Source organism: Miniopterus natalensis, chromosome 18 (assembly GCF_054644295.1).
Source record: "Miniopterus natalensis isolate mMinNat1 chromosome 18, mMinNat1.hap1, whole genome shotgun sequence".
Classification (NCBI taxonomy): Eukaryota; Metazoa; Chordata; class Mammalia; order Chiroptera; family Miniopteridae; genus Miniopterus; species Miniopterus natalensis.
Genome location: NC_142098.1, coordinates 24,866,515 through 25,008,694, shown reverse-complemented (window position 1 = coordinate 25,008,694; position 142,180 = coordinate 24,866,515). Strand labels below are relative to the sequence as shown.

Sequence of the window (142,180 nt, the reverse complement as noted above, 5' to 3'; positions counted from 1 at the left end):
AAAGGAATTTTAGGCTGTGGTTTCCTCTGTCTGCTTAATGAGTCATCTCATTTAATCATCTGTTTTCAAACTTCCAAAAATTGTTAACTTTCTTATCTGTTGGGTCACCTCTTTCATTCTTTCTATAGTGGACTTAAATCTTTTTTTTTTAATCCCTGTACAATCATTTTTAATAAGGTCTCAGATGTAAACAGAGATAAACACCTGTGGTTAATCTACCATACTTAATCAGAGACCTGTGTGTCTTATTTTAAGATCACCTTCGATGAATGGAATGTCGCTTACTGAGCTCTGGAAGGCTAAGTATTCTTTAGAGAGAGTGATCTGAGTGAGGACAGTCGCTAGGTGAAAGTGGTTCATCACTGCCAGGCAAAACCTTCACCATATTGAGCGACACAATATAGAGTATTTTTCATTTACCACTCAAATTGTCATGAGCAGAAAAAGCTGATTGTGACCTAACTGTTCTAATTCATACTTGAATCTTCTTTAGTCCACATCTGTCGCTTAGGTTGATATTCACATACGCTTTAGATACTTCCCTTAATATTAGAGCAAGTGAATATTCTTTACTGAGTTTGTTTTGCGGCAAGATTTACTTTCAGTATTGCTACCATTGTCATAAGCATATTTTTAGAAGATTGGATGGACTATTTAGATATTTCATAGCACCCTCTATACAAAACAAACAAACCAAAACCGTGGATGAATCTTGAGGATGTTATGCTAAGTGATATAAGCCAGTAACAAAACGACAGGTACTGTATGATTCCACCTATATCAGGTACTTAAAGTAGCCAAAAATCATAGAGACAGAAAGGAGAATGGTGGCCTGAGGGTGAGAGGGGGTATTGGGAGTTATTGTTTGATGGTTATAGAGTTTCAGTTTTACCACTGAACTATACACTTAAAAATAGTTAAGTTGATAAATCTTGTGTTTTATGTATTTTACTACAAAAATTGGAAAATTTTTTTAACACTGAGTTTTCTATCATATCATTATTAAATGCATTTAGTAAATACCAGTCATGTACCTGTTATGTGCCAGGCACTGTTGTAGGCATTGAAAAGCCAACAGTGAACAGAAAGACAATCTCTTCCCTCCTGGAGCTTATATGCTTTTGGAGAAAGATAGGTAACAAACAAGTAAGCATATAAAGTAAAGGAGGGTAACTGAAGATGCGTGACGGGGGGCTATGTGTTAGGGTCATCAGGGGAATCCTCTCTGATTATGTGGCACTTGAGCAGAGACCTGAATGATTTTCATTTCTTAGTACATTTCCAACGAGAATTTATAACTGTGAGTTAACCAAACACCTCCCCACCCCCCAAAGCACTATACTTGGTAAAAGCTTTTACATTCAGTCACTCATTATTCTTAAGGTTGATGTTGTCACTAGTTGAGTGTTCTTCTCTGCTTTTAGCCCACATGATTTCATTGTTTCTATTCACATTAATAATTATTTCCTGACACACGCTGAACTTTTCATCCAAGGAAATCAATGTGCTTAAATTGATTATCTCTCACCTATGAGGATTAGCCATTACAAAGATCTAAAACAACAGAAGTTTCTGGTAGAACCACACACAAACTTAAGCCCTCCAGTTCCAAGTCTAGTTTCATGAGACCTGAGCTACCACGCTGCTGTGGGAAATGTGCAAGACAACGTCTCTGGTCCAGGTGGCGGGGCTCAGCGGTTGAGCATCGACCTAGGATCTAGGAGATCACAGTTCAATTCCTGGTCAGGGCACATGGCCAGGTTGCGAGCTCGATCCCCAGCAGGGGATGTGCAGGAGGCAGCCCATCAATGACTCTCATCATTGATATTTCTCTCTCTCCCTCTCCCTTCCTCTCTCTGAAATCAATAAAAACATTTAAAAAACAAAAGCAAAACCAAAAACTTCTCTGAAAGCATGTAGCATACCCTTAAGTGCATTATAGATCCTTTTTCCTTCATCATCCTTGTACTAATAACCGGCCCCTGTGGTAGTAAAACCACCCCTTGCCACCATTCCATGCCTGGAGAAGGAATTACCTAGGCAAGAATCCACTTGACTTCTTCTTTCATTGTTTCTAGCCCCTCACAGCATATGGTAGTAGATACCTTGTCAATTGGGGGCACTGAGAAGAGTTGGCTACTGGATCATTTTAATGACAGCGGCCGTGAAACTAACTCAATGTGTCCTTTGTCCTGTGAACTCCTGGATGGCACTGCTCCCGCTGTCGTGGGTGGGAAAGACCTCACCTCCTCAGCACTCTTTGTTTTGCTTTGGCTCAACCAATGGAAGACTCCATAGCCATGGGAGTAAAATTGCCCCTGGTTTTCTCACAGCCTGTCAGTCTTTGTTAAATCAAAGAAGGCTGAAAATGAATTCTTTTTTGTCCCTGTCCAAACATGGCAGCTGTTTAATTTCAATTAGCAAAGCTTGAAAAAGAATATTCTAGCAGGAGTAATTAAAGTAGGAGGGGTTCCTTGCTCACTGCCACTCCTCCTCCCAGCAGGGCTGTGAAGTTTGGGTCCTGGGGAATTCTGGTGCCTGGGGCTTTGACGTAGCTCCCTTTTCAAACAAGTGATAGGACAGGAAGCACAAGCCACCAGGAAGGCTTCATTTAACCTTTTTTAGTCTAAAAATTAGCTGTACAGATCAGACTTGTCTACACCCCACCACCAACTTTTTCACTTGAAGCCCTCGCATTTTCCTCTCCATAAATATTCTGCTTTCAAAGCTCCTCCTCCCCCCCTCCTGCCTGGAAGGCCAACCCCTTTCTCTATCAAACACGCATTTCCTCTGGGTGACACATTAGAATATGTAGCAAGAAGCAAAGCAACCCCCTACCTGCAACTTCTTAAGTTTCATTGCATCAGCCAGTGTCCCAGCAGGAAACAGAATTCACCCCTAATGACACAGATGAAAAAAGTTTTAAGGAAGGGGCTACTGACAGAGGAGGGGACAGGATTAAGAAAACAGACAAGAAAAGGTGAGGTGCCCAGAGACTAGCAACAGCTGGAAGCTGTTACTGTGCGAGGGCTGAAGGAACAAGGGAGGGACATAATGTTACCAGAGCCAGCGAGAACTGGGAGAGTGGCCCAGTAGAAACTGGAGTCTTGGAAGGATGGGACCTTACCGGAGAAGCTGAAACAGGGAAGAAATGCCCTCCTGCCTCCTGGTCTGCATGTGCCTCAAGCACAGTTAATTGTCGCTTCTTGTGTATGGGCCTCGTTTCCCCAGCTTGTGTCTCCTCATTGAGAGGGCCCATATTGTCTGTTATTTGTTCTGTATCCCATTGGTCTTAACCTAATACTGAGCATATAGGTGCTCAATAAATACTCTTGTTAGATTAATTGATTATAATTATTATAGTATAAAAATGTAATTGAAAAAAGAGATAACTAGCCCTGGCTGGTTTTGCTCAGTGGTTAGAGTGTAGGCCGACAGACTGAAAGGTTGTGGGTTTGATTTTGGTCCAGGGCACATACCTAGGTTGCAGGCTCGATCCCCTTGTGGGAGCAACCAATCAATGTGTCTCTCTCACATCAGTGTTTCTCTCTCTGTATCACTCCCCCTCCCTTCCACCCTCTAAAACAATCAATAGGAAAAATATTCTCCAGTGAGGGTTTTAAAAAAACTCAAAAACCCTAAAATCTAATGGCTTAACACAACAAAAGCTTTTTTCTTGTTCATGCAAAGTCTGAACATCGGGGGTTCTCTGTGCAGTACCTCGGGGACCCTGGCTCCCTCAATTTGGGGCATTATCATCTCAACAGGAGGCTTCCAGAGTGACCATGGCAGGGAAGGAGAGAGCACGGAGGTGACATATTATCTTTTAAATGCCTTTGCCTGGAAGAGACACATGTCACTTCCACATGTATTTTAGTGTCTGGAACTAGTCCCATGGCCCTGCCTAGCTGCAGAGGGGCAGAGGAATGTCATCCTGCAGGGAGACTAGGAAAGAGAAGAACCAGATGCAAGCACACTACTGATTGGTGCCATACCATTTACATAAAAAACTACTGGAAACATAAAAGGAGTTTCCCAAACTTGTCCTGGTGAGGATATACTTCTTTATTAACTATTTTAACTATAAGAGAAGTACACCTTCATGGTAAAAATAATTCAAAATGCGCAGGAAGGTATCATGTGAAAGGAGAATTTCCCCTTCTGTCTTATCGTTGCCCCCTCCCTCCATGTCCTTCCTGGACTTTTCTTGTATCTCGTTTCTGCTATTGTTTTTTACTCAGTAGCATGTCTCAGGTGGCTTCTCGTATCAAGACGCATAGATACAACCTTCTTTTAATTGCCTACATGGATTTAGTATAAATGGTCCCATCAGCCCCAATTAATGGACATTTAGGTTGTTTCCCATGTCTTACTGTGGTAAACAATACTATCTTTGCATAGTTTACAAGATGTAGTACATCCTAAGATAAATTTCTACACATGCAATGCAGAGGCAGAGGGCACAGGCATTTAAAACCTTGAAATCTATGCCAAATTGCCCTCTCAAAACTCTATAGATACAAAACTTCACTTCCACCAAAAACATGGTGGGCCTGCTATTTAAATGTTGATGACGGTAAGAACCGTTTGTGAATTTTATTAGGCATGACAATGATGTTGTTAGGTTCGTACCTGTTAGGGATAATTACTGAAATACTTGTAGGAGAAATGATATGACTTGGATTTGCTTTTTTATATGTTTTTTATTGATTTTAGAGAGAGAGGAAGAGAGAGCGAGAGCAAGAGAGAGAGAGAGAGAGAAACAGAGAAACATCAGTGAGAAACATCAATCTGCTGCCTCCTGCACTCCCCCTTCTGGGGATTGAGCCCGAAACCCGGGCATGTGCCCTGCCCAGCAATCTTTCCGGTCATCTCTTGGTTCATGGGTCTTTAAACTGGTGTGAGATCTTTGAAAAGCCCCAAAAATCCATGAGCAGGTGAATGATGGAAAATCATAGATCAGGCACTAGCCGGGGAGCATAGTCACATGTACACCCTCCCCTCCATTCTTCCATCCCTGTCGGGAATATTATGCGCCTCTAAGTCAAGGCATTTCCAGGCATTGGGACGCCCAGGATCTTCCAAAATGACTCAGACTCTGCTCCTGCTCTGAAAGGACTGATCATTTGGTTCAGGGCCTAAGAAATGTAATAAGGAACCATGCTATGAGTAGAAAGTAATCATTTCATAAGAAAAGTGTGCTGCGTGCTCAAGGGGTTCAGAGAAGCAAAAACTGCTTCTGGCTTGGGAAAAGGAGTGGCTCTCAGAAGAGGAAGGTGGAGGTGGAGTCAAGACTATATGAGCAAGAGGAAGGGCCTGAGCGGAGTCGCAGAGACAGACAGGCTCTTCCCTGGCTGAACAGTGGTTCTCCTCTCCCAGCCTCCAGCCTGAGGCTCTGCACAGACCCCTGCCGGCTGGCTGATTGCCTCAGTGCACCCTGCCAAGCATGGGGATAAATGTCTAGCCCAGTTGCCCTCTGCTTTGATTAAGGGTCAGTCCTAAAAAGAGAATTCACTCTAGCAAGTTAGAGCAGGGTCTTAAATGACTTACAAAATTACCAGCAAAACTACAATCACCACCATGGGTGGAGTTTTCAGGAGTGACTCTGAGCACCAAGGAAACTGCTGCCTGGTTTGTGATCAGGAGGCCACCATGTCAGGAAGTGGCCACCAACAAAAATCCTCACACAGCCATGATGGTGCTGCCAGAGAAACTGGCCCCAGAAAACATGGGCTCCATCCCACCGTCACCTTTCACATTTCACGCAGGTACCTGTAACTGGCAGAACTTTAATCTCATCCAGAACCCTACCTGCAAAAGCACCTAGTAAATAAAAAAGGGTATGGAAAATACTGGTTGCTGGCTTTCCCAGCTCCAAAGTACAGGAAGGAACGCTGGAAGAAGTGGGAGTCCATTTCTCCTCCAACTAACAACACACTCAGAGATTGGATGGCCAGTCGTACTGCAGAGCGATTAGAGCTACTTTCAAAGGTCAGAACCTGGGACCTTAGGGAGACTGCTAAAGCCAGAAAGCAGAAGACAACACTCATATAATCATATTAATAAGAAAGAAAAATCTGAAAAATTTTTAAGATTTTTTTTTAAAGGTGCCTTTATAAATCAAGAGTTCTGAACTTGTGCAATCTCTTTGCTCAGATGCAGCCACTGTGATTCTTAGGTCTTTGCAGAGAACTGCAGTAATCAGTGGGGTTGTGCAGCATCCCACGCACTGATGAAGACTGAGGGAGGCTATTTTTAGGGTAAATTTCCAAGTCTGAAAAATGCTAGAAGGAAGTTGGCACCCAGCTCCAGGTTTTATTTGTCGTATCAGTCCCTGCTGAGGAAAGCAAACAGCAGGTAACTGTATAACACACCTGTCTATAGCAGCTGTTTGATGTTAGCAGGCTTTGATTGTCAACCCAGAAATTTGCTCAGGATTTGGAAACAAAGGAAGGAGATTGTTAAGAGCAGGAGGAGCAGGTGACATGTAGCATGCCTATGTGCTCCCAGCAGTCAGGAAGAGAATGCGTGGCGAGAGATTGGCACCAGAGATAGTGCACTTTGGGGAAGTGACAGCCTCCTACGGGGAAGTAATGGGATCTCTACAATAAAGTGCCAACTCCCTATGCCAATAAAGCCTCGATGTCACTAAAGACCGTGGTACTAGTAAACAAGGTGTCAGGGTGGGATGGGGGCGGAATGCATGGTTCTTAGCATGGTTAGAGAAAAATATCAGGAAGGACTCTAGAAGGATAATAGCCACAATGGTTTATAGTTCATAGTGACTGATTTATTACTAAGGAATGTCTGAACCTGTCTGTCCTTCAAGATCCAGCTCAAATCCCATATCAACTCATTCACTCATTCAAGGGCATCTACTAAGCCTACTCTACCTTCTCAGCACAAGATTTGCAACACACCATGCTCTTCAGGGTGTCCATAGGGAGATAAGTGAAACAATGCTCTCTAAAGCAACTTTCTCTCTAGTAGGGAGATAAGACATGAATAAATAACTCTAGTACAAGGTAGCAGGTGAAATAAAGTGATATGAAAATTCCAGGATAGGAGCGTTAACCAGTTTGGTGAAGGGAAATGAGGAGAAGGATCTGGGAGACCTTCCAGGAGGAAGCAACTCATGAGTGCCCCATCCTTGGATGTTCAGTCTCTCTGAACAACCAGGGTACTCTGCCACTTGGCCAGCACCTACCTTGTAGAGTTAGTGGTCTTTGAATGTATCTAGTCTCCTGACCTAAATAGTGAGTTTTGAAAGTATTTTTTAATGAATGGAGATAATATATATAAAGAAGGGTGTCTAGCCATATAGTTGGTAATTAGTAAATATTAGTCTTTTTTCTGGATTGAAATGGGCCCAGAGGAAGGGTAAATAAATGTTGTGGTTGAATTTAAGGCTGAAAAAGTAGTACAAATGCTTGACCAACTTCAATGTTAAAGGACTGGTGTTGGCAGCTTTGCTTGACTTCTTTATTAGTATTTGTTTTAGTGCCAGTCCCTTCTGTATCCTGGAAAAGTGTTCACTATCATGTTGGGGAGAATTACTCTGAAAATTGCTGTTTGTTTCTAACTATGAATATATATTTAGAAGAGATGTGCATGATTCCAAATGAATTTAAAACCCAGATATAATGTGGGAAGTGTTGAAGATCTTGCTAACAACTGTTGGGAATGGGAAGTATCTGCAAGAAAAATGTGGACACAGTTCCTATAACTTTTACACCTTTTAAACTCCTATTTAAATTTAAATCCAAAATGCACTGTTCTAAGGGTAATTGTTCAGCATAAAATTATGAACTCAAATTAACATTCATCACCCTCTCAAGGGAAAGCCTGAGAACTGAGGCCACGGAGCCAAATGTTAGCTTTCCCATCAGACAGCTCTAGGTCAGTGTTGAAGCAGTGCTGGGAAAAGAGCTGGAAGAACAACAGTGTATTCACAAATTAGGATTCTGTGACAATCTGGGGAGCTCTGTGACTCTGTCCCACAGGTGAGACAATAAGTGGATGACCAGTAAGTAGACAGTTGTCCAAACAGAGGGTCATAATCCAGCTAAAGTACCCAAGGACCCTATGGATGACAGTCTCTATGACTGTTACCAGCAGCATGCAGAATTGGGCCCACAGGCTACTTGTCTTTTCCCCAGGCAGCCTGCTATCCCCAAGGCCTGATAGCGAATGCCCAAGAGATGTGAGCTATTTCCTTCTAGTAGAGTTTATCACTAAGTGGATTGTTGCCTTACCTCCCCAGTACAGAGGAGGTGGGGGGAGAGCCCCAGATATCATGGCAAATTCTGGGTGTGCACCCAACCTGCATAGGCATTCCACTGAAGCTAAAATGCTGTGCTGCCAGAATACAAGAGAGTGTGGCTCAGAGGAAGGTCCCAAATACTGCTAAAGCAAAGACACACCTAACACGACATACTTTAAAATGCCCACTTACTGCTTGGCCAGGCGTGGCTCAGCGGTTGAGTGTCGACCTAGGATCCAGGAGATAGAGGTTTGATTCCTGATCAGGCCTGGGTTTTGGGCTCGATCCTCAGTAGAGGGCTCACAGGAGGTAGCCAATCAATGACTCTCTCATCATTGATGTTTCTACCTCTCTCTCCCCCTCTCCCTTCCTCTCTCTGAAATCAATAAAGATATATTAAAAATAAAATGCCCACTTTACTTTAGTCAATTCAGTGAACCTTCTTCTTTGAGCAATGCTTGTCACATATAGAAACATTTGTATCATAGACTGTAAGACTTCTCTTTTAAAATTTATCTTTATTGTTGAAACTATTACAGCTGTCCCCCTTTTCCCCCCCATTGATCCCCTCCACCCGGCACCCACCCCAGGCCTTCGCCATGCTATTGCCTGTGTCCATAGGTCATGCATATATGCATCTAAGTTCTTTGATAAATCTCCCCCCCCCACCCCCGCCTTCCCTCTGAAATTCATCCAACTGCTCCATGGTTCTATATCTCTTGATCTATTTTGTTCATCGGTTTATTTTGTTCATTAGATTCCACATATGAGTGAGATCGTGTGGTACTTGTCTTTCTCTGACTGGCTTATTTCATTTAGCATAATACTCTCCAATTCCATCCATACTGTCCCAAAGGGTAAGAGATCCTTCTTTTTTACAGCTACATAGTATTCCATGGTGTAAATGTAACACAGCTTTTTTATCCACTCACCTACTGATGGGCACTTGGGCTGTTTCCAGATCTTAGCTATTGTAATTTGCACTGTTGTGTAAAACTTCTTAATCCTTAAAAAGTGTACGTTGGAGTTTTCTCCCTAGGTGAGGCCAGTGAATTGGCTTAAATAAAGGAACATGCTCCTGTGGTCAGGCCTCATAGCAGAGAAAAGCAGAGACTCTGGGAACACTTGGCCTGAGCTCAAATGGTGACTCTGCCACTTGTTAGTATGTGACCTCGGACAAGTTTCTTAGTCTCTCTGTGCCTCAGTTCCCTCATCTGTAAGATGAGGTTGTGCCTATTTCATAGGGTAATATTGAGGATTAAATGAGTTAAAATTAATAAAGTGTTTAGAATGGTGCCTGGCACTTAGTAAGTACCGTAGAAGAGTCAACTATTACTACTACTACTTCTTTTGTGGTTGTTGTCATCATCATTATCTGGTTCCTATAGGCAATTAAGTTTCCAACCCCCTGGCCTAGAACAGTTGTTCTCAACTGGGGACAATTTCGCCTACCAGGAGACATCTGCAGTGTCTGGAGACATTTCGTTGTCATGACTGGGAGGGAGGTGCTCGTGACTTCTCGTGGGTACAGGTAAGGAATGCAGCTGAACATCTTACAATGCACAGGACAGCCCCCACAGCAAAGGACTATCCGGCCCCAAATGTCAACTGGGCCAAGATGAGGTTGAGAAACCTTTTCTACACGCACCACATATGCACATCACTCTGAGGTTTTGCCTCCGAGGGTAGGGAAGAGAGTACGGATGGAGGGAGGCCTGGGAAGGGGTAAGGATGTTTGTTTCCTCTGTTACTCGGTAGCTGGAGGTGCAGCAGTACTTTGCATTTTGGCAGAGAGAACATGACTACACCAAAACCTCAAGTGCCACCATCACTGAGTTTCACTGCTCCTTGTGCAGATTTGTAGAGCAAGCTTCTTGCCAAGGAGAACTAGAACCACCTTCTCATTTGCCACCAGGATTCACACCTGCCAAAGGAGAAGGTTAGATTGGGTTCGGTTGCCTTCATTTAATCTGGAAAACTCTAGCGAGCAGAATCCACACCAAACTTGTTCAGAGGCAAATGGCCCCTTTATGCTCAACCCAGAGATGACTGCCCCTTGCTCAGGCACCAACTTCCACCCGTTCACCCAGGAGCCAGCTAGTTCTCTCTGAACTTAGAACTGTAGCAAATTTGTAGGAAGGAATCTCTTTGGGCCATTTCCTTCAGAAAGGGCAGGCAGTCAGGCCCTCAGCCTGTGCAACGTTCCACAGGCGGTGGGAAGAGCACTGTCAGGTGTCCTAAGATCCAGATCTTGTCCTTACTCTGTGCCATTTTGTCCTAGCCCCAACTTCTCTAGCCCTTAATTTTCTCACCTGTAAAATGTACCCCACCTACAGTGTAGGGCTACTATGCAGTTCAAATAAGGTAATAGTTATGAATGTACTTTTAAAGGCTATAAGAACTATAATAACATTATTTCTTGACTGTAGAGTAACGAACATAATAAAATCGCTATTGCAGATATTAGCATAATAGCACAAATTGCCCTTCCCTTTAATGACATTCATCTGGGATAAAATGCTCAGGCTTTTTTTTTTTTTCTGATGTTCTCTCGCCATCTTTCCTTGGTGGGAAGCCATGAGGCTCAGTGGTCCCCAGCCACATACCTCTGTATGAGCCACTCTTCCTAAAGGGACATTGCTTGGATATAGATTAAAAGTCCTCCTACAACTTTCCAAGGCTCTAATTACCTGAACGGCTCTAGCAAGAGGGTCAGCAAGTATAGTCATGCACCGTGTAATGACATTTTGGTCAAGGAAGGTCTATATCTATGGGACCACTGTATGACAGTGGTCCCATAAGATTATAATGGAGCTGAAAATTTTCTATCACAGTGTCGCTGTAGCTGTTGTAATGCACAGCGTGTAGTGCAACACGTTACTCGTGTTTGCGGTGATGCTGGTGTAAGCAAACCGACTGCACTGCCAGTCATACGAAAGTGTAGCCCATGCGATTACAGTAGCGGGCCATGCGGCGTAGGTTTGTGGGAGTGCTCTCTATGGTGTTCACACAACGACAAAATTCCCCAGTGACACATTCCTCAGAACATGTCCCTGTAGCTAAGCAGCACGTGACTGTATTTTAAACTAGTAAGTTTGGAAATGATGCTCCAGTATAAATCAAAACCAACTTTGATTAGAAATCATGTTCAGTTCTGTGAATAGCTGGGACAATTTGTCAGTTATAAGTACAGCGCTTCCCCTTCTAGCCAGGGGGAGCTTGGGCTGGTTTAAAGTCCCTAATAGAGGCTGGAGGGCTGGCTCTGCCTGAGGACACCCTGTTTCCCTGCCCTGTGGACTTAGAGGTGTGGAGGGGGCCTGACTGGCAAAGGCCTTCCAGCAGGGTGGCTACAGAGCCGTGTGTGCTGCCAGCATCTTGGCATGTGGTTTTCTCTCTTGATCCCAATGTCACAGTGCTGATACAAAATTCATTGCAGTGCTTCTCTTCCTTTCTTCTCTGGCTACTTCCCTCCCTCAAGCTCCATGACTATTTCCATAGCCACCAAGCTCTCTGTGTAGAATCAGCAACGACCACCAGCAGCCCATCCGAATTTCTTACTGCTATCCCCTCTCCCCTCTGCTCCCCTCCACATTTCTTGTTCCAACACAATAGCATTAGAACAGCAGCTCCATACTAGCTGAGTAAGAGATTTCCTACTACATTTCCCCCCTTTTTAGAAGAGCCTGCCCACTGAAGGAAGCCACTGCAGAAACTACCTTTTTTCTTTTTCTCAAAAGACCTTTTCAATAATTTCCCTACATTTTTAAGTTTCCTTTTGCTTGTCCTTCAACGTGGACCTTCTGAGGGCTGGACTCTGCCTTGTCTTCATTTAGTTATTAGAACAGGTTTCACATCTTTTTGAAAGTGACATTCATAAAGGGGGAGGTCACCAGAGGGCGAGGGCCACTCAAAAACTGTCAGCCAGGGAGGACGCTGCCTCCTGCCTGGCAACACAGGCAGACTGCGGACAACACCTGAACCAACAGGGAGAGGTGACCTTGGGTTGGAAACAAAGGGCTGGGCCCCCGAAGCATGCCTTAGTTCCTGCAGCAACACAGCAACGCACCCCGGGAAGAGCAAGGGCGCAGAAAACAAAGGCTCTTTTGGCATCTCTGATACCATCTTTGGAAGTGAATAGGACAGATCACTTTAAAGGGGCAGGGGAGATCGATGACGCTGCTGGCTTGAGACCGTCCACATGAGAGACTCCGATTTATCAGCCTTCATAAGAGCGGATAAGCTGGCGAAATGAGCGTCCTGTGATCGCCCGCTGTACCTCCTGCTAATCTGTGTTGCTCTCCTGGTTGGGGGAGTGTGTGCGGAGCGGGAGATGACTGTGACAGGGACTGCAAATACATACTTGGATTCTATTATTCACTGATCCACGGGTTTGTTCTCTTACGATGGGGCTGTTAATTGTAGTATTCCAAGGTACAGCCCAAAGCCGGTGGGAATTATCTTTCAGAACAGATTTGGGGTGGGGGCGTGGGGGACTATTGCTGAGAGTGGAAACCTTGTATGAGCAGAATGGAGTCAGAGAAACCGTGCAGCCATTCGGAAAGGAGGAGGGGTGTTCTCCCAGGGCAGGGGGACATGCAGGATCCAGCAGGGAGAGGGAGGCTATTATTAAAAAATAAGAGTAAGAAAATAGAGCTGTAAAGTGGGTGAGTAACCGGGCTGAATATTGGTGCTGAACAGTGTCTGAGCACTGGCTGGGGCTGCCTGAGTAAGATTAAAATCTGCAGGGAAATTTTGTTCCTTAGCACTGGCAGAAATTAGGAATAAATTCAATTGCATTCTGCACAATAGCTGGAAGCTATTGAGGTTAAGTGGCCTCGCTCTCTGATGTGTTAGTATTACTGAGCACTCTCTGCCCATGTGACTCCATGCAATCTGCTCTTGGAACACGTTGCCATGGCAACTGATGATTTCTATTACAGTACATTCAAGTTCACATTCTAGGCCTGTCATACGCTTGGAAATTTCCAGTTAAAATATTTATTTATGAAAAAGGCACGCACACACACACACACACACAAAGCCACCCCAGACACTTTCAGGGATAGAAAACAAAAAGACACCCCAATGCAGGATGATTTCTCTACATATCCACCATATATCTGCACATATATATCAGATGAGATTTATTGCAAGTTTACTTAGCTGTTGCTACCAAACAAAAAAATTCCCCATGGAGTAGCCAGGTTTGTTGGGGAGGGGGCAGGTGGGACTCTTGCCTGCTGTGGTTTGTGTGCAAGGGTAACATCAGTCTAAGTGCAAAGTGACAGAAGTCGCCTGAAAACCCTACAGATCACAGTTGCCACTTGGCTCTCTGAGGCACATGGTTCCGATTTCAGTTTCCCACTAAGGTTCTGCAGTGCGTTTTTGTAGTCAGCCCTCAACTGGGAAAGAGCTGCACTCACCTCTTAGCCATGAGGAGGTGGGAGAGGGGGATTTCTCATTGGGTGGGTCAATATTCTGGGGTCCCCAGGGATTCTTAAGCTAACCTCAGTAGAGAAAGAGGGCAACCTGGACAGTACATGGCAGGCTGCTCTCTCCTAGAATCCATAACCAAGCTCCATGGCAGAAGTCTCTGTGGCTTTCTGGTACCCCTTCTAGGCACAGCTCATGGAGCCCCAGAGACCCCCGGTCCTTTCTGAAAGACTACTGTTTAGGCTTGTAAATGCCCACTGGCTTCTCCCCAGAGAAAGGCAGTCAAGGGTTAAAAACAACCTTCCCGAGAAAGAAAACATTGCTTTTCAGCCATACACTATACAGGGAGGGGTTGCTAACAAGGCCTCCTGGCTTTGTCTACTTTTTCCCCTTAGTCAAGCACATTAAATATGTTAATAAAAGATTCCCCAAAGCTGTCTCTATCAGAAGCTTCCAGGTGGCTGCAGTGACCCTACGTGCCCAATTACCTGGTGAGGTCATCCCATGACTCTCAGGTTCTTTCTCTCGCTATTAAAATCTCTTTCTCTCTCCTTTTTTTTTTTTTTTTTTTTTTTTTTGCATTGTGGCTTCTGCTGTGTCTGATTAGAATTATATCCTGGTTCATAGCTAGATCCCACTTTGTTTAGTGGGGCAGTGTTTTCTGAGCATATGAGTCACTGGGATGCTTATTTAAGATACATATTCCCAAGACCTACTGAGTCAGAATCGCCAAGGGAGAAGCCTGGAAACCTGTATTCTTAACAATCGAGCAAATCTGAGTAGAACTGCACTTGGATTATGGAGCCTATGAGCAATATTAGGGCTATCTTTCAAAAATTGCCCACTGACATCCCCCTGTTGTCTCTATATGAGGCCCTGAGCCAGAAGTCTTCAGGAAATTCCCCAAGCATTATCAGTATAAAATTTGACAAAAAAATATTGGGCAATATTAAAGAAATGTAAAGAGTGGATTTATGGTTGTGGTTCTGGAAATTCCCCAGTGGAAGCATGAATAAACTCAGTCTTGTAGATATGCACGTATTTTCTATGCAACCAGTCACCCCATGCGTAAAAAAATAACTTCTTAAAACTCAGATTAACCAATGTTCCAACCCACAGCTCCAGGAAAGCAGTATTCTGCATATAGAATAGATAGGGCTGTTTGGAGACAATGGGTGAATCTCAGGGTTAAATTTTTAGTGCCACTCAGCAGCTTTGTCTGTGAGGATTTACAAGACAGGTGCTATGTTTACAGATTGCTGACTGCGCATGTGAGAAGGTAGGGGAGGCAACGGTGAAGGATGGCAGTGCAAAAGTCAGAAACCTGGCCAGGGAGCTGTGTCTGTATTCATCAGAGAAGACACCAGGAATAAGAGAAGCCCCTGCACCCTAAACTCTGTGTCTCCCTACACTCCTAACACAAGTGAGTGGTGCCTGGACACCCAAACTCCTTTGAGGGACTTGAGATAAAGACAGCGTTGATACCACTCAAATCAACTGTTCTCCCATATCTGGTGCCAGGGGTGGGGATTGCTGAGCTTTCGGTTGTTCCGTTGATTGCAGTCATATAAGGTGAACTGGTGGGAACCTGGAGAAATGAGAACAGCCATGGTTAGTTCTTGAATCAATTAAAGGGTTCCAGAGAAACACACCCACACACACACACACTTTGAGAGAGAGAAAGGAAGAGAGAAATTGATTGATTTAACATGCTCTTCTAGAGCCTGGACTCATGGATCTGGAAATTACTTTTTCAGATTCTGGAGTGGATTACAGACCTGCAGGCCCAATTCAGCAAGGAACCAGCAGGACCCCCAGCCCAGAATGGCTCTGTCCAAGCCTCGCTCGGGCTGTCTCTGTTGTGTGGGGCAGCAGCGTCACCTAGTGATCCTGTGGGTTAAGTACAAGCTCTTTTCCTGGGAACTCTCCAATTTGGTCAAACTGCAGTGGGATCAATTATCCATATTAATGAGTGAGAGGAGTAGTGTATATAATCCCAGACTAGAGATGACCCCCAATTCCATTTTAATGCCTTCTGTGACTATGTAGCATATGGGTTTTCCATCAAGTAATATAAAAGAGTACGGCTGAACTCATTGCCAGGCAGGGTGGGTGGGGGAACGCAGGAGACGTTAGCAAGGTTGAAAGAAGGCTGGATCCTTGTATTAGCTCAGGTCCTCCAAGAGCAGATGCTGAGATGGAGTTAGAAGTGCAAGAGAGTGAGTGGAGTTAACACCTGTGAAAGATACAGCGGGAGTAGGCAGGGAGAGCCTCCTGCCTGCCACGCAGGCCTGACAGCTGTGAAAAGGCGAGGGGGAAGGAAGATGAACTGGGAAGAGCCCCAGAGTGCAGTGTATCTGGAGCAGAGCTTAGGCAGGCCAACAGGGCAATCTGGTGCAGAGATCCAGAAAATGTGATCTCTGCTACCACCACCTGTGCCTGGCCATTGACCGAGAGCTACCTTGGAGACACTCACAGTTACAGGCTGCCAGCTAACTGCACTCCTTGGGCAGAATCTCTCTTGCAGGGAGACCTGAACAGCACGACTCCATGGAGTCTCCTGCTGCAGACTTGAAGGGAAACTTTCCCTTCACATGTCTGCCAGCAGATCCCCATGTCCACAACATAGACACTATCAAAAACAGAGTGTGAAGGGGCACGGTGGACTCATGTGTCTAAATTGATGTGTAAAATCTAGCGCTCGCTCTCATTCTATTAACTAATGTAAACTAGAAAGAGGGACCCCTGAGCAGCCTTTATTAACCTCGCCTTTCTAAACAGCAAAGTGCCTGCCATTTGTGGTGTGTTCTCTGCCCAGAAAACCAAATTTCGTGTCAACAACCTTGAACACCCGCGGCACTTTAGCTTCTTTGTTGAGGATGGACTTGGATCTCATAATGTCTGTATCCTTCCCAAGCATGAACAATCACCTCATATCTGTGCCGGTTCTCTCCCTCCTGTAAATGGTCTTTGAACGCTGTTGACCATGAGGTGCCACTACCCTGGTGATATGACCTAATCTCTGTATTTAAAAACATTAAGAAACTTGCTCAAGGTCAAAGATATTCATAAATCCAATTTGGGTGAATTAAGAAACCCAGGTAGCACTATAGGAAAGGGTGCAAAGTTTTCAAATCACAGTTAAGCCACAAAGGCCCAGGATGCCTTGAATTTAAAAAAATGCAAGGAGCCGCTTAACAAAGAGCCTTGAAAAGATCTAAGGGTGGGGAAAAAAGCCCACTGTGGAAATCCAGAAACGGTGAGAAAGAGAGAAAAAAAAATAATGCACAAACTCTTTCTTAGGCTTGTCAAGGAAAGATAAGAGCAGCAGAGACTGCAGAATGAGTTAATACCACCAAAGAGGTTAGAGCCGTGGAAACAGGCCGGGGCGGAGGAAGCGTGTGCAGTACAGTGGCTGGACTAATAAATGAGAAGGCGAGTGAAATTAATGATGACTCTGAGTGGCAGAGATACCGAGCTGCTCTTTTAAATTGGTCTTTAACAAGAAAAATAAAGGAAGGGAGCACAGATAATTAGGAAATAATGAAGACCTTTAAATATAGATGTTGAAATAAACCAGGTAAGGGAATACTTGAAAACATGGTACAATATGTAAATCAGCAGGTCCAGACAATGTACATTCCCCAACCTAGAGGGAATTAGTTAATGAACTTGCTGAACTACTGGCCATTATTTTCAAAGGCTCCAAGAGACCAGGGACTATAAAATGAAAATATTTGACCAGTCTTTTACCAAATAAAATTAAAAAGTGGCCTCTGTAATCACTATACCTGCCACTATCTACTCTCCGCGCCTCATGGGGATGTTGTCATAATAAATGCGATTAGAAATATTAAACCACCTGGAGGAAAGCATAGTGAGGAGGGGAGTAGCTGGTGATGGTAGGTGCGAGCCAGGCTGATGGACTGGCGCTGGGCTGACGAGGGGTAATGCACACGTTTGACATTGTGGTCAATGGAACACATTTTGGGGTTAGAGAATTGTATTTTTGTTTGTATTTTTTTTAAGGCTGATATAAAATCAGTTTACACCCCCCAGAGAGTAAGGGAGAGAAAGTCTTCATAGTATGTGCCAACCTATGATGTTAAAATTTCTAAGGATAATTCACAGGTGGATAATGGAGTAAAGGCAGTATCAAAAATCTCCAAGCTTTCTTATTTTTTAAAAGAAATATGTTTTTATTGATTTCAGAGAGAGGAAGGGAAAGGGAGAGAGAGCTAGAAACACCAAGGATGAGAGAAAGTCATCAATCGGCGCCTCCTACCCCACCCTCCTGGGGACTGAGCCCGAAACCCAGGCGTGTGCCCTGCCCTGGATTGAAACAGTGACCTCCTGGTTCATAGGTCAGCGCTCAACCACTGAGCCACGCCGGCCGGGCTCCGAGCTTTGTTTTTCATAAATAAACTGCAACAAGTTATTCTTTATTTTAATCAAAATAAAAAATACTTTATTCTTATAGGAAAAAAACAGAAGTATAAATAAGCAATAATAATCACCTAAAATCCTGCCACCGCTTACAAAATTCTTATGTATTTGCATCCATAATTTTTCCCGTGAAAATAAATATAGAAATTATTTTCATAAAAATAAAAGTTGGGTGGTCTTATATATCAGATGTTCCATATACATATAAAATAACTGGGTTTTTTCTACTCACTGTAACATTTGTACCCTTCCATCATTTTAAAGTGCTGCATAGTTATTTAACCAATAAGTTTTGGACATTTAGATTATTTCTCTTTCTTATTGCTACCAGGAACACTGCAGTTAACACCCTTAAACAAACATCTTTGTATACTTATTGTTTCCTTCCCTTAGGACATAATCCTATAAGGGGAATTGCCAAATCAATTGTTTTTTTTAGGACTTTTGTTCTATATTGCTAAATTACTTTCAAGAAAGAAGGCAATTAACACTCCACAAACAATAAATGAAAATGCCAGTTTCCTCATATGCACACCAACTGGATTTAATAAATTTTTTAATCTTTCAATTCAATAACAAACATCCTATAATAGTTGAATTTGGATCATAAGATGAAACAAAACACCTGAGGAAATTTATGTATTTTCTATGCTGGCCTTAAACTTTTTGGGGGGGATTTCTCATTTCTCCCTCTATCTCTCTTCTCTCCTTCCTCCCTTCCTGCCTCCCTGCCTATCTGCCTGCCTTTCTTTTTGAGCCATAGCAGCACTGACATATTTTTCATTAAGTTGGGTAAGAAAGTCAAGCACCTCTATGGAGACCAACAGTCTTATAAAGTGAAATGCCTGCAAGCCTGTGAACCAGGCACACACATTGCAGAAACGCTTGCGCTGCAGCATGAGCATGCTCAGGAACACACACAGCAGCGCTGTCCATCGCAGCTAAGGAACCGCCAGCAACCCAGCCGTACAGGACAATGGACGGGTACACTGTGCCATACCCACAGTGGACTGTCGTGCAGCCGGGAAATGGATAACCACAGCCAAACGCAACCACTTGAACCGCTGCATCTTGGAGACAAGGCTGAATGAAAATAGCAGGTTGCAGAAGATTAAGTACAGTGTGATACAATTTTTATAAAGCTCAAAAGCAAAGACACTTAACATATTGCTTAGGGGTACATGCATATAGGATAAAAGCATTTTTTCATCAGATAATAAACACAAAAATCAGGACCAAAGTTACCTTTTGGCGGGGAGGCAGGGTCCAAGGGATAAAACAAAGGGAATTCTTAGATGCCAGATTGGGGATGATGCCCGGAGGTATCACCCACATTTACCTTGTCATTCTGCTTCGTAACTTACATGCATGTTAAAGCATCTGAATGTGTCAGCCACAGAGAGGTGATTAAGTATTGCACACTCACTAGTTAGCAGATTTCATCAGCTACGGCGTCAAATAGTTCTCAAATATCTCCCAAGAACATAAGCAGCTCTTCGCTGCTAAAACCCGGCCACAGAAAATACAGGACAGAGCCTCTCCAGAGGATTCCACAGTCCCCCAGAGAAGTGGCTGTGCCTTCATACCTCAAGTGGAAAATTCCCTCTGCTCTGGAGAATCAGGGAGAAAAATGAACCAGAATGTACAACAGACACAACTTCAGTAGGAATCCCCTAAGGCTCGGGGCTCTGACCTCACCCATTCATGTGTACTTTTTCTAAAATAGATCCCCAATTCTGGTAAATGGTTAGGGGAAATAGCCTATTTCAAAAAGAGAGGTCCTAAATAGCGAAATCATTTTGCTTAAGCAATGAGCCAAGTCACTTCTAATGAGGTTGTGGCATTACTGGAAATAAGAGATATATTTAAATAAATAGTCTATGCATTACCCCGATAAATCACTTAAAAAATATTCTCGATGTACTAAATGTATTTTTAGTGGCATGCGCCTGACCTTTCTGGAAGAAGAAAGATAATGCCGGAACATTCTGAGAATAAACATTTATCCAAATTAGTAGTCAAGACACTGGTAAAATTGTTTTACATTTTCTTAACACCTTTAACTATATCTCATGCTTCAGAAACAATTTATTTTTCCCACCTTTAATAAAATACAGAGTCTGTCTGTAAAGTAGCAGGAATGCGGGAGCAGAAACTTTTTTGATGACCCAATGAGAAATCCTATAATGGTCCTGTTACTTCAAGGCCTCGGGGAAGATGGGTATAAGCATTTGCAACATTTCATAAAATGACTTGCAGTCCATAAAACACTAGTGTTTTTATAACTGTGTTTCCGAGTGTTTTAAAATCAGTGCCATATTCTTTCTTATAATATTCACAATAAAAAATGTGAATAAGACCCATGTATTCATTCAACAAACACGTTCTGAGAACCTGTTCCCTGCCTGGTACTCTGCTAGGGACTCCGAGTCTTCTCTCCAAGTCCTCCTGGCCTAGGATGTCTTATAAACCTGTAGTAAAACTGACTCTGAACCTTTTTGTGCTATGTTTCAGTGCCTGAAAAAAGAATAATAATTGCATTGTTTTTCAGAGAGGGCTTCAAGTTGAGGTTGCAGAGAAGTTTGGTGCCTCAAACTGACTCATCTCTGATGCTTCCTCCACCCCACGCTCTCACTCCTCCCGCTCGGCTTTTCCCTGCTTCTCTGGATCCTTGGCCAAGCTCTTTATCTTCCATTCCCTCCTTCTCCCTTCTCTTCCCTCTCCTGTCTCTCCCCCCTCTTCCCTTTACTATAAAACTTCTAGAAAAACATTCACACCACTCTCCCCTCCCAGAAGCTCATCAACTGCAGCATAATTCAGTGCCCTGTTCTGCCCACCCTGTGCGCACTAAGGTCAGCAGTGGCCTCCTGATCTCCAAAATAACGCCTGGCCTGGTTTCCTCATCTTTCTTGAACTCCTGTAGCAGCTGACTCTGTGGACCACGCCGTTATTTCTCTCCCTTTGGAGAGGTCCCTCTGCTGGTTTTCCTTTTGTGGCTCCTTCTCAGACCTCTTTGCCAACTCCCCTTTCTCTGCCCATCCCTCCAGAATCAGCACTCGCACCCCAAACCACATTCCCTCTTATCCAGTTATTCTGACCACTGGGGGACCTCCTTGTGTACCATAGATAGTCACAAATCAATGACCTCGGACAAGCGTGTCCCTTTGCTTGCAGTGCCATCCCTGACACCCTCATCTCACCCACTCCCCTTCTCTCCATCTTCCCAAACCCCACTCATCTTCCAGGGACTGGCGTAAAGGGAAGGGAGCAGGTAGTGGCTGAGGGCATGAGCTCTGGAACCAGGCGGTGCAGGTTCAAATCTCAACTCTACATGGACAAGCTTGGGCAGAGTTGTTAACCTCTCTGTGCCTTAATTTCCTCTATTGTAGAATGAAGATAATAATAGTATTTGCCTTCAAAGGTTGTTATGAGAATTAATGAGTTAATATTTGTAAATTCCTTAGAGTGGTGCCTGAAACATTGTCAGGTGTGTTTAAGGGGGGAAAAAGTCAACTGTAAAAGTATTTTCCAAATGCTCAAGCTTCTAATCATTTTAACAGCCCACTTACCACCATGTATTATGTGTTTTAGATAAGTGAGTCCCCAGAATACACCGTGCTCCCTTGGTCAGGGACCCTGTCTGTCCCAGTAGCTTCTGTGTCCTAGCCTGGCACAAGGCAACTGTCAGCAAACGTCTGTTGAATGAGTGGATGATCACAAGGAATGGGTCTTCCACAGGCTCCCAATCCTAATGATATAACTGAGAGCATGAGCCTAAATTTCCTTGGGAGGCATTTTGGTGGGGGGAGGGGGGAGTTTAGGGTATTGTTAGGCACCAGCACTTTCCATTCCCGAAATTTCTTCAGCTCAGTAAACTGATCAGGTGACAGGAGCCGTAATAGTGCCAAGCCCAATTAATCCAAACCAGAATGGCACACACTGTACCTTTCTGTATCACATCAGTTGAGTTTTATTTTCCATTCCTCATACCTGTTTCCTTCTCTGTGTGTAGTTAATGAGCTTTACATTTAAAACATGAAAAGCCAGTAAAACATGAAAATCACAAATCAACGGTGCTTTGTTCGAAAATATCCCATTTAATCAAGAAACTTTCCCAAGCAATGCATTCAATTTAGCCACCAGGTGCCAGGTGGCAATAGGTGCTCTAGGGGGGTGGGCTAGGAAAAATGTAAGAGCAAAGCTGTGTTCCCTTCCCTTGGGGGACTCACAGTTCCAGAAATGATTAAATCCCCCTCCTGGACAAGCATCTTTAGAAATCAGGGATGTTCCCATAACCTCCTAATGCATCTGTACCTTTAATTAGCCCAATCGAGCATATAACTCGGTAAAATCTCTCACCTCTTTTGCTCCTTTCAGCTAATTTCTGAACATTTCATTTTCTCATAAGCTTTCACTGCATAACAAGTAGTAATGAAATGACCAATTTTAACCCATTGTTAGATTAAGCCAAGTACATCATTGGCTGATAGCATTCTATATTATTGGGGTTTGAAATGGGCCCTATCCTACGATGAAAACATTTAGCATTTGCCTAATGAGACCATTCTTGTACCTACAAAGGGAAAAAGACATTGCATTAAAACATTTCCTGCTAACGAAGGCATGTTGAGCACTCTGCTCACAGCCACATCTGTGGGTGAGGCCGGTTTCTCGATATTAAAATGCTGCAGTTGGGCCCATATTCGTAGAGAGATGTCTGATTGGCTACTCCCCAAATATAACTTAAATTGGCTTAAAATAGAACAATCACATGCTAACCCAGTAGCATTAGCAACTCTATTAACAGCCAATTTCACATCCACACCAGAGGGAGTAAAAGGTAATTTGCTGATTATCAGCACCCTCTGGCAGTGGAAGGAAATGACTGTTCATCAAAACGTATTTTCCGACATAACAATAGCAACACCCATATGTAACCACCTCACTCTCCCTTCCTTCCACAACTTGATCACTGGAGAACAGCTATAGGAAAAAGACTTTGAAATATAAATGGGTTTGATATAGGTAGTCTACCTGCCAGCGCCCCTTTCTAGAATTAGCCCTAACTTCATCTCACTTCCACAACCCTTTAGGGTTACAAAGGAAATGTTGGGCAAATAATCCTACAGGGTACAGGATGTATCTCACTGCCACAGAAATTATTTAGATCAAAAAGGTTTCCAGTCCGTGTCCTGACTGCTTGAATAATATCTCAGACTATCTTAAGCCAACTGGTTGAATATGGACAGTTCTTAGAGTCCACTGTAACCAGATCTAATCCGTACACTCATCCAGTGACTGAAAAAAATAAAATCGTGGGAGGAGTAGCAGGTTTAGGGTAGAGGATAGTGAGTTTCTTTTTGGAGATGAGTTTAGTCTTATTGAACTGCAGAGATCTGTGGGGCAATCAAGAAGAGCTGTCTGGCCCGGCTGGGCGTGGCTCAGCGGTTGAGCATCCACCTAGGATCCAGGTGATTGGGGTTCGATGCCCGGTCAGGGCACATGCCCGGGTTGTGGGCTCAGTCCCCAATGTGGGATGTGCAGGAAGCGGCTGATTAATGACTCTCTCATCATTGATGTTTCTCTCTCCCCCTCTCCTTTCCTCTCTCTGAAATCAATAAAGATATATCTAAAAATAAAGAAGAGCTGTCTGGAAGGCGGTTACTTATATAGATCTGGGGCTCCACGTGGAGATCTATGCTGGAAATTTTGTGTCTTCATAGGGATGGTAACTGAAATGAGGAGTGGATGGAATAGAGCAGGAAGGATGTAGGGTAAGGAAGGAGAGGGCAAGACAAGAGAGAATCTTGGGGGCCATTCTAAGAATGGTCTGTAGGAGAGGTACTTGCTGAGGAAATTGAGGAGCAGGAGGAAATCTTACAGACGGCATCAGAAACTAAAGACAGAAAGCGTTTCTAGTAGGAAGTAACCACCGGTGTCATGGTTGTCAAATGCAATAAGAACCAAAAAGAGCCCCTTGGATCTGACAACAGAAGTTTGACCTTGACCAATCAGAGTCGCTGCTGCCAGGATGGGGGTGGTGAGGGGGGGTGGGAGAAGGGTGGTGGGTGAAATATAGAGAGACAGCAAATGCAAACAATCATTCTTGAAGAAGGGGGAGAAAGTAGACAATAGATGGATGTCAGGAGAGTTGTTTTGTTTTGTTTTGTACAGTAGAATATACTTGAGCACATTTAACTGCTGATATGAGTTGATTTGTGTCCTCCAGAATTAATAGTATGTTGAAGTCCTAACCTCCAGTACCTGAGAATGTGACCTTATTTGGCAATGTCGTTAGTTAAGATGTGGTCATGCTGGAGTAGGGTGGGCCCCCCACCCCAAGATGACTACTGTCCTTATAAAGGGAAATTTGGAGACAGACATGCACACAGGTAGAACACCATGTGAACCAAAGGCAGAGGTGGGAGACGTGGGGGCAAACCACCAGACGCTAGGTGAGAGGCACGGAACAGATTCTCCTTCGCAGACCTCAGAAGGAGCCAACCCTGCCAGCACCTTGATTTCAGGCTTCTACCCTCCAGATCAGTGAGACAATAAGTTTCTGTAGTTTAAGCTGCCCTGTTTGTGGTACTTTGTTATTCCAGCCCTAGGAAACAAGGACAGCTGTTAGTGGCACTTTCCATTTACCATATTAATAAGGGTCTTGGCAGGAAGTAGAGGGCGTGCTCAGGCTGAGGAATTCATGGATTGTCTCATAAAGGTGTGGGCAGGGTATAAGGAAGCTACAAGGTACCTGCAGTGCCCAGGTAGAGTAAGAATGCACCTTGACCATCTCCAGACCTCAGTGGTCAAGGAAGGGAGCAGACCTACCCGAAATGAGCAACAGAGCAGCTGTGTGAAAGGGCCCAAGACAGAAGTGTGACCAGAGCCCTAGTCACCCTTGGGGATCTATCAGAACCACATCTGAGGGTACACATACATATATGACACAGCTCTTCCTCCCTCTGATCTCCTAGTGGTTCTCCCCATCAGCCAAGCCAACCGGAGACTTGAGGCCAAGATTGCTGGTTGATGCAGCACCCACAGGTCCATCTCATGGGGCACAGAGCAGAGGAGAGAGGGGTAGAAAGTAAAAATGAGAGGCAACCAGAATTTCAGCCCAACTCCTTTTTTTTTTTTTTTAATCCTAACCTGAGGATATTTTTTCCATTGCTTTTCAGAGAGAGAGAGAGAAGGGAGATAGGGGGAGAGAGAGAAAGAAACATCATTGTGAGAGAGACACATTGAGTTGGTTGCCTCCTGCTCAAGCACTGACCAGGGCCAGGGATCGAGCCTGCAACCAGGGTACGTGCCCTTGGCCAGAATCAAACCTGGGACCCTTCAGTCCTCAAACCCAGGCTATAACCCCTGAGCCAAACCAGCTAGGGCCCAGCTCCTTTTCACATTTTGGAACCACTTGACTACATTACATATTAAAATGTTTAAACTTTTAAAATGCTAATAATCGTTGAGAGGGAGAGGCTGCAGTTACAAGGCAGCATGCTGTGTAAGGCCCCCTACAGGAGGGAAGGGCTATTTTATGGCACCAGTATTCTCTTAGTTGTACTTGTCATGTTTATTTCTACTTCACCTAATGCATGCTGGGTTCTCAGCACTTTTTAACTACTGAATCAATTAATATAAATAGTGTCTCTCTTCTTTCATCTTTGGAAATACCCACTGAGAGGGACTTTTTCTACTATCACTAACCTCTTGACTATTTGAAGTGATCGAGGCGTATGTATCTTTCTTCTCCCAGGATAACTTCGAGATATATGCCAGTGACCATAAGGAAAACAGATCTGGTTTAAAGTATTGGCTCACAGGAGGCGGGAAGTGACTCCAAGAGAAGCTTCTATTTATAGCACAATTGGTAAGAATCATTTCTTTTATCTATGACTATAAACATTTAACTAAACTACAAAACCTATATTACCTACGCTAACAGATGACATGCTATTATTTTTAGATGCGTCTATACTAGATTTAGCCAATGCTTTATTTCAAATAGAATCTCTGTTACAGAACTTAGCATGATAATCATTGATAAAAATAACCTCTTTTATGATGAAGGCCAGTGTTCACCTTCTGTTTATAGCAGTTCACCTCTGAGTTTTGCAACCTGGATAACGTTTTAATCCCACAAAGTAGCACCAACTATGTGACGGTCTTTTGAGTCCTTGGGTTGGTTTTTCCAAGTGCAATGAAGGATTTGTTGTGACGATATCCACCGCAGAAGTCTCAGCTTCTCACACCATCCTTAGGGCTGCAATCCATTTGGTTACCTGCGTCTTGAAACAGAAAGACCAAATTTGGATGTCAGTCCAATGACTAGAATATTCATGCGAATATCTGCATACTGTAATTATTTGTTGCGGAAATAAAAAAGAATGTAATGAAATACAGAAATTTTCATAATGGAAGGAGCAAGTTGCTCATGGATAAGCCATTTGAGGAGAATCAGAATTGAGCTTCAACCCAGTTTCTCTGTCCCATGAATAATGGGATGAAGGGGAGGAGATAGGCCAGATCTCGGAGAACAGCAGCGAAGGCAAGTAGAAACCAAGTGGTCGGAGAAATGACCGTGCTGGGCTGACAGGCCCCCCGGGAAAGCAGCGCTCAGAATCTTTCTAGCTGGAGATGTTTGGGAGCTGGACAGCACTGTGAGAAGAAAACCGAGGCAGCAGTGAGAAAAGGTCATAGATAGCTAAGAACTTTAATTTTTAAGAAATTAGAAAGCAAAAACCAAAATGGACAGGAAGTGTGGCATACCCCAAGGCCCAAGCTGCCTTCCAATAAAACGCACTTTCATGAATGGTCCTACTATTTCTAACTTTTTAAAAAGTCACACCCACATGCCACAATGCTCGGGAATCTTTTCATTTCTTTCCTTCATTTTGGGGACAGAAATTCCCTTTGATGTCTTCTTGTTACCAAAACTGTGGGAGCACGGGGTTCACCCCGGCCTGGGCTTTCCTCCCTCGTTGCCACTTGTGCGGGTGATGCACTCTTAGTTACAAAGCGCCAGACTGCCGCTGCCTTCAGTCAATCCGTTTAGCCGAAGGCCTCTGATTTGTTCACATTTACTACAACACATACAGAGGGCTGGAGGACTTTTTTTTTTTTTTTTACTATTGATCTGGTGCTTTAAGGGGGGAAAAAAATCTCCTTGGCTGTCTAAACACTATTGATCCCTGCTTGGGAGTCACAGCAGAAGTGTAGAAAGGGCGTGGATGAATTGAAATTTCATTTCCGACAACTTGTTCCTGTTATTTTTACCCTTTTGGATGGGGAGAAACACGTTACCGCAGCTTCAGTCAATGTGGTCGATAGCTCCACTGAGAAACTCAACACGGCTTCTGCCAGAGGTTTGGCAATGAGACATGATGTTGGATTTCGAGTATGTGAAACTGAAGGATGCTGGTGAAAAGCATGAGGCCTTCACGCCAGTCGGAAGCGGAGCACATGGCTTTTGGGCTCGCTCTAACCCACCAGGGCTGCGGCTGTGGAGGGAAGGATTATGGAGACTAATGACGCTCCCATTTGAGAGAGGCCCTGAGTGATCATGCAAGAAGCATTAAGGGGCTGTACGGGCCCTGCTTCTGACTCTTGGCTGGCTTTCTGTACCAACCACACGAGAGATCCTCTAGCCAGAGCTAAATTTCAGGCCTTAAAGAAGAGCATTGCGTGGAGCTATTACAGGAAGTGGCTTATGACTATCGAGAGGACCAATGCAGAAACTAGAGCTGCAGGCCCTCAGGGAACTAGTGGACAACACTGGCCGTGCGAGAGCACGCATCTGCAGCCGGCGGCCTCAGGAGGCACTCCCACCTCTAAGCACACTGAGTAGATGTGGTTTGGTGCCAACAGCACCAGCTTTGTTCTTACTTTTATTAGATGTTCAAAGAATACAGGAGAGAACCAGGCTCCCGCTTCCTAATGGCAACATCTGGCATTCATGCAGACGCGCACCTTTGATCCTTAAGGATGCCAGAGCACTTTACAACCTGCTGCAGTGCTAATGGCCGTGGCAGCGATCTTACAGTAAACGTGGCCAGACAGTCCCCATACTGGTTCTCTGCAGGGTACACGCAGCTCTCCATTCCGGAAGGAAAGGTTCCATTTGCATCCCAACCACCCCTTTTGTTTGTCATTTTTTACAACGTTTATTTGTACTGCCCCTGCCTTTTTTAACCAAAAGTGCTTCATAGCCATTCTTAATAACCAGTACTTTGTTTACATTTCCAGTTATTTTCTAGGCCCATTTCTGCCCCAGCCCATCCCTCCCATTCCAGCAAAGATGAAAACGTGCTTCTCCCCTGGGAGCCAAGAATCTGCATTGCGGGTGAGGTTGCAAATTCAGGCACAGTAAACAGAATTAAGAAAAACTGAGCTGGCATTTGACAGAAATTGTAAAATGACACTCAGAAATGTTGCTCTTGTGGAAATTACTGATATTAAAATATAAATCAGTGTCTTGTGTTTCCCGTAGCACCAGGGGCTCTATTAGGTTATGCGGTTTGATTGCTGAGCTGAACCTAAGAGACTTGGCAGTTCAGTGCTGAAGTTTTCCCAAAGTATTTAACCCTTCTCCTGCTGGAGAGCAGGCACCGAGGCAAATGCCAGTTGGTCATATCACCTCCAAAATGCCTTGGCTCATTCACTGAACCCTTTGGAACCTGGGAGAAGGTGGAGGAGGCTGACAGAAAAGGGACAGGAATTTGGAAGATCCTTTATCAAAACAAGAGTCTTCTTGCATAGTACAAGGAAGAAGGCAGCCAAGGGCAACTCAAGGAGCATAGTCTATGAAATTTTTTGTTAATAGAATGGGAAAAATAGTAACGGTATAGAGAATAAACTCAGTGGGCACCGGCATAACCAAGTGGCCAAGGGCAGTATCATCAGTAATAGGACATTGACTTTATGTAAGATACTAACATGGGGAAACTGGCCATTGAGTTGGATCTTGAAGGTGTGTGATTTTTGAGCAGGCAGAAAACAGATATCTCATTAGAAAGGAAAGAAAGAGAGGGAAGGAAGGAAAGAAGGAAGAAAGGGAGGGAGGAGGAAGAAAGGAAGAGAGTGAGCAGTCAGGAGGGAGAGTTTTCACCATGTCAGTTGATCATAATGGTTAGATGGAGTGCGTACTTCAGAAGAGGAAATTTTACTGAATGACGGGAAAGCTAGTGGTAACAGTAGAAAGACTGAGAGTGTCACTCTCTTCCCCACACTTGCTCCTCCTGCATCAAGTGAAGAGAGAGAAAGTGAAAGAGCTGATGTGACAAGAGAAAACCAATTCAAGTCGAGGAAGGGAAGGAGCATTTGAGAAAAATGTCTGTGGAGTAAAAGAGTTGGTCCACAATGAAACGGGAGTTCCAAAATGTATAGAAGCAGCTGGTGGAGGTCTAGAAATGAGGTGTGAGTTGTAGGGAGGTCTGTCTGAGAGGAACATAAATAAGGGTACTTTGTTCATTTGCATGAGATATGGCTGCATGAAACAGAAAAAAATCCAAAATAACAGTGACTTGTGACATAAATTACTCTGTCTAGGACTGGCATGGTGGTTCCATACCATCAGGGACATAGGTAGGCTCTTTCTGTCTCTTTGAGCATCTCCTCGTGTTCCAAATGGTTGCTGGAGCACCAGCCATTACAGCAGCATTCCAAATAATCAGGAGGGAGGAAGGAACAAAGAACTGTGCACTGCTTCTCTTTAAGAAGATTTCCTAGAAGTTCCCACAATATTTCCTCCTGCATCTCATTGGCCGAAACTTACAAAGTAACCCTACCTAGGTACAAGAAAGGCTGGGATCGGTAGTCTTTTCAATTAGTGCATATACACCCCAATAAAATTAGGATTCTCTTTCTAAGGAAAGTTAAAAGTATGGATATTGAAATAGGCAACTGAAAGCCTCTGTAAAAGGTACCAAAGGAGATAGCCATGGAGAGAGATTTTCACTTGTGACAGTGAGTCTGATAAGTCCTGGAACTCCTTCTCTTGTTCCTCCTGGACCCCCATTTTTCTGCCATTGCAAAGCTCCTGCAAAGACCCATCTCGCCCTGCTTCCTCTCCAGAAGAGCCTCAGTCCTGGGGTTGGACTATATTACCCAGTCAGTGATCTTGGTGTCTGGTTCCTGTTCACTAAATTATGGTGCAGAATCCCCAGACCCTGGAAACACTATCTCCAGCATCATCTCCTCCTACCATCTGCCCCCATAGACAGGCCCTATATGATCAGGGATTTTTCTCTTGTACAACTGGGTTTGGATTCAAAGAAATAGACTCTTTTCATGCAAGGCCTCTGTACACTATGGCTCCGTCTATGCAGTCTGGGCAGAAATAATTTACTGAGGAAGAAGCATCCCTGTTCATTCACGGTGCTCACATTTTTTTAACGGGAGACATTGAACATCTTTTCATCATTTCAATAATTAAGAAACCTAGAATTCATCATACTTTTTCATTGGAAGGAGGCAGAACAATGGAGAAAAAGCTAAAACTCAGTAAAAGTAAAGGAAAGAGTTAGGACTGAGTGTAGGTAAACCTGTTTGTTAATTTTAATTAACCCCCAAGGGTAGCTTTGACTTTGAATAGCGTCTCTTTCCATGAAAACCTAGAAAAATGTTTTAGATGAGAAAAATAGATGCTTGATATTCTTCCATCCAGGTCGTAAAGGAAAAGGAATAGACAGTGTTGCTCTAAGACCAGCAGTCGTCCATCTGTATACCCAGGCATAGCCAGGTCCTTGGTGAGAGCCAGCGTCAGCAATCTGTGAGTATGGCCTTTGTGTAATCTAGTGTAGGCTGATGGTGCATGAAGTACTAACATGTGTTTCCCATCCTGCACGCTCAACCTGCGTTTCATTGAACTTGCTCACTTGTGCCCTTTTTGCTTCTTCTCCCCAAAACTAAACAAAGACTCTCTGAGTTTAGAAAGAAGCAGCAGAGGATAATTTGAGCATAAGCAAGAGAATTAGATCCTGAGATCGAAGACGTGGGTGAAAGTAGGGAACACAAAAGAACCTCAGATAGGTTTAGCAATTTAGAGGCAGAAGGGACTTTTGATCAATGCCAGGAGTGGGGAGCAAAAAAATGAGCAAGATCTTAGGATTCTATCCCCTTCTTCTCACCTTTTTAGGCAAAACACAGAATGATGGTAGGGAAGGTCTAAGAAGAGAGGGCCTGAGACCAGTTTCACAGGTATGTGTGTCCATCTCTCTGCATTAGGATCATCCTTGGAGGACCAAAGAAGGCCTGCAGACCCAAAGCCCACAGTGTGAGGAAGGTGCAGTATTTGTGGCCTTTTGACCAAGACACAGACATCTTAGCACACTTCAACTGAGAGAGGTGCCCATGACCATGGATCGGAAGTCACCCCTAATGCCAGTATCCAACCTAGGATCCCAGAACTTACACTCTGGAAAACCTTAAAGAGGTGAAGGGGATCATGAACTGATTCATTTTTAACCTAAAAATGATGGTGCTTTCTGAGAAATAACTAATATTCTATTTTCTGCCATTTGGTGGAAATGGGGCTCAATAAAGATTAATAGAAAAATCGTAACTTTTTCTTGGCACACCTGAGTTCATACCTGCTACACCAGTCACCTGTATGAGGTGCAGTGTTAGTGTTTCTTGGGAATCTGTAAGGTGCTTTGAGTGTGGACTGAGGTCAACTCAGGAGGCGCAAAATATTGCTAGATGCTCTGACCAAGATTTTGTTTTCACCATAATTTTTTTCTGGACACAGCTGTCACCAAGGGAAGACCTACTGAAAAAGCAGACAGCAGAACTTTTGAATACAAGAAAGCAGTTCTGTGGGCAGATGCAGCAGAATTGGAGATGCTGATGGAGAAGAGGCATGAGGAAGTTAAGGTCTCAACAAAGATGCAGGAGACAGCAGCACAGAAGACACAGAATAAGGGTTTGAGGAGAGAAAAGACATTCAAGTCCTGGGCCCAGAGATCAATATCCACAGATCAGGTAGGGAGCCCCTCCCTCTGTGATGAGTCCTCTCCTCTACAAAATATTTTTCCAGCCACACTCCTCAGAGAGCGCTGTGAAGGTTCACGTGATCATTCTATAAAGCATTTGAGGCTCCCTCAAAGCACTCTTCCCTATCCATCTGGCAAACATTACTGTCAATTGCTTCGAAAATTTATCATATAACCCTTCCATTTTTTTCATTGTAAGCACTTCCAAATTGCCCACTGCTGTTGTTAATGACTCACAGGATTCCCATGTCTCTTTCATGGAACACAATTCATTCAGCTCTCTCTTTTTCCTCTGATTTATTTTACTTAGTGAAGCCCAATATATTTCCATGCAAATATGAGAGCCTGTGCCTTCCACTTTTCCTTCCAAATGCCCTTGGCCCTTGCAACTACAGCTGTGTAACTCCATAGTAGATGAAACAGTCACAATCTGGACTATCATTTTCTGTCTTTGGGACAAGATTGCATTTGATCTAAGAAGCATCTCCTAACTATCCTATAGGTCTGCCTATAGAAGAATATTATTCTCAAAGACATATTTGTTTTATTTATATTTTATGTTATGCTTGGGCTGAATTCATGGTTCTTTAGTAAGAAAGATGTCTGTCAAGGTAAAACATTGAATCAGTAAACCTTAGAGCTAGGAAAGAATTAACGGTCATTTGGTACAAGTCCTCTAGTTTGCAGAGGCAGAGACAAAGGCTCAGAGAGATCAGTACCTTTCCAAAAGCTACTTTTTGAATTAGGTGCTGAACCAGGTTGGTAGCCTACAGCCCTGTTTAGTGTTCTTATATGCCACACTATTTTTAATCTCATTTGCCTAGTGCTGTGGATCACACCTTTGTGTCCCCCCAAAATTTATGTGTTGAAATCTTAACCCCCAAGTTGATAGAATTAGGGGATGAGACCTTTGGAAAGTGATTAGGTCATGAGGGTGGATCCCTCATGAGTGAGATTAGTGCCCTTATAAAACAGACCTCGCAGAGCTCCCTTGTCCCTACCACCATGTGAAGTTACGCATGAAAAAAAACCCAGCCAATATGGAAGTGGGTCTTCACCAGACACCAATTCTTTTTTTTCTTTTTTTTAATCCTCAACTGAAGATACGTTTTCACTGATTTGAGAGAGAGAGGAAGTGGGGGAAAGAGAGAAAGAAAGAAACATTGATCACTTGCCTCCTGCACGAGCCCCAACCAGGGATTGAACCTGCAACCTTCTGGTGCACCGGATGACGCTCCAACCAACTAAGGGCTTCACCAGACACCAGTTCTGCCGGGGGCTGGATCTTGGACCTCTCACCTTCCAGAACTATGAGAAAGAGACATCTGTTGCGTATAAGCTACCCAGCCTGTGATATCGTTACAGCAGCCCAACCACCTCAGTCACCTCGAGTGGAAGTCACTGGTGATGCTCACCAGTATTTCCTTTGGGGAATAAAGGATGAAGTTAGGCACGGCCGTGTGACTTGTTTTGGCCAATGAAATGGGAGCGGAAGTGAAATGTCACTTCCACTTTAAGAACCCGTGTGTGATTCACCAAGTTCCCTTTTTGCTGCCATGGCAACAGGCAACATACTAAATGATAAAGATTCTACCAGCTGAGGACAATGAAGAACAGGGCCCCCAGCTGACTCATAAAGGACATGTAGCACGAGTGAAAACTAACCCTTCACGGTTTTAAGCCACTGAGATTTGGGGCTTGTTGCTGCAGCATCGCTCGCCTCTCCCTGCCGGGTAAGCCTGAGCACTCGCCACCCCGTGATGCGCCTCTGTGCACGGAGACTTCACAGGGTGGACAGTGCAGCCCGTCAGAACACAACCCCATAAACAGTCCCGGTTCCACGGCCCCAGCATTCCTTCTTCCTCTTGGCTTATGTAGGGGTGGGGGGTGTGGTTCATTACAGAGAATGAGCATTTTGATAGCTTCTCATTCTTGGAACTATTCTGCAGGTAAGTGCCTGGTGGAAATTTTTTTAGTCTTAGCGTTGAAAACATAATGAATTAGATTATTTTATTAAGCCCAATGCATTATGACCTCAAATGCATCATTCTGTACTTACACATCTACATGTGCAAAAACCTTTGGCTTTCTTTGAGGCTTTTTACCTGGATATTCCCAGCACTTTACGTGTCCTAACTTTACAAGTGCCAACATAACTTGGTGCTTAAATCACATCATCAGATATTTCCAAATGAATAGTTATAAATTAGTGGAAGCTCCTCGTGGAGCAGTGAGGGAGCCTGTGTGACCTTGGGTAAGTCACTTAGCCTCTCTGGTCTTCATTTTCCTTCTCTGTAAAATAGAGATAGTAATAGTATCTACCTCCCAGGGTTGTCATGAGAATAAAGTTGGACTGTGTATATTCTGTCTGATTATAATTAGTACATAATGTTAACTATGTTTGAGCCATAGAATACTTAGAAATCTAGAAAGTAAGATCATTTCAGACCTTTCACTTTCCAAGAAGGATAAACTTAGAAACTATTTAGCGGTGGTTTTTTTGGAAAAGTTGTAAAACCACGGTTGTCTTCCTGGTGAAAGTTTTAACAATTTTGGAAACACAAACAGATGGGTAGGCAAGTAAGTATTGCTAACAGTTTGGGAAATTTTTCTGAACTCCCTGCTGAGAGCACACATCCAGATGGGAAAATTTTTAAAGAGCTGGACTCATTTATACTTTTTCCATCTTAAATTTTTATACTTTTCCAGGTTTATAACAAAGCTCAGAAAATGCTAAAGCTTAAAGGAGAATTGAGAAGTGCCAAGGGAATGAAAGATGAGGTAAGGCTTCTAACTCCTGTACATGCATGGAGTTGAACCTTTGTTCGAGGGGCTTCTTTTCAAGGTTCATAATTCAAAATTCCAGTAATAAGCATCCAAAAACATCACAGACAGAGGTGGGCAGCAGGGCACAGCATTTAAGAGCCCAAACTTGAGCTAGGGAGGTCTGAGTGCATATCTAATCGCAGTATGATATTGGGCATGTTGCATACCCTCTCAGAGCTTGCTTTGCCTTACCTAAAAAAAATATGAATCATGAGCACCTATTTCAGAGGTTTGCTATAAGGATTAAGTAAAATACTGCATGTAAAACACTAGTGCTTGGGACAGAGAAAGCACTTAAAAAAATATTAACTGTTGTTGCCAACATTCTCTCTTTATGTGGAATGTTATGAAAGTGGAGTGTTCTGATAAGTCTAATATTTTGGTCAAACTGTGTTTATGTATTCCCTGACTTGTTCCAGAAAGGTTAGTATAGGGTTGTCCCACATGACATATGCTTTTTAACAGACCTCCTACCAAGAGGTGAGCAGCTTCTAAAAGAGGTGGTTCAGCTCCTTTCCTGCTGGATTACTAGAGGGAGCCGTAGAGGATCCGCTGCGAGTTCTGCAGGGAACAAGGATCTGGTATGGATTTTCTAGAAGGGCATTCCTTCACTTAACTAATATCTTTGGAGCACCTTCAATGTGCCAGGCATTGCTCTAGGATAGGGGTGGGGAACTTCCAGCCCTCCGGTAGTATACAGCCCGCAAAATCATTTAGTCTGCCAAGGCAACCATAGGCAGGACTCGAAATGCAATAAATCTAGGAGCTTTTCTCATAGCTAATTTTTAAGTTGATAATTTTAGGTGGCCCTTGAATGATGTTATAAATATCCAAACGGCCCTTGGCAGAAAAAAGCTTCCCCACCCCTATCTAGGGGCTGGGGATAAAGCAGTGAAAAAATAGACAAAGACCCCTGTTCTCATGAAGCTTACTTTCTAGTGAAATAATTTCTCCAATGATATGATGGAGAAACGTATGTGGCAACTACCCAAAGTGCCAATAAAAACTGTCCCATATTTTTTAGGTGGCTGGCCTCTGCCATATGCCATGTGTATCCCGAACGATATGCATTATACAGTGTGCTAATTTCTAAAGAATTTAGAACACAATGAAATATACTCATTCTGCACTATATGAACATAATCGGTTTCAAAATGTTTGCTCACAGACAGAGTGAGCCCATCAATTCCCATCATCAGTCATCAAGAACTGCAATGTTTCTATAGATGTAAAAGTAAACTCAGGAATCAAGTTAGTAATGTCACTAACAGTGTTTGAAATTACTGTGGATAACTGTAAACTCTGTTGCTACACAAGTAAAATGAAAAATTCCTGAAGCAATGTTAATTTTTAAGGTTTCATGTTTTTTAAAACATAACTCTCACTATAAACTTTTATATGTTGAATGGTAGTGGTGGTTAAAGTGGCTTTTTGCTGTTGGTTGAAAATTTGTCATTATCCTCAAAAAAGATAACTTCCCAAAGCTAATGACCTTTACGGTGCTGTTGGTGGACCTCAAAATTACTCTGGAAACTTCCACCCAAGCTTTCTTGTTTTTTCCAAGTGCCAAATGTGTGGGAACGCTGTCATCTTGACCCTTTCTGATGCTCTTGGGATTTGAGAGTGCTACTAAATCACAAGCTTCAGTTTCACATCAGCATCCCCCAAAGAGCATAAGACTATCTGCCAATACTTTGAAGCCTAGAGCAAAATTACTTCCCATCTTTTGAAATATATGTCAAGAAGGCATGCTGTTTGAAAAAAAAAGATCCATTTGATCAATACAGAAAATTTGCTTCAGTAAATAACCTATTGTCTAATCACTATCATGAGTATGGGGGCACCTGCAGGATCAGCACTCACCATTTTGCCTGTGGTTGGACAATGTCCCATGCCTTCCACCAAAGTGACCAGGCTCCACCCTCATGGAAGCAAAACTGGGGATCTAAGTGCAGGACTGTATAGGTGAAAACTTACCTAGTATCAGAGGCCGGTGGTTTCAGCCATCGTTAGTGACTGCAGGTCTGGGACAGGATCAGATGGGGCCTGAGGGCCAGCATTATGACTCCCAGTTCATCTCATGCCCTAGTATTGGTTACAGAGCTTTGATTGATGAAATGTCAGATTAAATCAATTCTTACTACATACTGATATTCAAAAGGCATCTGCCTGGAATTTAGCCTTCATAACGTAGATAGGATTAGAAAATAGTGCTCAGTGGCCTCTGTGCACGATATTAGCAAGAAATTAGGTTTACTGGAACCTCAACAACACTTGCCTTTCGGGAGCTCTGAGGTGAACACAGTCTCTTCTTACAATTCCCTACAGTGAAAAATAATACGTGATTCAAGGAAATCACTTTATTGCTCTCCCAGCATTTCCACTCCTCCTGCTCTGATGAATTAAAAACCCCTGTACAATTTGGCCTTTAGGAAGTAAATGGTTAGATTTTGATTTCAAAAGTAAATTTCATTTGACATCCTGCAAAACACATTTGTTATTCAACTGGTTTAGGGAATCCTCAAAGAAAGATTATTTATTCCAAAACACTTGTGTGATGAACGAAGAAATTGCCTCAGAGACTCTGAGTCAATGCTAATGTCCACATTAGATGAGATCATGTACATTGAAGATCTAATTCTGAAGTCCTGGTCCTGCAACAGAATTGGGCAAGCCGGCCTTTGGCTCAGAGGACATCCAAGACTGGAGAAACAGGGGATTTTTTATTGTCCTGAAAGAGAGAAGGCATTTAACTTCTAACTTGTAGAGAGTCAGGTTGTATAGTGTTTGTACTTTGTTGATGAGTCCAGAGTGTGCCAGGCTCCATATGGAACCATCTGGTGACAAGGTCCTCGCCTGAAGACGCATATATTCAACATCAAGGCAAGAATACAGGGCATGTGGTACTTCCGTAGAACAGGCATTGCATTGTCCCCTAACCTCTTCATAGATGCCAAAGAAACATAGTCCTGGGACAGGAGGGGAGGGGATCCCCAGGGTCTCCCAATGAGCCTCTGTATCCTAGTCCCTCAGTGGCAGCTATGACACAAGGGATTTTAAGCACTGGAATCAAACCGCTGCTCCTTGTGGGGTCAAAGGTTTTGTACTTTTTTTTTTTTTAGCTGCTCTACACACATTTTCTTAAGAGAGTCCCTGGTAATTGTCTTAATGGTAATTACATGCCTGGGGCAATTTGACATCCACTGTTGTTTTTCTGGAAATGAGGAACAAGGGACAGGAGGAAGAGGGAGAGTTTTGAGATAATGAAATCCTTTTAATGACAGAGCCATGCCGTTAACCTAATTAAACTGTAAAGTGGTAAAAAAAAAAAAAAAAAAAAGAGTCCAGGTACTAAAAGGAAATGAAGAAATAAATCAGCTAAGACAGCAGCACTTCTGGGAAACCTTCTGAATTCCGAATCGTCTGACATTGTAGAGTCCAATTCCCATGGTTTTCTCTGGTCCCCCTCAGCCTTGTGCAGAGGTCTCTTACCATGGGGTAAGGCTTGATTTACAGTGTCCATATCAGGTGGCCAGCTCCCCTGGGAAGGTGTGTCCTATAGCTCATATATTTAGGAAGCCAGAGCAACCGCTGGGATATGGTAACAGAGCACTAGCTACAGGGTTGGGAGAGCAGAACTCTCATATTTTGCTGCTAACCAACTCTGGGACCTTGTTGCTTGGATCACTTTCCATTTCATTGCACCATGGCTTCTGGGTGCTTGTGCACATGCAACTCTCTTAGAAAAATTGCCCTTAGGCTACTGGGGTCACTTTGCTCACAAGAGCAAAGAGCTGGAAGTCCTTGGGAGTTTACCCCCCCACCGGGCTGCCCTTAGCCATTGACTGGCTGGTGCTGAGTCTAACAGCCCAGCTTTCAGTGCATCTAATCAGGACAGATTCTGGGGTGTAACTTACAGGCCAGAGTTCCCTGTGGGATCAGGCTAAAGCTCCCGCCCTTGGGACTTGTTTGAAATCCTGCCCTTGCTTGGTTTCTTTGCCTTCCCTGCTCTGCTCCCCCCCCCCCCACTTCCTTGCTGATTGTGCCTGGGAGTGTTTCCTCAATAAGTGCCATGAATCCTTGCCTAAGGGCCTGCTCTGAGTAACCTAAGATGTGTACCTACCATAAAAGCACCAGCCTCAGTCCCAGCATCTGAAACAGGTGGTAGGCAGTGCCCGTCCGCATGAGCATCACGGACCGTATGCAGTGTTAGGACTAAAGCCCTGGACAGGTTCACAGGGGGCTACTTCCTAACTTCTTTCCACACCGATGCCAGCCACCCACAACACTGGGGGTGGAAGGTGGCACCCTATTGTAACGGAGCCCCCACCCTGTTACCACAGCTCCACACCCCCAGCCCCACTGAAATTACTGTGCTTCACACTCGCTATTGGTGATCTCAATCACTAATTTCCATTCTGCCCCAGCAATAATTAACTAATCTTTTTCATTCATATTCAGAGGCATTGATCCTATATAATCAGCCCAGGGATTTCACTTTTATTCCCATTGGTGTATGTCTCCAAAGGAAAAGCATTAGGTTTACAGGTGAGGGAGGTCTTTTGGTTTCGTGGGTAGAAGAGATAGTTAAGAGACTTCAGAATCCACACCAGCTCCATCACTGGTTCACTAGCCTTGACAGGTTCATTTGACATCTCAGTATGTTCACTTCATCATTGGCAGAACCATTAATATTTATAGATAGTCCATGAGGCGCCTGGAATTATTCTAGGCACTAAATTCCTCTTGAAAAAGGGGAAGTGTCTGCGATGCACCTAGAGCTGTGGGTGAAGGTTAATTAAATAAGTAACTGTCTGCATTAATGCAGGGCACTCAGACATCTTGAAAACAGAGAGTGTGTAAATGTTACGCGGAATGAGTAATAACAGCAAAGGGTGGACGAACAAATTCCCAGCAAATGTAAAGTCTCTGTCAACCAGTTAAGTGAACGAAAGTAAGTGTTTGCTTGATGGTTTATAATTGATGCTTCCATTTTTCTGACGGCCTAGGTGGAGAAAAGAGACAGAGAAGTGAGCAGCCTGAGCAGCAAGCTCTTGAGCCTGCAAGTTGACATCAAGAATCTACATGATGTTTGCAAGAGGCAGGGGACGACTTGGCAGGAGAATCAGCTCTGTGCGGAGGAGGCGATGATGAACAGCATCCACGTAAGGGTTTCGGCAGCTGCTGCCCAGTCTGCGCTCTCCACTTCCACTCTGCTCTCTTGGACAGGGACGATAACAGACAGTTCTTCCACAGGAGCGTTTATTGAGCAAGCAGGGAGAAAGAATTAAACAGATCCATAAGTGGAAGGCTCTGTCTTTTCCTTATCTGGCCTTTCACACCTGGGCTTGCCGCACCTGTGGCCATTGCCCTGAAAGACCAAATTATAGTTACGTGAGGACAGCAGCATCTCCTTATGGACTTAGACATACTTCTGAGTTAACCAAAATATAACAACCCTTCCACCTGCTCAGAGATGTCACTGCTCATTCGTGCAACAGGTGCTCTCTTTTGGGGGGGAGGGGGCAAAGAAATAGTTTGTTTGGTTTTTTTTACATTTAATATTATTTTGTATTATTTTCAGGTGTACAGCATAGTGGTTAGACAAATCATATACTTTACAAAATGATCCCCCCAATTTCCAGTACCCAACTGGCACCATAAATAATTAATACAATATTATTGACTATAGCCCCTATGCTATACTTTACATCCCCGTGACTATTTTGTAACTACCAATCTGTACTTCTCAATACCTTCACCTTTTTCACCCAGCCCCCCAACTCCCCTCCCCTCTGGCAGCCATCAGTCTGTTCTCTGTATTTATGAGTCTGTTTCTGTTTTGTTTGTTCATTTATATTGTTCTTTAGATTCTACATATAAGTGGAATCGTATGGTATTTGCCTTTCTCAGACTGACTTCTTTCACTTACCATAATACGCCCTAGATCCATCCATGCTGTCACAAATGGTTAAAATTTCAGTCTTTTTTGCCCTGGCTGGTGTGGCTCGGTTGGTGGAGCCTCTTCCCATGCACCGAAAGGTTGCCTGTTTGATTCCCGGCCAGGGCACATACGGGAGGCAATCCATTGATGTTTCTCTCTCTCTCTCACTCCCTGGCATGGTCATCTTTCTTAAGATTAGATTTTGAGTTAATGCTTATCTATCGCCTAAGCAGTTCCTCAGCTGAGCTGACCTCATTTCAGCCTGAGGTTTTCTCTCTTTGGAAACTCTAGCACTAAGTCCTTAAACCAGTATCTAAATTCATCTACACAGGCTAGGGGGCCAGCTGGAATGTATTTTCCCAAAGTTCTCTAAACACTTTGAGTTTCCAAGAATTCCTTACTTTGCAGTCTTCATTTCCTTTTAGGGTGAGTTCTTAGCAACCATAAAGCAGGTACTGGTTGCACAGACCTATTGCTAGACCCCCAGGTTAGCATCTTAGCTGCTGTGTAAGCAACCACCATCTTCTTCAACATTTGTGGTCAAGGATCTGGTCTCTCTTAATTGTGCCTGTAGCGTTCTCCCAGGACTTACTACCTCCCTATAAAAACCACAAATTGTTCCTCTGTAATGCCCTAAAAATGCTACCAGCAAAGCAATTCTACCTTATCTCACTGAGCATTGCTGCCCTTTCCCCAGTAAGTCACAAACAGAAAAATCCATTGGTTTTCCTAAATGAATCTCAGGAAGAATATTATCATAATTTACTCCTTTCTAAATATTAATGTTTTAGAATATTTTCACCATTGCTGTCACAAGTTTATTTATTCCCCAAGTCAGGGAAATCCATGTAGCTTATAAATACCTGGCAACTTGGAAGGAGAAAGATATTAAGTCACATTTTAGTATTCTAATTGCCCAGAAGCTCTAACAGCTTGAAACAAGCTTTAAAACAGGCTCTTTTTTTTTTTTTTTTCTTTTTGCTGGCACTTAGTGCAGAATTTAAATTGCAGGCTACACATACAAATACACAATTAGATGTGGACTTACACTCACACCCTCAGAAAATCCCTGCAAGATCTGCCTTCCTGAGGAAATGTAATTTGGGAACAAAGGGGAAACCAAAGACTTTCTGAAATGTTGACTTTCTGAAATGTTGACTGATATCTAACAAGGAGCCGGGGAAATAAGCAAGAGGTCATAGTTGAGTTATCGAGAAAATTTAAATACAACATCAGATGCCATGTGTAACTAAAGGACTGGCAGGCAGTGAGTGGGTGATGAGGAAGGAAAATGGCGTGACCTTGTAAATGAAGAATACATTGTGTTCTAAAACCCAGGACAGAGCAGGGACTAAGGGAAAGCAAGTGAGGTGCCGAGGGTGCAAAATTTAAGGGCTACTCACTCTTCAGGTGCCAGCCCCTCGCTTACTCCGCTCCAAGAGTGAGAGCCTCCTTGATACTTGCATGTCAGTTGTTTCCCTCTAGTTCCTACCCTGCCCGGGAATTAAAGGGTGCCTCAATTAAAGCAAAAGGAGAAAAGATAAACATATTGGGGCGATCAAACCAGGAAAGGAAGGGTCTCTTTGAACAATTTCCCAGACTTCTTTGGCCCTGGTGGGGAGAATACCTTGATATTCAGTAGGGCTCAGGTTGTCAAACTTATGTTTGAAGAGTATGGAAGACATTATTTTAGCATAAAACTCTGTAAGAAATTTGATTTCTGCAGATAAAAGTATTTATCCCTGACCAGTGTTGTTCAGTGGTTAGCTCAGCATTGGCCTGAGCACCCCCGGGCCTCTGGTTTGATTCCAAGGCAAGGGCACATGCCTGGGTTACAGGTTAGATCCCCACCCCTGGTCTGGGCTCGTGGGGAGGCAACTAGTCGATATGTCTCTCTCACAGTGATGTTTTTCTCTCTCCTTTCTCTCTTCCCCTCCCCCCTTCTTTCCACTGTCTCTAAAAAAAATCAATGGGAAAAAAATATCCTCACTCCTTGGGTGAGGATTTTTTTTTTAAAGTAATTAGTTGAATATGCAAAGATTAATAGACTCTCAATGAAAATTACCACACAGAGATATCACTTTGAATCTTTGGGAATGAAAATAAAAATTTAAGTAAATATACTTAATGCAATGTGGGATCTGGGATTGGATCCTGGAACAGAAAAAGAAACACAGTTGAAAAATTGTTGAAATCCAAACAGTCTTCATTTAGATAATAGTAATCTACAATGTTAATTTCTTCGTTTGGACAAATGTACTATTGTTATGTAAATGTTAACATTAAGGTAAGCTGGATGAAGAGTATATGAGCACTGCCTTTATACTTTTGCAATTTTCTAGAAACCTAAAATTATCTCAAAATAGTTGTGTGTGTTTTTAAGTGAAATCTCTGATAAGCAGAGATTATCAGATGAGAGGGTCTAAACCACAAAGATGCATCCAAAAGAAATGCATGTAAACAAACACAGTTCTGCATTCTAGATAGTATAGGACCCTGGCTGGGTAGCTCAATTGGTTAGAACATCATCTCGATACTCCAAGGTTGTGGGTTTGATCCCCGGTCAGGGCTCATACAAGAATCAACCTGTGAATGCATACATCAGTAGAAAAACAGATCTCTCCCTCTCCCTCCCTCGCCCCTCCCTCTCTCTCTCAATTCAATAAATAAAAAAGAAAAAGTATAAGAAATGCAATTTGTAGAAGATACAAAATGTAAGAGATAAACCTATCTAGTGATCTAAGGCTAAACCAGGGTTACAAGAGAAATATCCCAATACCGCAAAAAAGAGGCAAAGACATTCATGACAATGACTGGAACAATATGAGACTTTCAGGTCTTAAATGAAAAGAAAGTATCAGCAGGGATCTGATTACCAGAGCCATGCCAACCTGAGACAGAAGAGAGTCGGTGAAAAATAGAATAGGAAATAAAATGGTTACAGAGTGTTTTGAAAAGTCAACTTTAGGCAAATCAGCAGGGCCTTATGACAGACTTGGAAGAGTATGTAAGGAATTGGCAGGTTATTACATGGCTGCTAGCGATTATTCTTGAGAACTTGAGAGCTCAAGAGAATAAAGTAAGTCCCTGTAGGCTGAAAGGGGTAAATGAAGTGCTCATCCTTTTTAAAAGGGAAAAGGGACAATCTTGGTAATTATAGACCTGTCAGCTTAACTTCAATATCAGGGAAAATATAGAACTTAACATCAGTCAATTAGCATCAACTTGAAAAGCACAGAGTATTGGGTGGAAACCAATGTGACTTCTCAGTTAATTTCCTTCTGTGATCAGGTGGCCACATAGGCAAGGAGGGAGCAATAGCTATAATCTCTTTGACCATAAGTAGAGATAAAAGGTTGACTAAATATGGGAACAGATTCCTACACGTGGCCAGTGCTCTTCATCTTTTAAAACAGTTGAGGCCTGGATAGCAATCTGTCTGAGAAACATGGTGGACCAGATGGCCTCCAGAATCAGGTCCAACTCTCAATAGTCATTCTAAGAACTAATCTTACTTCCATAAAATCATTTCCAAGTTGCTCATTTTCTCAGTTTAAAGGTCAAAGAAGAATCTAATAAAATAGCTGTCTTCATTAGAAAGAAAACTTTTTAAAAGGAAGACAAAAAAGCAATGGGAAATGCATTAATGCCTTTATGATACTGCTCTTTGGCACATATAAGAGAAATGTAGACTTAATCCATAGCATGTCATTTTCTATTCATTTAGAATTAAGAAAAATAATCTTTTGAATACTTAAGGATAAATAAGTAGAAATTTAATAGGTCTCAAATAAGTCTAGGCATTTCTCCAAGCCTTTGAAATCTGGTTCCTCTAAACACATAGGTATCTATAGTGTGCAAATGTTTAAAATTCTCATCCAAGAAAACTCTTGTTTCTCTGCACATATGAGCCATTTTCGGATCTTTATAACCAGACGAATTAAGGCAGGTGTTATGTTTGCCCTGTATTGAAAGATTTGAGTGAACTCTTATCATCTGACTGGTCCATCATGTTACCACAAAGCCAAGATAAACAGAATTGTGGCAAATTTTGATAAGGATTTTATTGGGTATTTGCTTCACTAAAATAAGCCCTTCTTATGTATGCCTGTCCCCTGAATGTCCACTCCTTTGTTTTAGTTCTATCTACATTAAATACTTACCATGTCTTTTTCCAAGTAGCTCTTCACCCCCAGCTCAACTGGATAGACTGAGGACTTGGGCTCTTGAGAACATCCCCATACATGTGCCTGGATACAAGTGCACATGTGTGTGCGCACACACACACACAAACACACATTATTCTCAAGTCCCTTCTCTCTGAACCTCATTTACAGACAAGATCTGAGAATAACAACATTCTTATCTTGAAAAGAATGAAAGCACTTAACTGGAAACATTTAATATAAATTCTGGAAATTATAGCTACACAAAGTAAATACTTCTTTCCTGTTTGGCTCAGGAAAGAAGTCTCATCAACTTTCCCCCAGTATACTGGATATTCAGGCCAGGCGTTCAACTTGTCTTTGCCTAGGATTTCTTTTGCCTGGTGACCATTGTGGTTAGTTTTCTCTGTCTTCTCTATTCTGAGGCATTAAGGATTAAATAATCTTTTAGGAGAGCCAGAAAGAGTAAATCAGATTGAACTGACACAACCAGCTGTAGACTTTCTGGTTCTGAATTGGACTAAGCCTCCCTTATCTGTGCTGCCCCATCCACTCTCACTAGAGAGGATTTTCTCTGGGGTCCCAGCTCTTACTTAATTAACCTCATTAAAACTCTATCTCTCTAGTTACTCAGACCAAAACCTCAGAGTCACCCTGCCTTGAATGACCATGATCTCCCACCATCCCACAACTAACACAACAGCAAATCCTGTGGGCCCTACTTCCAAAATAATCTAGAATCCAACCATTTCTCCCACCTTCTACTGTGACCACCTTGGTCCAAGCCATCATCCTTTCTCACCCACATTCTTGCTGTAGCCCCCTAACTAGTCTCCCTGCTTCTGCCTCCCTGTAGTTGATTTTCAATAGCATACCCTTGTAACATCTAAAGGAGATCACGTCATTCCCCTCTGCTCAATACTCTCTAATGGTCTTTCATCCCCCGAAAGGAAAAGTTTAAGTCTTTAGAATGTTGTGTGTGACCCTAAAGAACATCACCTACCTTTCTTTTCTTTCTTTTTTTTAATTCTTATCCGAGGATATTTTTTCCATTGCTTTTTAAGAGAGTGGAAGGGGGAGAGAGAGAGAGAGAGAGTCAAAACCTCAGAGTCATACTGTCTTGAATGAGAGAGAGAGACATCGACCAGGGCCAGGGATCAAGCCTGCAACCGAGGTACGTGCCCTTGGCCAGAATCAAACCCAGGACGCTTCGGTCTGTGGGCCAACGCTCTAACCACTGAGCTGAACCGGTCAGGCAACATTACCTTCCTTTCCTTTCACCTCCCCTGGTACCACTTTCCCCTTTACTCTCTCTGCTCCAGCCAGAACAAAGTGACTCCTCAAACACCACTGGGCTCCTCTCACCTCTAGGCCTTACCATGTGCTATTATTTCCCCCCGAAGTGCCCCTGCTGTAGATTCCCACCAGGCTCCTCCCCTGTCTCCTTCAAGTCTTGGCTCAAATGTCACCTTCTCAATGTGGTCCTCCATGAAAACATTTAATTCAGAATTACAACTGCCTCCATCCTGGCATTCCTCATCTCCCTCTCCTGCTTTACTCTCCTCCATAACACTCTTTTTCCTTTTAATAACTACATGATTTATTTGATTCTCTTTCTCTCTCTCTCCCCTTCTCCCCACCCTCTCTATTAGATGCAAACTACATGAAGGCAGAGATTCTGTGTGTTTTATAAACTTCTGTATCCCCATTACCTAGCACAGTGCTCAGCACATGGTAGGTGCACCGTCCTATTTGCTGAACAATTCATTAAGTGAAAATATCAACACAACAGCTACTATGTTAATATTCATAGCAGCATTATTTATAATAGCTAAAAACCAAAACAATCCAAGTATTCATTAACTGGTGAAGAGATGAACAAAATATGGTATATTCATACTATTTAGCAATAAAAAAGAACAGAATACTGATTCTTGCTAGAGCCTGGATGAACCTCAAAAACATTCTGCTAAATGAAAGAACCCAGACACAAAGATGACATTTTATATAATTCCGTTTATATGAAATGTCTGGAAAGGGTAAATCTGTACAGGCAGAAAGCAGATTAGTGGTTGCCTGGAGCTGAGGATAGGAGCGGAAGTGACAAATGGGCAGGAGGGGATGTTTTGAGGTGATGGAAATGTTCTGAAACTGGATTGTGATAATGATCACACAGCTCCCTATTGCTACAAATCATTAAACTGTACACTTACAATGGTAGGATTTTATGATATCTAAAGGATACTTCAATAAAACCGTTAAGAAAAGCAGTTCGTTTTTTAAATGTCTGAAACTACTCTGTTAGTGAAGCCAAGGCCACAAGTTCAAATTCTTGGGCAGCGAGGAGAGTGTGCACTCTCTATTTTATTTCCTTCTCTCTCAATACCTAGGTGTGTATGGATCTCTAGTCTAGGTCCTCCAGGAGCGGACATGGCCCTTGCCTTCCAGGAGTTTATAATCTACTTACAGTATGAGATGCACAGAGATCATACAGTGCAAGGTGGAACGTGTAAAGGACATGCCAGTAAAGTCTGTGGTATTGATGCAAAGACATCTTTGCAGGGAAAATGGGAAAGAGAGAAACATTTGGACAGGGTTTTAAAGAATGAATTGGAGGGTACTAAGAGACGGGAGCTAAGGGATACCCACAGGCCACCCTCTTTACCCACCTCTTTCACATGTAATCAGGCATGTTGGGCAAGAAAAAGTAGACACAGCAGTGCAAAGGTCTCAACTGTACTAGATAAACAACTCAGGGGTGTGTCCTACCAGCAAAATACTTGAGGCAAAGTGGGTGTTCAACATATGTCTATTGAATGAGGAATGAAAGTGCAGGATGGGCCTAGCAGCATTTCAGGCAAATTGTGGATTGGCAGGGAGATATCTCTCTCTCTCTCTCTCTCTCTCTCTCTCTCTCTCTCTCTCTCTCTCTCTCTCTCACACACACACACACACACACAACATCCGCAAGGTGACATCTTCCATCAGGAAGAGGAGACAGAGCCAGTGCCCAGACATGCCTGAACAATACCTCTGCCTCCCATTTCCCACCATCCAGAAACCCGTTTCCCCAAACACCTACCCAAGACTTCACTCTTTCATCTGGGCATTTTTTAATAATCGGAATTAGTCCAAGAACTGTGACCAGAAATCCATTACCTTCTAGGTCAATTGTGTTATCTCTATATGTGAAGACAAAACATAAGCATATTATCACATATATCTTTTGTACTACTCTCCAGGTCCTTTCTGTGTATTTTTTTTTCTGACCTAAATAAGAGGAATAGTAGATCTAAATAGTAAGAAAGAACTATGGTGGTTTTTTTTTTCTTCTTTTAAATCCTACTTATGAGTGGTAATACAAAGTGATGTTTCATTGTGAATTAGAGCGAAACATTTAATAAGTGCTCTGTAGATGAAAAGATAAAAGGGCGGGTAGATGGATGTGAACGGTTGAACAAATTTAAAAAATCAAAGAGTGGATGCAAGCTTAGCAACTCTCCAAAGCCTTCTCTGTATATCTGATCTCAATTGCAGAATAAAAAGGAAGCATTAGCATTTGAATCACAGATGGAGTTTGGGTCCAGTAAGCAGTGTCATCTGAGACAACTCCAGCAACTCAAGAAGAAATTGCTGACCCTTCAACAGGAGCTGGAGTTTCGCACGGAGGAGCTGCAGACCTCTTACTGTTCCCTCCTGCAGTATCAGTCCATCCTGGAGAAGCAGACTTCAGACCTGGTTGTTCTTCACCACCACTGCAAACTGAAAGAAGACGAGGTATAGATAGACTTACTATGGGAATGTCTCATGTGTCCGTGCACCCACAGAAATCAGGCCAAGCCTACTAGAAAGCAAACACTGGACTTACAGAGGAGAGCTTCGCAGCATCTTGAGCAGGTCTTATCAACTTCCCCTCTTTAATTCTTGATCTTTTTGAGGCTGAGCAGAGGGAGCTAAACAGAATGGCATCACTGGGTGAGAGCTCCAGTATTAATGCCTGTGGGGTATGTGGTCTGAGTCTGTGTGTGTGCACATGTGTGTGTATGATGTGTGTGAAGGCCCATCATTTCCATTTTATTACCATTGCAATGTAAATGCAAGAGACTCTAGGTCTCTGAGGGCTATAAAAAATAAAAAATAAAAGGCCTAAGGTCCATTAAATGAACTTTTTTTTTTAGAAAAATCAGGTTTTGATAATATATAAATTCCTGGCTCTGGCATAGCTGATAAGATAACCAGACATTGAGCCTGAATCAGTCGTTGAGAATACCAAGTCATTCATTTTTTTCAGACTGGAGTTTGAGATCATCTAGACTTAGCTTAACTATATTCTGGAGACTCATTTCTATTCAAGCCATACAATTTAGCACTCTCCACTATGTACAGTTGTTTGCTTGTTTTAAACCATATCTTCCCAAAATTGTCAGAGTTTATAAACTCTGAGTGAGGAGCTGCATCGTATAGGTATGTGTCCCTCAGCACCCAAGACATTGCTCATGAGCATTCAATAAATGTGTCAGTTGGTCGGCTAATTAATTGATTGGGAAGAAAAGAAATCTAAATAAGGATTATACAAATCCCAGAGGAACTTCGGGTCATGTTCCCCAGTGCCTCTGGGGAACTTTGCTGACATGGACCTGTGTGCCCAAGGTGCTCTACATTTTCTAATTAGACCCCTAGAGAATATCTAGGAAAGAGAGAATACTGGCATTTCGAGTCCTTAAAAAAAAAAAAATTTTTTTTAAATGGCGCTATACAAATTGATTCCTATTAATCAACTAAAAAGTCTTTATGTAATTCTTACTATATGCCAAGCAGAATGGAAAATAAATATGGTCCCTGTCTTTAAGAAGCTTACAATCTAGCCCAGTGGTTGAGCATCTACCTATGACCCAGGAGATCACGGTTCAATTCCCGGTCAGGGGACATACAGGAGGCAGCGATGAATGACTCTCTCTCTCATCATTGATGTTTCTATCTATCCCTCTCCCTTCCTCTCTCTGAAATCAATAAAAATATATTTTAAAAGAATGAAAACAAAGAAGAAGCTTACAATCTAAATAGGACAAACTTTTTGTTTCTAATCTTTAACATTCTGATGTTATATATTGTAGCTTTTAGATCTGTGCTGGGCTTATTCTCTGTATTTGTTTCTTAAGATATAAGACTCCTCTGCATTGTCTTACAGGCATATTCTTTCCTCGTTAGATGCTTCTATGGGTTCAGTGTGGTTTTGTTCCTACACCAACAGGTGATTCTCTATGAGGAAGAAATTGGAAATCACAATGGGAACACAGGAGAGAAGCTCCACTTGGCACACGAGAAACTCGCCTTGGCCGGGGACAAGATCGTCTCCCTAGAAAGAAGCTTAAACCTCTACAGGGATAAATACCAGGCTTCCCTAAGCAACATTGAATTACTGGAGTGTCAAGTCAAGATGTTGGAGGGGGAGCTCAGCGGGATTGTCAGTCAGGTAGGACTTAAGCTAGGCCTCCCAAACCAGGAGCTCCAGCAAGTGGGCAAGCTCCCAGGTGGCCCCCTGCAACAGTCCCAGCCTCCTCCAGAAGCCCAGACCTTCAACCAGATGGCATTCCTTCCCTTCAATGTGTAGCCCTCAGCTTTGAGCCTCCAGCCCTCACATCCCCTTTAAGATTGCTCCTTAGGATTTTGAGGCCCTTAAGCAATATAAAAAGCCACCACTTCAGCCCTAGCTGGTTTGGCTCAGTGGTTAGAGTGTCAGCCCAAAGACTGAAGGGTCTCGTGTTCCATCCTGCTCAGGAGCTCACATGTACCTCAGTTGCAGGCTAGATCCGGGCCCCGGTCAGGCGCATGCAGGTGGCAGCCAATTGGTGTGTGTCTCTCACATCGGTGTTTTTCTCTCTCTCTCCCTTCCACTCTCTCTGAGAAGCAATGGGAAAAAATATCCTCAGGTGAGGATTAAAAAGAAAAAAGAAGAAGCCAGCACTTTAAATAAGGCAGAAAGTGAACCACCAAATGAGTTCTCAGATCTGCCGTGTTCTCATGGGGGTCTGGTGCAGGGCCCTTCCAGACCATAGAGCTCATGCAAATCATAACTTCAGGGTCAGACAGGAGGAGAAAGCTGTGAAACGTGGGAAAGAAGAGCCAGAATGCCTGAGTTTGTGTTCGTTTTTCAGTTACTTTTTTTAATTACACAAGTAATACAAAGATACAGGCTCTCTAGACAGAAGTATGGAGATTAAATGTGAAAGTTCACCGTCAGCCTCCTTCACTCTCCCCCTAGGCAATCCCTAGAATAATGTGTTGGGAATCTTCCCCAGCCTTTTGCTGTACAGTTACATATATAAATAGTTAGGATTTTCTTTTTACATAAATGGGTCATTTTATAAATGTGATTCTACAACTTGCTTTTTAAATGTATCTTAATTTCTTTTAAGTTACTACGTTGTATTCTATAATGTGACTATACCATCTACTGACTTGTTTTTCTATTACAAATAAGCTGAAAGGAACATCCTCATTTCTGTGGGGTAGTTTCCTGAAGCTGGATTGCTGGACCAAAGGATATGGTTAATTTTAACGTTTAAAGATACTTATAAATTGCAAACCAAAAAGATTCTGCAAGTTTTACCAATAATAATTGAGAGAGTTTATCTCCCCATACTCTGTATATTTTTCAATCTTCTTAAATTGTGCTAAACTGATGGATTTTTTAAAAAAACAGGTTTCTCATTACAGTTTTTATTTCCTTTAATTCTAATGGTTGTGGATTTCTAAGGCATCTTGTTAAGTGAAAAAAATCTGTTTTTATGTTTTAAAAAGGCAACCTAATATCTGCATTCTACAGGTTCATTTATATGTGTGTGAATGTATAGATAAAGTTCTAGAAGGTTATGCATGCATAAATGGTCATCTCTGGAGAATGCAGTGAGTATAGGATTAGAGAAGGTGGTCAAAGAGAAATTGTAATGTTACACTGTTCTAGAAAGGTGGTATATACATGTATTACTTGTGCAATTTGAAATTAATTTTCAAAGTATATCTACAAATAACAAAATGAGAAATATCCTAAATAAATTGTCAAGTGAAAATACAATTTACAATAGTGCGTAGAAGACTAATTTGTGTAGGCAAAAAGTTAGGTTATATACATATATTTATAAAATATTTCTGAAAAGATACCAAAAAACTGGTAACAAGGACTGTGATGGAGGAGGGGACGTGAGTCATAAAGGGCCAAGATGGAGGAAGACTGAATTTTCAGTTTATTCTCTCGTGAACTGTTTGAACTTTATACCATGTGTATACACTTGTTAATTTTTTCTTTTGTTACGAAAGTTATGATTCACATATTTGAACACAAACTTTTAGAATGTAAATCTAGAGATTTTTCTCATGCTCACAGCATTCTTAACTCAAAAATTACGAACAAAACCACCCATTATTTTTAAATATCCCAGGAACCCGAGAACAAGGGTGATCATTCAAAGGTGCGTATATACACCTCCCCCTGCATGATTCAAGAGCATCAGGAGACCCTGAAACGACTGTCGGAAGTCTGGCAGAAGGTCTCCGAACAGGATGAACTAATCCAGGAGCTTCGAAATAAGCTAGCCTGCAGTAATGCTTTGGTAAGTGCCTTCTTCTAGAACACTTGTCTGAGACTCCCAAAAAAAAGCCAGGAGAGAAGAAAGGAGGGAAACAGAGTCACCTAAAGTAATCTCTTTCACCAAGACTCCTCAAATGGCTTAAATAAATTTGCTTCTGCCTTTTATTCATGTCCTCCACGGTATGCATTCTCCCAACCCACACTGAGTTTAAGATCGTATAGAGACGTAAAGGCTTTCACACAACAACCTACTTGCCCATCACTAGGGAAGTGGTTGAAGAGTTTTCCGTATTAGGGAATAATAAGCAGCCAAGAAAATGGATTAAGCAGATCTGTAGGGGCTACATGGAAGGATGCTTGTGATACACTGTTGAGGACAAGTTGCAGAATCTTATGTTTAGTTCCACTTTTGTTTTTTAGTGACTTTGATCATGATGTAGAAGTATATATTGGAAATTGCCAATAATGTCCCTTCCTCCTCAGGGGAAATGAAAGGGGGAAGAATGAATGGAGTCGAATTTTTCACTTATTATCAATGCTTAGGTTTTATTTAATTATTCAAAACAAGCAAGAACAAAAATTTCATGGAGTTTTTTTATTTTTAAAAAAAAAAGTACGTACACATTTACCCATTCTATATAAAACTTCCTTCTTTAATTCTTGAACTTTGAGCCCCATCTCCTGATAGATTAAGTGCATCTTTCCTAATTTCACAGCCTCCAAAGAACCTTCTTCATCTGCCTAGCAAACTGGAGCGCACAGAGGTTCAGGAGGGAGTCCAAAATGTGTCCACTGACAAACTCAAGACAAAACACTGTCTATGCCTTAGTGAGCCTTGATGTAAGACTGAGGACATGATTCCTTCCCCACACCAACCCCATAGGAAGTGTGTGATGAATTATGTAATGTTACAACAAACTTAGGCTGATCAAAGGAACACCCTGCTGACATAGTACTAGCAGTAAACACGGAGCATTGATCATGCAGCCTGACTCGCCTGTGCTCATTTGCAGGTTCTAGAGCGTGAAGAGGCTTTGATAAAATTACAAGCCGACTTTGCTTCTTATACAGCCACCCACCGACACCCTCCTAGCTCCTCAGAAGATTGTGAGGACATCAAAAAGGTGGGACAACGTTCGCTTATTTGTGCCTGGTGGGTTGTGCCAATTTGGGTTTGAGTTTGGGTCTTCCTTCTTATTTTTAATTTTTATATTATATTTTGTATTTTATTTTGTATTTGTGTGACCTTGGTTGGCCCTGCCACATGGATGCTGCCACCCCAGCGAGTGTGTCTGCCAGCATTCGATTTTGGAATCAAATTTTGGAACTGCGCCTGTCTCTTAATGTATTTCCAGCAGTGCACCTAAACAAGATAGAGACTCCTGTTGGCTTGCTAGGTTCAGAAGGACCATTCCAGCCTTCTAGTTTCTGGTTGGAGTTGAAAAGTAGCAAATTTAGGGAAGATTATTAATTCAAATTCACTCCCTTTTGAAAACCTGATACTTTCAAAATTCAAAGGCATCTAAAAAGTTGATTCTCATAATGAACAAGCATTTAAACCATGTAAACAAATAGCAAGATTTGACCAACCAAGAGTCAAAACTAGGTCAGGCCCGGCCGGGCATGGCTCAGCAGTTGAGCGTCGACCTGGGATCCAGGCCATCGGGGTTCGATTCCCGGTCAGGGCACATGCCCGGGTTGCGGGCTCGATCAATGACTTTCTCATCATTGATGTTTCTGTCTCTCTCTCTCCCTCTCCTTCCCTCTCTCTGAAATCAATAAAGATATATTTTAAAAAAAAAAAAAAAAACAGCAACAACAATAAACTAGGTCAGGTCCCCTCCTTAGGTGAGCCATGCCTGAACTTGAGGTCCGAGGTAGAGCCAGCCACATGAGGGCAGCCTGCTGATGCTCAAATAGGGGCAATGGGGGGTGGCAGAGAGACTAAATGACACATACAAGCTCTCCAAGGGATCCTCCAGTGGGGGAGCAAAGACTCCTCTTTTCAGGACTTTCTGATCCCAGAAAGTTTGAATGAATCAGGGATCAATATTCAACTTTGGAGTTTTCTCCTCGGACATCTGTCAATATTTATTTTAAAGGTCAGTTCCATGTTATTCACATCCTGACCTACAGCAAGATCTCATCGCACTCCTTTTTTATTTTTGTCTGAAAAATGTCTTTATTTCTCCCTTAGTCTTTCATTTTTTATAGTGGTAAAAAAAACACATGACATAGAATGGACCATCTTAACCACTTTTAAGTGTAAGTTCTTCCATGTTAAGTACATCAACTTTAGTGTAAAACAGATCTCTAGAGCTTTTTCATCTTGTAAAACTGAAACTCTGTTTCCACTAAACACTAATTCCTCTTTAACACCCCATCTTGAAAACATGATACGGACTTTCCCAAGACACAGACTATGCCCTCCCCCTCCGTATACTACCCAAAGCCTTCGTGTTACCCCAACATTCTCTTAGGAAGGGAACCACCCACGTCTCAGTTAGGGCCAGCACTCCTCTCCCCGCTCTGCTGGCCTGGCTAGACTGGGCCTTTGAGTCTCTGTGGTACCCACCTGAGCCATATGGCGACTACCCTGTGTGTCTCTAGCTGCCCCCTGTCTTCATGCTGCAGGCCTCCCTCGCTGTCAACTCTGAAGTCACATAACCATCTCTTCCCAGCCTCCCTTTGATGCCTAGACATCTCATCGCTCCCCCTCAACCACGTGCACATGTTCCTGCCTTCTCTTCGTTACAGGCCACCTCCATCTCCTTCAGGATAGAAGCCAAAGTTCTTGCCAAGGGACTGCAAGCCCCGCATGATATGACTGCCCCCCAACTTCCTAACCTCATCTCCTCCTTTCCCCATCACTCACTCCACTGTAAGAGTCCATAGACCTCTCCGGGGTCTTGTCACTGGCTACAAAGCTCTTCCCTTAGATACCTACAACATGGCTCACACCCTCACCTCCAGCAAGTCCCTGCACAGAGGCCACCTTCTCAGTGAGGCCAGCCAACCCATACTATTTAATATTGCAACCCCACATACCTGACCCTGCCCCATCACCTCCATCCCCCTTTTGTTGTTGTTTCTTCCATAGCACTTACCAATTTTTAACATTTTCTATAAGTCACTAAGTATTATATTCTTTGTCTGTCTCACCCCAACCAGAAAACCAGCTCCATGGGGGCAAGGATTTGTGTGTATGTTGTTTGCCACACCCAGGACAGTGCCTGGCACATAGTAGCTGCTCCATCAATGACATTGATTGTTGTAGGGAGGGAGAAGTGGCTTCTTTTGTGCACATTCAATGTGAGTGTGAGAAGTCTGCCATTTCCCTTTATTAAAAATTCTGGTTTTTTAAATTGATATGTAATTGACAGACCATAAAATTCACCACTTAAAGTATATAATCAGGCCCAGCGAGGTGTGGCTCAGTGGTTGAGCATCGACCTAGGATCCAGGAGATCGAAGTTTGATTCCTGGTCAGGGCACACGTCTGGTTTGCGGGCTTGATCCCCTGCACACGTCAGGGGCGTCCAGGAGACAGCTGATCAATGACGACTCTCATCATTGGTGTTTCTCTCTCTCTCTCCCTCTCCCTTCCCCTCTCTGAAATCAATAAAGATATATTTTATAAAATAAAGTATATAACCAGTGGCTTTTAGTATATTCACAGAGTTGGGCAACGTCACCACTAATTCCAGAACATTTTTATCACTCCAGAAAGAAACCCGTATCCATGAGGAGTGACTCCCCATCACCCACCCCACCCGCAACCCCTGGCAACCACTACTCGGCTTTCTACGCTGCAGATTTGCCTGTTCGGGACATTCCGAATTTTAGAAAGCGTTCTCCCCCATGTGCTCACCCTGCCCCGCTCTTTCTCCCCCTTCCCAGATCCTGAAGCACTTGCAGGAGCAGAAAGACAGCCAGTGCCTGCACGTGGAGGAATACCAGAACCTCGTGAAGGACCTGCGCATGGAGCTGGAAGCCGTGTCAGAACAAAAGAAAAACATCATGAAGGGTAAACCATGGGCTGGCGGGCTGGGGGGGGGGGGGAGCCAGAAGGAAGGCAGAGCCCGCCTCTAAGTGAGGAGCGCCCCGTCTCGCCCCACCGCAGAGATGATGAAGCTGGAGCTGGACCTGCACGGGCTGAGGGAGGAGGCGTCTGCCCACGTGGAGAGGAAGGAGAAGGAGGTTATCATCCTGCAGCACCGGCTGCAGGAGCTGCAGGCGCAGTTCACGGAGGCCCAAAAGCTTGGTTTGAAGAAAGACACGGTAAGGCGAGGAGCCGCCAATAGGGCGCGCGAGGCCAGCCTCCACCAAGTCGAGCCCGCTGGGCAGATCTGCACCTGCTGTGAGGCTTGGGGAGCAGCAATGCGTGTGCAGGGGGTCCCTGGGCCCAGAGACGATTCCGAATGCTTCTTTAGCACTTCTCATAGCACATAATAAATAAATAAAAGCATTATCCGGAGACCTTAATAGAGATGTTGACTCTATAAGAAAGGGGGTTTTTCCCCCCATCCCTGCAAGGTAGAGAATTTGGGACACACTTCTGTTGTTCCCTTATGCTTTTGTTCATGCTTGATAGAAGAAAGAAAGGTTATAAAATAATGTGTAGCCTTATTAAGAATATGAAGTGAATTTCAATTTTTAAAATGACAAATATCTTAGAATATACAAACCGGGCAGTTTGAAAATATCAACAGAGCTATGCCCTAGAAGACCTGCAGCTTCCAGCAAAAATCAAGGCCCTGGAAAAGCCTAGGGATGACACCAAGGACAGAAAGGTTGTACAACTAATGCAAGCTTTTGTAGTCAGTACTGTCAAACTCTGAACTTTCACCAGAGCTAGTAGAAATAATCCAATTGGTTGACTGGCTGGGCATTCACACCTCCTATTTCAAGGTACAGGTTCATTAGTTAAAACAGGGGCATCTGGAGAGATGACAACAGGAAGCGAGGCATCTGGATGGGCAGCTTTGGGTCACTCATACAGTCGTCCGGCAAGCACTTTTGAGCCCCTCAGATATGCCAAGCACTGTTCTAGGCACGAAGAATATTATAGAATTGTATATCTGAAACCTATAAAATTTTATTAACCAATGTTGCCCCAATAAATTTAATTTTAAAAAAGCATTAAAAAAAGAATATAATAAAACATGCAACATCCCTATTCTCATGAATCTTACATTCTAGTGTGGACAGACAATAAACAAATAACAAAATTAATATGTCACCCCGGCCGGGCATGGGTCAGCGGTTGAGTGTCGACCTAGGATCCAGAAGATCTGGGTTCAATTCCTGGTCAGGGCACATGCCCTGATTGCAAGCTTGATCCCCAGTTAGGGGCATGCAGGAGGCAGCTGATCAATGACTCTCTCAACATTGATGTTTCTATTTCTCTCTCTCCCTTCCTCTCTCTGAAATCAATAAAGATATTTTTCTAAAAAATATGTCAGATACTGATCAATTCCTAAAATAGCTTGGTGGCTGTTTTACACAGGGTAGTCAGGGAAGGCCTCTTTGACAAGGTGGCATTTGGGAAGAGACTTAAATGAAGTGAGTGAGCCACCCAGGTTTGCCTGGGTCTTGAGGAAGAATTTTCCAGGCAGAGGGAGTAGCATGTGCAAAAGCCTTCAATTGGGAGTCCACTTGGAGTGTTCCAGGAAACCATCTGAAACAGACAGGGGTGGGGGTGTCAAGAGGTGAGGCCAACCTGGTAGCCAAGGACCGGGTCATGAGCATCCTGGGAGGCCTTTGCTAAGTGAGATGGAGCCAGTGAGGGGTTTTGAGCAGAAGTATACAAGACCTGGCTTGCATCTTTAGAGGCCCCGCCCTGGCTGCTGCAGTGAGAACAGGCTAAGAGGAGGCAGGGAGCTAAGGTAGGAGGCTATTGCAATATCCAGGCAGGAGAAGATGGTGGCTGTAAGAGGGCTCAAAGGATCTCTAATGGACTTTGCCCTGCCACTGTGCAGGCCTTCATGAGCATGAACGCTTTGCTTTCCTCAGCTCCTCCATGAGAAAGATGAAATGCTGCACGAGCTAGAAAAGGAACTGACACAGGTTCAGACAACCCTCCTGAAAAAAGAGATGGAGCTGGAGAAGCAGCAACTCATGACAACAGAACTCGAAATCGCCCTCCAGGAGGTGAAGCAGGATAAGTGCAAGGTGGAGTGTGGGACCCTGCGAGCTGAGATCCAGAAGCTGAAGGACTTTCTCGAAGGTGCCCAACAGCAGCTGATACTAACTGGTGAGGCCCCAGCAAGCACTGTCCCCATCACACTTCTGACACATGAGGCCAGTGCAGCTCCTTTCTCTCTCTAAAGGGCCATCCTCCTCTGCCTCCCCACTTTCTCACTTCAGATCTTCCTTGGTCTCACCTCACATCTCAGCAGTTATGACGCCCTCTTGAATTCCTTCATTCACCCCCAACCTCACCCTCTCTCTGGAACCTTCACCACAAAGCAGGAGCTCAGCTTGGGAAAGTGAACTGCCCACTGTTTCCTCAGCACTTCAGATAAACACCCTCTCCTTTCTCTGCCGTGGGGACAGGGCTCTATACGTCACCTCTTTGCACTGCATTGCTCTCCATGTTCTCCAGAACCTTTGTCTCACAATTCATCTCTTCTTCCTTCCCTGGTTTTTGACACTTTTTTTTTTTTTGCCTCCAAAAATTCTCTTCTGCACAGCTTGCACTATGGACTGTGTCCTTGTTTCTCTGCTAATACTGCTTTCTCGGAGGTCACCAATAACTTCTTGCCTTGGACATGGGGTTTGTTATGGGGCCATGAAAATGTTCTGGGATTAGATATTGGTGATGGTTTCTGGCAACCAGAAACCACTGACCTGTATACTTTAGAAGGGTAAATTTTATGTTATGTGATATAGAAATTTGGGGGGGAAGTAAAAGGTCCAAAGCCTGTCTTCTTTCCTCACCCTCCTTTGACTCCCTGTGTGTCTCTGCCATCAGTCCCCATCGCTCAACAAGTGTTTCTTCACTTTGGAGACACAACAGGTGCCACAAATGTCATCACTGTTTTCTCTTTTCCCTCTGGCTCTGACAGAGTCATCCCTAAGACTCTGCCCCCCTCCTCTTCTCATCTCCCTCTACATTCGCGCTTTAGTGAGCGCCTCTCCTCCCCGGAGCTGCGCTTCCCTGCAGATGGCTCCAAACCCTAGAGCCTGGGTCCTGATTTCACTGTGGTCAGTTGTCTTTAGCAACCAGCTCCACCTGGACAACTCACCTTCTCCTCTCACTCATCACTCCCAAAGCTGAGCCTATTCTCTTCCCTGCTTAAAAAAAATTTCTTTTCCTCCCCTCTTACAAGGTATATAATAATTTCTTTAGCAATACCACCTTTCTTCCAGTATCCCAGGCTGAAAAAGTGGAAAGAAGAGTGATGTTTATAGTAGAAATGATAGTAGAAACGATCGGATATGGGGATGTGTTTGGCGTAGAGAAACTCCAGTAAGCAACTTATTTGGGTGTTTTTCCCTTCATGCCCAGTGAAGGCAAAGACATAGGCTAACGGATATTGCAGGAAGTCATCCTCCATTTCCATCCATTATAATGTTCCTAAAGCACTCTTTCCTTTATGTTAGATCCTTGCTCAAGAACCCACAAAATCAAGTCTGAACCTTTCTTCCAGGCTTTCAAAGTCCTTCAGTGCCTGCTCTAGTCCATGCACTCACTCAACTCTGTCTCCCAGAACTCCTACCCAGTTCCCTTCCCAATCAAACTAGTCTCTTCTCATCCTCTCCCCACATGCCTTCCCCATGCCCTTCACCAGGCGTTTACTCTAACAACCCCCACACACCTGGAATCCCCTCCTAAGGCGCCCTCGGTAAGTCCACCTCCAACTGTTCCTACATTGACCTGCTTCCTGAATGGACAGTCATTGCACGTTTCACATTACAGTGCTCTCTATATCGAGTGGGGCAGTTACGGCTCCCTCACTAGACCCTGAACTCCATAAGGGTCAGGATGTGTCCCCAACAACAGGATGAGTTACATAAGATATATTGAGCAATTTCTATCCATTTCATTTTAGTAGAGAAGGAGGCCACAGCTGGAGGGTAGTTGAAGACAGATAATTTAACAGAGCTCCTTAGGCGTGATCATGAAATGGGGAGAAATGAGGACAGATTGGGAATTGAGGCAGGTCACACAATGAAGGAACAGACTTTTTAACTGGTCTGATTTGAGAGTCTGCTCTTCAAATGTCCTTCCCTCTCACATGGACATGCCCCTGGCTTGTCTCCCATCTTCAGCTCAGGAAGCATCCCAATATAAAGAAGAGGCCATGATTGCAAAGACTAACCTGGAGGAAACCCAGAGGAAACTGCAAAGCTGCATTCTCTTGGAGAACCAGAAGGCAGATACCATCCAGGAGCTGCAGAGAGAGATTCAGCAGCTAAAGAATTCCTTGATGGCTGAAGAGGAATTTGCATCCCACAGGTACCACAGGGTCACCTCCAGAGAGAGGCTCTGTCCCTAGTGAGCCAGTCAGGACACTACGGGCAGCTGCCCAGGAGTAGATAGCAAGCCCCATGCAGCCAGCTCACAGTCCACCAGCAGAACCAAAGGCCACCCTCCTCTTGTTGCCATTTTGCTTTAGGACACGGATAGAGGAGCTGAAATTGGAACTCTCTGAGGTCCTGAGGAAGCTTGAAATTTCAGAAAAGGAAAAGAGGCAGCTTCAGAAGGCAGTGGCTGAGCAGGATATGACACTGAATGAGCAGCTAGAGCGTATAAAACTCCTTCAGCACCAGGTATGAAGGGCAAGCAGGCAGCCAGCTCAAGCATTTGCTCTGCTTAGCATTAAACATATTGGTCTTTATTTGCGAAGATGCCACCACCAATCCACAGTGAATGAATTGTCCAGGATTTGTGTTAGAATGCTAAGCCTGCCAGTCAGCTCCAGGGCCCATGACCAATAATAAGCATTTTCAAGGACTAAGCTTAAAAATAGTTAAAGGATGCCCGGCCAGTGTGGCTCCGTGGTTCAGCGTTGACCCATGATCCAAGAGGTCATCGGTTTGATTTCCCGTCAGGGCACGCGCCCAGGTTGCAAGGCTCGGGGGCAGGCAGGAGGCAGCAGATCAGTGTTTCACTCTGTCATCGATGTTTCTATCTCTATCCCTCTCCCTTCCTCTCTCTAAAATAAATAAATAAATAAATAAATAAATAAATAAATAAATAAATATAATTTTTTTTAATAGTTAAAGGGTAATGTGGTATTTTTTTCTATCCTTGTGAGCTAAATTAAAATCTTTGATCTCAGAGTTATTCTTTTTGTGCTTTTCTCAGGTTTTTTTTTAACTTTATTCAAAGAAGCTTTATGTGGAAAGATTTGATAAGTGGGAGAGAAGGTTGATACTGTGGGAGCTGGATCTACAAATAAAATAAATTGGTATATCTAAATGAAAAATTAAAAAATGTTGCTGAACATCAGAGGAAACTTTTCTAACATACATGCTTGATAATCAAGAGTTTCCTCATATTTATTCCAGCCATTCCCTATGTACAATCGTCTGATTTTGTTTTTCAAAAAATATATAGTCTAAAACTGTCTTTCAGTTCAGTTTTTATTTTCTCAGCACAGGGAGCTAACCAGCATCAAAACCACTCTAGAAGAGGAGCTTAAGGAAGTAACAAGGTTACTGGAGGAGAAACGGGAACAACTGAAAAAAGGCAAAGAACAGGAGACGTTGTTGGAGATAGAGATTGAGACACTCCGACAGGAAGAAAAAAGGAAAGAAAAGCTGGTGAGAAGGGGACTCAGGAGACTCAGGGCCATGCCTACAGGGCCGGCCAGGAGCTCAGCCGGCCTGGTGGGCCGGAGGCCACGTGTGCCTGGACCTTAGGAGAGGGGGCGGGGAGGGGGGAGGGAAAGTGGGGAGAGGGGGGGAGGCCTCAACACCACAGGGTGCGGAAGGGGCTGTGGTAATGGAAAGGGGTGGGGTTCTGTAGGGGCCTCAGGCTAACACCTCCTTCTGGTCTTTGTTCTTTAATTGGGGAACAGTCCAAAGAGACCTTGCGGAAGTTGGAGGAGGAGAACGAGACCCTCAAGGCCCAGGTCAGGCAGTGTTCCGCCCAGCTGGACTCCTCTCACTGCAGGCAGACCTCCTCCCAGAAAGTCATCCAGGAGCTAAATAACGAGGTGAGGGGCAGAGAGCCCAAGGGGTAGAACCTCGAACCCGCGTCCCCTGACCTGACATCAGCTCCTAGCTCTCCTCCACCACAGAAATGCAGCTAACTGCCGGGCCCACGTGCATCCTGTGGTACCTGCGGCTCCACTTTCCTCCTTGAAGGAGGTACCCCTTTAGTGCCCAGCCCCTCGGCCAGAGAAATGCTTCTTCCATGTGTGGAAGGCCTTATTTTAAAATGTCGGGTGGAGCTCCCGGACTTTCTGGGCTTTGGCATCAAGTCCTCCGGTGTTGCATTTGAGACCAGAGTGGAGTGAATCCAATGTTTGGGGCAATTTGCTAGGGAACACTTTCAAGAATAATACCAGCCTGGCCGGCGTGGCTCAGAGGTTGAACATCGACCTAGGATCCAGGAGATCGAGGTTTGATTCCCGGTCAGGACACATGCCTGGGTTGCGGGCTCAATCCCCAGCGGGGGGCATGCAGGAGGCAGCCAATCAATAACTCTCATAATTGATGTTTCTATCTCTCTCTCTCCCTCTCCCTTCCTCTCTCTGAAATCAATAAAAACATATACAAAAATAAAAATTAAAAAATTTTTAAAGTTAAAAAAAATAATACCAAAGCACAAAAAGGGGATGGAAAGGGAAATGACTCTTTCTTCACAGAGATAAAGATGACAGAAAGCAGGAAACAGCATCTAGCATGTGCAAGGCATGGTGCTTGAGCTCAGGAATCACTTACTGATTGTCTACTTAAGTCCTTTACATGCCTTCCTTCTGCTTTACTCCCAACAAGACATACATTACTATGATCCTCAGTTTACAAGAAAAAGAAAAGCTGAGGCCTAAAGTGACTAATTAGTAAGTGATGGGATGGACCAGTATTGGCACCTGGATCGTCTGAGTCTAACATTTAACTTTTCTTCCCTTCATCCCGAATGGCAGTACTTTCCCTAGTAGAACACATTCCATCTTTCTGGTCAAGAAACAGTAAGGGCGTCTTAATTGGTGGTCTCTTGGGTTACAAATGAGGGACCAGCAGCTCAGATTCCTTTACAATATATTTTTTAAAGTTAATCTTAAAATACAATGACTATTATAAGTGTAAGAACAGCGCTGCCCCATAGAACTTTCTGCAAGGATGGAAAAGTTCTATATGACAGCTGTCTAGCACTATATCCACTAGCCTCATGTGGATATTGAGTGCTTGGAATATGGCTTAGTGTGACTAAGGAACTGAACTGATTGTTTTAATAGCAACTAATTTTAGTTTTATTTAATTATAAATAGCCTCATGTGGCTAGTGTCGACCATACTAGACAGCATAGAAACTCAGGTTTCTGGAGTCTTTCCCTCCAGAAATATAAACCTCTCCTTTACTGTGATCCAGAGTGAGTTCTAGGTCACTCAGATCCCCAAGGAACCTCTCTGTAAATAAGGGATACTACCTAATTATTTAATATGGGCCAGTCATTACATTTGCCAAAAGACCAGACAGTCATGTAAATGTGGAAGTAAAAGCACTAATTTCAGAATTCTTTTGGTGGGAATCGGGAGGCTAGAGGGTTTTATGTGTGTGTAAGCATGTTTCACTTTTTAAAAGTATGCCCCAAGCCCTAGCCGGTTTGGCTGAGTGGTTAGAGCATTGGACTGCAGACTGAAGGGTCCCAGGTTCAGTTCCAGCCGAGGGCATGTACCTCAGTTGCAGGCTCAATCCCTGGCCCTGGTCAGGGCAAGTGCAGGAGGCAACCAATTGATGTGTCTTTCTCATTGATGTTTCTCTCTCTATCACTTTCTCTCTCCTACTGTCTCTGAAAAGCAATGGAAAAAGTATCCTTGGGTGAGGATTTAAATAAATTAATTAATAAATGTCCCAAGTATGGTAGACTTTTGAATCAATTGAAATAGCCATTAGAAGGAGACTTAGTTATGCATTCTAAAATGCATTTTTCTCTCATCAATATTCTCAATTTTAAAATTTCCCATCTGAAGTCAAGGCAATATATATAGAGATCCTCTCCATCTCTGATTCTAGGACATACTTCTACCATAGTTTATAATTCATTATTAATAATAAGAAAGATAATTTATTTTCATATTTATTCTGTGTTTGGACATCTTATTAAACGCACTTATAAGCAGTACTTTGCTTCCCATGGATTTTCTAGGTTATGGTTAGATCATTTGCAAGCGACAATTTTCTAAACCTTTGTAATATATGTTTTTCATTTTTCTTGCCTTATTGCATTAGACAGCACCTACATGAATTAATGGAATTCATGTTTCAGTAGGATATGTGGAAGTAAAAGCAATGTAGTAAATAAAATTAATGAATTGATCCTAATTTGGGCCCATCCTTGCATTCCAAGCATAAGCCCTGACTTTGTATCATGTATCACTCTTTCGGTTGCTCTTTGGAATGTTCTAAGAAGTGAAGTAAGGCCAGTATGACTATAATGTAGTAATCAAGAAGGACATTAGTGCCCGGCCAGGCGTGGTTCAGCGGTTGAGCTTCGACCTAGGATCCAGGTGATTGGGGTTCGATTCCTGGTCAGGGCACATGCCCAGGTTGTGGGCTTGATCAATGACTCATCATTGATGTTTCTCTCTCTCTCTTCCTCTCCTTTCCTCTCTCTAAAATCAATAAAGATATATTTTTTTTAAAAAAAAAGGATATTAGTATAAGATGCAACTAGAAAGATAGGTAGGGGCGGACTTTTGGCCTCTGTTAAAAGAAATTAGGAGTTGCATTCTAAGAACAATTGATAGACACTGATGAAATTTCCTCAAGGGGCAGGGGAGGTGATTTGATCTGATTTAAATTTTCAAAATGTAACTTCGACTAATGTGTGGAAATCGGTTGGGGAGAAGAGTCGTTGTGGGAGTGAGGAAACCATTTGGGAGGCTATTGCTCTCTAAACTAGAGGGGTGTCAGTGAAGACAGAAACTAGCAAATTCAGGATGTGTCTTGTCAGTTGCATTAACCAGACTAACTGACAGAAGGAATGTGAGAGAAAGTGAGGAATCAAGGTAGACTTAGTGGAACTCACCTTCTAAACCATCTAGGTCTAATGCCTTTGGCAAGGAGAGAGTAGATCTTTATGAGAACTTTTAGTAAAACTCCTTGATTCTGTAATTTATATATATGTGTATCCATGTATATATGTTAGAGAAATTTAAGATAAAGCTTCCATTTTAGCATCTAGCATCATTGTGATGTTTTTACCACCTTTATTTTTAGTGTCTCACCTCTATGGTGACATTTCTCGATTCAGCCACCAATTATCAAGAGCTTACGGTGAATTGTAATTTCTCCAGTGACTCCCCTGGTTTACTGTGCAGACCCAGTTGATTCCATGTTTTTCCAAAGTCTCCAGAAACATTGTACTTTCAGTTGCAGAAGACCAAATTATTCCATCTTTAGGATTAGGTTCACTCCCCAGACATGTAAATAGAGGGGCACTAACTCCTAAGGTCAAAGATACTCAAAATTCCGTTTGAAAAACCCAAAAGAATATGTTCCTGGGTGTGTGGCCACATGGAGAACGCAGGTGTGCTCGAATACCAAAAAACAGGCATGTGAATTTCTGAAGTCTTCTACCTGCTTCCAGACTTAGATGTAGATCTCTGTCCTGTCCTTAAAGTACAGAAGATGGCTAGTTACTTAGCATCTTCATGACCATAACTCACAGCTATATAATATTTATACTTTACAAAGCCCTATTTACATCTCATTTGATCATCACAAAAACTCTGTGAAGCAGTAGAAAGTATCCCGATTTGCAGAAAAAGAAACTGAGACTCCAAAAGATTAAATAAATGATAGAACCAGGACCTCAACACAGATCCTCTAATTCTGAATCTCAATTCCTTGTAACTAGTGCAAACATTCAAGGCTAAGTTTAAGACACGGGCTTCAGTTTTTAAATATACTTCTGCCAGAACTGTGTGTTCAGTGCATTTCTAATTCCAAACATCGTCCAATGCAATATTTTACTCAGTCCAAAAAAAAATATTTACTGTTTGCTGAGCCTCTATTACATGCCATGCCCTGAGCTCTAAGTGATGAGATATAGCAATGAAGAAAGCACGCACAGCCCTACTTTCCTGGTGCAGCAAGTCTGGCGAATTATGCCAGGAACAAAGTGAGGCATCATGCACACAACTGAGATATTGTATCATGTCTCCCATCCTAGAATTAGATTCCAGATCTTTACCAAAGGCTGCAGAGTCTGCGAAAGGGACTCTTCATGTACTCGACACATCATGGCCCAGAACCTATAGTAGGCCTTGTATTGGGAGACATGCTAACTAGAAGGGAGACTGGGGAGAGGGGTGCAGAAGAGTCTAGAAAGGCAGTTCTTCCTCTTACAACAATGAGGTGGAGATAGGGCATTATCACGCGCTGCTCCGCAGGTTAGTGCAGAGAGAAGAGAGCCCGGTGCTTGTCTGTTTCCTGTAGACACAGAGATGCCTGTAAAGCCACCAACCTTGACGGTGATATTCCTCCTTCCTAAAGGTAGCCCATCAGAAGGAGGCCTTAGCAAGTCTGCAGGCCCAGCTAGACAGGGCTGTGCAGAAAGAGAAGAAGTGTCTGCAGACCATGGTCAGTAAAGAAGTCTACGATGAATTGTCCCGGAAGTCAGTTACCTGCCAAGACGACCTGACACAAGCTCTCGAGAAGGTGGGCCACACCCTGTATCTCCAGGGCTGTTTGGGGGCAAAGAACTGTCCTAGCGGCGGGGCAGACATAGGAGTCAATTTCCTACACTACTGACTGTCCCCAAGGCTGTTTGCAAACCTGGCACAAGTGGGCATGTCCATCCAGAGGCCTGCTGCTTCTTAGTTTTGGGAAGGGCTGAGGGGAACAAGATGGAGACCAGATCTAACAGATCTTTCTGCCCATGGGTAATCCAGGGCAAGGCTTTTCCAAAGCCTGGATTATCAGGGAAATTGAGGCCCCATCCCTGTGCTGATCACATCTGGCTGATCAGTTCACAGGACTGAAAGGAGAGGAAACAGGAGGGAATGTGGGGATGCAGAAAACCAACAACTGTCACTTCCCACCCTCCCTGGGACACTAGGAAATTGACAGTGTGTCTTTGCCGCCCTGGGGGGCAGGGAGAGATTGGAACCCTTCTCCATTCAGGGCTCAGCAGAGAGGGCCAAAGGGCTGTGAGAGCCACTCTCATCCACTTTATCTTTACCTAAAGCTCAATCATGCAATCTCAGAGAACAAGTCCCTGAACCGAAGCTTGACACAGGCCCAAGATAGGAAAGCTCAGCTGGAAGATGAAATCATGGCTTATGAGGAAAGGATGAAAAAGCTCAACCTGGAATTAAAAAAACTTCAAGGCTTCCACGAGGAAAGTGAGCTAGAGGTGAGGAGCAGCCTGGGGCACAGCCTGCCTTCCTGTTCCACGTCCCCAAGGTCACCTCTTGCACTTGGAACCATTGAGCACTGAGCCATATGGGTTCCCTCCCCTTGTTTGGCCTTGTGAGCTTACGGCCTAGAGGCAACGATCAGAGCAGGGCCACCCTCTGCTGGCCACTGGAAATAAAATTACACCCCCCCCCCCAACAAATATCCCAAAGCAGAGAAAAGGTCCTCTGACCTAGTCATGGGTCTCTGGGGTCAGGGCAGCAAGCTGGGGTCTCCTTCCCACTCTGTGCTCCTGAGCAGGTACACGCCTTCGACAAGAGGCTGGAGGAGATGAGCAACCAAGTGCTGCAATGGCAGAAGCAGCACCAGTGTGACCTCAAGATGTTGGCCGCCAAAGAAGAGCAGCTCCGGGCCTTCCAGGAGGAAATGGCCACCCTGAAAGAGAACCTCCTCGCCGACGAGAAGGAGGTAGGTGCTCCTCGGCTTCTGGTCACTTCCCAGTTCCTCCCAGCACATCCCACAACCACCTGGGTGCCAGACAGCCCTTGGTGGGGTCTGGAAGTGCCTGAGAACAAGGAAAGACATGTGCTCTATGTAGTACAAAGCAGGGTCTGCGTGCTCTAGGCCCATAACATCTGTTTCAACCTAACCATCTTCCTGTGGCTTTGTTGATAGAGATATTGAGCAAAACAAAAGCCCCACTTCGGGGGAGAAAGAAGTCACTACTGACTTAGATAATCTACTGGGCAGTTGCCCTCCAGAGCCCATCCTGACTTATTTACCCTCCACAGAGATCCTCAGCATGCCCACTGCCTGGCACCCTGAGCAGCGAAATTCATGGCAGGCAGCTGCAGGATACCTTGGGGTGGCCACAAGGCCTTTGTTCCAATTAGAAAAAAGGCATCTCTTCCTCAAGATATTTTTTCTTCCATATTAAAAAGTTGGCTTAACATACTGCTTTTTTAGAACAAACCACTTCAGTGCCCTTGGCCTGAAAAATCATTATTGTAAGTGTACACGTTTGCATTTTGCTCAGAGATGTGACCTTTGTGTGGAGGCAACCTGCACTGCCGGAGGTGGAGTCCTGCTGTGGCAGTTCCAACCCTCGCCTCCGGGCCAGACGGCAGAGGCAGTGTTTCTCCTCACAGGAAAAGAGGCCTGATCTGAGAGTGGGGAGGTGATTGGCTTATGCTCCCACCCCTTACAATCTCATTTTCTTCTTGTACCAAAGCCCTGTTGCCCGACCCAGCGGTGTGTGCCCAAAGACACCTGTAGGCTGCATCGAGAGAATGACAAGATCATGACCAACATGGAGCAGTGGGCAAAAGAGCACAAGTAAGTTAGGAAGGAAAAATAAGGCAGGGCCCCAAGGCCTGGGCTGAACTAAGGACCCATACGTGTACAGAAGAACACACACACATTCACACTCACACACACTGCCCTTCTGGGACGCTGCTCCAGTCTCAGCCCACCCCCAAGGCTTGGGGATAAGATAGAAGGAAGGCCCTGCTGACTTATAAGTGGAGCAGCTCTGATAGGCCCTTCACTGAGGGTCAGATTTCCTCTTCCCAGCCTGGGGCTGGCTTCACCGCCTGGATCCGTTGAACTCACCTGGGATCACAGGGAATTTGCACAGGAGTTGAGTATGGAGAGTCTTCTTCATGTCCAGGTTCCAGGAAGGTTCCAGCTCTGGGGACTGGGTGATAAGAAGAGACCTGAGGCCCAGCAGAAGCCTTGCTGAGAACACCCAGTGTCCCATTTAGCCAGCCCGTGTTCTTGCTCACAGGGGTCTGGGAACTCTTTTCTCTTGTGGATATTATTACAGGATCGCCAATGAGCAGCTAGGAGAAAAGCTCCGTGAACAGGTCAAATATATCGCCAAGCTGACTGGCGAAAAGGAGTAAGTCACCCCGTACCACCCTGGCTGCTGCTTGGGCCCTCAGGAGAAGGCTCAGCCAGGAGCCAGCACTGGCCTTCTCACTGGATATGTGGATCAGACTCCAGGAAGGGCCTGGGACTTTGGAAAGACCCCAAGTCCTAACGGCACCTGTGTGACCTTGTTCACATCACTTTACCTCTTTGGGCTGTAGTTCCTTCAACAACAATAAGAGGGGGTTAATAGTCTCCATGTGCCTTCCCACTGTCACTTTCTGTGATTCTCAGAGGTCAGAAATACAGAGAAGGAAACAGGCACTGAAAGCAGACTGTATTAGTTAGGGTAGGGGCTAAGCTGCTGTAACAAAGATCTCCAAGTGGAGAAAGAGAGAACCTAGAAGGAACAACTCTAGGAGGTAAGAAGTCCAGGTTGATGGGGTTCCTCTGTCCCATGGGGTCATTTGGGGACCTAGTTCCTTCTAGTTGTTGCTTCACCCTTCCCTGTGGCCTCACTTCACATTCATGGTCAAAGCTTTGTCAGCAGAGAGTGTGGTGGGAGAGGAGTGTTGCAAGTTCGGGAATAGAGGTAAAGATACAGATGATGAAATGGAGATTTCAGAGGTGGTATAGTAATAGGTAAATGGTGAGCTTTAGGGCAGTGCTTCCCAGTCTCTGTTAGAAAATGACCACATTTGTTTGGTGTACTTGGAGGGTCTGGGATGGGGTTGCTTTGACCAAGTTGACCAGTCAGTGGCTGCCCCACAGCCTGCACCAAAGGTGGCGGTATCTCCACACACTTAGAGCCCATCTGTGGAAAGCTCAGCTCCGGGCTCTGGCTAGAGAGGGGTGGCCGAGTGGAAAGAGAGGACAAGGGCATTGGAACAAAGAGGTAGGACCTGCGAGGCCGTGATCTGAAGAGGAAGTATGGCGTGTTGGAGGCATCGGGGATGCTGACAGGAGGGGACCTGGGAGAGTGGCGGAGAGCCAGGGAATGAGGGCATGGTGATGCCACCGCAAGCCCAGTGGCATGTGGAGTATGGCAACGACATGAGGGGCTGCAAGGGAAGGGGTGTCTTCAACTCCAGCCAGGTTTATGGAGAGCAAGAGGGCAAAGCATATGCCCAGAGAAGAAGTTGAGGATGATTCTTTATTTGATTCCCTTTAGAAAAAAAAAAGAAAGAAAAATTTTTTACTAGGACAAAACTATTTTCTGAAAGGGTTTAACTAAAAGAAAAAGTGTCAGAATCTGAGGGTAACAGAGAACTTCAGGCTTTTTCTTATACTGTGCCAAGTTCCAGAGAGTTCAGTTTCATAAAGAATTCTTTTTTTTTTTTAATCCTCACCTGAGGATATTTTTTCCATTGCTTTTCAGAGAGAATGGAAGGGGGAGAGAGAGAGAGAAGCATCAGTGTGAGATAGATACATCAACTGGTTGCCTCCCTAACGTGCCCCAACTTGGGCCAGGGATTGAGCCTGCAACCCAGGTCCATGCCCTTAACTGGCATCGAACCTGAGACTCTTCACTCCATGCAGGTCGATGCTCTAACCACCGAGCAAAACCGGCTAGAGCAAGAACTCATTCTTTTTTTCTTTTTTTTTTTAATATATCTTTTTTGATTTCAGAGAGAGCAAGGGAGAGAGGGAGAGATAGAAACATCAATGATGAGAGAGAGTCATTGATCAGCTGCCTCCTACAAGCTCCCCACTGGGGCTCGAGCCCGCAACCCGGGCATGTACCCGGACTGGGAATCGAACCGTGATCTCCTGGATGCTAGGTCAGTGCTCAACCACTGAGCCACCCTGGCCAGGCAAGAACTCGTTTTTGAGTGTACTTGAGCCTATTTGAAGGAAAACCATCTTTGAATAATAATAATAGCTCCACCGATATTTATTATGTACACATGTGAGACACTGTTCCTAGTGCTTTACATGTATTAACATATTTAATCTTCATAAGACCTCACCAGTTAGGTGCAGTTATAATCCCCATTTATGGATTAGGAAAGAGGGACTCAGAAGCTAAATAACTTGCCCATGGTCTTACAACCAGTAAGTGGCAGTGACAGCGTCCCAACTTGGGAAGTCTGGCTCCAGAGCCCACTGTCACCACTGCCTTCAGCATCGATTTGGAGAAATAGAACTGTTGATATGAATAGCTGCTGTTAACTGAGCCACAGGAAATATGCTGAGTTACCTTCCCCCGCACCTACGTTACAGCCTCCATTTTCTCATCTGTAAAATGGGGATAAGTTACTTGCCTGAGCTCTCAAAAGAGATCCCCCTGGTTTCAACCTTTCAGCAAATGGACATGAAAGAACTTGGACTTTGGCATCAGAACCCAGTGAGAGTGTTTACTAGGCATAGCCATGAGAAACCCAGGACATGTGATCAGACTTGTTTGTAACAGCCCTCTGGCCCTTACAGTCAAATTTCTATCATCTGTCAAATTCAGTTGTCCCCATCTAACAGATAAGAAAACAGAGCCAGAGCTGAGGTGACTCAGTGGGTCAAGAGTCCACCCCAACCCCAGGACGGGGCCTCTTCCAGGGGACACACAGAGGCCTCCATTTCCACAGAATGTGTGTGAGGTCACTCCTTCCTGTGGTGCCTTGATCTGTCCTTTCCAGTGGGGAACCAAGGAGCTGACACACACCAAACACCCACCTGTCCTTCCCTCTCCTTCCCCAGCCACCTCCACAATGTAATGGTCCATCTGCAGCAGGAAAACAAGAAGCTGAAGACAGAGATAGAGGATAAGAAGCTGAAATCCGGACACCCGAGGTTATGCAGTAAAACGCTGTGCACCAGCAAAACGGAGCCCATGCAGAGGGCGAAAGCGTGTGGCACCTGGAGCTGGAGGGGGACAACCCAGGGCCTGAGCCAAAGAGTGGATGTCACCAAGGTTGTCAGGACTCCACACTGCTCAGGTATGTCCGCCATTTGTCTTTTGCTACTTACTATGATGTTGTCTTAGTCCCATTGGGTCAAAATAAAGAACAGCTCGATGTTTTTCAAGAGATTACTGGATTGGGAATTTGAAGGAGAAAGGAAAACAGATCTTTTTCTTAACAACTTGGGACCAGAGATCATTGTCTCCTTGTCTATAGACAAGGCTGGTTGTTCTGATCTAAGAATCTTTGCTGCTACACAAGTGCTCATGTCTCAGATCTGTCCCTTACCGTGACCAGTTGGAATTGTGGGGACAATAGGGGAGTAGGCAGAATCAGCATCTGTACTGTGTTCTGGAAACCACACAAGAGCACCCTGTCTCTTGCACAGCTAACTTTCCTGCCACTTACCCCAGAGGGAAGTCACACTGCAACAGAGCTGCCTGGCCACAAGGCCAGTCCTTGAGGAATCGCCTCATTAATTTATCCTCAAATCAAAACTGTGGCTTCCTCCCTGCTCCCTCGGGTTCCTCATATTGCTAGAATCAGCGCCTTCCTCTGAGCATCATTTCCACACGTTTTTCTGAGGACAGTGAGTTCCCATCCCTCTCTCTCGACCTGGATCAGCTCTTACGAGAACATATCGAGGCCCCAGCTTGTTTTGCAATATGCTAACATTTACTGAGTGTTGTCCACTTCCTGCAGTGTAGTGAACCTTAGAACCATGCTACCATCTCCAGGCCCAAACCCTAAAATAGAGACATGAGCACAGCAGTCTCGGTGAGCCCCCAGAAGTGTGTTCATCCTGCTTTCTCTAGATTCTAATGAGCATAGGGCTCTTCCACATGTATAGGAGTTGTCATTCCCAAAGCAAGCTTCTGGATTAGTTTATAAACCAACAAGAGATAATTAGCTCCTTTTTTATTCTTTCCACCTCTGTCTGGAATTTAAGAAGAAGAAAAAAATCTAAAAACCTCAAAGAGGAAAGTAATCCTGAGGCCCAAAAGAAAGGAGGAGAAATGAGTGATGCATTTTCCAAGTGGAGCAGGGGAGATAGCCATCTGCTTTCCCCTGGCCTCATTTCATTCCTCCTTTTAACAATTTTATTTTTCTCCCCAGCCAGCTCAATGCACATAAAATTCCATTAGAGCAAACTCCAAGGACAGCTAAACTGTTTTATTGTGGTAGGATTTTGTTAAACTGAGTACATGTCTAGAATTTGTATTTCTAGTCTGTAGGAAATTGAAATAGTTACTAAGGTAAAGTAAGAGAAGGAAATGAACGAGCCTAGCCGGGCATGGCTCAGCGGTTGAGCATCGACCTAGGATCCAGGCGATCGGGGTTCGATTCCCAGTCAGGGCACATGCCCGGGTTGTGGGCTCGATCCCAAGCTGGGGGCGTGCAGGAGGCAGCCGATCAATGACTCTCTCATCACTGATGTTTCTCTCTCTCTCTCTCCCTCTCCCTTCCTCTCTCTGAAATCAACAAAGATGTATTTAATGAAATGAAAAGAGCTTGCATTTCTGGGTGGGGGGAAAGGAAAAGTGAAGGAAGAAACCCAGTAGTTGGTAGCAATTCTTAAATATTCTTGCCTCCCTCCCCAGCCAAACAAAAGCCAAGAAAAGTCACTGCTTATAGCCACATAGGATGCCCCTGCCAGGACTCGGGAACGGCAAATTCCAGAAACACAGTGTGAGGCAGGGTGATGGGTGTGGTCTGTTTATGCTCTTTTGACTGGGTACCCCCATTTGACTTAGCATGAGGATATATTTTTGAGAGGAAACAAAGACTGAAGAATCTGCTGCTAATAATGGCTTCCGAGCTCCAGCCTGTGGACCATTGATTTAAACAAATATCAGTGTCATTAAAATCCCCAGGACAGTCTACTAAGAAGGCATTTTGTCTATAACTTACAAAAAGGTTTCATATATGGTGGTGAAAGTGACACTACCTGGATACTTTGAATGTCGTACATTTTTCTCAAAGTTGTCTTTCACTTCCTGTGGGGGGATTACACCAGAGCCAAGCAGGTGGCAAGCGAGTTATGGGGAACAAAGGGGCAGCAGAGCCAGAAAAACATTGATATGTCACCCAGCCACCTGGCCTTCAGACAGGAAACCTGATGGAGCAGAGGGGTTGGACTTAGAGAAATGTAGTTCCTCTAAAGACAGGAGAAGGGACAGGGAAGCTGCGTGTCGCCTGCCTATAATTCTTTTTGTTGTTGTTGTCTGTTTTGTTAATCCTCACTTGGTATTTTTTCCATTGACTTTTTTTAGAGTGGGAGGAAGAGAGGGAGAGAGAGAGAGAGAGACATCGATGTGAGAGAGACACGTAGATTGGTTGGCTCCCTCATGCACTCCAACAGGGGCCAGGGAATCGAACCTGCAACCCAGGTACGTGCCCTTGATTGGGAATCAAACCCATGGCCCTTCAGTGCGAAGGCTGACACTCTAACCACTGCGCCACACCAGCCAGGGCGCCTGCCTCTAATTCTTTAAGCAATAACCAAAGAAGTTAGTTCCAAAAAAGTACTTTGAACAGCTGATATTTTTTTAAATGGCCTCTGTATGATACTTAATGATGGACACGTCATTACACATTTGTCCAAATGTGCAACACTGAGAGTGACTCCTAATGTAAACTGCGGACTTTGGGGGAATAGCGATGTATAGGTTCACCTACGGTACCAAATATACCACTCTTGTGGGGGGCAATGACAATGGGAGAGGCTGTGCATGTGCGGGAGCAAGAGAAATCTCTGTGCCTCCTGGTTAATTTTGCTGTGTACCTGAAACTTCTCTAAAAATAACAAAAAAGAAAAAATTATCACAAAGCTAGGACTTAGCCGAGGGGATTATAAATAAGTGCTTCAGCCACCCAGTGGGAGGATGTCACTCCGATTCTGATACCTGGTGCCAGTAGAATCCTGTGTAACAGATCCTCTTCTACCCACCTGGAGTCTAATTCTCCCCCCTGAGCTAAAGGAACCCCGAGCAAACAGGCTCCTCCACCTGCTCCTTCCCCAAGAGAAGAGGGAGCTCCCTGCACCACCAGGTTGCCACATACACACTTGCCTTTTGAGCCTCCTCTGCGTAGCCCAACTGAGGAGGAAGCTTCCTGGTGGTGAGCGAGCTCTGGGGGTCCCCAGAATGAGTTCCCTATCTCAGCCTGAGACCTTCAACAGTTGACATTTCCAGTGTCTAAAGCACCCTGTTACTGCCAACTAGGCGCTAAAGGACAGATGGAGGTGACTGAGTACAGGCAGGGACCCCTGTAAAGATGCTCAGTGCAATGGCCTCAGTTCCCTCACAGCAAGAATCTGAAAGCCAGTCTCAGGAATCCACTGCAGGGCTGTCATCACAAAAATGTTTTTGTATCTCTAGAAAGAGAGTAGGTTATCATCCAAGGGAATGATGGTATGAATCAGAGTATTAAAGCTAAAAGGAACTTAAAGGTGGATCTCAATGGACAGGATCTGCCAACTAAAAAGAAAACATTGGAGACACAGGTACAGATTCTTAGGCAGATTCCGGTAGAGTCCCTGGGGCTAAGGAGCCTCTCATTCACCTGGTGGCACCCATGTGTGCCAAGTGTCCCTCGCCAGGTGTTCTTGCTTTTAAACTAGAAGGTGGGATTGGAGCCATGGTTTCCATAATCTCTCTGGCCTCATGTTTCTTATCTAAAGAAATTGAAGGTGAGTTTGTGACCAGTCACAGGCTGTTAATAATAAAACCATGAATTAGAACCTATCTTTTTCCTGTTCTACTGCAGCCCAAGCCCGGGTCTGTAAATAGACTACATATCCAGCTTACTTCTCTCCACAGAGCAGATAGACAACTTCTGCTAGCCCTTCAACCCAGGACCAAGACAGAAGCCTTCCCAGGGAAGCAGCCAGAAGCCCTCTCTTCACGCCAGAGCCACGAAGTTAGTTTCCACCTGCATTCCCAATAAAGACGGTTAGAGGTAAAAAAAGAACGGAAGTACAGGTGTAGCTGGTGCTGCTGGTAAAGCCTGGCTTCCAAACTCATCCCTAAAACTGACTTAAATGTTAACTTATATTGAGCTATAACAGATGGAAATTCAAATCCCGGGAACAGAGTGAGGAAGGGAGTGGAACTAAGTCAGCAGCGTGAGCCAAGCGCCAAGGGGCTCTTGCTGAGCACTGGCCAGTACCCAGGTGCTTCTTAGCCCTGAGCCTGTCAGTGACGCAGCCCCAACACAGAACCTCGCAAGCAGCACATGTGGCAGAAGCCCAACCCGAGGGAATCACAAAATAAGGACCAAATACTCAGGTACCTCAGCAGACTTACGAGGCTGCTTAACAAGACTAGTGATTCTAGCATAAGATCATCTTTTATGTGAAAATCAATAAGCAGCATTTTACACTATTTCCCATCAATACACAACCCTCACACATGCAAAGAGTAGAAACTTCTGCCATTCTGAGCAATGGCCAACCCACCCAGGGAGGGGCAAAAGATGCACAGATGCTCACCTCCCTCTCCTCCCAGCCACCCACCAGCCTTAGAACAGCTTGGCACTCGCAGAGCTGGGTGCTGGTGGCCCAGATCATTCTCCTTCCCTGTCAGCGGTATCCCACTCTGCCAACCCCTCCTCTAAGAGGCACTGCCTGGAGAACAGAAGCAAGATGAACTAAGGTTCTAGCAGGATCCATCCAAATAAAGTCAGGTTGGCGTCCTGCCTATCTTCTCTTTATTATGTGACTTAGGGTGGTGAGGGAAAATGGAACAGTCAAAAATGCAGTAACATTTTACAAATAATAAATTTATTTCCAAATCCTGAATTATAACCAAATTACAATTCCCTCTAGATCTGTTTTGCTGCTTTACACAAGAATTTTAAAAAACATAGTCAATGGCCAAGTCATTTATACACCAAGTGTCCTGGGACAGTTTATCTGGATGTGATGGGTCCAGCCACCTCTCGCAGCTTCTCAGCTGCTCTGCGGCCCAGAGGCTGCACTGAGGAATCCTACTTCCGCCCTGGCAGAGCCTAGCGGTCGGCAGGAGCCTCCCTCGGAGGCGGTGACATACACAGATGAAAGCACACAGATGAAAGGGTTTTGTCAGCAGGCCCAGGGCACTCCAGCCACTCAATACCTGGCTCCCATCCTCTGCAGGGACAGCCTCAGCTCATAGACCAAAGCGGGCTGGCGTGCGGCGAGGAGTCATGGGTTCCCCTTGCTCTTTCCGACCTGGAGTATAGATCTTTGTAGCCCTGGAGACACAGAAAGAAGGTTTAGGAATCACACTGCTGCTCACTCCAACCAGGATACACAGGAGGACCAGGAGCCTGAGCTTTGCTGTTTCTAACTGGTGTGTGAGCAGCTTTGAGGCTGGTGGTTCTTCTCCCCCAGCATATTTCCACCCCCCTGCCTTCCCCACTGGTGAGTGGGAGCAGACTATCACCTCATTTGATACCCACTAAGGAATGCTGTAAGATTACTTAGCACCTCCTTTCATACCCCCTGGGTGAGCTGTGGAGGTAGCCTCCCATTCACCTCACCAGGCTGCCACTCCAGCTGTGTCTTATACTCTGGCTGGCTTTTGCCCCCAGTTCCTGGGGGTAATCTAAACCCTTGGGGTTTCCCAAGGGATTGGAGTGTCTCTGTGATTCATGGCTGCAAGGGGGCCATGGGGATGGCTCAGGCCACATCTAATAGTTTATGCCAATAAGATGGTTTAGGACTGGGGGCCACCAGGCCAGAAAAACCAATCATGTAATTACAGGGCTGTGCTTTGAGCCCAGCCTCTGGGGAGGGAAGGAGGGCTGGAGACTGAGTCAACCACATGGGTGCTGATTCAATCTCCGCCTATATATGAAACCCCTGATAAAACTGGGCACGGAAACGCATATGAGCTTCCCTGTTGGCAATACTCTGCATGCTGTCACACATCAGTGTGCCTGGAGGCTAAAGCTGCCCTGAACACACCTGAAACTTTGCACTCGGGACCCTCCCAGACTTCACACTATGCATCTTTCCCTTTGGCTGGTTCCAGTTTGTATCCTTTTGCTATAATAAAACTTCCTGAATTCTGTGTTGTTCTAGCAAATTATCAAACTTGAGGGAGCCTGTGGGGATCCCCAAATCTGTAACAAATTTGTCAGAGGTGAGAGGTGACCCTGGGTATCCCCCAGCTTGCAGCTGGTGTCTAAAGTGAGAGCAATCTTGCAAAAAACTGTGCCCTTCACCTGTGAAGACTGACCTAACTCCAGACACCAGCACAGATGCACAAATCCAAGGCTCTCCTCCCCTCACCAGTGCTTTCCAAGCCCTGGCTTGTCAGTAAAGCTATGAGACCTACCCTGCTACTCCAACCCACCTCTGGCCCCAAAAGAACATCACAATGATCGGCAGTTACAGATTATCACCACCCCTTGAAAGTATGTCCAGACGTCCTCCATGTCTCCACATGTGACCACCGTCAACTTCTGTTGCCAACTCACCTCTACACATTCTCTTAAATCATGACCATGCATCGAGACCTAGTTGGTCCATCATGCTGGTGTCTGGAGCTTCCTAGGGGCTCCCTCCCAGCCAGGGTCCTGACGTCAAAGCTCACCTGACACTGCCCAGGGGGCTGCGCTTTTCCTGCTCCTGCCGCCGGGCTCGCAGCTGCTCCTCAGCCAGCGCCATCTCCTCCTCCATGGCAGAGGCCTCCTCTTTGGCCCGTCGGCGGTTCTCCTAGAGAAGGGAGAGAGGTATTGGGAGCCTCTGGGGACCAGTGAGTAAGAAGGCCTTGTCTGCACCCATCTCCCTGCTGCAAGCCTGGTGCTGTGTAACCCACACCAGCTCTCAGAGGCGGGGCCACGCGGCTCCCTGCCCCAGCACCAAGGCCAGGGCCTGCTTTCCTCACTAATTCAAGATAGACACTGGATGATTCAGTCCTAACCCTGTCATGCCTCAGCACTCCATTCAATTCAGTAAGTACTTATATTTTCTTATAAAGTTCACGACTATGCCAGGAAGGACAGGAAACAGGGAAGACATTACATCTCGCTGTGAAGCTCGGACATAAGAAAGGTGTGCGCACGCCCAGTGTGGGGAGGACTATGCTGAGAAGGGGGAAAGCAAAAGCCCCACAACATTCTGCAACCCTAAATAATGGACCTAGGTGGTAGCCATCCATGGACACTAAGACTGTGAGGAGATGGAGCAGGAGACAGAGAATTTATAATGGAGGGATCAGGTGGAACCATTGGGCAAGCTCAGCATCGTGAGACCACCAGGCCTCTGACAGGATCTAAGAGGAAGTTCGCAGCACCACGTTCATTGGTGCATCCTTGCCCGGAACAGCTGAACCTGAATCTAGCCAAGGCTTCAGATTAATTACTAGTTTGCAGAAAGTACATAGGATAAAGGCACTTGTTATACATCTTGAGGAACCAATCAGCCCGACACAAGACATGGGACATTCTACAAGATAAATGACCTGGTATCTCCATAAGCCAATACCATCAAAAGAGTGAGACAGAGCCTGCTCTAGAATAAAAGACTTAATACACATAACAAATTGCAATGTTTGGATCCTAATTGAAGCAAATCAGTTATAAAAAGTTATCTTTGAGATAAAAGGGGACTGATTCTGTCAAGTGATAATGGCAGGAAGGTTACATTTTAATTTTTAAAAATCCTTTTAGAGATACAAAGTCAGGTGTTCATGGATGAAAAAACACAGTGTCTGAGATATGCTTTAAAATATTCCAGGAGAAAGGCCCACTGCTCCCTCAAGGCACCTGAGCCCTCACCACCAGCTGTCTCCACAGCCACCGCCCTGCTGGCTCCCAGGCAGCCTCTGCTCTCTTCCTGCACTCGGCCCTGCTGGCAGATCCAGTGCAGGGTCCTTCCCTCTGGGGCTGAAGGGCAGGCCTGCAGCCCCTCTGCTCACTTACCACCCCTGCATCTCCTGTTTTGAAAAATCTACCTCGGCCTATCTATCAGCAATGAGTGGCCGGCCCTGCTCATCCTTCCGGAACCATCCCCCTTCACCCAAGCTGACTTGCAAAAACAGGCCAAGATCCTGGAGGCCCAATGCTGAGGAAACCAGAACCCACCAGAACACAACTGCAGGAGAGATAGTCGGTGAATCTGCCACTTAGATGCCTCCTGATGCCTCAAGCCCATCCCAACACACACAACACAATGATGGCACGTGAACTCTGGAGCAGGTTCTCCAGGCTCAAAGGCATCCAGTTTCTTGCAAGAAACCTCACAGGCTGCCCAGGAAGCTGTGCCCCTCCCCCAGGGCATAGGCTTCCGTGCCCACAGCAGGAACTGGCCCTTCAGGGCCTATCCTCAGACCAGCCAGGGGCTCTGAGTGGACCATGAAGAGGCAGCTGGGAAAGCAAGGGAAATGGGGCAGCACCATGAGATTTGGGTGAGCCAGTGAGTATATATAAGAAACAATAACAAACATATCATGAGAGACAGACAAAAGCATTCTTGATACATTCTAAAAATAAAGTACAAAAGTAAAATTAAAAAATAAAAATGAATAAATAAACATTCCAGGAAAAATATGGATGTGTCTGGAGAGGGATGGGAATAAACAAAACAAAATTGGCAGAATGTTCATAATTACAGAAGCTGGGCGATGAATTTATGGTGGCTCATTATACTGGTTTTTTCCCACTTTTAAAAACATCTGCACTTTTCAATAACTTCCTTTTTAAAAGGCCTTGGCAGACCAAGCAACTGGAGTGTGTGGGGGGAAATCAGACAGACCAAATGGGCTAGATCACAGTCACTATGTTTGAAAGAGAAGTAAGGGGGGGTAGTCAGATGTGATGTATCTTCAATACCAGGCTGAGGCAAAATGGATCCCAGAGACAAACAGAACTTTCAAGGAAAGCACAGGACCCTTACCTGCCGAGACTTTCCTGCCTGTTTCACACTGTAGAACATGGGGCCCAGCTCCGCCAGCCACTCTCCATCCACAGCAGTCACACACTGCATGTACTCCTGTAGGCAGAGGGCCACAAAGTGGTGGTCACAGAAGGGCCAAGGCTCCAGGCTGTCCCCTCACAATGTGGTTCCACAATTAAGAGATATGTGGGAAGGGCCTTACCCCCCAGCCCTCTGAGCGTGAAAAAAGCTGGGGAAAGCCTCAGGCACTGGAATTTTAATCCCTTCTCCCACCCAAATTCCTCCATGCTTAAGAAAACACCCCCTAGCATCCAAGAGGAAAGGTCCAGCCCCTCAGAAAACCATTCTAATGATGACACCACAAGGGGTTGCTTATCCCAGGCAGTAAATAGGAAACATTCTTGCTGGCACAGCCAAGACCCCTATAACTTACAGGTTAGCTCTGTGCAAGTTTCTCCAAACCCTCAACTGAAAACCATCCTCAACTCCCCTCAAAGCAAGGCATGTGGTCTCAAGCCTCCCAACGTCAAAGCTCATCCCAAAAGGCAGTGAAGGAACCTGGCCTAGCCAGGTGGTCCTACATCATGCAAGCTACCTCAGAAAAGACTCACCTTGGTGGTCATGACCAACTCATGATATACTATGTAGTCTGGGGTGTAGCCCATTCCAAAGAGGGAGCTGGTGGGGTGCAAGTGGCAGGGCATCCCTGTCCGGATATTCACATACTCCCCAATTCCCTAGGGAAGAGACACAGCAGGAGGCCACGTCAGGAAGATGCTGCTCATTTGGGCAGCTAACCCATCCCTTTAATACTATCTTGACCCAGGCTTGTGGGGGAAGCCCAGATCTGCAGAACTGTACAATGAGAAAGGAAGAACTTTGCCCATGACAAATATCAGACCAGGAAGGGGCCAGAACTCCAATGGGCTCACCTTGAGCTTGGCTGCCTGGTGGAAATAGGCAGCACATATACACTTCCTGACGATGTCCCAGTCAGTGCCACAGGAGGCCAGACTCATCCTCTGTTGCACCATGATGTCCTTGAGCTGAGCCCGCACCTCCCGGACCTAGAGCAGGACACAGGTAGGCAAGGATAAAGCCCTCCTTCCCATGCCTTCCACCCCTCATCCCAACATCCTGCTTATCTGGGCCACTGCCCCCACCTTCCGCATGGCCTTGGCATGGATAAAATGATCATTACACCAGATGGTAGAGTAATTATTATTCTTCCACTGCAGGTAAACATTCAGGTAGGTCAGATGATCACTCTCAGGGACAGCAAACTTCTCCCGGATCTGATCACTCTCCTCCTCTCGGCCCTGGGAAGGAAAAAGGGACCTCTAAGCTCAAGGGAGTCCAGGCCCACTGAGAAGAGACAGGAGGTTCTCAGCTACCCACACACACAACTTCAAACACATCAACATAGTGCCCGAACACTATGAGAAAGATAAAGCAGTTTACAGTAAAATATTAATCCTAACGTGAGACTTCAGGTACAACCAAACTAGAAGATAAAAGTGCTCTTGCAAATTTTCAAAACATTTCCTGAGAAGCACTGATCTAGCCCATCCTTTCCCCTCACCCTGACCCCAACCTGCTTAACAGAAATCATTCTTTAGAAACCATGACTCCTGTCCCTCCATTCCACTTTTTTAATAATTTTTTTTATCCTCACCTGAGAATATGTTTATTGATTTTAGAGAGAAAGGGAAAGAGAGAGAGAGAGAAGCATCGATCAGTTCCTCCCATATGCGCCCTGACCAGGGATCAAACCCACAACCTAGGTATGTTCCCTGACCAGGAATCAAACCCACCACCTTCTGGTGCACGGGACGGTGCTCCAACCAGCTGAGCCACCCGGCCAGGGCTCCATTCCATTTTCATAAATACAGAGAGAAACTACTGCACTCTGTAATCCTTCTGGAGCCCATAACTCCCCCTGAGGCTTCTGGGAAGAAAGGAGAGCTAGACACCATCTCCCCACCTTGGGCCTATAGAAGATGGCGGGGACCGAGAGCATAGACACAATGAGCAGAATCTCGGAGCTGCAGCCCATGTCGCAGGACACAATGAGCATCTTGGACAGGGCTGGGTCCAGCGGGAACTCCACCATCAGCCGTCCAGTTGAGGTCAGACCACCTAGGAGAAAGGAGCAAATCCAGATATTCAGTGAACACAGTGCAGAACAGAGGCAAAGACCAGGAAGCCCTGCCCGGCTCCTGGGGCCACAGCACCTGTGTTGTCCAGAGCTCCAAGGATCCAGAGCTGATACATGGAGTTGAGCATGTTGTCCTCTGGGGGCGGGTCCATGAAGTGGAACTGCAGCAGGTCCTGCACCCCTAGAGATTTCAGCAGCAACACCACATTGGCCAGGTTGGTCCTCTGGATCTCAGGTACCGTGGTGGTCAGGAGCTCATTCTTGTAGGCGCTCTGGGTATAAAGCCTGCCAAGGAGAAGACCAAGTCCAGCTGCACCTACCACCACACTGCGCGCTGAGCCTCTCAAACATGTCTGGCTGCCTACGCAGAGATCACCTTAGCAGCAGAGTGACGCTACCTCAGCTCCTCACTGCATGTGCACCACAAACAACCAGGACAGAGGACAGCCACGGGTAGGAGAATTTCTCATTTCTTCCCCAACCCTTCCCCACTTCCTCTCTGAACTGCAAATTTCCACCTATTCAAAACTCAGTCTTCCCAGTTTACTCTTCTCCTACATGCTTGTTTCATTTCTGGAGAGCCTGGGACTAGAATTGTGGCTGGGTTTTATTTTCTTAGTATTTTTCTATGTTTTCTGAATTTCTATAGTGAATACATTGTTTTTTAAATTTAGAACCAAAAAAAGAATAATTGGAGATGTGAAAAAGAACCAATGGTGTAGTTTAATCAGATTTGTCCTCTGAGGGAAAACATGTTGTAATTACAGTCTCCTACTGCGAATATAATTCAACCTAAGTCTGCTTAAAACCCAAAACCACTGAGACTCAGAGCTTCCTGGAAAGACTACTCCTTCCACTCTGCATATGATGACAGGACCAAGTGGCAGCCCTGCCATCCGTCCCCAGCCTCAGGGATCAGCTCTAAGGCCAGCAAACCTCTGCTGGATCACAGTCCAATCCCACCCACTCTGGCCCAGGCCCCACACTCAGCAATCCCAGCGCCGCCCCGGAAAGCAGGCTGGCACAGGGTTCATACCTGAAGCACTGACCTGGGCCCGTCCTGCCAGCTCGCCCCGACCTCTGGTTGGCATTGGCCTGGCTGATGGGGTAGATCTGCAGAGCATCCATGCCAATCCTGGGGTTGAAGACCTAGGAAGGGGCAGCAAAGAGCTGATTAAGGACAGAGTAAGGGAGAAAAGGAAAAGGGTGGCAGCCTTGAGACAAACACAAACCCCGGTTGCTACACACCGCAGAGCAAAGTGTCTTAGCAATACAGGCAGCCATCTTTTTGGAGCCAGAAACCTCTATAAATTTCCCCAGAAACACCAGCTCCATGATCTCTATTGAATTTTTAAATTGTCTGCCCCATCAAGTTACCACAAGGATTAAATGAATCAAGCACATAGCAACTTCAGAACTCAATAAATGTTAGTCTCTTAAACCAGCACCACTTTCATGTGAATCCCTCATTGGAGGGCCGAGGACCCAGGGCCTGCTTCCCATCCCAATTTAGCTTTGGGTGAGGGCCCAGGGCCCTGTGTCTTCTCTTACCTTTAATTTGCAATAACCAGAATCGATTACAAACATGATGCCGTCGACAGTCAGAGATGTCTCAGCAATGTTGGTGGCAACAATACACTTCCGAACACCATCCGGAGCCTACAGCCAGGCAAGGATGTGCAGGGAGGGAGAGCTGTAGACCTTCAGGTAGCAAAGACTCCCCTCAACCCCTCCCTCCAACCTGAGGAAAGAGCACGCCCTACCCCTGCCAGAAAAGGAACTCCTACGCTCTTGCCCTCCTGGGAGAACCCAAGAGGACCCAAAGGTGAGGGCCCAAGACAGACGTTCTTGCTCTCGCACCTTCTGGAAGATTTTGGCCTGAAGATCAGAAGGCAGCTGGGAGTAGATGGGCAGCACGGCCAAGGCGGGCGCATTCTCCAGTTCTTCCAGATGCTCCACAATCTGGTCTGAGGTCACCTGAGGACAAAGTAACCGTGAGCCACTAGAGCCCCAAACTCTCACACATAGGATACACCCGTTCATCATGGTCATGACAAGGCACGTACCTCTATGTCCTCCTGGCCAGGCATGAAGATGAGGATGTCCCCAGGGGCCCCTGACAGGTGCACCTGCAAGGACTGCTTCACTGCAGCCTCCACGTAATCCTCCTGCGGGGTCTGCAACACCAGCCAGGGACACCGTCAGAAGAAAGTGTCGAGGGCAATGCAGGCCAGGCACCTCTCTGGGAACCAGTGGCCCAGTCACTAGTCTAGGGCTGGAGACGGCAGACTTTCAGGGTTGCCGCACCTGTAGATAAGCTTGACTAACACCCCTGGGCCCCACACTTCTGCTCCAAAGAAACAATAAAACAAAACACACCCAAAGCACAGTCCTTTGGCTCAGCCCTGGAGCTACTGGCTTCCCCATGCACCTCATGGTACCCACCTTTCCCAACTCAGCACCCTATCCTGCACCCTCCAACTTCTCACTCAGGGTCAGTTCAAAAAAAGGAGGCCTCGGTACCTTGCTGAAAAGGATGTCAACAGGGAAGGTACGACCGGGGATGTGGAAGATGGGAACATTCCCAAAGAAGGCAGCAAATTTCTCGGCATCCATAGTGGCAGATGTGACAATGAGCTTCAGGTCTGAGCGCCGAGCCACCACCTAAGAGAAGAGGTCAGTCAGGGACTTCCCCATAGGTTTGGGACCATTGGCATCCATCCTCCAGAGTCTCAACATTACTCCCAAATGAAACAGAAGCTGAAGCCAACAAACTGGCACAGAGATGCATAACACTGAACACTGAACCCATGGAGCCACAGCGAAGAAAGCCATGAGTCACTCAGCTGAGCAAGAGCAGAATGAACTGCAACACCAGGGCTGAACCCAGCAACTGGGGGCCCGGGACACTCTGTCCTGACAGAGACTACTTCACTTCCTCAGGCTAGCCCCAAGCCCACCTGAAGAGCCACGATCACCACCAACAATATGCTGGTCAAAGCACCATGGACAGAGAGAGTGGACCCCACAGCCCTCACCTCCCGGAGCAGCCCGAAGAGCACGTCGGTGTTGAGGGAGCGCTCGTGCGCCTCGTCCATGATGATGGCACTGTAGTGATCCAGGTCTGCTTCCCGGAGGGACTCTCGGAGCAGGATCCCGTCAGTCATGTATTTGATCAAGGTGTTTTCTGAAGTGCAGTCTTCGAAGCGGATGGCATAACCCACCTGGAGATCAGAGATGGCTCAGAAGCTCTGGTACCGGTTCACCACTATCACACCCTGTGCTGGGTCCAGGCCTTAGCAGATCAGCTCAAATAGAAGGAAGCTACCAGGTAATAACCACAGCTCAGCCCCTGCCCACTCACCTCCTCGCCAAGGTTTCCCCCCATCTCTTCACTGACTCTCTTGGCCACCGACATGGCCGCCACACGCCGGGGCTGGGTGCACCCAATCATCCCGTAGTCCGTGTAACCATCTTCATGCAAGTACTGGGTCAGCTGAGTGGTCTTACCACTCCCCGTCTCCCCAACCACAATCACGATGCTGTTATCTCTGCAAGGGAGAGAAGGCAAAGGCCAAATCAGCCGAGTGGAAGACCACACCCACGCCTCCAAGATGCTGCCACCTCCTGTCCCCACATCTGGCTAACCAAGAGGCATGCCTGCTTAGAGAGGATTTCCCTGGGAAAACTGCCCCGTACTGAGATACCACCTGAAACGTCTAGAAGATGGTGAGATTTAAATAAGTGAACGGTAACAAAACAATGCCATCTTGCTTACTTTCCCTTCTCCATCAGATGTAATGCCCAAAGCAAAAAGAGATACCAAGTAAATACAGGAGACAAAGGGGACACCCAAGTCAGTACTGTAATTCCCAGGCCCTGGGGCAGAGTTACCTGATAATAGTGAGTAGCTCCTGCTGCACTGCAAAGATGGGCAGATACTGCCTCTGCTCCAGAATTGACTTCTTTTTTGCAAATTCACTGCTGGCCTCACTCTTTTTCTTCATGTGATCTGCAAACTTCTGCTCTGTCCTGAGAACACATGGCAGCCTAAGCACCCTGCACGATGTCCCACACTTTCCTTCCACCCTTCTTCCTACATCCAAGACTGAAAACTAGTTCAATAAGATGCAATAAATCTTCAAGACACTAGAGCAGCCAGGTGATCAGAGATGCTACTCGCCTCCTCCAGCCTAAGGGAGCAGAATCCATCATCCAAATACACCAAACACCCCCAGTCAAACAGAGCTACATATGGCTCAGAGGAGTTACAGATTAGCAAGTGGGCAAATCCTCTGCCCTAAAAATGAGTTCAGCCAGAAGAGGAGCTGAAATGACAGGTCATTATCTTATACAGAACACCCTTGGGCAAGTTCAGCACAGCCCGTAAAGGGCTAAGAAGAAGAGTCGTAGATGCAGAGTCATGATCAAGGTCAGACCTCCTCCCTCCTCCCTCCTCTCAACAAGATGGAGCAGCCTGTAAGGATTCTTTTCAAAGAACTGTGAGAACAGTCCAGTTTAATATTTGCCTACTTCTCCTAAAAGCATTCAAATATCTGACATGTGTATACATCCCAAGACTCAAAAGCACTATGTGATTTTCCAAAGACTCCACGGCAAAAAGATACCAACCCAATGCTACATGAGTCAACACAATCTTCCACCCACCCTCCTTCCAAGACTTTTCCTTTGTCAGACCTACCCCATGCTCTGTCAGGCTCCCTATTTCTAATTTCCCAGTCACTCTGCTCAGCTAACAATTAACATCTAAGGGACTTAATTTTCTAGAGACTAACAAGGCCAGATCAATAGTACTGACTTCTCCCGCTAGCCAGTGTAGCTCAGTTGGTAGAAGCATCGTCCCATACACTGAAAGGTTGCGGGTTCGATTCCTGATCAGGGCACATACCCAGGTTGTAGGCTTGATTCCCAGTCGGGGTGCATACGAGAGGCGATAGATTGTTGTTTCTCTCTCACATAGATGTTTGTCTCTCTATCTACCTTCCTCTCTCTCAAATCAATTTAAAAAAAAAAATAGTACCAACTTCTCATTTGGGACATTTCTCTCAAGGGTACAGAGAATTATTAATTCAGATGACAGTTCAGTAGGACTTCAGAGTGTTCAAAGGATGAGCTTCACAAGAGACATGTGATTCCAGCCACCTACCCAATGTGGGAATCCCAATAAGCACTTACCCAACATCGCCTTAGAAACCTCTATGAAGAGGGAAGTCACTACCTGATAAGACAACCCCTTCTATTTTCAAACCTCTGTTAAAAATACTTTTTCCTCATGTTGAACTGAAGTCTACGTGGGCAAAGCCTACATTCCCACACCGAACACCTGAGCAGCACTCTAAAAGAGTGGCTAAGAGTGGGCTCTAAGCTAGACTGTCGGGTGTCATCCTCCCTCTACCATTTACTAGCTGGGTGACCGCAAACAAGTTACTTAACCTCCCTGGGCCTCATTCGGCTCAGATGAAATGGGAAGCACAGCACCTATATCCCATGGAACTACGGTGGGAATTCAGTGCGCAAGTAACTGTGAGGCGTTTAGCGCTGCCTGGCACAGAAGAAGCTCCTACAGTAGTAGCAGCAATAGGGACAGTTGAAGATGGTAGAAAAGAGAGACCAGAGGAAGGGCCAGAAGAGACCAGAAGACAAAGTGACATCACTTTCCTATTCATGAGCCACACACTGTATCAGTTCCTCTGCAAGTGCCCTTGAGGGCCCGTCTTTGGAGATGGTCCACTGCTGGCAGACTCCTACCTGTAGTCCACTTTACCATCTTCTGTTAGCGCTTTATCCGGCTCTTCCTCTTTTTTGACACCCATTATATCTCCCAGTTTGGTTCCAGCCAGTTCCCAGTGTTTGTGTTGAGCCTACAAAAGTCATGAAAAGTAAGTCTGCTCCATCCTGTGACACGCCTGTGTTCAGGAAAACCAAGCCCATTTCACAGGCTTCATCTAGCAGCAGGTGGTAAACTCCCACAAGGCATTCCATCTTCAGCCTTCGGCTCCCGAAGCAGCAGGCCCTGTGGTTGTCCTAACTAAGGTGCTGGTAGAACACAATGCCCACCTCCCAGGGGTGGTTCTTGCTCTGTGAGTGCTAACTTCCAACAGGAACCCTACTTAGGAGGTCTAATATGATTTTAAAAAAGGAAAAAGACTATGTAGAGACTCCCCAGCCCCAGATGATAAGAAACCAACCTTCTTGCGTTCCTTTTGCTCCCTGTGCTTCCGCACTGTCTGACTGCCTTTTCGAGCAATGATGGCCAGGTCAGAAGTGGCATCCTTGACTGGAATCACAGGCTCTGGCTGCAGGAGGTTGAGTGAAAGAGAAATTCCCATTGATCATTATTCTCAAGAAGAAGGTCCATTTCCCAACAGCCCCAGGGAATGAGAGGGGCGACTACCCTATTGTGACAGCATTTTTTCCCCCTTCCTTTCCTTCCTTCCTTCCTTCCCATTTCTACTTCAGATCTTTATGGGCTTTTTTTTTTTTTAATATATTTTTATTGACTTTGAGAGAGAGAAGAAGGGAGAGGGACAGAGAGATAGAAACATCTATGAGAGAGAAGCTCCATCTATAGGCTGCCTCCTGCACACCGCCTACTGGGGATGGAGCCCGAAACCTGGGCATGTGCCCTGACCAAGAATCGAACTGGCGACCTCTTGGTTCCTAAGTCAACGCTCAACCACTGAGCCACACCGGCCAGGCTGAGCTTCCTTCTCTAGGACCACAGAGGAAGCTCACCTGCTTGGTGAAGACGATGCGCCCATCCAGAAAGGGAGGCACCAGGTTGTGCACCATCAGATGCACCTTGGCCGCGCTGTCCTCTTCAAAGTCCTCGTCTACCTCCAGCCGATGGACCACCCCACTGGTGAGCATGCGGTTGGTCTCCCAGCGCTCATTATCCTGTAAGGACACAGTGGGAGGCCACGATCAGAGTGAAACCGAAAGGTCATCCCGAAAGGTCACCAGGCAAGTTCATGCATCAAGTCCTGACAGAAGGGCCACAGGGACCACAGAGATGCCACAGGCCTTGTTAGCCTGTAGCTCCTTAGACAGGAGAGTTGCTGATCCCAAATCTCCTGCAGTACCTTTTCCAAGAAGCGGCACTTTATATCTCAGCCAGAACCTCTGCAAGGACACACATATGGTGACCGTCCCCAGCCCCATTCAGAGACACAAAGAACACAGACCACAGAGCCAGGTCCTACCCTATCAGTTCCCATTAACAGCACCTCTCAAGGAAGTACTGCAAAGAGAGGTTATAAGTTGGATGTGTTGTTTTTCTAAGCTACTGAAAAGTTCCACAGCCTCCCCTCCTCCACCTCTAGAGTTATAGCTCTTCTGGTACTTCAGCAGTGGGGAGACAAGCTGTACTGCCATCATGTGCATATGACCTGCTGCTTCTCCCATATGCCCCCAACTCCGGCTGAATCTGCTCCAACTACTGAAGGCAGCAGCGTCACCTCATTGATCTGTCTCCGCTGAGCCGAAATGCGCTTCTGCTTCTGTTTATGCAGGTGCTGCTCCCGCCTCCTCACATAGTCCTCGGAAGAGTAGGCCAGGGGATTGTGGAACTCGTCATACCCCTCATCCATCATGTACCAATCCCGGTCAGCTTGCTGCAGCACAGGACACAAAGCACAGGGAACAGGGGACATATCAAGTTTATGCACAAGGCAAGGCCAGAAGGGAGGAGACGTTTTGTAAGAAGTCACTGGTGTGGTGGAGCAGCCTTTGTGAAAGACACAGGCGGCCAGCCTGCTCTGATGCGCCATCTAGAGGAGAACCACAGTGACTGATTTTCTGTCTGTAAGACTTCGTATGGCAGCTCATCATGACAGCACTTCTAAGATTTACCACATGGTGGCACCAACACATAACTAGAAAAGTTAGGTCTGACCTGCCTTAGGTGAGGAGTTTCATTGCGGAGCCTCTGCCTCTGGAGATTCCAGGGCTTTAGGACTAAACAGGGCTCAGCTTCCCTGAGGCTGTCATCAAAGTCCAATTCTACCAGAGTGTCACTCATGGCCCCTGCACTGACATACCCTGTCACCCATTCACCAATGGGATGGCCACCATCCCTCATTCAGTCCCTCAAAGATAAAATGTTTTTACCCTCTGGTCATCCTCCCATTGCTGCCGCTCCTCTTCTGTGTCAAACGAAATCCCTTCTTCACCATCCTCACGTCTTGCTGAAGGAGAACATGTAACAGGTCAGACCACACAACCCCAGCTCATCCCCAGCGGCTACCAACAGACCTGCAAAGCACACAGCTCCAGAAGCACAGCTCTGCTCAGCCTGACCAAGGAGCGACCCTGCTCTCCTGCTGCCTACTCCCATACTGCCTTACCTCGGCCCCTGGAGAGACGCGGGGTGGACCCTAGGTGCTTTCTGTCATCGGCCCACTCGTTGTATTTGTAGGATGGGGTTGGCAAAGGTGTGTCGTCTGAGTACCTGCTCCTTACAGACCTGGGAAACAGTATAACCATCATCACTAAAGAGTCACTAAGCTGAGACATGTCCCCCAGCTGCCATCTGCTCTCCCAGCCCAGAGCCCTTTGCCCTCATCACATCCACCCACGCCACCCACCCAGAGAAACTAGGCTGCTCTGCTCAGAACATCACCTATCCCGATCTCTGCTGGACGGTCGATGGCTCCGATCAGAATCCCGATAGGAAGGTGAAGGGGAGGGCGATTCCCACTGCGAGCGCTTTGAGGAGCCATAGCCACTGTCCTCTTCCTCCCAGGTAGACCTTGATGGGGTGGCTGCATCTGGGGCCACAATAGACACATCCATAGGAAACACATCTAATTTAACCAGGACATGGCTCTACAACTATTAGCCAAAAGTCAATGTCCCAAGTTTATTTTACTGTTTATAAACTTTGTACCTATTTGCAATGGATAAGATGGTTCTGACAGTTTTTAAAGATATCTGCATTTTAACAGTCCAGTTTTCATCTGTGTTTGCAACATTTCAAGGAATTTCCAATTTGTCTCTGCAAACATAACCCTTTAAATATAAATAATTATTTTTAACGAATTCTCCTTCTGCTCCGCAGCTCCCTATTCTTTCCCACCATTTGGAAAAATGGCTATTCAGTAAGCCAGCCTATCACCTTAAAGATCATATCCATCTTTACAGAGAAGTCAGGGCCTTCCCACCCAACTCAGAGCCAAATAGTCATAGACGTTCATGATGGAATCAGGAATTCCCTCTCTGCCCACAGCAATCCCACTGAGGATAGGAGTCGATCACCCTGCCTTTTGTATGTTTGACCCTCACAAACCACCACCAGCAACGGCTCAGTCTACCTTTAGGTCGGTGTCGTGGGCTCTCTGGTTCATTTCTCCTGCTGCGCTCTGACCCTCCATCCCGCTCTGATCTGCTGCTGTGCCTGCTTCTATCCCGCTCATCTGTCAAGAGTCACACACAGAGCTTAGAAAACATGTATCCCGTCCCAACTTCCACCAGTCTTCACCCTAGAGAAAGGACAGGCCTTCCCACTCACAGGTGCAACCTACACTGCTCTAATATGATCTATGGGCTCCTGAAACTCACATATCCCCATTCTTTTAAGGGGAAAAAATAGATAATGGCTAGAAGGTTTCAAATTCACAGTAGCAGTTATTTTCCTGTGAGAATTCAGAAAAGAACGGTTATTAGTGTATTAGTAACTGTTTAATAGTTACAAGTCTATAAGCTATAAAATGTAAACAACACTGAGCAAAATACTGGATTTTATGTCTACCTTTTCTCCATAGCACTTTCTCTACCACCAACACTACTGTCAACTCTGGTTTCTCAGACATATTACCCATTATCACCAAGTTTCATAATAAAACGAGGACCACACACTCAAGCAAAACAGCTATGCTGTAAGTAACAGTTTTAAACTGCCTGCTATTCCCTGTCCCAACAAGGTCAATAACCAATCAGGGTGACATTATGCAAACAGGGCTCCCTAATTTAACGGGCATTATAAAGACTCTTCCTGCAACAGGAAAGAGGCTGGTGGGTTAATTCAAATGCTTAATGGGTTATGGGAACTATGCTGGGCAGTCTACCTCTGTCTCTCTTGCGGTCACAGTCTCGATCCCGCGATCTTTCCTTCCGATCCTTTTCTTCTTTGGATGAGGCATAGACACCATGTTCCCGGCGCTCCCGCTCTCTCTGCCGACTACGTTCCCAAAACTCTTCACTCACACCACCAGGATGGGATGGAGTCTCTACTCGAGCAGATCGATAATGTCTGAAACAGGGAGGGCAACTGGTAAAGTGTCCCTCCACAGGAGAAAACCTTGCCCCAAAGCCTCTGACTGTGTCAAGTGAGTGACCTGTCCTTTTCTACTCTATCCCCTGGTACTGCAGGCTTACTTACATATGACAACAACCCAAAGTATTTCTAACCACCATCATCTACTCACTGGTCTCCTTTGAATGTTCCCCACAAATGTGAAAAATACATCAGTTCCTACCTACCCTCAGTATTATAAAATCAAATATACTCCGAAAGCTCTACATGTCCAACAAGAAAACTGACAGATAAACATAGGACATTATTTTCTGGCCTCCACTTTCACTCCCTTTGAGTCAACCCATCCTAAAGCCTTTACCTGTCTTTTCGGCTACCTCGACCGGACTGGTCACTGCCATCCTCCTCAGCATCCCTCTGGTCATCCTTGCTCTCTTCCCAGTCCTTGTAGGAAGAGATCCTGGACTTCTTCTTGTCCTCCCCATCGTCTTTCTCCTCTCGCTCCCTCCGTTTCAGGGAAGCCAACAAGTCCAGTCCCAGCAATGAAGGACGGGGAGCAGGGGCCTTGAAGACATGCTGCTCACTGGCCGCACTTTTGGTCTTGCAAATAAGACCACCAACCTGAGAGTCCCCATCAGTGCCTTCCAATCTATGGATCGAGGTATCCTCACTGGGGTCCTCCATGACAGGCTCTGGGATTTCCTTGGAAGGAAGACAAAACATTTGGTATTGGACATAAGAGGGGAAAAGACTTGGCTCTGCTATACCCCAAGATAATTGTAGTTATAGGTATATTTAACCTCCCCCTTAAGACCAGGATTTCTTTAGTACCCCTTGCTAAGACCTGGCCATCAAGTCATTGACAATCTCAAAAGATCATCCTACTCCCACCTTAACACACATAAGAAATACACACACACACCAAACACCAGGATCCAAGAAAGCATCCTCAGGTCTCACGATGACACACCTATTAGAGCACGATGGCATCTAAAAAGGGAGTGTGGGGGATGTGAAGTCAGAAACTTCAATTGGAATCCAGGCTCTCGATATTTTCTACCTGTATGACTGATTGTAAGCAAATAACTTAATGTTTGGTTAAGCATAATTCCTCTATCTATAAAATGGAAATACTTTTTGCTTTATCTAATCCATGGAGTTATTGTGAGAATCAAACAAAAGAGTATATGTGAAAGCTCTCTGTAACCATGAAGTGTTACATAAATGTAACTGTTACATTATATGATTTGCTGTGCTCCTGTGTCACTGATTGGATCCCTCGCCATTTTTCACATGAGTTCTACCTCTCCCTCCCTTTAAACTTACAGATGCAGCAGAGATATTGGGAATAAGGCTACCATCCATGTGATCCATACTTTAGTGGCCTTTTTTTGGACCAGTTGTGTACAGCAGTCAAAATCTGTTTAGAAACAATCTATGTTCACCAAAAATATTGATGAGAAGCACTAGGTTAGAAAATGGTGTTTCTGAAGAGTATTTAGGTGGCTGTGAGATTTCCTAGTACTCTACTTGTAATAAATTCCTCTTTACCTCCCATTACACACCATCCACTTGTAAACATACACCAATTCTGAGCGCTTGGATAATTCCCCTTTCCAACTAGTCAGTGGAGCAAAGGAGGTGTCCAGGGTCCGGGTACCACCAGAATCCAGAATGTTTTACGCAGCTCTAATGAACGTGCACAGCTCTATAGAGGAATACTGTCAGACTGGACACATGCTATGGACAAGAGAAACAAGAGCTGCTTTTTTTTTTTTTAAATGTCATCAGGTAGAAGAGAGAAGGGAAAGCTGCATACTGGTGACATCTGTATACACGTGAGAAAAATCTAAACAAGAAGGTAGAGCCATCCAGGCTCTGCTCAGAAGCAGCCTAAACTAGAAAATATAATCCCTAGAAAGCCATCCTACTCAGGAGAAAAAGAGCCTTGTCTGGTCTGTCTTGCGGATGCTGTACTCAAGGCCAGCAAGATAAACGTTTGACGAATAAGTGGATGGATGAACTGAAGCGGATTAGAGGGAAACGGGAAGTGAAGCGTTTCTAGAGGCGGCCAAGGGAGACGCCGGCAGCACCGGACAAGGCGCCCGAGAGAGACTCCTCGCAGCCGCTGAGACGAATGCGCCGGGAGTGAGGGGGCTGGATTCTGGAGAAGGATTCGTGGCAAAGAAGCTACACGGGGTACGAGAAAAACAATAAAAAATGAAACTGGATGCACTCCTTCGACAACTACTCATTCCGTGCCTTCCGGGAGCCCATCGCCGTTGTGGAAAATAGGGATCGAGCGGAGAACAAAACAGACCAAAATCCCCGCCCGCGCGGAGTCAACACTCCAGTGGAGGAGATCGCCTGGTAGAGACGCCGCGGGACAGAGCAGAGGAGGAAGACACGCGGAGCCCGACTGGGCTCGGCGTCTTTTTGGGGTTGGGCAAAGGCGGAGGCCTAAGGAGGGGGGCGGGGGACCGCCGGGGAGCATCCCTGGCCCTCAGTGTGGCCGCGCCAGGCAGCAGGATCTGACCAGAACTAAGAGAAAAGCCGGGCCCCGCAGGACCTGCGCCGCATCCTTAGGGTAAGACAAGTTGGGTGACAGGGACGAGACTTTCCCAGCCCAGGCCCGAACCGGACCGAGGGACGGATATCTGTCGCCGCCTGGAGCCGCCACGACCGGCGACGGGCAGGTCAGGAAGGAAGGAGGGACACTCACCTCACCAAGCCCGACTCTCAGGACGTTCTGTCCCGGGTTCTGGGGCGCCGGCGCCGCCACCCCTCGCTCAGATCGCCTTAAAGAACCAAAACCAGCACCTTGAGAGCGGCCATTATTGTCCCACAATACCTTGTGCTGCCCCTTCTATCCGTCCGAAGAGACCATAGAGAACAACCCGGAAAATGCCCGTTCCCGGCTCCAAGAGTGGGACATAACGCGACCCGGCCCTCAGGACTAGTGTATCCTCCGCCGGGACGCTGATCAGAGACACTTCCGAGTCTCCTTGCGACCAACCACACTTGGCCTAAGGGGCGAGGCCCCGCCTCTAGTCTGAGGGGGTGGAAGAGGTCGGGCATGTTTAGTGAGGGCGGAAGTGGCTCTAAGGCTTCCGGTCAGAGCCCGGTAAAGTAGACCGCGACTGAAACAACCAGTTTATTGGGCTGTGGAGCTGGTTCATCCACTGCGCTTGTGCGGTTTCCGTTTCCGTTTCCGTCTCCGTCCCCTTAAGTGGACCTCCGAAGGTTTCTAGGCAACAACCCTTGAGTTCCTCCGGATTAGGGTACCTGTGGCGTTTCCGGCAGAAGGCGCCGCCAGCCCTCCCGACTCTGGAAAAGGGGCCGGGCTGCCGACTGTCCTGAAGTTGAAGAGAGGGAGGAGACTTGTACAAGTAAAGTAAGTGTCGTTCTCTCTACCACAGGCAGCACTAGAAATTTATCAGTGACCCTTGAGCGACGCGGGGTCGAACCGCGCGGTTTGAATGTTTTCCAAGGGCGAACTGCATTTTCCATCCGAGGTTGGGCTTCGGGGGCGCGATGCGCGGGGCCGCGGGCGCCTCAGCCCCTGCGTGGCTCAAGGGTCAGCTGTATCGATTTAAATAAAACTCACCTGTCTGTTCACACGCAAAGCTAGCCAGTGATGGTGTTTGGGGATATTCCTTCCCAGTTATTTTTCTTTGTAAACACGTACGTATGTATTAGGGTTAGGTTTTGTACCTAGATTGTAGAATGTGGTGGTATCACACTGTCTTATAACTTTTTTTCTTTATCATGAGAACTTTTCCGTTTCCGAAGGGTTTATAACTTTAATAGTACATTGCAGAGCTGTACTATCTTTCAGTTCGCCAGCCCCCTATTAAATTGCCATTTAAGTTAACTCCAGTTTTTTACCGTTATAAGTGAGATGAATGTCCTTTGTATGTAAATCTTTGTGCCCGTGTCTAATTATTTCCTAAGAACTAAGTCTCAGAGCTGGAATTGTTGGTCAGAGAGTATTTCAGCTTGCTTTCAAGAAAAGTTTTGCCCCTCTGCATTCCAGGTAGGACTGTGAATGCCTACCCTTCACTCACACTCTTCCCATTTTTGCTTAATCTTTGCCAGTTTAACGGTTTTTTAAAATAGGGCATCCTGAAAAAATGTATACACACTGTAACAGCTGGTAGCTCAATTTTGAAAATGAAATGTATTTTAATAAACACTGCCTTTATAATTATCCACAGTGTGTGTATACATTTTTTTGGGAACACCCTATATATCTTTTAATTTGTTTCTCTCTGCTTACTAGTATGGTTTAACTTTCCAAGTATGTGTGTGTATTTATTTAATCCCCACCTGAGGATATTTTTATAGATTTTTTAAAGAGAGAAGAAGGGGGAGAGAAAGAGAGAAAAACATTAGTGTGAGAGAAACATCAATCGGTTGCCACTGGACCGAACCGGCAACCTGGGCATGTGCCCTGACCAGGAATCAGACCGACAACCTTTCAGCACATGGGATGACGCTCAACCAACTGAGCCACACTAAACAGGGCCATTGATTGACTCTTGACCGGGGGAATCGAACCCACAACCTTGGTGTATCCAAATGACTCTAACCAACTGAGCTACCTGGCCAGGGCTGCACCAAGAATTTTTAAACCGGGCCTCATGATAATACAAAGGTCCATCAATAAATGACTGTTTAAAAAGTACATGAAATAGTATGCTACTGTGACAAAGACTGTGTAAATTTTCTATTTAGAGATATGGGAGGATCTTCATATATTAGGTGAAAAAGTGCAGCACACACAAGAGTGGGTAAAGACTTCATATGTATTATGGGCATCTGCCATTGCCCCTCTAGATCCATTCCTCCTTCTCTAGCCTGCTCTCCCACCACAGCTCCCTTACCCTCTGGTTCCAGTTGGAGTCAGCTAGTGGGAGCATTAGCAGGAGGTCAGGAGGGAGAGGAGCTGCTGAATCCCCTAATTGCACACTGACTTCCTATACAGCAGCCTTCTCCACTCAGCCATCTTCACCACACAGTTCTGGCCACTACTCCCTCCAATGGCTCCTTCAGGTATAGGGGTAGGAACAGCGCCCCACTGCTGCTTGCCAGAGGGTCTAGCGCCATACCCTATTCTCCTATACCCTGCCTCAATGGAAGTCCCCCAATTACTAAATTTGAGGATGTCATCTTTTTTCTGCTAGAACACTGAGTCGTAGGAAAGGCTATTTTTGGGGTAAAAGGAGAAAGCAGGAATGCATATTTATATTTTTTAGCAAATGCATAATAAAACTCTGTAAGATACATGAGAAACTAATGAAAGTAGTTACCTGGTGTGTGGGGAGAAATGGGACAGTGTGGACTAAGCCAGTTGAGGGGAGACAGGGAGGGAGATTTTCCACAGTATACCTTTCTGTATTGTTGTTTTTTAAACTGGTGGACTTATTTGCCACCTGATTGTGCACTGAGTATGTTACTTATACTTTTTTGATACTGTGTTGTATGAAACCTCTTTTCTCTGGGAAAAAAGCATATATATTACCTACTCCAAAAATTAATTTTTCTTTAAATGAGGACTCATGCCCTTAATCTGCCTTTAAATATTGCAACTTTAACCCAAACTGGTCCAAGTAGTTAGTAAGTAAAAGAAAGAACTAACTTTATTCTTTACTTTGGAAATTTACTAGGAATGCAGATGCCACTAGGGGGCTCCCTAATATTCTGCAATTGTTGAGAGACCTGACTATCATAGCAAGGGTAATAGAATAATGGGGGGAAAAAAGCTGTGTAATTTAAAGAATATTCCATACTAACATTAACATTTGCATGTTTGTATAAAGCCTGAAAGTGGAACTTTATTATTTTAAGGTTTTCTACAGTTAAAAATGTATTTATGGTAAGTAACTTAGCGATGCAAATGTAAATATGCACCCAGCTGAGAACGGCATCATGTGCTTCACTGAACTCAATTTCTTTGGTGTAATAAAAGGAAAAAATTAAAATAAAAACTAAATATTGCAACTTTATTTCAGGACTGACAGCAAGGGATTGATTGGATTATTTCAAGATGAGCTTCCTGTTGCCCAAGCTGACCAGCAAAAAAGAAGTCGACCAGGCGATAAAAAGCACTGCAGAGAAAGTGTTGGTTCTCAGATTTGGGAGAGACGAGGATCCTGTGTGTCTGCAACTAGATGATATTGTAAGTGAATTTTTTAAATAAATCATTCTTTAAAAAATCTACACATCGTCACTTCAACATCTGCAAAGCGCATCCGGGAGCATAGGCAGGGTGTGGGATATAGCTGTTCAGTTGTTAGTACGCTTTCACTAAGAGCTGAACACCTCCATCTGTGATTGTGTTGAACTTGTGCTGGATGTCCTTCCCAACTAGCAGCTGTCAGAGTGCCACTTCACCAGCAAGGCAATGAAAGACCAGGAACAACATGAGCATTATCTCATTCAGTGCTCACAACACTGGGTCCATTACTGTCACTGTTCTCAAGGGGAGAAGTGGATCCCAGAGAGGTCAAGTGACTTCCCACAGGCACAGAACCACTAAATTGCAGAGCTGGGATTTGAACTTTGTTTTCTGTGCCTGCAGATCTGCTTTACTGGTGTGCTGCTCCAGTGTGTGCCTGATGATAATCTCTGACTTCACAATCCATCTTCACACTTTGATGAGTAGGAAGGGCAGTTTGGAACAGAGTAGGTTTATTCTTGTCTCTGTTTATTATGGAGGGAGACTTACCCCAGGACTAAGACTTCTTCCACTATTTCTATTACTGACATCACTATGTGGATGGAGTGTAAAAATTTCATTACCGTGATTAAATATGAGTGTGTAATGTTACTGGGGGGTGGGGCAGAGGATTATGCCCTCAGTTGTAGGGAGAAAGGACTATTACTAGAGGTCAAGAGCACAGACTCTGAAGCCAAGCTGCCTGAGTTCAAATCCAAAACCAACTGCCTACTAGCTATGTGACCAGGGGCAAATTACCTCCCTATGCTTCCATTTCCTCATCTACGAAATGGGGACTATGATAGTATGAACCTCATAGGAATGTTGTAAAGATTAAATGAGTTAAAAGTGGAAAGCACATAGGACAGCACATAATAGTACCGTGTGTGCTGTTTTTTGTATAACTGTTTATGTGGGGATTGGAAGGAAAGGGGCCTCAGGGTATTTTGATGTGGGTAATACATAGTTACAAGTTGTTTTGTTTTTGCTTTAAGTGAGCATGGACTTTATAAATCCATAAAGAGTTTATTAAAACTTTACAATCAAAAGTCGAAGAACAACAATGAAGGACTATATTAACACAATTTATCCAGGGCCCTCTCCTAACCCTGCCAACAGTGATTCAGTCTCAGAAAGGTAAGGTTAGTTACACTGTGTCTAATGTGGAACTCAGGCTAGATTTTTGGCCCAGGAATTTTTTTCAAACAGACTATTCTATTAAAACGTTTCACAGAAGAAACATTAGCTACCTTTCCTACTGTAACCTACATCTCTCTCCTCATTTGCAGCTTTCTAAGACCTCTCCTGGCTTAAGTAAAATGGCTGCTATATATCTGGTGGATGTGGACCGAACTCCAGTTTATACGCACTATTTTGACATCAGTTATATTCCATCTACTGTGTTTTTCTTCAATGGGCAACACATGAAAGTGGATTATGGGTAAGTTATGTTGACATGACAAGCTATCACAGTCTAAAAGTTTCCTCTTTAGCAGTTTCCATAACTTACCTATTTGCATGCATCGGTGGCTCAGTGAGTTGTACTGGCACTGTTTCCTCAGCTGAGGCTCTCTGTAACTTTTTACGTGGAACTTGGTACAAAATGAGTGTTCTGGCATGATTGGCAAATTTTAATTTCCTATTTAAGTATGAAAGGATAGTCGAGGCTGTGAAGCACTAACCATCCTTTAGTCTAGAAAATATGGAACCTTTTTTTTTTTTTTTTTTTTTAAGTTTCCCAGGAGTTTCATTTAGAACAAACTATGTTGTTCTTAAACCTTTGGGACTGATAGGTTGCATTTATAAAAGAAGTACTCCTTTCAGCAAACTAAGACATGCTCCTCTCTTGCCAAGTTTCCTGTCTTCTGCCAGGAAAAGGGTTCTTCTTTCCTTAAAGTTATTCTTCAACAAAGCCTGTCAAGAATAAGTGACATGAACTCTTCTCTAATGCCTTCCACTCCATCCAGTCGGCATCCTAGTATTTAATATAATACTTATTTTGACTATCCGTAATTCTTATTCTTTCTTACTGTGGTTGAGATATCCGCTTGTCGAGATCTGTGTACCTGCTTTGTCATCATCGGTTTGAGTGTGTAAAATACTTGTGTTTTAAGGGTATGAAAGGTGTCTATCCTCCTAGAATATGGTTCATTTAAGTATTAATTTGGTGCAGCTTTTTAGAAGGCCATTTATGACATTACATGCCATATTTACACTTAAAAGTGTAAAATTTTTAACCCAGCAGTTGCATTTAGCTGAACAAAAATAATCCTGAAAGTGGGCAAAATTGCCTCCATGGATACTTATCTCGTCGTTTAGGAAGCAGAATACTTAGAACCTAGATGTCCACAAAGGGGTACTAGGTACCAGTTTACCCTGATGTTGTAGATGGCATGGTTAACAACTTTGAAAGAAATACATGTTAGTTTAAAAAAGCATATTGCAAAATAGTATGTATGATACATTCCCATTATTGTGAAAGAAGAAATGCACATAGAGACCCATATATATATATATATATATATATATACACACACACACGTACATATGATTGGAGGAATATACACCAAAATGTGGCGATTGTTTTTGTCTTAAAAAATTTCTGCAGTGAGCACACTTGATGTTCGAAATAGTAATAAAATAAAATAAAATAAAAAGAAGGAAGAAGGAAGGAAAAAAATGTAACGCCCACTACTCAGAAATAGAAGTGACTGCAACTAGGGCTTCGCACAGTGCCTAGCCAAACACAACAACAAAACAAACTGTGCCCACACCAGCACTCAAGGAATTCTACTAGATAATGAGTGGAGAAGTGATTAAAGTACATTTTGAGTAGAAGCTTTCGTATGATAGGGCTTACACGCTACCCCAGGGACCCACAGCACTGGTTTTAGTCATATATCAAATGGAAATGGAAAAATCATTGTTGGGCCTTATGTCTAAAGTCTCCCTGACAAGAAGAAAGTAAAAGAGCTACTATTCGTTTTGTTTATCCTGAGCAAGGCTGTTTCTCTTCTGTGCTATCTAGGTCTCCAGATCACACTAAGTTTGTGGGAAGTTTCAAAACCAAACAAGACTTCATAGATTTGATTGAAGTGATCTATCGAGGAGCAATGAGGGGAAAACTTATTGTCCAAAGTCCTATTGATCCAAAGAATATTCCCAAATATGACCTTCTCTATCAAGACATTTAGCGCATTAACTACTGTCAAAGCTGAAGGGAAAGGCACATCTCGAAACAGTATTGGAATGCAGCTGTGCTGTTTCTGTGGAGTCCTTCGGAAATGTGCTCAGCGTCCCAGTGGAGGAAAAGTTTGACTTGTATGGAAAATACTGGCCCCAAGTAGAAGACCCCGCCGGGACTGGGATGATCCGGGAAGCCTAAGTATTTACTCCCTGCAGACCTTAGAGCAGTCAAGTCGACCATGATCGCTTTTCCTGCGTGATTGGTTGGACTTCTCTTTATATTGTGCTTTTTCTTTATCCCTTAACATAAAGCAGAACTGTCCTAAACATTGGCTAGTGCAATTTAACTACGTTTATTTGATATACAAGTAAAATGGAAAGAGCAAAAATACTTATTTCCTACCCTATATGTACACACACACCTCTCTCTCACCCTCAACCTTGCCTGTTCCTCCACTCACATATTTATATTCCTCCTGCTCTCTTATCTCAAGTCCTGATTATCCCAGATTCTTTTGGAATGGATAATTCTCTACTGATAGCGGGGGAGCTTGTTTTATTTTGGAGCCTTTCTGGCTCACACTTTGAAAACAGTGCCCTGGTTTGAAAATTTACTAGCTTTTGTGCTGTTAAATTGGCCAGGAAGTGAGATTTGAACCTTTACTATCCAGCACCCAGTTTGAGCTAAACAGAGAATTGACTACCCTTAGGAACAGAGCTCTCCCAGAAGTCAGAGTTCCACCTCTTCCTGAGACAGAAAACTGCTTCAAGGGCTCGTGACAAGAAAGAGATAATCAGAATTGTTAGAAAGAATAGGGGCTGCTTTTCCCACTTGGAAGAAACCTACCATTTACAGGAGTCAACGTGTTACCGTAATTAGCTAGTTAACATCAATAAAGGAAGAGAGCAAAGACTGTGAGTTGGCTAGGAGGGGGGAGCCACTGCAAGCTTGCAAAACCTTGGAGGGTTAAGATTCCCAAAGAGTTCTTCTCTCTTGCTCCGTGACCCCCATTCGCCCGTGTGCTCGCCTGTTCTCCCTCCATAGTCACGTGGCCGTAAGCAGCCTCATGGCCCAGGACTTCACACACGGTGGACTGCAGTTGGGAACACAAGCTAAGCCAGTCAGATGCTGGGCTGGACTGCACTTTAATATGGAACAGAAATTCTGGGCAGTGGCCTTAATTCTGGCCCTGCTGAAGACAAGATTGGACTTCTTCCATGGTGGGATAGATGGAGTTGGGACCTAGGAGGGGAACCCCCTTAATTTTACATTATCAATAAAGCTTTCCACAGAACCCCATCCTCCTGTGGGGGCCTCAGGAAATTCTTTTCCTCAGAGCACCCCAAGAACTCCACCTTCAACAAATGCAGGCCATCTGAGTCTCCTATTTCACAAAGAAATGCTCTTGAGGGTCCCCCAGAAGAAAGCTTCCAGAACCCTTGCAGACAAGAAGCTCTCTTTCTAACTCAGCTCTTCTGCTGTAAACCTTCAGTACACTGACCCGTCACCAATATACTGTCCCATCGTACCAAAATCCGGTCTCTCCCTCTCCTGGTGTAAAATGCCACCCGATGTCATTTTCTCACCAGAGTCTGGTCTCCACCGTGATGTCTCCTCATGTACACTCTCTCAACCCATTGATAATTTTCAACAGGTCAGAGCTAGTGGACCTGTGAAGGACTTAAACCTATATTCTAGAATCTATGAAAGAGGTACTAGCCAGAAACGGGAAAATCACGCAAACACATTTTCAAAGGCCTCTTAGAATATAGTTAACACCTTTCTCTTCAGGCAGCACCTTTAGCACTAAGTTTTCTTGAAGAATTATGTGATTGTATTAAGTGGATCCTGGTCTCCACTCAGGGCAAAAATAATGAGAAAACCTTAGGCATTTTCTCAGTTCACTTACCTTCTCTGCCTTCCTCCCCAGTAGCACCTCTTGCCCACCCCGGGGGACCCTGCACTCTGTGGCCTCTGAACACCCCCTGCCGTCTCCAAGTCTAGGCCTTCCCGAGGAATACCCGTCCCCTTTGGGCAGGCGCGCCTCCTGTTTGCCTTCAGGCTCTGGGTTGCCTCCTCTAAGAGGCCTTCAGCCCCATCCAGGAGTCATTCGTATTTACACAGCATCTAAAATGGTAACTACAGATAGGGCATAAAATGTGCACTAAATACTTGTGGGATGGAAAGCAACTAAGGTAGAAACAAAAACATAAATCAGGACTTCAGAGCAGCATTCCCTAAAGCCCTCAGGAGAAAAGAAGATACAGGAATTGTATGCATGCGAGTTGTGAGCTTTTGCTGGAATCTGAGCACTTTTAGCACATCAAATACCGTGTATGATTTAGACTGTGAGGGACAGGAAACCCAGCTAACAAAACAGGCGATGAAGATGTTTTATTTCATAGAAGTCTGGAGGGAGGCAGGTCAAGAGTAGCTCAGTAACATCATGAAGGACCCAGGTTCTTTGTATTTTTCTCAGCATAGTCATTCTTCCTGCCAGTGCTGGTCCTAAGATGGTGCTGCAATTCCCTGCATCGTGATGACCATAAAGCAGGGGGAGCGGAGAAAACAGGTGGTGGTGAGAGGGTGGTGTCTGTCTTATTTCTGGAGCGGTTCTCCCCTTTCATCAGTGAGGGACATAAAAGTCTCCCTTCTGTGTCACGTGAGTCAGAACCAGGTTGCATGGTCACCTGCAGGAAAGGCTGGGAAAGGAAGCACTGGCAAGGGGGGTGGGCTGCAGTGACGGTGCTCTCCTGCACAGAACAGGGCTTCTGTTGGCAACAAGGTCAAGGGCTGCTCAACAGTCCTCGTGCTGCCTGGCCCATCACCCTCCCGCTCTGCATCTTCCTCTTGTTATAGAAAGTCAGTACCAGCAGCCCCCATGAGGTTTTGAGAGGATCAGTAACTTGCCCAAGTGGTGCCAGGGAACCCTGGAAGAGCAAGAATTCTTCAAAGTTACTAAAACAGGCAAATTCCATAATGATGACTAACCCTTTACTGAGTCCCAGAATGTTACTGCTGGCAGGGACTTGAAAGATCGTCTGGGCTTAAGCCCCTCAGGAAAAAGACCAGGGAACTTAAGGCACTTGGCAAGCTTATGGCCAAGCTGTGATTTGAACCCAGCAAGTCCAAAGAGCCGCCTTTACGCCACCTTATTTTGTTTTCTGATTTGCTGGTGTGTGGGACCACAAATGTTTGTGTCAAAACACTGTTTTCATCCCACTCTGATCTGGCATCTTCCTCACCACACCTGGACCCTCCCTCCCCATCCACGTTGGAGAGGCAAAAGGGTGCGTGAAAGGAGCTCAGGGTTTGTATTCCGACAGACCTAGATTCAGGGTTCAGCTTCACTACTTACTAGCTGTGTAACCTTAACCAATTCGCTTAACTGCTCTGAGTCTTTGTTCCCGTGTCTGTGAAACAAGGCTAATGATGACCTTTCTGAGGCCTGCCTCGGTAGGCACGTGGTCAGTGAGTGTGGCCTCCGCGGTGGGCAGCTTGTATCACCGCAGGGATATCCAGTGGGCCTGGGGCGTTTTCTGCCACACTCCCAGTAGACGCTGTGCCACTTGGCTGCTGCTGTACCATAAATGAGAGGATTAAAAAGACCCAAGCCCCCCCCCCAAAAAAAAAATAGCACAGAAATTAGTGAAAAGAAAGCTCTTTATTGACTGACAGACCTGCAGGGCTGGCGCCCATCAGTCTCACACCAGGTTTTATCCCTTCCGCCCCAGCCAGCTCTCCCTCTTCCAGAGTGAAACCTAGCTTGCATTAGTTTTCGGCCATGGTTTTCTGAACCCAGTCCAGGATGGAGTGCACCCTCACGTACACACCGTACTCGGCCACCCCGCAGCTCTTATCAAAGCTCAGGATCCCAGCCGCGTACCAGGTGTCGTCATCCGTGTCGTGAATGGCAAAGGCGCTGCCGGCATCACCGTAGCAGGTGTCTTCCTGGTATTTGGACAGCCCAGCACAGAAGGTGTGTTCATTCAGAATGGGCTGCACCCCTACGGGGCTCTTTGGTTCCTTCTTTTCGGGCACTGTGCTCTTTTCATAGTGGAGCACACAGCTGTCCTGCTTAGCCACAGGCAACATGACGTACTTCAGTAGCTCAGTAAAATTGAAGTTGGAATTCCGTCCCCAGCCAGACACATAACCCATACGATTCACTTCCACATAATCTTTTGAAGGTAGGCAAATGGGCATTACTTTCTCACCAACGGGAACCTTCTGTTTGAGTTTAATGAGCCCGATGTCAAGCTGGAGGTAGTTAGGGTGGAGAATCACCTTCTCAACCTCCACAGGCTGATTTTTCCCCACATAGAGTCTTAAAGTGGGGGCAATGTCTTTTGCTTTTGCATCGTCCGTATGACCCAGGAAGAGATTTTTAGCTGTGGTCAACAACCATTGTTCACTGATGAGTGTGGCCCCCGAGGTGAGATTATGGTGCGAAATCATCTTCGCCTGCCAGGGAAAGCTGTTTTTGGCATCCACCGATCCACCCAGGATCCGTTGGACCTGGTCCACTGGATTCTTGGGCTTTCCACACACTGTCAAGGAGGGCAAGGAAATCATGAACAGAAACAGAATCTCCCAGTCTGCTAGCTGGGGGAGGAAGGGGGTAAAAGCTTTGGCTATCATCGATGCCTAAATTATCATGGTTCTTTTCTTCAGAGCCAATAATATTTACATCTTTGCTTTACCATCTGTCCTCTCATTTCCAATGTTTACCATCAGTTGTTTCCATCACTAAGGCAGAGTTCTATTTCCTGCTTTCCTAGCTCACCCTGAGATTTGGAAACCCTGAGATTTGGAAACCCTGACTGATGAACTGTATGTGTATTAAACAGTTTATTACAGCAAGGGCATGACCACAATTTTTTGAAATTCATCGCAACAGCCAGGAGCTATGCTAACCCATTCTCTCTGAAGGGATCTATAGCAGCATTGGCCAGAACTCAGATTTTATAGGTAGTGCAGTCTGCACGGCAGGTGGGCAGTGCCACACCACTAACAGAGAAGAGGGTAGGCCAAACCCGCTTGTTCCAAGAGGGAGGAGAGAGCAGTCGCCCTTCCTGATAACAAGAAGCAGAAGCGCTCATCCATCTGCAGCCTTCCTTCTGTCATACTTCTGGGGATTAAGGTTGAGTTATGACCTCCCCTGAGTTCTTCCTGGGACTGGCTTTACCCTGGAACCCTGGGCTCCCTGGGCAAGTTGCCTGCACACAGAGGGTCCCCTGACGCCCGGGGGCGGGTCCCGTCAGGGCCCTGCAGGCCTGAATAAACACGAACTCGGGGAACTGTCTCAGGGCCTCACCACCTAGCTGCTCGGTTCTCCGCCAGCCCTTTGTGGTGCTCCCTGGGCCCCGTCCTGGCTTTGTACGCTCAGTAGGAGCCCCCAGGAGGGGCGCGTGCCTCTAGGGCATTCTGACCCAGGTGCCTGCCCAAGCACTGGACCCTCAGCGCCTGCCCTTGTCTGCTCCCAGGGCCCTCGGCGTCCTACCTGCTTCACATTCAGGAAGCCGCTCCCCAGTGGCCTGGCTCGTCCACTTCCCCTCGCTGTTTAAGGTGTACACGCCTGGAACAGGAGGGGAGAAGTGAGCCAAAGAGAAACGGAACCTGGGCCTAGCGTGGGGGGAGAAGGGATCTGACGAGAAGGAGAAGGGCGATGAGGGGAACAGGGCTGGGAGGAAGGGGGAGCGCGTACCGGAAGCCAGATGCTGGGCACCAACGGAGCGGAGCCCAGCAGGGCAGGACTGTGGTCATGGAGATGAGGGCGAGGCGTGCAGGGTGGGGATCAGGGTCCAACTCCTGGCTCTGCCTCTTAGAGGCTACCTGATCTCACCCTTCTATGCCTCAGTTTCCTCAGCAGCAAATAATAATAATACCTCTGTCATAACAGTATCTCTGTAGAGGGGTGTTGTGAGGACTAAGTGGGCAAATAAATGTAAAGCACTTAGAACAGTGCCAGGAACACAGCCCTCACTGGGGTCAGGACCGCCCGAGTCCTCGCCATCACCATCGTTTATTCTTTTGCCACGTCCTTTGTAGATGTAGGTCTCTCTCTGAGATGGGTGGGATACCAATCACCTCCCCTTAACAAAGGCAAAATGAGGCTGAGCAAGGTTAATTTGCCCAAAAGGCCACGGCACTAGTAACAAAACCCTTAATAGAATCTGCGTCTCCTGGCTCCAAAGATAACACGTGAATTTCCTAGGGGGTTACCCCTTACTCCTTTCATCATGGAAATGCCAGGAAGGGAGGACCCAGGGACACTTGTCCAGGTCTCACCGTCTCCTTCAGTGCGTAGTCTGTAGTAGTTCTCACACTGATAACGAACTAAGTGTTCCACGCGGCCATTTGCAATCTTGGGGGGCTTTGGGCAGCTGCCATCTGCAAAGGAAAACAGGAAGAGGTGGTTAATACAGATTGCTCCCAGACACCCATGAGAAGTCAGATGAGAGGAAGATGCTCTGCGTGTCAACCTCCCTCCACCCCAGACGGAAGCCAAGGGGTGGGCAATCTTTCCTTATTTCCGGCTGGTTCCCCCGTGTTCTTCGTAGTATTAAGAGACCGGAGATTAGGATGAGAAGAGGGGATCTGGGTCTTCCTGAAGAGAGGGTGCAGCCCTGGTGGGGTCGGACACAACAGCTCCTGCCCAAACCAAAGACCTACCTGCACTGTCTGTGCTCTCGTTGCCGGTGTCCACTGCGAAAAGCTGCCCCCAGAGCAGGAGGGCGACGACAGCTCCCAGGGCTCTGCAAGAGAAGACGGGAAGGAGTGCAGAGCTGCTCTCCCTGCTTCACCACACACACACGCACACACACCCCTATTATGCAACCAGGAAAGAAAATAGCCATATGGAAGTGCTAGGACCCACCAAGTACACACTTGACAGCTTCCCGGTACATCCAGGCCAACAAACTCTATGCTGCTGGGATTTCTACATAAGCTGCAGAGAGGAACCACCAACATAGGGAGACACACAGGTGTGTGCATCTCGATTTCTGGCGGGTAATGTTCAGGAAACATTAAACAAGCAGTAATGCACGAGCTCTCCAGCAAAGAGAAGCTTCCCTCGGGCACCCCTGGAGTATGGGGCTACAAGGACACCGCACATAAAATGCAGGGAACAGAGGAACGTTGGGGGTTGACTCTGTTAGTCTCTCTACTTTTCTAACTTTTCCAGAAGAAAAGGTTTTGGAAATATTTTATTTAAAATATTTTTGTGGTTGTTTCTCTTATAATAATTTGCCTTCAAGAAATGGTACATCAAACCCCAAAGTGCCAGAAGGTTACCTGGGGGGCAGCTGGCTTCCTGAAAGCATGATTGGACATGGGCATCAATGCACAGGCCACCTCACTCTGCATCACTGTGCATTATCAGTGAATCACCTCACTGGCAGACGCCAGCCCTTTAGAGATTGCTCAGTTAACTTTCTAGTTGTGCTACTTCAACATTTCAAAAAACCTTTTTATTTTGGTAAAACCTAAGTGCCTTAATTGTGTCACCCAAATATGTCATTATTGGCCTTTCTTATTATGCATTTTTAAAAAGAAAAAAAACCTGCTAATAAACATATTTAAAATACCAGGAAGCCTGCCATAGACACTGCTGTCATCTCCTACAAAAATGAAAACTTCACAATCTCAAGGAAAAAAAGATATTCCACAGAGTAAGTCGCGTCTCCTGGGAAGGACGGCAGTATCAGGAAGCGTTATCACTTATGGATGCAAGAAAAGCAGAGGATTTAACACACTGCACCCTTTAAATCACTATAATTTAGCCCCTTTACCCTACTTATTTGTTATATTTTTGCATCTGTTCTATAGACTTCTCCCATGCCCGGGCTGTCATGTAGATGAAAGATGTATGCAAAGGAGGAAGGAGGGAAAGGGAGGGATGGTGAGCAGAGCTGTGGACTCACCGCATCTTTGGTTTGTCCCGCCTCTGGAAAAGCAGTGCTGTGGGGTGCAGCTGCTGATGCTTTTATGCCTGTAATATTTCACCCCACCCCTTCTCGATTTTGTAACTCCTGTGTCTAAACACCTTTGGCCTTGCCAAGGTCACTGACATTTTCCGGTAACAGTGCCACAAACATCCCTGTTAGGAGCTGAGCTCTTGCTTCACCCTTGAGTCTCCCCTGCTGTTCTCTTACAAACTCCAAAGAAACTTGGTCACATCATGACCCCAGGTAGCTGCCAAAGAGCTTCCCGAAATCAGCTACTGGACAGGGCAGGGGGGCACCATCAATCTGTATCTCTCTGTTTGGTAACCAGCATGGGGGAAAAAAACCCTTCTTTGGGGTTATTTCAAATCCCTTTTAGACACTCCTGCCACCTGGCTGAGATGGGGCTCTAAAGAAAGCATTTCCTTTTCACAATCATGTCCCCTGTCCTGTGTTGATATCTCCCTATTGCTTAAAAGCTCTCCAACCTGAAATCAGTAAAATGTGTCTATTGTCGTCTCTGATTGCCTTTTGCAAGGAATCACAGAAAACGGTTAAAGCTGTTGTGTGGACTAGCACACATCCTACTCAATGGCGGTGGTTCTTACAGGTTTATAGTCCAGCAGCTAGTCCAGAGAGGCAGATGAGAAAATGTATATGCTTCAGTCAAATGTCTGCACCTGTTTCCCCAGTTACTATTCAACTGAAATTAATAGCAACTCAATAAAAGCTTGCTTCATTCATTGGCAAAGGTAAGTGGGCCCTGGTCAAGTGGCTCAGTTGGATGGAGCATCGTCCCGTACACCAAAAGGTTGTGGGTTCAATTCCGGATCAGGACACATACCTAGGTTTTGGCTTCATTCCCCATTTGGGGCATGTACAAGAGGCAATCAATCGATCTGTCTGTCTCACATTGATGTTTCTCTCTCCTTCTCTCTCTCTTTCTCCCTCCCTCCCTCTCTAAAAATCAAAGGAAACATATCCTCAGGTGAGGATCGAAAAAGAAAAAGTAAGTGGTTCTTAAATTAGAGTGTACAAAAGAATCACTTTGGGATATTCATGGTGGCAGTGAGGTAATATCAAAATAACTAGAAACAACACAAATGTCCATTAATGAGGGAACAGGTAAGTTACGTGTGGTATATTCCTATGATGGAACATTATACAGCCATAAAAATGAACTATGAAAGAACCTGGATAATCTCATAAACATAATTTTGAAAGAAGACTGCAAGTTTCAGATCATGTTCAGAATGACTCCATTCCTGTGGAGCTCAGAACCAAGCAAAATTTGCCAATTGATTCTTAGATATGATGCCAAACTTGCAAGCAACAAAAGAAAAAATTGATAAATTGGGCTTCATCAAAATTAAAAACTTTTATGCATCAAGGGATAATTTCAGAAAAGTGAAGGTAGTCTGTAAAGGGGAGAAAATATTTGCAAATCATATATCTGATGAGGATTTTATATAAAGAACTTGGACAACAAAAGGACAACCCAATTAAAACGTGGGCAAATTATTTGAATAGACATTTCTCCAAAGGAAGTATACAAACGAGCAATCGGCACATGAAAAGATGCTCCACATTGCTGGAAAATGCCATTTGGGAGACGCAAATCAACACCGCTTTGAGACACCACCTATAAGAATGGCTACAGTTTTTTTTAAAAATGTAGGGAAAAGCGGAATTCTCATACACTCATGGGAATGTAAAATGGTGTAGTTTCTGTGGAAAACAGTTGACTGGTTTCTCAAACACCTAAACATAGAATTTCCACAGGACCCAGCAATTCTACTTCTGGAAATATACCCAAAACAATTGAAAGCAGAGACTCGGACAGATCATTGTTACCAGAGTTCGTTGTGACATGATTCACAGCAGCCACAGGGGAGAAACAGTCCAGGTGGCCTTCAGCAAGTAAGGGGATATGCAAACATGGCGCAGACAAGCGATGGAATATTATTCACCTGCGAACAGGATGAAGTTATCATGCGCACCGCCACATGAGGAAACACCGCAAAGATTATGCTAAGTGCAAGAAGAAACCGGACCCAAAGCGACAAGTATTATATGAGTCCACTTACATGAAATATCTAGAAGAGGCAAATTCTTAGAGACAAAAAGTAGATAAAAGGTTACCAGGGGCTGGAGGGAGGAAGGAAAGGGGAGTTATTGTTTAATGGGTACAAAGTTCCTATTTGGGCTGATGAAAAAGTTTTGCAAACAGTGGCGATGGTTGCACAACACTGTGAATGTAATTAATGCCACTGAATCTTACACTTAAGCATTGTTAAAATCAGGAATTTTTATGTTCTATGTATTTTATCACAATAAAAAATTCAGGAAATAAAACAGTAAGTCAATTTTCTTACATGGGCCAAAATTTTTTTTAAAAGCAAACAGAACTAAGCAATATATTGTATGGGCATATATTTTTATTTTAATAGAATGGAAAACAAAATGTAACGTGTTACCTCTTGTGGGAGGCAGGAGGAAGGCATAATAGAGAAGCACATAGGTAGTTATAAATATAGATAATTATTGCTAATGATCCAGGTTTTGGATGGGGTGATAGGGTCAGGAACGTACATTATGATACTGTGCCATATTTTTAAAGATACAGATCATATATCTCACATGTAATATTAATAGTGTCAACATTTTACAGTATGAAGGAGGGGGAGTCACCTGATAGAGGCAAAGTCCAGACCCCTCTGTACAGAGAAGAGACGCAGTAGGTCTGAGCAGGCTCTGAGGATCTGCATTGTAAATGGCCATAAGCTCCCCCCATCCCCATAAGCACACTGCACTGTGACTGCAGCTCTTCCAGCCAAAGTGGAGCCTGTTTCTCCACCTCTTGAGTGTAGGTTTAGCTGTGTGACTACTTTGGCGAATGGAACAGTGGTAGCAAATGGAGAGATGTGAAACGTGCTAGTCAACTGGGGCTCGCCCTCTCTCATTACCCCTGGAATCTGGGGGCGACAATTGCTGGAGGATGAGAGGTCACATAGAAGAGAACCCAAGCACCCCTGCCCACCAGCCTCAGTTACCCCAGAAGCTGACCACAGATGCGTGAGTGAGCCCCTGCCGAGATCAGCCCAGCCCAGCCCAGCCCAGCCCAGATTGCTGATCCCCAGAATCGTGGGCTAAATAAAAGGCTGCTGTTGTAAGCCACCTTGTTTGTTCTATGATGTATTTGGAAGTATGCTGTTTAACTTCCAAGTACTTAGAGATGTTTAATTTATTTTTTATTATTGATTTCTAGTTTAATTCCACGGCAGTCAGAGAATATGTTTCATATTATTTCAGTCCTTTGCAATTTATTGAGACTTGCTCCCTAGCTTAGCATATGGCCATTTGGACAAGTGTTCCATGTGCTCTTAAGAAGACAGCGGTTCTTGAGTGTAGTGTCCTGTCCTATGTCAGCTAGGTCAGGTTTGTTCATTGTGCCGATCAGGTCTTCCACCTCCTTACTGATTTTTTTCATGCTTTGTGTATTAATAACTGAAAGCAGAATTGTGAATTTGTCTATTTTTCTTTAAGTTTGGTTATTAGGTGCATACAAATTGAGGTTCATTATGTCTTACGTTTAAATGGACTCCTTATCATTACGAAATGTCTTTATTTATATCTAGTAATTCTTCTTGCCATAAAGTCTCCCAGTCTGATATTATTCAAGACATACCAACTTTCTTTTGGTTAGTGTGTTTGTGGCATATATTTTTATTTACATTTAATATAATTACTAATAGAGTTGGTTTTAACTCTACCATTGTGCTATTTTCTTTATATTTAATCCGTAAGTTCTTTTTTCTTTTATTTCTCTTTTCCTGCCTTTTTTATTGCTCAGTATTAAAAAGGAAATTCCTCTCTATTGCCTTCTTTTATTATATATTCTTGTGCTGTTTTTCTAGCAGTCACCTCAAATGTTTCAAGGTATGCACCCTTGACTTTTTACAATTTACTTTAAGTTAATGCCTTTACTACTTCCCAAGTAATGCAAGAACTTTGCAACAATTTAATTGTCTTTATCTTCTCCCATCCTTTATGGTATTTTAAAAGAATTTTTATAAGAGTTTATTTGAACCAAACTGACAACATATGCTGGGGAGCAAGATCTCAGATGCTCTCATTTATGCATTTTTTTCATGTACTTTACATCTATATATTCCAACTCTCATAAGTATTTTTTATTTTATTTAAAAAAAAATTTTTTAATCTTTATTGATTTCAGAGAGAGGAAAGGAGAGGGAGAGAGAGAGACAGAAACACCAATGACGAGAGAGTCACTGGTCAAGCCCACAACCGGGCATGTGCCCTGACCGGGAATCGAACCCTGATCGCCTGGATCCCAGGTTGACGCTCAACCACTGAGCCATGCCCGGCCGGGCATAAGTATTTTTTAAAACCAATTGCTAGCATGTGGGTATGAGATTATTGGAAATGCAAGTAAATAAAAGTCAAGGAGACAAATTCAGTGTTGTGGAAGCTTAAAGGAAGGAACAAATTCAAGAGAATTTTCAGAAAGACAAATTGCAGGAGTCAGTGAGTAACTGCATATGGGGAGGAGAAAGGAAAGACGAGGCTTGAGACTCAGGAAGGAAACCCATGTGGTGCACAGGTAAGGGAAAACCAGGACTGGGATGTTAGGGTTTGGGTGGAAAGAGAAAACACTGAGCTCAAGTTTTGAAGTGAATTTTCTATGAAACTGGGTCTTGAAAGATGACCAGTGGAAACAGAGGACCAGATTTTGAAATCATCTAAATATAACACTTTTATTGGAAATTGCATAAGGAATGAGTTTACCAGGGAACTAAATAGTATAAAGGAGGAATATTTATTCATTTATCAAATCTTTATCGAGTGTCTACTGCAGCATACCTAAGGTATGCTAGATGCTGAGGATATAACAGAAAATAAATCAGACAAAATCCTCGTCCTCCTGGCGCTGACATTATAATGAGAATATAAAGAATGATTAGTGGATGCAGTTGGAAAGATATCATTCATCGACAGAGAGGAGTATAATAAGCAGAATCTGTAAGGATGCTTTCCATGAAACCTAGGAGTTGAAAAAAGCTTGAAGAAATAATACTGAAGAAATACTGTATTTCAACAGTTCCCAAACTTTGTTGTACTTTAGGATCTCCTGGGAGCTTTGAAAAACCCTGATGCCCAAGTTGTACCCCAACCTTATTACATCAGAATGAATGAGGGTGGGAGCCAGGCATCAATAATTTTTAAAGACAGCTAGGTGATTCTTTGCAGCAAAGTTTGGGAACCACTGTCATATTTCATCAAATTTAATAGGCTATAAGTTATATGAAAGAAAAAACCCTGCCAATTAAACTCAAACAAAATGCTTAGGATGCCAGCAATGTAAGACGCATCTCAATTTCAGAGATGTTAAAAATGGAAAAATAATCAGCGTCTCAAAATTGATGAAATACTATGGTTGTCAGTGACTGAGCAGCCACAGGATGAGAACCATGGGTTCCCAGGAGTGTACATAACCTTAGAGCAGAATGAGTGAGTGTTGAATTCATACCAGTACATGTTCAAAATTTCAGTTTGGGTAAGAAAATTAAACAAACATGTTGCTGTCATTACACCTCCTTCTGGTCATCTCCCTTTTCCTCAGTCATCAAAGACCAGGGCCTATGATATCCTGCTGTGCCCAGAACATGTGCAGCACTGGTTCCCAGCCATGCTTCCTTAATGCTAGCAATTCTTTTCTCGGAAAGTGGGCCACCGGCAGATACGCATACTGATATTTTAAGCTTTTTAAAAAGCTTCTGATTTCAAACTATACTACAAAGCTATAGGGATCAAAAAAGTATGATATTGGCATAAAAATAGACATATAGATTAAAGTAACGGAGTAGAGAGCCCAGAAGTAAACCCATGCATACATGGTCAATTAATTTACTACAAAGGAGGCAAGAATATACAATGGGGAAAAGGCAGTCTATTCAATAAATGGTATTGGGAAAACTGGACAACTATATACAATGGAATGAAACAACCATTATTTTACACCATGTACAGAAATTAACTCAAAAGGGATTAAAATTTTGAATGAAAGACCCAAAACCATAAAACTCCTAGAAGAAAACCTAGGTGGTAAGCTCCTTGACATTGATCTTAGTGATGTTTTTTTAAAATCTGACTCCTAAGACAAGGGAAACAAAAGCAAAAATAAACAAATGGGACTACATCAAACTAAAGAGCTCTTGCACAATGAAGGAAACCATCAACAACATGCAAGGGCAGCCAGATGAATGGGAGAAGATCCCATTCGTATATGCAAATCCCATTCATATATGCAAATCATATATTTACTAAGGTGTTAATATACAAAATATATAAAGAACTCATACAACTCAATAACACAAAAACAATCCAACTTTAAAATGGGCAGAGGATATGAATAGACATTTTTGCAAAGAAGACATATAGATGGCCAATAGGCATATGTAAAGGTGCTCATCATCACTAATCATCGGGGAAATACAAATCAAAACCACGATGAGACAGCACCTTATACCTATCAAAATGGCTAATATAAAAAAGTCAAGAAATAACAAGTTTTAGCGAGTATATGGAGAAAGGGGACCCTCATGCACTGTTGGTGATAATGTAAATTGGTGTGACCACTATGGAAAACAGTGTGGAGGTTCCTAAAAAGTTAAAAATAGAACTACTGTATCTACTACATGATCCAGCAATTTCACTTCTGTATACCTATCTGAAGAAAATTAAAACACAAATTTAAAAAGATAAATGCACCTTTATGTTCATTGCAGCATTATTTACAATAGCCAAGATATGGAAACAACCTAAATATCCACTGATGGATGAATGGGCAAAGAAGATGTGGTACATATACACAATGGAATACTACTCAGCCATAAAAAAGAATGAAACCTTGCCCTTTGCAACAACATGAATGGGCCTTGAGAGTATTATGCTAAGCGAAATAAGTCAGACAGGGAAAAACAGTTACCACATGATTTCACTAATATGTGGAATCTAAAAAACCAAATAAAACCCAGACTCATAGATACAGAAAACTAATGTGGTTGCCAGAGGGAATGGGGGTTCTGGTGCAAACTGGGCAAAAGAAGACCAAGAGGTACAAACTTCCAGTTATAAGATAAGTCATGGGGATGTAATTTTTGGCATAGGAAATGTAGTCAATAGTATTGTATTAACTTTGGATGATGACTGACGGTAACTAGACGTATTGTGGTGATCATTTTGCAATTATACACATGTCAAATCACTATGCTGTACACATGAAACTAATATAATATTGTATGTCAATTATACTTCAATTAAAAATAAATAAATAGCTTCTCCAAAGTAGCATCAACCCTGGCACTATAAATGAGGAATTTCCAACTTACAAGGTTCTAAATCAAATAGTAGCTTCAGACCAGCTTCCTATCAGTCAAGACAGCCAACCAGAGGCAAACCCACATAGTCCATCAACATTTTAAACAGAATCTGCCTTTACCAGTATGAAATTGATCAGAAGTCAAAAGTGTGAGGATATTAATGTTTTAAAATTAAATCTGTACTCAGAAGAATTCATATCAACACTCCTCAGTTCTTCGACCTGCATTTTGGGACAGACATTCTAGGTCCCAGGAAACAAGGTAGGGGGCCATGTTGGCCTTTGTTCATTCATCTTTATCACTGTACCCAGCAAAGCCTGGCACACATGGACACTCAAGTCAGTTTGCTGAATTGAAGGGATGATAAACATAGCCTCTGCCCTCAAAGAATTCAGAGTTGAGGGAGAAATGGACACTACAACAGAATTAAACACTGCCTGTCACATCAGCTTCCATCTGCAATAAAGACAGGCCTCAAAGCTCTCAGTGGAACCAGCCCTACAGGTACCTTAGAAGAACAAGCACCCACCTCATAATAATAGCAGCCAACATTGTGAGAGTTCTTACTATGTGCCAGGCACTGCTGTGCAAGCTTTCTATGTGTGTATTCATTTCATTCAACAGCCCCTAAGCAGTAGATCCTTTTATTATCTAATAACCCTATTTTCACAAATGGGCTCAGAGAAGATAAGGAACTTGCTCAAGGTAACATAGCTAGTTAAGTAGAGGAGGTGGGATTCAAACCCAGGCCAAGCCCTTGGCCGCCCTGGGGTGCTACCTCTCCTGCTTGATGAACTTTACTGGATTTTCAAGCCTCCCCCCCACACACATAATCAGTCTCGAGTTCTCACCACTAGAGTCACTTCTACGGGTCAAATAAAGACAAATCCTTTACTGAGTTAAGACTTTCTTACCTGGAAGGGAAAACAAACTCACCAGCTAACCACATTAGCCAGCCTCAGGGTATGAGTTCTAAATGGCTGTCACAGTCCATTAAGAACCGTGTGTACCCATTAAAACCATGGCCCAGGCTGCCCTACCCAGTAGAGATGACAAGGACGGCCCTCAGGCAGAAGCGTCAAGCTGAAGAAGCCTGATGCTGCAAAGTAGAGGCTCCTTCTGAGCCTGAGCCACCTCACCCCCCACACACGTTCCCACACTGTCCCCCCAGAGCCACACTCCCATACAGCCCCACTCCCCACGACCTCTCCATCCCAAAACTCCTCCTCCCCGTCCAGAGTCCAGGCCCTGGGGGGCACCACAGCCAGAGAGCAAACACAGACCACAGCCGGGAAGCAGGGCCTTCGCTGAGAACTGCATTAGGAAATAGACCAAGGAAACTGCCTGGCAAAGCATTTGGGAACAGTGTACCCTCAGAGCCAGCCAGGGAGCAGTTGAGCCATCCACTCAGTGCCACGACAGATCTCTCTAGAAGGAATGGTATTCAAATGGGTCTCTGCTTCTGAGCTATCAGTGCAAGAAATCAGGATCTGCGTACTTATGGTTCCAGGAAATTGTATGACATTAGTCCCAGCCACATAGAAAAATCAGTGTGGCTATACCTGGCTGAACCCCCAGTGACTCCCCTCTCTGCCGGGGAAGCACTGGGCTCGGTCCTGTGTTGTAGGTTGTGACCCAGTAGATTTTGGTCAATTGTGTTTGTGTTTGTCTCTTCTGAGACACAGATGATGAAAAAGCCAGTCATCTTCATCTCCACATGTAGCACAGCCACTGGGAGGAAGGCATCTCAACAAACGACTGTGGGAAGAATGAATGAACAAAGGACTGAAAATTCAATATCCAAGAGGATGGTCAAAGCTCAAAACACTGACCATTTTCTCAGATAGCCAAGGACTGAGACAGTGGCACCAAGGTTACGTGTCTTCCACCTAGTTGCTCTGGGCAGGCCGAGGGTAGTGCTGACCCAGGAAATGTTCTGACCCTCCAGGCACAGCTTTGTTCCTGGGCCCACCAAGGCAAGCCTGGTGATCGGCGGGCATCAGGAGGTGCAGCCAGGCTGCCTTCACACGCTGTAGTTCCTTCTGTTTCCTGTGAGACACTTTCCAAAAGGAGTTTTCAACACCCGGGAAACCTCTTGGCTGGGAAGAATGCAAGGAGTTTGCGTGTTTATTGCACTTCCTCTCCTAAAGGCCCTGCCCTTTGGAGCTTCGCCCCTGTATTGCTGCCAGGTGTTTCACAAATCTGCTGTGTGCCAATTTCAGGTCATTCCCACCCTGCTCCTGCACACACACCTCTCAGCTCTGTCCCCTGGTGTTCTCTTAGGTGTGAAAAGTCACACTAACTTTATTTCCCACACTTATAACCACCAGGTTCTTACAGAAATGTCCCCTGACTGCCAAGATTCGTTCAACACTGGAGCATAGGTAACATGATAGCCTGAGGACATTCTCACGGTGTGCTGGCACCAGAAACCTGCACCTGGAGGAAGGAGAAACCCCGAAGTGTGTCTTAGCCAAATAGAAAGCAGGTAACAAATCTTGCAGGCAAATACAAGATTACCTCAATTTGGCTTTTTTTTTTATTAGATAGAAATAAATTTGGCTAAATATGAGAGAAAACCCCAATTAGCAGCACATAAGTTTTATTTTCTCAAATAAAAGAGGTGGAAAATAAACAGACCTGGTATTTTCAGTTCTATGAAGCTCTTCCCAGCTTTTGCCTTTAGGGTGACCCTGATCCTTAGGTTTAATATGGCTGCCAGAGCTCCAGCCATCATACTCATGTTCCAGGCAGCAGCAGACTTCCCAGAAGTTGCACACAGTACTTTCACATGTATCTCATTGAGTAGATTTTGGCCATATATCCACATCCAGCTACAGTGGAGATCAGGAAACATTCTGGGAACTCAGAATGTAGAACTGTCTGTGAGACAACTGGCCTGATCTCTTCAGAGATGACTGCTCTAGATTTTAAAAGACTAAAGAGACATATTAGGTGAGCCTTGATTGACTATAGAAGATATTTTGAGGACAATAGGGAAAATTAGAATATGGACTGAATGTTATTTGATATTAGAGAATCATGGCTAATTTTGTTAGGTATAATTATAGAATTATGTTTTCATAGGAGCATGTTCTTATTTTTCGAAGATGCAGGCTACGAAGTGAGGTGCAGGCTGAGTGAGGTGTCCTGACATCTACTACTTCCTTCAAAATGTTTTATCAAAACTCAGTATGTAGCCCGACCGGTGTGGCTCAGTGGTTGAGTGTCGATGCATGAACCTGTAGTTCATGGTCCCATTCCCAGTCAGGGCACGTGTCTGGGTTTCGGGCTCGCTCCCCAGGAGGCAGCCAATGGATGATTCACTGTCATCATTGGTGTTTCTATCTCTCTCACCTTCTCCTCTCTCTGAAATCAACAAAAACATATTTTTTTAAAAACTCTCAGTATATAAGTAGGTAAAGAGATTAATAAAGAAAACATGGAAAAGATAGTAAGAATTATTGATAGTAAGATAGGTGTAGTGGGCAGAGGGGGTATGGAAATTTATTATACTACTCTTTCAACTCTTCTCTATGTCTAAATTTCCTACAATAAAAATTGGGGCGAGTAGGCCTCCCCTGGGTTTGGCTGTTCCGCAGCCCTTTTCCACTTGTGGTCGCTGACTCCTGGTGGAAGGGAATGATGTTCCTCTCAGCACCCCGGGGCCAGCCAGTCCCGAGGGCCTGCAAGTAGTGGGGGATCCCCGCGGTCTTAGCCGGGGGATCCCAGAGCTCGAGGGGACTGGGAGAGAAGGCTGCATCTTGGCCCTCAGCTTCTCGGGGGGCTGTCACCCAGAAGGCGGCATGGCAGCAAGGACACACAGACCCCAGCACCTGGTTGAGACTTCGGCGTGGCAGGAGGTAGAAGAACCCCAGACGCCGTTAGGAGACTGTCCCCCCTTTCTGCCTGTATTACCTTAGGGCGGGCACTTAACTTCTGCTCCTTCACCTGTAAAGCGGGGTCACAGCCAGCGTGTCGCCCACCTTCGGGACTGCCTGGGGATGAGAGAAGCTGCCGTGTGCGATGTTGCTGTAAGTTGACAAATGGACAGGATTACAGTCTTAGGACGGTGGCCTTGCTTGCCCCAGAACTACTGCTTCCTCTTCCGCTCATGCAGTTACCCACAGGCACCGGGACCAGATGAATGTTTTCAAACTTCTGCTTGTGGCGGTTTGGAAATATCTCCACAAATTCTTTGACATCCCTCCCTTCAAAAATGGAACCTAAATCCCCTCCCCTTGAGTGCGGGCTGGACTCAGTGATTTACTCCTAACAAAGGGTAAAATACGTGATGCCCAAATTAAATCTGAATTTCGGAAAAACACATAAATTTTAGTAGAAGTATGACCCAATTATCGCATGGAATGTGCGTATGCTAAAGTGTGTGCATTGTTTATCTGGAATTCAGATTTATCTGGGCATCCTGTTGTTTTTGTTTGCTTTACTAAAACTGGCAACTCTATCCGAGCGAACAGAATGAACGTGGCATAGGGAGCGGTGATACTAGGCGTAAAAGACACTGCAGCTTCCACCTCGCTCCCTCTCAGGCCACCCAGCCTGGGAGAAGCCAGATGCCGTGGCGGGAGGACACTCAGGCAGCCCTATGGAGAGGTCCTCCAGCCCGTTAGCCTCAGATGCCTGCAGCCCCGGCCAATGCTTTGGTTGCAGCCTCATGAGAGACCCTGAGCCAGAACCACCCAACTAAGTTGCTCCTGAATTCCTGACCCACTGACACCATGTGAGATGATTGTTTCAAGCTGCCTCTGGCTCATCCCTGGCGGGCACTGCAGTTCCTACAAAATGTCCCCACTTGTAAGGGGCTCGGAGCTTGGATCACCAGGCCCTACTCTGCCACCTTCTATCAGACCACTCAAGTGCCCAGCGCAAGTTTCTATGAGAGCTTTTTTTTAAAAAAAGTAATGGCACACAGTAGAAAGTCTATCTGTTAAAAGAAGATTAATTTTTAGAGGAAAGTAAAAGGGGAAAGGAACTAATAATACTTCTCAGAGGTCCCATGAGGCCCTTTCCCTGCACGAGGAGATACTCGGGGCCTGGGGCTCAGTTCTGTGGATTCTGAGATGCCTGCTTCGGAGAAGTTATTTCATTTCTCAAAGCCCTGGTTTTAACTATAAATACAGGTGTGGTAATACCTATTTGCAGGACTTTTGTAGGATTAGAGATCGTTAAAATAACATTTATTAGGATAGGATGTGTTAAGCACTACTGTACTTCATATTTAATCTCATAACAACCCTTTGAGATGGGTACTGTGCTTCTCCCCATTTTCCACATTAGGAAACTGAGGCAAAACTTACATGATCACCCATTGCTAATAAGTACACAATGTGCCTGGCACATAGGAAGCATCTTTGTAAAAGTTGCTGTTAAGATACCTTTTAACCCTCCAAACCAATTTTTCTAGATGATAAAATGGGGCCTCGGTGGGGTTCGGTAAATCTCCCAAGGCCGACTCCAAGTCTGCACTCTCCCCGCACCTACAGTGGGGCAGTGAGTAGGTGAGCCCAAACTGCAAGCACATCCGTGGGGCCCTCCTGCTGCTGCCTGGCTGAGACGGTCATTCTGATATTACCCCTCCAACCCCAGCCATCCTCCTGCTGGTAAGCCCAGCGCAAGGGAGTTACGGAGTTACGCAGCCACAGAAAACATGCAGATTTCTGCCTTCTCTGATCAAATGAGCCACTGGCTGGCCCTCCTGGGTGGCAAGCCACCGGAGCTGGAGAGCAGTCCTCTCCCAGATGGAGCCCGGGTCCCCTTCTGCCACTGAGAGCAGATCCCTCCCTCCTCTCTCTCAAGTATCTGTTTTCCTGCCAGAATGGACTCATTTATCCAAGTCACACTCTTGGCCACTCCCCACCCCCATCTTCAAAGCAGCAACAGCACTTTTGTTCCTTCTTAGGCTAAAATCTCTCTGATGTCTTCTTTCTCAGGCAGAGAAAACTCTGCTCTTAAAGGGGCCCATGTGATTAGATTAGACTCACATAAATAATCTCCTATCTTCAACCATTTAACACAACACAGTCCTGGGAGTGCTATTTCATCATATTTGTAGGTTCCAGGGGTTAGGGCAGGGCATCTGGGGAGAGGAGGCATTTTAGAAGTTCTGCCTCCCACACGGCCTGAGATTAGTCGAAGGTAACTGTGTTAGTGCTGATATCCTGATTTTGATGGCTGAATTGTGGTTGTGTAACAGAAGGTACTTGTTTGCAAGAAATCCACACTGACACATTCAGGATGGTGGGGCATCAGATCAGCAGTTTACTCTCCTATGACTCAGTATTAAAAATAGTTCTTTGTAGTTCTTGAAACATTTCTATATATGTGTATGCAGTTAGATTAAAAAAATAGCTATGGATACAGATGTTCATATAGAAAAATGTATGGAAAAATCTAGAGATACAAAAGTTAACTGTGATTACCTGTGGGAAGTGGAATTGTTTGGGGGGAGTAGGTAAACAGCTTTTATTTGGGGGCTGTATTGTATAAATTTATTTATGAGTAGGTATTATTTTCATAATAAAATAAAAACCAGGGGAAAAAATCTTTGAAAAAAACAGCAAAGAGTGAATGAGCAGAGGGATGGCCAGGCTGAGGCCAAGATGGAAAGATGAGGCAACAGGACGTTATCGCTATTGCAGGTACATGCTTCTCCACAGAGCTGCCGAGAAATTAAACTTAAACTAGAATCTGTACTGAGGCGGTGGGAACAAAGGTGATTTTCTGTTGGCTCTGAAGGTGTGCCAGGCAAGGCTGCAACTTCTCTTCACCGTGTGCTTTCCAGTATCAAAAAGATCAGTGTTGTTCCTTGTCTTTAGTTAATGACTGTACCTCTTTAGCTTCTTGTCTAGTATCTGTCTGCCTGATGGCACTCCACGCCACATGACCTGCGACTTGAAGGCAGGGAAACAACATTTCTTGTGATGGGTTGAATTGTGTTGCCCCAAAATTGATTATGTTGAAATCCTAACTCCCCAATACCTCAGAGTGTAACCTTATTTGGAGATAGGGTCTTTAGAGAGGTAATCAAGTTAAAATGAGCTCAATGGGGTGGGCCAAATGATTGGTGTCCTTGTAAGAAGAGATCAGGACACACACAGAGAGGGGAGATGATGTGAAGACACAGGGAGAGGACAGCCATCCACAAGCCCTGTTCTTACAACTTTTTTCTATGTTTGAAATGTCTTCAAAATAAAGTTAAAACTTAAAATAAATAGAGATAGAATATGAGAGCTCCAGGGAAACCCACTGCAGACCCCAGGTAGCAGAGGCCTGGAAGGACCTGCAGTGTCTGAAGCTTGTTGACCTTCTAGAAAGAGCTGGGATTTATCCAGGTTTTAAATGGCTTTATTTTTTCCATGATCCCCCCTTCCCTCCCTCAAATATCTAGTGTCCTTGCAATGTTAAAAGATCCTGGGATTTGAGTCTGGAAAAAGTCCCAAATGCAGTTCATGGTCTGACAGTGATTGAAGAAAGCCTTGTGCTGATTCTGGTGACCCTCACGAGTAGCTTTTACAGTCTGGGCTGGCCTCAGAAAAAGGGCTCTTTTAGTCTGCAGGATGTAGTTCAAGACAGAGTCCTCCCTCTCTTGATCTAGCCACAAAGGCTCTCCTGATTTAGTGGGAAGATTCCAGACCAGGCTTCCCACTGATAGCGTCCTCACCTCCGATGATCTGCTCCAATGGCATCTGTGACTCGGGGAAAACCCTGCTCCCTGGCAATAGAGAAAAAAAAGCAATTTCAGCAAATGATGAAGGATGGGCCCTGTTCTTACCAGAAGCCCACTTTCATCAGAGCTCTATCTGCTCCATAACTGCACCCCTCTCTCTCTCAATCCCAAACACACACCTCATGCCCCTACACTGTCTTCACCCAGGAATCTAGAGATATGAACACCCAAGCCTTAGATCAGAAGGCAGGCGATTTTAAGTAGGACAGCTCCCTGACATCAAGTCAATGTTACTGAATTAATGAGAATGCCACCAGGACTCCTCAGCCTTGCAAGTTAATCTTGAATTCCTTTGTCAAAGGAGCAACAGAGTAATTTTCCCTGTGTTTGAGCAACCCCTCAAGTCCTTTTTGCATGAAGAGTAAATACAGATCAGTAGGATCCCCTTGATTTGAGACATTCTGAATTGATACAACATTAACTTCTGTTTCAAGCGACACATGGCCCACTCACTTCAAAAGGGCCTCCAGCTCCCGCTTGACTCTGCCCACCACCGGTGGCCCCTGGTAGGTGAGGGCTGTGTACAGCTGCACCAGGCAGGCCCCCGCCCGGATCTTCTCCAGTGCGTCCTGCCCGCTGCTCACGCCGCCAACCCCGATGATGGGAACTCTGCCTGCAGAGAAGCACAGGGCAACACCATGAAGAAGGGCAGACGATGTGAGAACCAGGGGCTCATTTTGGTTTCAGCCCTCAGCCCACCTGCTTGCTGAATGCGGCAGTTCAGGGAACACCAATTCTGATCACAACCCAGGAGCCCGAGCCACACACAAATCAGAAGCCATGGACACCGAATCCTTGCCTTGGGTGAGTGCATACATCTCCCGGATGGTTTGTGTTGATAAATCCCGGAGGGGCTTCCCACTTAACCCTCCTGTTTCAGAGCGCAGGGCACCCTGGAGGCCAGCAGGGCGACTCACTGTGGTGTTGGTGACAATCAATCCATCGATGCCCAACTGCAGTGTGAGACAGAGAAAGGGCTATCCAGTCAGGGCGTTGTAGGACTCAGAGAAGCTGTCCTGAGGGTCTAAACAGCAGGCAGGCAAGGTGCCCACATACAGCCCTTGGAATCAAGAACTATGCCAGACTTCACTGTGCTTCTTGAACAAGTGTCAGAATGAGCCTCAACATGACAATAGCTGCCATCACATAGTGAAAACCCATAAAGTTCCACGGGGACAGGGTTATAATCCTTATAACAACCCACTCTAGAGTGTGTTGTTCAAAGTCTCCAGGTAGTAAGTGACAGAACCAGGATTTGAACCCAGGACTACTTGGCTCAGTCGGTTTCCACTAGTCTCCTACAACACAGAGACCTGGTGTTAGGCTGAAGAAAGAGGGAAAGAATACAGGCATACCTTGGAGATACTGCGGGTTCGGTTCCAGACTGCCACAAAAAAGCAAGTCTCACAATAAAGATATAATCATTTTGCTAGTGGAGGGCCTTGCCCTCAGTTTGTAAAAAACCACAACACCTGTGAAGCGCAGTAAAGCGAGGTTAGCCTGTCCCTCAGTCTGACGAAGGCTGGCCAAGGATGCAAGCAGAGCCTGAAAGCCCTTGCTGGACAAACAGGAGGGAAGAGGCATGACAAAAGCTTCATTCAAACATTTATTCAAGCAGTCACTCTTTATTATATGACAAATTAGGTCATGACAGATACCAAACCAGCCTTCAGTACCACAGAAAGGAAACCACAGAGGTTGCCATCTGGGCTAGCCCGAGGGGTCACTGATAGCAATGAGGGGTCCCTGGCCCCCACTCACCTCTCTCACCACACTGGCGATGTCCTCCTTGTCCTGGGTCGTGAGGTCGGGTGCGATCTTCACCAGCAGGGCTGGCTTGTGCTCTCCCTTTAGGGCATCCCTCTCTTGCAGCACCTACAGCGACATGTCGGCAGAGACGGGCATCCCTGAGACCACAGCCTGAGGGTGCAACTGTGACCTGCAGCCACAGATCAGTGTATTTTTACATCACCTATCAAACTAAAGCATAGCAATTTCTGCTTCCTGGAAAACACAGCCCTCAGTATGCAATATACCCCATGAAAGCAAATCTCATTCCATTCTCTCAAACAAAGAGATCCCCAAGATTGGGTCCCTAATGTGGTCATCAGCATCTAATAGCAGCTAATATATTATGAGTTTAGACTCTTGTTCCTAAAGAGATAACAAAGCTGTGGGACAAAAAGTCATTCAATTCATTCATTCATTCAAGTACTAGGTGCTAGGGACAGCATGGTCAACAAGACACATGGTCTCTCTCACAAACCTTTATTGTTTAACATCAGGGACAGATAGCTGAGAAATTAATTACTATTGAGCATAACTATTGAGCATCCCCATATGACAGGGGATTAAAGGTATGGTGAGGGGTCCTAACAGGTTGAGGTGTTAAGGACTCCTAAATTGTGACACTTAAGTTTGGCGCCTGGAGAATGAACAGGACAGGCTGGAGGAGCGGGCCCGGAGAGGTAATTTCCCACCTTGGTCAGCAGATGGCGCAGCTGAGCCTTTCCCTGAAGGCTCCGCAGCCCTGCGGTGTTGGGACTGGACACGTTCACTACCAGGTAGTCAGCCAAGGGGCCCAGGACTCGAACCCCCTCTGTGTAGTCCGAGGCAGCGTCCACCGAGGTCTTATTCTTCCCCAAGTTTATCCCCAGCGGCAGCCCACCTGCAAATATCACTAGTCAAAACTTTGTCCCCACACACCACTTCCTTGACATGAAGAGCCCATGAACAGCCTTACAGGCCTTCCACCTCCATCCAATGAGAACTTCCCGCACCAGCTGAAATTATATGCGATAGAGTAATGCAGCAATTTCTGTGAAATACTGTGAAATACTGCCTGGTGCTGCTGCCTGCTGACCAGGAAACAGCTGACCATCTTTGTCTGCGTAGCAACCACTACAATGTTCTACTGCACTGTGCCATAGTAATTTTAAAAATTTTAACAGAAAATGGAAAAATTCAGAATGCAAATACTAGTGATTTTTAAAAAAAAAAAAAGTAGGGCTCATAAATGTAATACAACTGAGAACAGACAGAAATCAACAGGAATGTCAGGGCAACTGTTGACTCTCAAGGGCTGGGTGTGCAGTTGTGAAGAAAACCCAGAATTAAAGGCTATGTATAAAATACTGGAAAATATTTTCAATTATCATGCCTAAAATGTAGAGGTATAACTGCTTTATAATTTCAGTTTTCTGAGAAGGGCCTCCCCCTATAACTAGGGTGACAACACATCCCAATGCTCCCAATGCTCCCTGATTACTCTTGTAGCCTGGGCATATTATTAATGCCTGCCCCCTTTCACTCTCAAAAGTGTCTCAATCTGCACAGTAAGTAATACAATCACCTTACTTAAAAATCCACTGGATTATCACTTGACTAGCATTTTGAACTTTTAGAAAAATATATTTCAGTAACAAGCTTTGTATGAAAGCAAGGCATTTTCTCCTCAAGTACCATCTTATCTGCAAAGGTCAATGGTACTGGTGGCTTTTCCATCTGTTGGCTGGAAAAAGACCTAAAACATCAAGTTAGCTCAGAAAACTTGTGTCAGGTCAAGAAAGATCAAAGAACATCTAGTCCTGCTAACCACCTTCTCATACTCTAAATGCAGTCAGCCTTTGATTCTCAGCTTGAAAGTAAATGAGGTCTGTGTAGCTAATGTGTGTGTTGCGGGGGGAGAAGAACCCATTAGACGAAGGTTATATAACATGGTTTCCAAGCTTTCCAAGTTTAGCCTCCATCAAGCCAAGGACATCTGTAAACTCGTTCTTTCCCGCGCAAGTAAATTGGCATGAAAGAGTATCACTTTCACACAGCTGATAGGTCCTTCATTACTAGTCATCTGCCCACACTGACAAGGTTTTGGAGTTAGACAGAAATTGCTGAATTACTCTGTCCCCAAAGGGCACCACAGCCTTTATCAGCTCGTGTTCCCTGGCATGGTGCCAGCAATAAGCTGTCTTCTAGCTGTTGGGAAACACTGTGTGCAGAGCTCTGCTATAAAATTTTGCTTCACTCCAATGAATCTTAGTGCCAGAGTAGGGCTGAGAGGATGGGCAAGGGGGAACAGGGGAGAAAGGTGGTGTAAAGGGCACTGTGGACAATTAAAAGGAGAGGGAGGCAAGCAGCCAGGAGAGTATCACAAACCATGAAAGTCACATTATGACCTTCAAAGTTCCCCAAATGGCAAGGTCTGGAGTATAGCAGGGTCTGGTTCTGCCAAAGCCAGGGGTTTACAAACAAGGGCGCTTCCTACTCCCCAAATCAGAGGCTGCTAACAGCCTCGGTCCCTGAAATGAACCTGATAACCCAACTCACCTCATCTCACCACCAGGATATCTAACGAGACTGAACCCTCCCGGGAGGAGTTCCGGGTGATCCAGCAACGGGAAAGGCCTGGGCCCCAAACAGTCCCAGAGAGCGCCTGGGAAGGTTTAGTGAGGACAACAGCACTGCAGCCACTAAGTGCATCTCCCTGGAGAGCCCCAGGGAATAAACAGCGCCTCCGAAGGTGGCCTTTCAAAATGCATGGCGCTTCCAGACTCCCAAACGCCAAGAAAGTTATCCCCGAGTGGGGGAAATGTGAGCGAGTGTGAGCAATTTTAATTTTCTTCTTTATGCTTCTCTGGTCACTACGCTTCTATAAATAGCATGCATTATTTATATAATCGAAAAACGGACAACAGAGCAGGACAAGGGAGATGGCGCTCAAGCCCTGCCCACAGCTTAGCAACCAATGTGATCACAGAGGAGCCACTCTGCTGTGCTCACTTCCAAACTGGCCCAGTTAAGTGATAACGTAGGTTACGTAATGAGGCAGAAACTAAGTGCATCTTTGCCAAACTGGGAAATTCTGTTAAAATCCTGGAAACTGTGGTACAACCAGGAAAATTTCTCTATGGAAGGAACCCTGAGTTCTGTAGTGTTTTGTTTTGTTTTCTATTGCTCAATCACGTTATGTCACCAGGAATGTTCCTGATGTTTCTCCCACATGTTTCCTTCCAACAAATGAAGAAAGGCACGCCACGCAGCCCCACTTTACCTTCCGTGAGTCTGGCCTGCGTCTGCTGTCTGGCCCGTAACCTGTGTTCCACCACCGAGAGCCCATGACTGTTAAATCCATATCTGTAGCACACAAGCAGATGGGGAGCAGACGAGGTTAGAGCCCTCAGCCAGAAGGCAAACGCTTTGGAGACATGGCTCCACGGCCATATGTATGACTTTTAAAAACAGAAAAGAAAAAGAAATTAGTCAGTTCTTAAGACTTCCAAGGTCTAAACACTCCTGGACCTCCTAGAGAACTTGTCAAAACACTACCAAACACACAAGGAAAGATTAAAATTTGCAAACAAGTCATCCAGCCAGCTAGCACTGGATACAGCCGGGACCTGTCTGGGCCCAGCCCCCACTCCTTACCTATGCAAACCCCTCTGCCCAGTGGAGCTGTCACCACTCCAACAACCCCATCTCTCCAGCTCTTGCCTGTGCTCCATGGGCACACCTCCTGCCACTCCATTTCCCCATCCTTTCTGCCTATTAAAATCATCCCCTTTTCCTGGCCCAGACCAAATGCCCCCTCTCCTCCTTGAGTAAAGCTCCCAGGCACAGGTGATGCCTCACCTCTTGGCATCATTGAGCTCTCTGTACTGGCCTTGCTCCTGGTTTGGGATGTATTTGTATGTTTAGGTTCCCCTACTGGGTTATAATCTTGAGGACAAGGGATATGTCTTACCTCTCCATCACCCTGCCACTAGACATTCCACAAAGGGAGTGACCTCATCTCTCTTGCTTGTCCCGTCTACCCAGCCCACTGTGGGATGCTGTTCTAATAGCCATCCTCCCTTCCCTCCTCCCCTGATAATGGCTGAAAATGGCAATGACTCCCTTCCCAGACCACTGGCAACTAAAGCACGAGCATGTGACTGGGCATGTCACTGAGACACAAGGTGATGCCTACTGGGGAGCTCCTGGGGCACATCCCCCCCATACCTAGGCTTCCTTTCCCTTCCTGCTCTCGGACATCCACAGGGACGATGGAATGCTTGCAGCTGGGGTAGCCGTCTTGCAAACAAGGGAAGGCCCAGAGAAGCTGGACCAGAGTCCTGACATTGCCCCGCTGCTCAGCCATCCCTGGAAGTGCCTACTACACCTATTATGAGAGGAAAATAATTACAAGCTCCTACTCCTCAAGCTACTTTGTTACTTGTAGCCGAAAACACCTAACAGATACAGTGGAACATGCATTGGTTGACTAAATGAATAAAATCATCCATTCATTCAGCAAGAGTTTGTTGAGCACCCACTATGTGCCACGCAGAGCAAGGAGGCTGAACACACAGTGCTCCAGAGCACAGGCTCTCCTCTCTCAGCCACTTCTCCTCTGCAGGATTCCTCCAAGCACCGTCACCCTGGTACCTACAGTGATTTGGACATTCTGGAGATATTGACCCCAGCCTGCAATGCAGCAGAAAGATCAATAATCTGATCTCTAATGCTGGAAAATTTCCCTGAAACAAGCACAATAAAGCAGAAAGTGGCAGCCAAATCAACTTCCCATAGGTCAGTCTTCCAGAAGGCCATTAGTGGCCCCAAAGATGCCTACCAAAATCTCCCTAAGGAGGCTCTTCAAAATTCTATTACCAAAAAGCAGGAACTTCTTCACTTTCTGGGTTTGCTGTAGTGATACTGCCCAGGGATTATAAAGAAGAGGACTTTCACACTCTAGAAGGATCTCTCCTACTGAAAGCAGCTGTATATGATGATTGTTAAATTTTCCAGTTTACTAAAGGCTAGGGCGGTGCTGTCCAACATAAGAGCCATAGCTACTGAGCACTTGAAATGTGAAAAAAAACACACATTGGATCTGGAAGAGTTGGTACAAGGAAAAGTAGGTAAATAGCTAATCATTTTTACACTGATTATATGTTAAAATGATATTTAGAACATATTAAGTATTTAATTAAATAACATAATAAATATTACAAAAAACTAAATGGAATATATTACTGAAATTCACTTCACCTATTTCTTTTTACTATTTTATCACAGCTACTAAAATATTTTAAATTACACATGGGGCTTGCATTATATTTCTACTAGATAGCACTGGGCAAGAGCAATGGAGTAACAATGTGGAAAAAGCACAAATTCAAGTCAAATAAGCCTAAATCTGTACCCAGGCTCTCCTGCTTATGATCTTGTGGCTGTAGTTATGTTGTTCTTTGAGCCTCAGTGTGTATATGTGTTAAGCTAAAATCCTAAAACCTGCTCCTATGCCTGGCACATAGTAGATGCTCCACATGGTTCCTAAAAATGACAGGATAAAGTCCACATCATATGACAGAAAAAATATCCCGAGTGCACTGCTGTTACCTCTGAGCTGCTCACCTACCTGTTAATGATGGCTTCATCCTCCGGGAGGCGGAAGACTCTGGGCCTGGGGTTTCCTTCCTGAGGTTTTGGGGTAACGCTGCCGATCTCAACAAAACCAAAGCCCATCTTGTAAAGTCCATCCACAGCCTCCCCATGCTTGTCAAATCCTGCAGCAATTCCTACTGGGTTTCGGAATTTATGGCCCAGGACTCTCACTTCCTAGGAAGAGGGAAACAAAGTCAGAGGTACACAAGGCTATACCAGTGTTTCTCAAGGTGTGGTCCCCAGCACACCTACATCAGAATTCCCAGAGGAGCTGTTAAACATCCCATCTCCAGTCTAAGGAATCAGAATCTTTGGGGGATGGTGGGCAGAATGGAGCTCTGAGCCAATCTATCTCTAACAGTGCTCTCCAGGTGGTTCTGATGCCTGCTGGAGTCCAAGAACCATTAGGCTTTATCATCCATCGCCAAGACCGAAGAAAAACACAGTGTTTCCACCATGGGCTGAGCAGGATATGGACACTGTCTTTTCCAGTTATAGCTAATAGTCATCCCTTCTTATCGTTGGTGGGAGAGTGGCTCACTGGTGTCAGCCCCCTAGCTAGTGCTATTCTGAAAGTGTCAAGCAGCAAAATCCTTGAGTCAGTCTAGAAAGTCAACCCCAGCTGTGTCCCTCCTTAGCCAAGCTGATCCCAAGCCCCAGTGATGACCCCGAGACCCCTGTGGGGCACTAGAGGGAGAAAAGTGCTCGGCTGGGCAGAAATGAGTGCTGGGCTCCAGAACCAGGGTGTGGCTGGAGATAGGTTCTTCCCTGTCAGGCACAGTGGGTTCTAGAGTGTTCTCTAGAATGAGAGTAACTGAGGCCTAATTGCTGCCAGGTCTAGCCTGACTCCTAAATAATTCAGAATTCCTACCCCGATGGAGCCAAAAAATCCAGTAGCAAAACCAATACTTTAAAAGGCATGAAAGAAATCAAGAGCTATCACAAAGCCAGCGACTGCCAATGGAATCCATCACTGTCAGCTGAAATCCTTTGCCAAAGCTAACAAGGGTCTCCAAGGGTGGGTACCAACTCGTCCTGGATGCAGGAGGTAGAAAGACTGCTCCAAGAAGGGGAGAACAAATAATGAAGGTGAATCAGGGACGGTGAGACAGGACGTGTAGCTGGACCAGCAGGCCTTCCTCCAGGCCAGGGGCCCTCAACCCTGGCTGCATGACAGGACTCCCAGGGAGCTTTCAGTCCTCACTCCCAGAGATTCCCAAAAGCACCCCAGGTGATTCCAACACACAGCCAGGATTGAGAACCACAGAATCAGGGAAATGGTAGAAAGCTAACACTAGAATGTTAAGTTGGGGTGAGAATATCAAGAGTCCTGGCTGTCGGGTGAGGAGTCTGGACCACCTCCTAAATAATGAGTTGCTGAAGGTGGGGACCCACACAATGGTGTTTAGGATCACTGCTCAAAGGCCGCACTTGCTCTCCATATTGGGGGTGTTTACAGGACATAGTTTTGTACCTCCCCCAGCCATAACCTCACTTCCTTCCAAATCCCCCATCTCTGCATCCCCCTCTTAACTCACTCCTGCTACACGGGGCTCCAGGACTCTCAAACTAGCAGCTGGAGATGAGGAAGGCTTAAAGGAAAGAGCGCTCTGATTCCACGGTGCCTTTAAGTGGGGTAAGCCAGGAAAAACGCCACATCTGCTCAAAACTGCAGGCTGGGGAAGTGAAACGGATTCTAAGACAAAAAGGGAAAGTGCAGAGAAGGGCCGCTTTGGTTTATAATGGTGACCCTTCCACGAAGAGTGCTTCTTGTTTGTTGTCTGCATGTTCACATCATCCTGATGTCCCCCATTTGGTAAGAAGTCTCGCAGACGGAAGCTGTCAGGACCTATATGAGGATGCAGGTTCTAGAAGGATGTGGATTCTTCTGTCTTCTTTGCTGCAGTAACCCCAGCACCCAGAACACTAACAGGCACATGGTGGGGCCCATGAGTTAGTGTCAAAGTGAGTAACCCTCGGACAGGTGTTTGTATGCCTTCCTCAAAGGGCTTAGCTAGGCATGCCTATGTCACATCAGATGTTCAATGACTCCGGCATGTTTTCATATTTTGCAGAGGTGCAAACTGAGCTATCTAACCTCAGCAAAGCAGGCCAGTGACTAAGGGGACCGTTGCCAATAGTCAGACTCCATGGGTTTGAATTCTGGCTCATCCACTTCCCAGCGGTGTGACTTTGGGTAAGTCACTTAACTACTCCGCACCTCAGTTTCCTGATCTGTAGATGGGGATGATAGGTTTTTTATTGGGGCTAACTTGGGACTCTGCTTTTCAAGAGGCTCAGCCCCAGCTGTGTAAATTAGGGGACACTAACCTTTACCTTATATTGCATAAGGTGTTCCAAGAGCACCTACCAGCATGTCAGAGTCTTGAAATGTGGCACGAGGAAGGAGCCCCAGGGAGGTGACACGAACAGCCAGCCTATGGGCTGACTCGGGGTCCAGCAGCCCCTGCAAAGTTGGCATCAAGTGTTCGGTGTAGAAATGCTCATCCCCTGTGGCTGTCAGGTAGGAGGCAAAGAGAAGTCCTCCGCCCCCCAGGATGATCAGGGCATCCTGGGCCCGCTTCTGGAAGAAAAGAGAAAAAAAAAAGAGCCCACTGGCCCTCAAAGCCAGGCTGCAGTACCTTCTCTGAGCCCTTGAAACCCCACACACACAGGACGTAATGACATGCCACATGAAGCGTTGTCCCTAGCCTTCTATTAACACTGGTCTCCATTTCTAGTCTTGCTCACACATTGGCCTCTATAGTCAGAAGCTATTATCTACACTTCTGCTGACACACACTGGCCTGGCCCTGAAGGACTCCAGGCGAGAGGCTTCTTCAAGAGGGGCATTACTGCCTCCTAAGGGACACGTGGTGGGCATCTGAGGGAATGCTAATAGATTTAGTGTGCAGGAATCAGTAGAGTCAGACGTCCTGCATTGTTTTAGACCATGTGACAGATGAATTATCCAGGTCTTGTATGACAGTGGAATGTGCTACTGACATTCAGTAAGTAAAAAATATCTATTTGTATTATCTGAGCCTAGAACCAAACTCTATTTCACCAAAAAAACACAAACTATTTCCTGCACAGTTTTCATGTGCATTGACTTTTCCAGGAATACAAATTACCTTGTAAAATGAGGGGCTGTACTGTTTTGCAAGGAATTGTCCCCTATTTCAGAAAATCCCATCAGGGATGAAACAGTGCTTTGCTTAGGGTATTTGACGAACATACCTGTGGCACTAGAATTTCTAAGCAGAGGCTTAAACACTTGACTATCTCACTATCTACTTGAGTCATGCCCTAACATTTACATATTGAAATACAAATTATTCTTAATTCCTTTCATTTCTCCTTTATATTCCAGTTAGGATATTATGTTGACTTTTTAAAATTATACATAGGAAGATTACATTATACATAAATTCCATTTCAGGTTAATAAAGGGGGTTGCAAAATGTATTTTTAAAAAGGAGCATCAGGTCTTATTGGGTCAAGAACCACTCCTAGTTCAAACATGGTTCATAATACTTTCCTCTAATTATCACTGGCAGATGCTGAGCCATTCACTCATTCATTCAATCACTTATAGATGCGCTAATCAGTGAGTCCCTGCCTTCATGGGGAGTACAGTCTCACGAGGAGACAGAAACCAATGGCCATGCAAATATATAACTGTACAATTGCTATGAAGAAGAAAAAAAAGTATAGGGTAATAAAGAACCTAACCTAATCTCCAAGGTAGAGAAAGGCTTCCTTGAGGAAGTGACGCTAATATTCAAAGGATAAATAGGAGTTAACTAGGGGGCAGTGGGGGAAGAAAAAAGTGGCAGAGGAGGAGGAGATGCTCCCAGAGAATGGGGAGGGGAAAGGTTTGTTTGAAACCGAGGAGTAAAAGCATGGCTTACAAAGAAGCTGGGAAGACAGGCAGAGATCTTGGCCAGAATAAAGATTTAGATTTTGTTCCCTAAACAAGAAATGATCACATTTGCCTTTAAGGATCACTCCTAGCTGTTCACGTAGATAAGGCATTCGTGGTCATCCCTTCTAGTCTCCGGATGGTAGGAACGCCCCTTAACGTCGATCCACAAACGGCAGCACCGTTACGCGGAGCCCCCGCCCTAAAACTCTGTCTAGAGGGGTTGGGACCGCGTCCTGTACTTTCCACGCTGGCTGCTGCCCACCGTGCTGGGCGGTCACGCACTCCCTGAGCGCCGCTGTGCCAGGCTCGGTCGGGTCGGCCCACGTGCGCTGGCAAAGCCCGGCCTGTGCACAGACACGCGCGCCGCCTGCACACGCTGGCCAAGTACATGTGCACAAATGCACACGCACGAGCCTCTGCAAACGTGCCAGACGGGCCGACGCGCTCGGAGCGGCCTCGCGTCCACACCCCGCCCCGGCTACCCCCGCACTCCCCGCTGGCCCCGCTCTCGCCCGGACCCTCCTCGTCACCGCGAGAGACCCAGTCTCTACACTCACTTTCAGCTGTGTCCACGCCATGGTCCTCTCGCCACTGGGCCCGCCTCTGTGTCATTTCCATTGGAGGAGAAGGAGGGAGACCTCTAATCCCCGCCCCCAAGGCTGACAACTCACCAATCACCGGGCTGGAGGGTGGGGCCGGCGCGTCTGGGAAGAGAAGGCTTTGCTCGGCCCCTTAGGGTCTGGTCCGACCCGGCCGAGCGCGCGCGCGCAATCGCAGCGGCCACGCCTTTTCCGCCCGCCGGGCTTCCGGCGTCGGCGCTGGCGGTCGCCGAGGTGCGAGTGCGCAGGGGTCGGTGCGACCTGGACAAAAGACGACTTGTGTGGCTTCTTCAGTTGTTAGCAGCAGTCACGAGTTTTTCGATCCTTTCAGTTAGATATTTTGTTGCTACGCTTGAGCTCTAGATAAAGCGTGTATTGAGAAAGTATATGTCTGGCACCGTGAAAAGGGTTGAAGTGAATTACCGCTCTGGGTAAAACCCCTGTGTAGACTTCAGAGCAGATTCCATCAACTTCAGGTGTCACTTTAAAAATGCCTAAAACGTATGCATGTTTGTATAGGCTGTGTACGTATGTTAATGAGGATGCTGGGAAGTTAACGGAAAGTATCCTGACAGAAACCATTTCACTGCAGCACAGCCTTGGTGGACTCCTCTGCTCAGAAACCTTCCTAGCATTTGAAACGCTGCAGTTTTGTAATTTCCGTTGTCATGACTCTCTCCCAAGTACACCCCCCCCCATCCACACGCGGGCGCACGCAGAATTATCTCTCTTTAGAAATACCTTCCACTTTCTCACGTCTACGCGTTTACTCACAATGACGCCTCTGCCGGGATGCCCAGTTCATCCTGTCTAAATAGGGCGGGTCTTAGAGGCTCAAGCGCTGGAGATAACTGGAAATAATTTCCACAGTTGAACCTTCATAGATTTAAGCTGTACCTCTCTAGTAGAAGGGAGCGAGAGAGAAACGTCAATGATGAGTGGTTGATCCACTGCCTCCTGCGCGCCCCCTACTGGGGATCCGGCCGAAACCCGGGCATGTGCCCTAATGGGAATTGAAGCTCGGAGCCACCCGGCTGGGCAGGAGCACTTTCTTTATTAACTACACTTATTATGTCTTTATTAAATATCTTTATTAAATACAATTATGACTTTCCTTCCCTAATTAGACTGCAGACTTTCGAATGTAAGGACCATACCATATTAATATTTCATTTGATTACTGCAATATTTTTACTTTTTTTTTTTTTTTTAAGTCCTCACCCAAGGATATTTTCTCTATTGCTTTTCAGGGAGAGGGGAAAGGGGGAGGGGAGAGAGAGAGAGAGAGAGAGAGAGAGAGAGAGAGAGAGAGAGAGAGAGAGAGAGAGATGAATGTGAAAGAGACACACTGGTTGGTTTCCTCCTGCACCAGCGGGGGCAGGGATAGAGCCTGCAACAGAGGTACTTGCCCTTGATCAGAATTGAACCCGAGACCCTTCAGTCCAAGGACCAACGCTCTGGCCACTGAGCAAAACCGGCCAGGGCTGATTACTGCAGTATTTTTTAAACAGGGATGTATTGGGGTCTACATTTCAGAGAATTTTTAATTTTGGTGCCCATGTCCATAATGGTTTTAAAGAGTAGCTGTAAGCATCAGTAGAATAACCAACTGAACCCGGAAACCTGCCAAGTGATTTCAGTGCCCATGTTTATTTGTATCTGTGATCCGTTTTGGCACCAAGAAAGAGAACTAACTGGCTGAAAACATAAATGACAGATGTGCTACAGGTGAAGATCAAATAACATGTACGAACAAAGGTTTTTCAGCAAGTTAAAGAAAAGCAGTGAGAGAATTGGTCCTTCCCTACTGCGTGACAAATTCAAAAGAACCTACGTGGTTATAAGCCAGAACCATGTGTATCTGACAAGTGGCTATTTAGTTCAGCAAATTTGAATTTTGTTGGTTTTCAGCTTTGTTTGTATTTAATTTGTATTCACTCTTTTATTAAATATTTATTCTTTGGCTTTTATGATTATATAAGAGATTTAGAATAGAGTTAAATACAAGATTTAGGGTAGAGTGAAATGTAAGAAGCAAAACAATTATTTAAATTCATGGCTTCCTTTTAAAAAAAAAAAATACTCAATTTTTAACAACACTGACTTAGATATGCATCATCCTCTACTTCCTTACCGCTTAGACTTTAGCAAATAAAGATCTATTTTAAAGCTGAAGGCATATCCAGTTGTGTAAACACAGATGGTAGTGCCCCAGCTTTAAAGGCCCATTGCTTTATTGATCTTTGTTTTCAGCTTATAGTAACTCCACCTGGGTCCTTAAAACGAAACAAAAGCTTTTGTCTTCTTGACATATTATTCCCATTTCCTAAAAGAGTAATAGTAATGAGTAAGACAAACCCACCAAGAATATAAAGGGCCAGGCAGCTTCTGAGCCTCCACACTTTTTTCACTCACATTTTACAGAGAAAATGTTCTTTAAAAGAAGAACCTGGCTTTGGTTATACATCAGAACAAGTATCATTCTAGGAAGTGAGCTAAATAGCCCAGAGCAACATGGTAAAAATAACTGTTATCAGCTTAACAGGTTTCACTGCAGCTTTGAGGAAGCAGAAAATTACTGTCATGCCCAGGGAGGACACCTTGCTTACACTTGGAACCAGGAGATTCAAGATCTCATCTGGGATTTTCTGGAAGAAGGAAAGAAGTGGTGGATTGGGCAAAATTTAATGCTGCTGGGAAAATATCAAGAAAAGAACAACTCAAGTAAGGCTCTGACGTTTGGTATTTATGAAGGAAACTTCCTTTTATTCTGGAACAGGAGAAAGAAAAAATTTAAACCTTTCTGCCTCTGTATACAGAAAAATCAGTCTCTTTACTCATTACCATCATTCCTCTGAAATATTTCCCCTTTTATGCTGTAGCCTTTGATTTGTCTGCGTAGCAAAGATGATGGGATTTTCTCAGGGCCCATCAAAAGTTAACTTACCTAATATTTCACTGAAAGTATTGTGCAAGATTCTGAAGTCAGAAACCTTTTGTGGTCACTTTTTTCCTGGTAAATATCTCTTCATCATTCCTGGCTCCAAGTTTTCTAATGCAGAAACTAGGAGAGAAATTGTTTGCTTGTCTTTCTTAGATAGACATTTTCAAAATTATGCACCATAATCTTGTGGTCTTACAGAAAACTCCAGGACATTTGTCTCATAATTATCTTCATTAAAGTCTAAATAAATTAATTAAGCCTTGTGATAAAGAACACATAATATGGAAAAATAATCTATAATACGTGTAGTGAGGGAACCTAAATTTTCATATGTTGAAAGCTAGCAAATTTTGGCTTTCACATATATATATTTGTAATCATCAATGGAGGATATCCTTTTACTAAATTTAGAGAGGGGAACGGAGAGGGAAAGAGAGAGAGAGAAACATCAATGTGTGAGAGAAACATCTATTGATTTCCTCCTGTACACACCCCAC

At 45.0% G+C, this 142,180-nt stretch overlaps 5 protein-coding genes and 1 long non-coding RNA gene across 11 annotated transcripts; 3 read left to right on the top strand and 3 right to left on the bottom strand.

Annotated features, from left to right (window-relative positions):
* The first annotated feature begins 28,398 nt into the window (after positions 1-28,398).
* Positions 28,399-32,045, top strand: LOC107525526 (uncharacterized). 2 transcript variants are annotated; one of them, XR_001602062.2, is made up of 4 exons: positions 28,399-28,487; positions 30,810-30,914; positions 31,370-31,577; positions 31,893-32,045. It is a non-coding gene; the product is annotated as an uncharacterized LOC107525526 (long non-coding RNA). The 2 variants fall into 2 exon arrangements; XR_001602061.2 differs by lacking the exon at positions 28,399-28,487 and having other exon boundaries at positions 30,551-30,914.
* A 1,523-nt stretch (positions 32,046-33,568) lies between these two features.
* On the top strand, positions 33,569-78,032 carry PMFBP1 (polyamine modulated factor 1 binding protein 1). The gene is made up of 21 exons (XM_087827425.1): positions 33,569-33,869; positions 34,846-34,917; positions 39,972-40,127; positions 48,610-48,849; positions 50,324-50,545; positions 52,512-52,682; positions 53,674-53,784; positions 56,561-56,687; positions 56,784-56,941; positions 58,676-58,916; positions 60,938-61,124; positions 61,285-61,438; positions 62,267-62,434; positions 62,692-62,829; positions 67,337-67,501; positions 68,031-68,198; positions 68,501-68,668; positions 69,432-69,535; positions 70,026-70,100; positions 72,764-73,002; positions 76,788-78,032. The coding sequence occupies exons 2-21, from the start codon at positions 34,867-34,869 to the stop codon at positions 76,808-76,810; spliced, it is 3,066 nt and encodes a 1,021-aa protein (XP_087683551.1). The 5' UTR covers positions 33,569-33,869; positions 34,846-34,866; the 3' UTR covers positions 76,811-78,032.
* DHX38 (DEAH-box helicase 38) lies at positions 77,728-97,372 on the bottom strand. Of its 5 annotated transcripts, XM_087827424.1 has the most exons (26): positions 94,643-95,004; positions 94,094-94,278; positions 93,341-93,442; positions 92,650-92,797; positions 92,375-92,493; positions 92,139-92,215; positions 91,487-91,642; positions 90,765-90,926; positions 90,218-90,325; positions 89,778-89,890; positions 87,903-88,040; positions 87,373-87,559; positions 87,047-87,232; positions 86,532-86,672; positions 86,075-86,185; positions 85,869-85,985; positions 85,560-85,667; positions 85,045-85,157; positions 84,085-84,293; positions 83,835-83,989; positions 83,014-83,169; positions 82,783-82,917; positions 82,462-82,587; positions 81,851-81,946; positions 79,548-79,669; positions 77,728-78,201 (listed from the first exon to the last, which is right to left on the bottom strand). In XM_087827424.1, exons 1-26 carry the CDS (start codon positions 95,002-95,004, stop codon positions 78,117-78,119), a joined length of 3,717 nt encoding a protein of 1,238 aa, XP_087683550.1. In that variant the 3' UTR covers positions 77,728-78,116. The 5 variants fall into 5 exon arrangements, with proteins under 5 accessions (XP_087683550.1, XP_087683547.1, XP_087683548.1 ...); XM_087827421.1 differs by lacking the exons at positions 77,728-78,201; positions 79,548-79,669; positions 81,851-81,946; ... (1 more) ...; positions 82,783-82,917; positions 83,014-83,169 and adding an exon at positions 97,004-97,372 and having other exon boundaries at positions 83,621-83,989; positions 94,643-94,983; XM_087827422.1 differs by lacking the exons at positions 77,728-78,201; positions 79,548-79,669; positions 81,851-81,946; ... (1 more) ...; positions 82,783-82,917; positions 83,014-83,169 and adding an exon at positions 97,133-97,372 and having other exon boundaries at positions 83,621-83,989; positions 94,643-94,983.
* On the top strand, positions 97,046-107,440 carry TXNL4B (thioredoxin like 4B). The gene is made up of 4 exons (XM_016195983.2): positions 97,046-97,675; positions 100,296-100,462; positions 101,791-101,942; positions 103,530-107,440. The coding sequence occupies exons 2-4, from the start codon at positions 100,331-100,333 to the stop codon at positions 103,693-103,695; spliced, it is 450 nt and encodes a 149-aa protein (XP_016051469.1). The 5' UTR covers positions 97,046-97,675; positions 100,296-100,330; the 3' UTR covers positions 103,696-107,440.
* Positions 107,420-108,243, bottom strand: LOC107524192 (haptoglobin). Its single transcript, XM_016195990.2, has one exon. It carries the CDS (start codon positions 108,144-108,146, stop codon positions 107,460-107,462), a length of 687 nt encoding a protein of 228 aa, XP_016051476.2. The 5' UTR covers positions 108,147-108,243; the 3' UTR covers positions 107,420-107,459.
* Positions 108,244-126,405: 18,162 nt separating this feature from the next.
* DHODH (dihydroorotate dehydrogenase (quinone)) lies at positions 126,406-138,718 on the bottom strand. Its single transcript, XM_016195974.2, has 9 exons — positions 138,698-138,718; positions 136,584-136,796; positions 134,187-134,386; positions 131,838-131,920; positions 129,268-129,455; positions 128,549-128,662; positions 127,587-127,740; positions 127,241-127,400; positions 126,406-126,772 (listed from the first exon to the last, which is right to left on the bottom strand). Exons 1-9 carry the CDS (start codon positions 138,716-138,718, stop codon positions 126,718-126,720), a joined length of 1,188 nt encoding a protein of 395 aa, XP_016051460.2. The 3' UTR covers positions 126,406-126,717.
* Positions 138,719-142,180: the final 3,462 nt, after the last annotated feature.

Excerpts from the sequence above, each read along its gene's own strand:
- TXNL4B (XM_016195983.2), top strand. The coding sequence starts at position 100,331 with ATGAGCTTCCTGTTGCCCAAGCTGACCAGCAAAAAAGAAGTCGACCAG. Across the intron at positions 100,463-101,790 it reads GTCTGCAACTAGATGATATT|CTTTCTAAGACCTCTCCTGG; the intron begins GTAAGTGAATTT and ends CCTCATTTGCAG. Across the intron at positions 101,943-103,529 it reads CACATGAAAGTGGATTATGG|GTCTCCAGATCACACTAAGT; the intron begins GTAAGTTATGTT and ends TGTGCTATCTAG.
- DHX38 (XM_087827424.1), bottom strand. The coding sequence starts at position 95,004 with ATGTTTTGTCTTCCTTCCAAGGAAATCCCAGAGCCTGTCATGGAGGAC. Across the intron at positions 85,668-85,868 it reads AGGCCAAAATCTTCCAGAAG|GCTCCGGATGGTGTTCGGAA; the intron begins GTGCGAGAGCAA and ends GCCTGGCTGTAG. Across the intron at positions 82,588-82,782 it reads ACCAGGCAGCCAAGCTCAAG|GGAATTGGGGAGTATGTGAA; the intron begins GTGAGCCCATTG and ends TCTCTTCCCTAG.
- PMFBP1 (XM_087827425.1), top strand. The coding sequence starts at position 34,867 with ATGCTAAAGCTTAAAGGAGAATTGAGAAGTGCCAAGGGAATGAAAGAT. Across the intron at positions 40,128-48,609 it reads CGATGATGAACAGCATCCAC|AATAAAAAGGAAGCATTAGC; the intron begins GTAAGGGTTTCG and ends TCTCAATTGCAG. Across the intron at positions 61,439-62,266 it reads TAAAACTCCTTCAGCACCAG|CACAGGGAGCTAACCAGCAT; the intron begins GTATGAAGGGCA and ends TTATTTTCTCAG.
- LOC107524192 (XM_016195990.2), bottom strand. The coding sequence starts at position 108,146 with ATGATTTCGCACCATAATCTCACCTCGGGGGCCACACTCATCAGTGAA.
- DHODH (XM_016195974.2), bottom strand. The coding sequence starts at position 138,718 with ATGGCGTGGACACAGCTGAAA. Across the intron at positions 129,456-131,837 it reads GCAGGCCAGACTCACGGAAG|GTGGGCTGCCGCTGGGGATA; the intron begins GTAAAGTGGGGC and ends TGATATTTGCAG. Across the intron at positions 127,401-127,586 it reads GATGTATGCACTCACCCAAG|GCAGAGTTCCCATCATCGGG; the intron begins GCAAGGATTCGG and ends GCTTCTCTGCAG.